At 39.4% G+C, this 144,179-nt stretch overlaps 1 protein-coding gene across 1 annotated transcript; it reads right to left on the bottom strand.

Annotated features, from left to right (window-relative positions):
* Positions 1-66,379: 66,379 nt before the first annotated feature.
* On the bottom strand, positions 66,380-132,468 carry PLPP4 (phospholipid phosphatase 4). Its single transcript, XM_049809552.1, has 7 exons — positions 132,230-132,468; positions 112,014-112,122; positions 107,546-107,636; positions 104,075-104,138; positions 102,393-102,517; positions 76,098-76,268; positions 66,380-69,413 (listed from the first exon to the last, which is right to left on the bottom strand). The coding sequence occupies exons 1-7, from the start codon at positions 132,283-132,285 to the stop codon at positions 69,214-69,216; spliced, it is 816 nt and encodes a 271-aa protein (XP_049665509.1). The 5' UTR covers positions 132,286-132,468; the 3' UTR covers positions 66,380-69,213.
* Between the last annotated feature and the right edge of the window lie 11,711 nt (positions 132,469-144,179).

The raw sequence follows: 144,179 nt of genomic DNA, 5'->3' as shown, positions 1-144,179 counted from the left end.
TGGGATCCAGTAGAGCCATGCTTTAGAGCTTTCCTGAACTGCAGCCACATTTATATGAAAAACTCAGGAGTAAAAATGGTCACCAGAAACACATAGCTTGTTTGCCAACATTCCTATTTAAATAGAAATAAATTTAAAAGCAAAACCTCTTCCACATCCAACATTTGGATATTATTATTTTAATATTCCAGGTTCGGGAGAGCTCTTCAGAAAAAAAGCATTTAAAAATTTCCCACCTGACATAAACTGCATATTTACTATTTTTTGCATTTTTGTAATTTTCTTTGGATATGGAATTGAAAAACCTAGCCTAAAAAATTTGGAAGGATTTACACTGTGATTGGCAGTGCAGGAAAAACAGTATTTTCATGACTGACCTTGAAATGGGAAAGGTGAGAGCTAACTCATTGAATTTTAACCCACATTTATTTCATCAGGTATGTCAAAACGGGAAGTTAATTTTTGTCTTGGCGATTGAGAAAGCATGCCAGATAATCAGCAAATCAGACAGGTCTGACAGGGAGAAACTCTGAGTTCCTCGTATCAAACCAGACCAGGCATTTCTGAAGCCCAAGAGGAACACAGGCTGAACATTTGGAAAGGAGGATTTGCTATTTGGAATTGACTTGTCAATGACGAGGAGTATGTTATTGTGAAAGAAAATCGATGGAGAGAGATGGCAGTGGAGCTGAACAGTAAACAGTTGGTAAATGAATGCCTGTCTCCTTTGTGGTCTGATCCCGAAACCTCTTTGATATTTTTCCCTAGGAAATTAGACTGTGTTTATTCTTAATTTGAATCACGGTTTCCTCAGGTGCCTACAGATAGCAGAAGTGTCCACTCACCTTTGAATAAAAAAACCTATCCTGAAAGTAAACCTACCAACGACGCATGTTATAGGCAGTCAGTCTGACTGGTGGATTCCTCACCAGGTTATAACAAATTTATGCCAATGAATTTTTATTGCAATGTTTTACTATAAGGTGAGAAAAATTATGGTACTGTTGCCCTCTGTGTTCAACAGAAGCTATTAAAAATAATGTGGTCTATTGCAAAGTCTCACAAATTATGCATCACTTTTAAGAAGATTAAAAACACTCTCGATGAAGGAAACTGCTAGCAGATAAGTTAACATTGAGATGAAAGTAAAGTTCTAGGTATGAAAGAGGGAGGGCAGAGAAGTAAAAAATAAAAAACCCAAGGAAAAAAACCCAAACTAAAACAAAACAAAAAACCCTATTTGCAAATATCAGCAGACCGAGCCAGTTAATATCATCCGATGCCAAATTCGAACAGGTAGTCCAAGCCAGAAACCTCCCTTGGCTTGTTCTAGCAGCACTGCCCTGCCAAGCAATAATTAACAATGCTGGTTATAATCTGCACAAATATCATCATCGCAGGCTCCTGCATGCCCTGAATCACCGAGATGTTCAGCACGGCTCTGGGAGCTCGTGCTGAAGCTTCAGTGCACCTGGACAAACTCCAGCCCCCTTGAGGTGTCCAGGGTGCCCTTTCATAAAACAGCTCAGAAACACAAACGCATCCACGTAACAGACTGAACTTGTTACCTTTCAATTTTTGAGATTCCTTAGTACAAATGTCCCGATCCATGACTGAGATTCTTAGGTTTTAGCACAGTACATCATCCTTAATAATACTAACAGAAGACGTCCTTTAGCGACCCATTCAGCTTCTCCTCCTCATGAGGCAGCCCAGAACGTGGACAAACCCTTATGATTTGTAATAATTAGCTCTGAATTTTAGGAGAAGTATGAGCCGCTAAAAGGATGACTGTCGAGAACCTTTATTTCCTGAAACAGAAGGATGTACTTTGGCGTTTTATTAATAATTGTAATTCAGCTGAAAGACCCTGGCTTTATGGCCTTATATTTTTTATTTCAGTGGCAGAGATTCTATTTTGAATGACTCCAGAATATCCAATCATGTATTTGGTTTTCTGTTTATAAAGCTCAACATCAAAAGAACGTTGGAATCCTGATGTATTGTTCTAGATTCAGGAAAAGAATTGGTATGAAGGCAGCATCTAGATATACAAACATATATAATAGACAAACAGCGGCTTAGACGAAGTGAGGATTTGATATTGCATTCCCGTTTTGCAGCTGTGAAACTGAGGTATGGAAAAATTAAATTAAATTCCTCTAAAACAGTTCAGCCTCTGGGTGACAAGATCTTCCTTGGATGAAGACATGTAATTTTTGATCACGTGCATATGTTTGAGACATCTTTCTTCTCTACACATTAATGTAATTACTTTTAATAAATATCTGTGTCAGAAGTTGAAATTGATGGAAGAGACGGGGGGATTTCAGGATGTTGTTAATAATATTTGCACTAAAAAGTCAGACAGTCTAAGAAAAGAGTGCAAAACATGTTCATCTGCATTAGTAAATCCCATCACTGCCAAGCCTGACTACCAGAGAGAAAAGATGAAGGACAGAACGAGTCAGAAATGGGATACAACTGACTGCGTAAGTCCTGAGTTGCTACAAAGTGTTTGAAAGATAAAAAGATTTAGCAGCAGTTGACAGCAAGAGGAATTCATTTGCAACCTGAGCTTGCTAAACCTTGTTCCACCAACCAGAAGAACAAAATTGTCTTGCCACTATTTGCTAAAAAATAAACCAGCTCTGCTCCTGGTGCTTTCTCAAAAAAAAAAGATGCAACGGCACGGGGGAATGAGTGGGGAGAGGATCCTAACCCTGGAGCAGAAAGCAGCCGAGTACCTGTCATTGGATTCAGCCCCAGTACCAGACGTCTGGACAAGAGCATTCACATCCAGTAGAGGGCATGAAGGCATAAAGACGACAAAATTGTATAGGGTTTGGGAAAACAAAAACAAAAACCAACCGCCTTTAAAGATTTCCTAAAACTTTCAAAGAACTTATTTGGTTTAAGGTTAGGCTCCAGTATCATGGAGATATGATCCCGGATCAGGGGCTTACTTTTAGGTGGGGCAGTCTAAATTGGCTTGAAAAATCTGCTTAAATTGAAATGCTATATGGCTAGATTTAAAGCTAGATGAATTCAAGCTAAAACCAGAATTTACCTGAACATCGAGGACTCTGCACGTGACTTCCTTATAGACAGAAGGAAAGGGAACCAAGTTTGCACCAAAACCATAGAAAATTTATTTCTTTGAGAAAAAAAGCAAAAGTACAAATCACAGAGATTCCTACAGAACAGGACACAGCTGCTCTGAGCCTTGGTTCTGGCTCTGAAAAATTAGAGAAGTTGCAGAGATTTTAAAACCTATACAATTTCAGGTTCTAAATGTAGAACTGAGAACTGAGAGTTTAACTCTGATTAATTTAAATCATGGGGTGGTTTCAAGAAAAATAAGATATCATGATTTGCGGAAAGTGATTTGAAGAAATCAGACATAGTCATATGCATACTGCAGGCAAAGCTCTTGAAACAGCTTGGGTAATGTTTCCAAAACTAATCTGTAGGTAAGACTGCTAATTGCATTTTTGGTAATCTAAGTCAAAGTGATTAAATATTAAAACATGGTGCCACAGATGTCTGCTGGAATCATCTTTGAAACCAAGCCATTTATGTGTTTAAGCATGGATTTCAAAGTCTACGTGGTATTTGAAAAGAATTGATGGGCAATTTTGGCTTCCATTTTTCAGAACCTAATAAAGCTAAACCTCTAATTCTACAAAACATCCCAAGATCTTTTTTATAAACATGCTGTGATGAATAAACTCCCCCCTAAACTCAAAGATTTAAATGACTGCATTTATTATGAGAGATAAAAGTACATTCCTCACAGGAATTCATTAATGTAGTAAAGTAACTATCATATACTGAACTTTAATGGGTCTTTGAGCAAAGAAACCTGATGTTTGGCACTGCTATGTATATTTTCATCTTTTCAAATAATGATTTTTTTTTTTTTTCTCTTACAAAAGGGAAAAAAGATGGTCCTTTCATATTATTTTCATTCTGTAGTCATCAGGTTTTGAGCTATGAATATTTAAATGTTCATTATCAGACAGATAAAGTTAACAGAAGTATAGTATTTTCAGAAGTTTATGGAATTGCTAACAAATACCCGATGCTAGCTGGGAGTTCAGTCACCCTGTGTAGTGGTATCCTCCATTTATCCTCAGCAGGGTAAAATTAACACCAAATCATCAACCCCATTGATTAGATAGATCATCTTGAAGGACACCTATGACGAATTCCTTCACGAGAGAATGAAGGACTAGTTTATCTGTCTGTGACTTTCAGTTTTTTAGTACCTAATGCTAGCTCTAAAAGTGAATGTGACTATTGGAATAGAAGCACGCAGCTCCTGTGAACTGCAGCAAGGTTATTTCCAAACAGGTACATACGTACCCTGACTGACTATACGGGCTATCTTTGACTTTAGAGGACACCAGATTGGGCTGTTAGTCAACCATTACCATCTGGGGATATTTTCTGCACCCATTGACCTGAAGGATTGCGAAGCTATTTTTCCAAGCGTGATGGATGCGCTCAACCACCCTTAACCAAACCAGCAGCAGTTTGGTACCGGCTCCAAAGGAAGGGAGGAACTGAGCCGTAGTCAGGCCAAGAACTCCTCTAGGGAGCCCACAAAGGAGCAGAAGGACACAGTGAAAGTTGGGGGTACAAGGAGTCTTGTGCATACCTCTCCCATTGTATGCAGTTTGACTACGAGCCAACCACTCTATCCCATAAATACGACAGCCTTGTCTGAGCTCTCCCTGCGTGGCGGTGGTCTCCAGCAACGAGACGTTTACCGCTGACGGATTGTTGGATGAGCCCAAGCTGAGTTCCCCCTCGATGGCAACTGGCCTGCATGCCAGGCAACTCTCCCCTTGAGCAGGGACACCTCTCAATGTTAAGAGATATTAGTCATTGAGCTTAAATAACTAAGTTTTAAATAGAATGAATCACTTAAAGTTACAACATTGTGTGATTTAGTACGCTGTTTGCTTAGCTTCACGTGCTTAGCATGAGTAGCTAGATTTGCTGAAGCCTTAGGCCACAAGCCGTAAACTTTCAGTTAGATTTACTGAATATGTACCTACTTAGTCAAAACAGGGCCCTCCAGAGCCAATGTAAATCAGGAGATAAGGAGGCTTCATGGCTACAACCATCAACAGCACCTGCAACTCGACAAGATAACGAGCGGCCTGTCTGGAGCCGGTGAAGGAATCCAGTAAGGAGTCAGAAGGTGTCAGGCCAGAATCACTATGGGACCAAAGGGTCCATAGAAGACACGCAGAGAGTGAAGAATGTGTGAGGGGCAGGTGAACAGTCTGTAAGGGTATAATTGCCCAGGGATGTCTTTGTTCAGGTCCTTCCTTCCTCTCCTTCCCCTCCCTGCACACCCCCTCCAGGGGCACCAAGCTCAAGCTGATCCTCCTGCTGCACCATTCTATTAAATCATTTATTTTTATAAGTCTTGATGCTTGAGAGTCTGTTTTGGGAAACCAAGGGCTCGAACTTTGGAGCAAACTAACACTGGACACGTGGACGAATCGCAAAGTGACTAATAGCATGCTAAATTTTGAAATCCTACGTGATATAAAGGACTGATTGCACATATAATATTTTAGACATAAACCGTTGACCAAGTCTGAGGCTAAGCCTGGATCCAGCTGCACCTAGACTCCTCTCTGAGAAGGAGTTTAGAAAGGAGGGGTGTCCATTCTGAACCTCATGACTCAACAGGAGGTTTCCCTTACCCTTTGAGGCTCTTAGATATAAAATGTTGTCCAGGTCCGAGACTAAGATTGGACCTAGCTGCCCGTAAGCTCCATCAGGAGTTTAGAAAGCAAGGGGGTCCATTCTGGACCTCGTGACTCAACCGGAGAACCTCCTTAACCCTTTTGCATCTCCTATCTCTGTGCAAATGATGGAAAATTGATTCTAACTCTATTTTACTTTTTATGTTTCTCCTATGGAGTAAGTAATAAAGTAAACCTTGCCATTGAACTCTGTTAAGTCACACTTTTACAGATTCTTTAGGGATCCTAAATCACTCATCCATGACACCAAGTCCTTGAATCTGGCTGAACTAAGCTGTAGTTTATCTCAACATAGCGTCTGCCAACTGAGTCCTATCTTAAAACTAATTTTCATATATAATAATCTTGTCATACCACAGAAAGTGAGACAGTCCTATTTGGGCTTTCATAGACAGTTATTTCATTTGCGTTATTCACCTTGCCCATTAGAATATAGGAAACCGTTTCCAAAATAATCAATCTGCCCTCTTTTCTATTATTGATCATAACTTTTGACACTACAGTAAATTAAGCCAGTGACATTTTCCCCTTGTTCAGTTTTGGTTTTGACACAAGAACAAGAATGATGATAAAAACATGGAAAACAGCCTGGCCATGAAGATTCAAAAGAACTCACTCTCATTCAAGAAGACAGCACAAAATCTACTCAGAGTGCAAAAGGAAAATTATTATATTCAAGGGTTAGATTATTCTTCTGACAACCTCGGCTACAGGAAGTTAGGACAGTTCAGCTGTACTGAATAGGCTATGGCACTTCATTATGATACCTTTAAATAAAAAGGACAAGTACCGATTCCCCATTTAATAACCCACATGAAACTTTACAATAAAATTTGGGGTGGTCAGCTGAAACAGCTTGAATATGTATTCAAGTGGAAGCAAGACGAGAAGGGTTTCACTCTTAAATTGCATTCTCATAAAGGCCATTCGATCCTCACCAGTCTAAAGAGGAAAGCTGACAGTGTACACAGACAGTAGAGCCTTTACCCTCTAGAAGTAATAAAAATGGATAGCTTGACATTTTTCATAGGCCTTTGCTACCAGATATTTGAGAAAATACAAAAAAAGTTCAAACGGCTTAGAGTAGCAGGTTATGACTGAAAGCTAGATAAATTTTTCTTGTGTTTTTTTCTTCTTCTTTATTTTGGTCACATGTTAAAATAACTTCTTGTTACACAAGAGGTAAAAAAAGAGCATTACCATATTCAATTTCCCAGAAATATCTATTGTAGCAGTAAAAGCAGATGGCACCAGAAACAAATGAACATCAACTATTCTTGAAGTGAAGTGTGTCTAATTAGAACAGGTTGGTTTTGATGAAGATAATGACTTTTGAAAATTCATCAATTTTTATGCAATAAAAAAGAAATTGCAGCAAACATTTTCAATAGCCTGTAATACTTGCATCCAGGCAGAGAGTTAATTGAAATGGTCTGCCAAGGGTTTATCTTGCAAAGATCTGAGCACATTTTTATTTCTTGCTGAACTGACAGAGAGATAAAGGCACTTGAAACTTTTTCAGGGGCCTGCTGGCAACATACACACCCAACTGAACGGAGCTCAATTTGGTCAAAGACTTGGCTGTACACTGCAGCACCAAGTGCTTTTTTTGACTTATTAGCTGGGCAGTTATCGCTGATCATTCTGAAAGACACACACCTACACTGAGTTAACTTCTGCCCTGGAACTACTATATTTGTGCTGAAAATGTAACACAGGGCTTTAGATGCTATGGCCATGGATGCAAGTGATTTCCAGTAATCTGGATTTCAAATATCTATTTATATATCTCTTCTTCACCTATATGGAGCCAAGACTTAAGGAGCCCATTACCACACGGTTCTGAGTGGAGAAAGGGTAGGTGTAAGGCAGGACAACAAAATGTTACCACACCTGCACCTTGTATGGAATAGCTGTAAAAAGTTTCTCCCTCTCTGTCAAGGAGTCTTGTAGGGATTTCCAGAAGATTCTGATTAAATCGTTCCTATTTGAAGAACATGTTGTTATGCCTATGATTTTTAAAGGTTTCACTTATCTTTTCTATTATTTTTTTAAAGGTTTCACTTATCTTTTCTATTATTTTCCTACATTCAGCTCAAAGAGAGCTTAGATTTTCCACACTTTACATCTCTCTCTCTGCCCTGTTGTAACTGCAGTCACTTCTCTCTTTACATTTTGCTGTGAAATTCCACAACAGAAAACATAAAGGTAGCCCCATACTACATCTAGCTTTCATCATTTTGTCATTCTGTGGGATTTCCAGTGCTTCCCCTCAAAACATTCTCCCTAAAGTCTCCAGGAATAATTGGACAGAAATGCCATTTATAACAAATACAGACATTAAGACTTTGTGAATCCCCGTGTCCATCCTACAAAATGGCATTCTTGTTTCTTCTACAAACATTAAAAATCAGACACCTGGAGAAAAGAGATAACATGACTATTCTCTAGAACAATCTCCTACTCTCAAGCACTTCTGAGAATAATGAAATTCACATCAAACCCAAGCAGACTTGCAAGTTCCTTGTCCCTGGTCATGGACATTAAAGCATGGATGAATATCAACATTAGCAATTCATCTCAGGTTAATATGCCCACTGTTTTTCAATGAAAACTAAAAGAAAATCACACCACTCTCCCTCCAAAATGGCCCAATATCATTGAATTGACAAATTTTAATAGGATTTGGCGGTTAAGATGTAGAAACAGGCGCTGGATAAATTGAGGCAGGTCCAGCTTCAGCTCCAAAGCTCTAAACAACAACTCATTACAGATTACTTCTGACTGTTTACCCAAGAAATAAAATTCTGTGAATTAATTAATCTGTTTCTGAGAGAGCAAGAAAATTAAATACAACTGTATTTAACCACAAATAAAATACTGACGCTTTTTCATATATGCCAAAAGTCTAAGCAGCATTTTGTAGGAGTTAGTCTCCATGCCTGACAAAAGTGTAAAAATATTATTCTTGATTGGATCATTTAGCTACAACTCAAAATTCAGAACACCTGTAATCTGAGATTTTGGGTTGAAACCAATAAAAGTCTATTTTCAAAATATTGCTCGAGATGATTTTTTAAACACAAAATAAGTAATGTATCTGACAAAGGGAAAGCTCAATCAAAGAAGGAGAATTTATTAAAAAAGTACCTATCTCTAACATAGGGTGACATTTATTAAGATTAGAGCTATTATAATGATGAACCCAGACTTGATGTTCAGGAATAGGGTTGTTTCAGTATGAATAGAAAAAGAAAGGAAAGAAACTTGAAAACATGGAGCCACTAGAGCATTACCAGGTAATATGAATATATTAATGTATGTCAGTGAATTTAGTCTAGCTGAAGCATACTCATTTCCATATCATTTACTGGAGATGATTACTTAACATTTGAGTTAATATTCAATGTTAATTACGTAGGCTGACAGGAGAGACATGGCTCAACATCTTTTGCTTCTTCTCTCTCATTTATTAAAGCAACTTTGGCCTCAGGACAGTAAAGGATTTTACTATTTAACACTAGCATCATTAAGTATATTAAGCATCATTTCATCAAAAAGACTGTAAATTTTCAAGTGGTTTTCCATGAAGTTTCCTCTGTCTGCTCCTAAGTACTGTAAGTTATTTCATTACATTCAGTACAACTTTGCTGGGGAGAAGAATATCCATCAGGTTCACAGCCAAGATGTTAGAAAGATTGAGCCGGAAAAAGTTCTTTGATTTAGACATTTTGGCCCCCTGCTTTGATTTTTTTTTTTTTTTTTCTTACAAAGAATTGTATAAGCCATAAAATACTTCACTGATTCCCTAGGCTTACACAAGTCTGATTCTTTTGTAATTTCTGACATTGGCAGCACTGTTGGATTTAATTAACCTGACAAAATGTCTGCTGGCCCTCTCCCTCCAGAAGAAGAGCTTTTGTTCACTGAAGAAGACTCAAATATTAGAACGGGTCTGTGAATTGTGAAGGCTGAAGTTTGACAGATGTCCCTGTCCGCATCCACAAACAATAAGGCACCTGATTTGCCTGACTGAGTAGGACTTAGTTTAAGCTCATGCACAACATAGTTTATACGAGTAAATACGGCAGCTAATCGTGAATCATCCTGCCTAGCTTGGGTGCTCTCTACTGAGCTAGGTTGTAACGTGCTTTTCCGTAGCCTAGCAGGCATCGCTGAAATATAATATGGTTGGCTGAGATTTTTCACTTTCAGAAAAACTCAAATAGCCCATAACGCTTCCACAAAACTGGCTGGGAGCCTGTTGCAGGACACCCCCCCCCCGAGTGCTGCTGCTCCGTTCGCTCGTTCTCTCGATACACACAATTTTCTTTCCTGCTTTCTCAGTGAAGCAATATGGGAAAGCTACCTCGATTTTCCCAAAATACATTGCTAAAAAGCCACTTATGTGCAGACATGACTGCCACACAAGCACGGCCGTAAGAGTAGCATATAGATGAGACCTTGCTAAGCGTTTTTCTGCTCCAGTCCCTGTAACGATTACTTTGATCTCTGAAGGCAATAGAAACACATTAACAAGAGTAGGCACGTAACAGTAAATGGGATACGACAGCATCTTTCTTCTCACAACAGGATTCCTTTGCTTATGATCTCGCTCATCCCCTTTTTCTTGGCTCTTGTCTAACAAAAATCTGCAGCTGGGAGGTTCAACATGTTTATCACCAGCGCTTCTAAATTCTAGCTCACTGGAGCCATGGCTTATAAAGGAAAAAATCCTGACTAACCCTCCAGATCTCTGCTGAAGGCTACAGGCAGTGCCTCTCAGCAGTGCGGGGTATGGTAAGGTGGAGCTGCCAAGGCATAGAATCATAGAACGGTTTGGATTGGAAGGGACCTTAAAGATCCAGTTCCAATCCCCCGCCATGGGCAGGGACACCTTCCACTAGACCAGGTTGCTCAACGTCCCATTCCTGGAGAAGCAGGTTCCGACACCAGCTGTCTCTGTGCCAGGTTTCCCCTTTACCCACAAAAGTCATGGTCCCTGCTGGGAAGGCTGGATGAAGACATCAGTAGTCTTGCAGTCCTTCAGCTTCAGGCATGGTGTTGTCTACCTGTTCTTGTTCTCTGGTGTTAATGTGCTGGCCCTGTGCTTTCTGTACTGGTTTCATCCTACCTCGATGTGCTTAGAGTGGGGAGCTGTTTTCCCTCACAAAAATAATTTTGTGCTCTTTTAGTCTTCCCCCATAAATCAAGCTCCTTACTCCTGCTCCTGTTCCAAGTCACGTTCATCTTCCTTTGCCCTTTTGTGTGCTCAGATTTGCACAGGGAACTCCAAATGAGGCCTCACCGCTGCCTCTTATAAGACATCAGGATCTCCTCACCTTTACGTGGCTGGATATGTGCAGGTTTCTTCATCAGTTGCACAACAAGAAGAAAAAAAAACGACATCATGAAGTGCCCCTGGTAATCTAGTAATTAAAAATCAAGATGTCGAGATCTTGGACAACCACAGATGTGGAAGAAGGAATCCCACAGCCTCATGTTTTTCCTTCAGCCATGAGGTAGCATAGCCTTTGCCTTGTCGGAACCAGACTGTTTAAAAGGTCGACTTGTAGTCCTTCTCCAGTTATGCCCAACTGCTACCGTGCATTATGAAATCTAGTTTAAAGAGAGCTGGGAAGGAAAGACGCTCTGGATGGTGGCATATATCTATTGGAGCAGTACTTAATGCCACTGGGAAACATCATCTGACCTCCAAGGAAGTCCCTGTAATACCAGGAGGGACTCTAAGGAATTAAATTATTATAAATTGATGATCCAGTTTCCTCCATAAGTGAACATTGGATTTTTGCCTTTGCCTATGGAAGATATATGCATTTATAAATCCATGGGAAATAGAAGCTGTTTGTGAGTAGTTGTATTGGGTTTCCATGGCGCGGCTTTGGTAGTGGGGGGGGCTAAGGGGTGCTTTCTGTAAGAAGCTTCTAGAAGTTTCCCCCATGTCCAACAGAGCCAACGCCAGCCGGCTGCAAGACGGACCTGCTGCTGGCTGAGGCTGAGCCCATCAGCGACAGTGGTAGCCCATCTGGGAGAACAGATTTAAGAAGGGAAAAAAGTTGCTGCGTAACAAGAAACTGCAGCTGGGGAGAGGAGTGGGAAGATGTGAGAGCCCCAGCCCTGCAGCCCCCCAGGTCAGTGCAGAAGGAGGGGAGGAGATGCTCCAGGCGTCGGAGCAGAGATTCCCCTGCAGCCCGTGGGGATGAAGACCACGGTGAGGCAGGCTGTCCCCCTGCAGCCCAGGGAGCTCCACGGGGGAGCAGATTTCCTCCTGCAGCCTGGGGAGGACCCCACGCCGGAGCAGGTGGGTGCCCAAAGGAGGCTGGAACCCAATAGGAAGCCCACGCTGGAGCAGGTTTTCTGGCAGGACTTGTGATCCCCACAGGGGACCCACGCTGGAGCAGTCTGTGCCTGAAGGACTGCAGCCCATGGGAAGGGCTCATGTTGGAGGAGTCGGTGGAGGACTGTCTCCCGTGGGAGGGACCCCACGGTGGAGTGGGGGAAGAGGAGGAAGGAGCGGCAGAGACAAAGTGATGAACTGACCCCAACCCCCATTCCCTGTCCCCCTGCACCGCTGGCAGGGAGGAGGTAGACAGAACTGGAAGCAAAGTTGAGCCTGGGAAGAAGGGAGGCGGGGGGGAGGTGTTTTAAGATTTGGGTTTATTTCTCATTATCCTACTCTGATTTGATTAAAAATCAAATTAAATTAATTTTTCCCAAGTCAAGTCTGTTTGCCCATGACAGTAATTGGTGAGTGATCTCTCCCTGCCCTTATCTCAACCCACAAGCATTTTGTTATATTTTCTCTCCCCTGTCCAGCTGAGGAGAGGAGTGATAGAGCAGCTTTGGTGGGTACCTGGTGTCCAGCCAGGGTCAACCCACCACAGCAATAATGCAAGGAAGTATACATATAATTTAAAAAAAAGAGGAAGGATTTTTAAAATTATTTTCTTTAGTGTTGTTTTTTTATAACTGATTGTATTACAAGTTTTGGAGAAAAAAGAAGTTTTAAAAGCCCACCTCCCAAAGTTATTCCCACTGCTCAGAGAGGAGCAGGACATTTACCAAGAATAAAATTAATAACGATAGCTTAACTGAACACTGTCACATCCCACAGTCAAGGCTTTCTTCGCCAGTGCTCATTCATTTCCTGTCACAGCCAGTACAACCAGCATGGGCTTTACAAGCAGGGCTGAATAAACATGGACTTTATAAGCTGACGCCATATAAGGCAGCCCTCAAAATCATTTTTTTCTCCGAGCAGCAGCTGTTCCTTTCCTAATGTACATGTATAGGCTCCAGCCAGCAGCCACAGGGCTCCCTGTACTGGCCACGGTGCCGCAGTCTCCCCGATGCTGGTCGCATGCTGGGCATGTAATGTCAGCCCAGCAGGTCCTCCGTACCTCAGGCTTTTCCATTTCTAGCCTCGGTAGGTTTCTCAGAATAATTATGTGCTTGAAATGGATTAGAGAATTTCTATACTGGGACTGCCAGAAGTAAAGGCAAAAACCTGTAGGCACGCCTACTTCGGTTGCCCAAGAAATGAAAACCACCAACTGTTCCTTGTCCTGTGTCTGAAGCATGGGGACCATTAGACGGTACAAAAGCTGACCAAAACCATGTTACTTTGTTTTAGAACAACTGTTTTAAACCTCTTTTTTTTTTTTTTTGTTAAATTTCTTGCTTTAAGATTAAAAGTGGAAGTATCTTAACTTGTAAAGGATATTTCTATTTTCATCTTTTCCTGAAGCTATTGTCTACACCAGACCTGAATTTGCAACAAATACCTGTCACGGAAATCATATTTTCCCACAATAATCTATTTAGTAAAATGACTTTGCTGTGTGTGTTTATTCCCTGGTATAGGCTGCCTCAGGTCCTTCTGTCCCTTGTCAAAGGATTGCTGCGAAATTACTTCATGAGGACACCAAGACCTACACAGGCTCTCACAGTCCTATGAGAAATACATCACAGTCCCTGGGATCTCAGTGTTTTCTTAAAATGCAGACTCTCCCCTCCCCAACTTGGATCTTTTCTGCAACACTAATGTATTCGGATATATCACCCTCCTGGGCCACAGCTGGGGTGGGGTGGTGGGCTGACCTGGCTGGAGGCGAGGTGCCCACCAAAGCTGCTCTGTCACTGCCCTCCTCAGCTGGACAGGGGAGAGAAAATATAACGAAAGGCTCGTGGGTCGGGAAAAGGACAGGGAGAGATCACACATCAATCACCGTCACAGGCAAAACAGACTCAACTTGGGGAAAACTAATTTAATTTGATTATTAATCAAATCAGAGAAGCATAATGAGAAATAAACCCAAATCTTAAAACACACACACACACACACACCCTTCTTCCCAGGCTCAACTTTGCTCCCAGTTCTCTCTACTTCTTCTCCCCCAGCGGTGCAGGGGGACGGGGAATGGGGGTTGGGGTCAGTTCATCACCCGTTGTCTCTGCTGCTCCTTCCTCCTCAGGGGGAGGACTCCTCACTCTTCCCCTGCTCCACCGTGGGGTCCCTCCCACGGGAGACAGTCCTCCACCAACTTCTCCACCGTGGGTCCCTTCCCATGGGCTGCAGTCCTTCAGGCACAGCCTGCTCCAGCCTGGGTCCCCCGTGGGGATCACAAGTCCTGCCAGCAAACTGGCTCCAGCGCGGGCTTCCCACAGGATCCCAGCCTCCTTCAGGCATCCCCCTGCTCCGGCGTGGGGTCCTTCCCGGGCTGCAGGTGGAGATCTGCTCCCGCATGGAGCTCCCTGGGCTGCAGGGGGACAGCCTGCCTCACCGTGGTCTTCCTCACGGGCTGCAGGGGAATCTCTGCTCCTCCTCCCCCTTCTGGAGTGAGACTCTAATTAGAAGCAGTCTTCCTCCAGTGGCTGAAATCAGGAAAGACTGGGAGTAATGAATTAATTGTAAAAAATGGTTTTGAATTAAGTTTTTAAAAATTCTGTCTGCATTGTAGTTTCTTCCTTTGACATCAGTTGAGGTATTTCACTTTCTACTAGTGGAATATATAGACCACTCAGCAACTGATGTGTACCTAAAAGAAACTCTAAGCTTATATCTGAATACCGTCTCAAGGTCGAGTTCACTGCTAACAAAAACCCAGTAAAGCGCTCAGATTTTGAGATGGTTAGAAAAAAACCAGAAAGAAAATCAAGGTGCTGATGGAACTCTTCACAAGGGAAGCTTGTAATCAGGAAAGCACATAGTCAATCCGTATAATCACTCCAAACATGACAATATAAAATACTACAGTTTGGTAATAAAAACAGAAATTGCACATATAATGGAAGCTCATCAGTCAAAGAGGGAAAAGGGTAAGTGGCAGCCTAACTGAATAAATTCAAGACACTCCAGTGAGGTCCAAAAATAATGCATCTACAAGGGTGGATGGGGACTAAAGGAGGGGTGCCTATCACATCCCAATTGTTTTCAATGCTGGAAGAAAAGGTAACATGCAGGGGGTAGCATAAATGATGGTACGAGGTGAAGAGGTGGGGAAGCGATGAGAAGAAGGACGTGAGAGTACGCTTTGATCTGGAAAACGGTGTTCCAGCACGTGCTTTAGCTAAGCACAGCACAGCCTTAGGTATCTGTGTTTAAATCAGGCATCCCATGATAACAGCAAACATCCATAAGAGGAAAACAGCTTGCATAAGGGTGAAGACACAAAATTCTCTGGGGCCTCTGTGTCCTCCTTACCCTCATCTAAACATTGTAAAGCACTCCTTGCCCAAAGAATCTCTTTGATTAAGAAAACTATGAATATAGCAAAGAACTCTTCTATTTTAGTAATTTATGCAGGGGTTTTCTAAGGTCAAAATGCACATTACCATTTTCCGTTTGCTTTTTATTTCTCATGCAAAAGAAATTTTTTGTGTTACAATTCCTGGACTTTACTAACCCATTCCCATTATCTTACACATAAATTTTTACTACCTTGCTGGAGGCTTTATATTCACTCTGAAATCTACCTTGGCAAGCAAAAGCATTGTGCACTAAATTTTCTGGTAGAAAAAATGCTGCATTTTCTGAAGAAGCCAGAGACAGTTCCCATAAATCTGGGAGCAACAGTTTGCTGTAAGGCCAGGATCCACGTGCCTCCCTGTGATCAGGACTTGCTTTCTGCTCCCAGCTATGGACCATTCCAGCAATGGGCTGCCCACAGGTCACTGGGATGTTTCACTGATGTCTGCCCTGAAGAGATGGACACTTGGAAGTTCATCCCCATTTTTAGCTTCTCAATAACTGTTCCAAAGTGTTGCGAGCACTGTGATGATAATTAATTTTAAAATCAATGCTGACACCACAGACTTACTCCAAGATAACTGAGGGTATGGCAAAGACTGAAGAAGGAGGGTCAGATTATGCTGTTCCGTTCTTCTCCTAAGCAGAAACAGGTAAAGAGAAGCCAGTGTTTACTGCAAATTGCTTTATTACACTTGTCAGTGAAACTTCTTTGTAGTTTCAGGAGATGCTATGTTTTTTTATGCGCTTCAATAAAGCACACAAAGGGAACAAAAGCGATGATCTTACTAGCATGGGGCAGATTTCATTCTTGCTCATGTTTTTTTCCCCTCTTCTTTCAGAGTTGGGGTGCTTTTATTTTTTCACAGGTGAAACAGAACAAAAGCAAGAATGGCATCATATTTTCCAGACAACAAAAGCTTTTTGCTTTTTATTTGGTAAAGCTTCCATACCTCCTCCTTACAGCACAGGGTTGATTTTTAAGAAATTAGCTGCAAAAGCAATCTGACAGATAGCATTCCTCGTCAGTAGACAGCCCAACTGCTAGGACGTAGCAGATTTCATACTCAGCTTGCCTGTCAGCCTTGAGGGGTTTACAGGGACAAATTTCATTTGTTTAGTTTTCCAAGATGTTAAGCAGAAACCAGAACTCTGAGAGCACCCCAGACTAGCTCACTGTAAGGCTGCATCTGCAGTGAGGCAACAGCATAGAGGAGAAAACAAAGCCACATTTAATTGTGGGGTGAACAATTACAGTATGGCGTGGCCAACAGCAGAAATAGATAATAACATAAGTAGAGTATAAGTTCAAATCAGGAAATTGGTTTATTCAATGATAATCAGCTGCCTCAATCAATTGAGGAAAAATTATGCATGATTGTGTTGCAAAAATTCCAAATCCTGGTCTAACCCCCTCTTACAACTTTAGTTGTTTGCTGGTGCCTGCAAACAGCCACATGACTGGGTTTTATTAGAGAAGGAGTTTAGGGGATTCACAGATGAACAAATCTCTGCATGCAAATGAGCTGGAGTTTTACTTTACCTATTCCAGCTTTAGATGTTGGAGAAAGGATATGTGTTTATTCCACATAAGCAATAGCTTCAGGGAGGTCGATAAAATTCTCTGAGTGTTCAGAGATCTTTAACAAATCTATTCTAACTCAGCCAACCCAGTTACAAAATTGTCTTCTACTCTTTAGCTGTAGACTAAGCAAAAACCTCTCACTAACCCCATCATTTTTGTAGCTTACTTGTGGGAGTAGCAAATCCAGGACTTGCTTTGGGCTGGGATGAAGAAAAGAAGTTCCAGGTTTCTCTGTGACAGATGCATTTGATGCCTTAACCAAACTAGCCATAGTTTGGTCCAGGCTTTATAGGAGACAAAGACCTGAGCTGCCGCCAGGCCAAGAGCTCCGCTAGTTCCAATCTGTTCGCTGAACCCACAAAGGAGCATCGATGCATATGAGCTTGGAACACCCATCATGCGCTTAACACATGAGTAGTGAGGTGGCTTTTCCAAGTCTTATTTATCAAGGAGAAGAGAAAGTTGTGGGTACAAGGAATCTCGTGCATACCTTTCCCATCGCATGTAATTTGACTACAAGCCAACCACCTTCTTTCATAAATAGAACAGCCTAAGTGAGCCTTCTTTGAGGTCTCCTTGCTAGGCAGCGTGGCTGCATGGGGGTGATCTCCCCTCGAGCTGGGACACCTCTCAAGGTCGCTCCTCGAAGCAAATAGACCTTTTACCAACGGCAGATCCTTGGTAAGCAACTGATATTGCGCATAACCTTGTAGCATGGTAACTTTGATGTGTGCCTTGGTACTTTTGAATCATTGTTCAAATGGTTGTGCTGTACAGTAAGACAGTGAACCTTGCCATCAAACTTTATTAAGTCACACTTTTACAACATCATATTAAAACCACTTTCGCTAATAGCTTTGATGGTGATTCTTTAAGCAATCTAAATCACCCATTCACGACGTCCTCGTAACGACTTCTTGCTCGTCAGAATTTTAGCACACATCTTGTCCTAGAGAAGCAGCCTCCAACCCACTGTTACCATCAGACATACGCCATGACTGAGCAAGAAGGAAACCACGGAGGATAGAAGAATGCAGCAACTCTGGTCACAATCCTTATTTTGGTGGGTGCTTTACAGTAGATTGGAAAGTTAATTCTCTTGAATGAATTCAACCAGCGTATCTGATTTATTTGCTAATAAACCTCAATCCTAGTAGCTTCACATCTTGCTAAAAACCAGCCTGCAGACATCACTAATAAGAAGTAGACCAGAGAACTGCACAAGCAATTTACCAAATAAATATGAAGAAAAGCGACGCTCAGCTCTTACAAATGCATGATTTGGGGCAAATTCCTGGATCCTCAGTTACATGGAATAAGAGGGAACGTTACAAAATCAGCAATTAACAACTCTGTTTGAGTACCAAGTGGCTAAAAACAAAGTGCTCGTTTCCTTCCAAACAAAAATTACTCCCCATCAAGTCTTTGGCAAACTAGAGCTCTGAAGTGGCACCTGTCAATCGTAACAGTCTGCCTGACACATTTATATCAAATCCGGTACCAAGAGGACCACCTCGGCTGTAAAAATGATATCTTATAAAAGTTGCTGAAATTTTAAAAGCATACGTAATAGCCACCATATAAAGATAACGGAAGTTATATTCTAATGAGTAAGCGTAAAAAAAGCAGAGAGATCTTATTTGTTTGTAAGTTGGACTTCTTCAGCTTTTGATGCAAAAACTCTTGGGTTTGTTTTTGGTAGCTATTTTTTTCCTAACTGCCATCTTTGCAGACAATATCGTGGATGGTGCTAACATTTTACCTATTACTCATCAAGGATTCTGTAACAAGAACTTAGTTCACGCTTTTACTGAAGATATACAGGTCAGGAAAAAAAGCAAGCTTATCTTTGCATTAACATTTAGGTTTTGCAAGGATGAAGTGCAACAGGAACTTTTACCGTGTGATATAAAATAGGCAGTTGAGTGACTGAGACATTAACATTGTGTTTGATAACACTCCGAGTTGCACATTTGGATATTGGACTATTAATTTAAACACACAAATAAATTTCGCCTTTGCATAGTATTAATTCACAGTTTAAATTAGCTTTATTTGACCTTGTTGGATGTACACGTGGTGTGTGGTATTTTCCCCGTATACAAAAAGCAATGGGAATAATGCTATATGGTCTAAAAGGAAAATCGTCACCAAGAACAAGCCCAAGTTCTCCAAGATAAATTACATACTGCATATGACTCTGCTGAAAAAAGCCGATGTTGACCTGAAACGATGCACAGGTCTGCATCAGCTTGGAGCTGTGCTACATTTTTCTCTAGGTGAAACTTTGGCTTGGTTTATATTGCACTTGCTCGGAAAGTCTTGTCACCACTCCCTGCCTTCCTATCTATCTTGTAAATTATTGCTGCTGTTAAGCATTTCTGCTTAATAGGTTCAAGTTAGAAATACCAACTACATCCTAGCAAGTCTACTGATGAAGTAAACACTGAAATGTCAAGGAAAGAGCTCAGAGGGAGAGGCAAGGAATGGAGTGAGGGAACTGTGATTAATCAGAAATTATTTACCTGGGCTGCCTATGCTCACCCTGGACATTCCCTGAAAACAGATATCAAGACTGACTTACTTTGCGAACAAAACTCATTGTGAGAGCAGTTATAAGCTGTTCTCCTGGGCAACGTGCCAGCTCACAGACCATACTTGAAAATAGCTGTATTGCGGTGCTTAAAGAATATAGGTTCTGAATGTTTTCTTTACAGTAACACTTCAGCGTATTTAAAAGGTTAAATGCTCTAAAGAGAAATAAAAGCAACGGCTGGGCTACATTTTAATGCGTTTTGTGGAAGTTAGTGTCCAGCTGCCAAGAAGAACGTTATCTTTCCCCTCTGGCTTGTAATGGGATCAGGCATGGTTTGGTCTTTTCAGGCCCAGATTTGTTGCACAGCTGCAGAGTAAACTGGTGCCGTAATCCGCGACGTATGATGTGCCAGGAGATCAGGCGAGGTGACCTGAAGGACCTCTCTCAGCCTTCAATTCCCTCGTACGCCAAAGGTGAAGTATGAAATGCATCACCTGGGATGGCCGGGGGTGGCAGTGGGTGGAAATAAAAAGGACAAAATAAATGAAGGCAGGACCTGTATTGTTGAAAGTTGCTCAGAGATGAATCAAAAAATGGCCAGGTAGTTTAGACAGAAGGAGATAGAAAGATAAATTGGATGACCCCTGAGGATCCCTTCTATCTATTTTTAAATGATGTGTCAGACAGCACACCAACTACATTTCAAGATCGCAACAGGACTCTCTGCTTCCCTCTGTGTGCTCCTCTTCGCACGACTGGCACACAGGTACCAAATTCTCGTGTATGTTGGGTAGAGGAGCGTTCCTTAAAGATGCTGGTGGCCTTTTCTCTCCATGTATGTCATGGCACGTGAATATTTTCATAAGGAGTGCTAGTTGCTACATGTCAAAAAGGCAACTATCCGAAACAACATTCCTGAGAAATAGGTAATGGAAGTAACAAGTATAATTGCCTGATGATCCATTACAAAATAAAAAATAAAAAAAAAAGATTGAGAGAAGGACCCAAATAATAGAAAATCAGGCTCACCACGATACCAGGTCTAGTTTCCTAGCCAGCAGTTTCATACAGCAGCTATCGCTCTGCTACTCAACTGCCTTGTAAACCAGCAGCCTCTGCCATAGATGCTGCTCGGGGGTATTTTACTAAAAGTAACTATTTGCAGACAACTTCAAATTAGCTATAAATTTTTAAAAATATCTTATTATGTGAATAATGGTGCATGACCTTTGTCAAAGATTTCAGGATAACACAGTAGTGACAGAAGAGAATAAGTCTTTAGAAGATTCTTCTTTGAGAAGAGTTAGCAGCTCCAAAAAGCGTGAGCTTTTTTTTCTGGTTTATATGTATTGTCTGTTGTCCCAAGTTTTTATGCTGTTCCCCATCCAAGAGTTTTCTATACAGTATCACTAGTCAGATGAAAAGGACTTTGAAGAAACCAGCCAGACCCTCATTCCCTGTAATCTTAGAGTAGCTTTTGACTCTTAAGAATTAAAAAAAATGATGTGGCACTCCAAGCAGAGCTGAAAATAATCTGAACAATGTTATCTAAAGGCAAAACCATTTTCTTAAATTTCCAATTAAAGCAAACCAGAAGAAGAAAAAGTCAAGTGTTCAAAGCCTATATCTGGCCATAATTTTTCAGTGTCAATGTAATGGAGTTCTGATTAGTACATTGCCCTCATTTCTTCAAACACTATTTTAGTCACTGACATATCATTGATTCTTTATTAATATGATAATTGTTTAAAAGGCACTGACAAGGAACAAGAAAAATCAAGGAGCATCAATCACACAGTCTAATTACTTTTAACACGGTAAACACTTACCAAGTCACAGACTAGTTCTTATCTAGGTCTATAGATATGGGGAACTGCCAGACTTTAAGGGAGCTGAGTGAGCAGAGGCTGCAGAAGGAAGCCATGGAGGTAGCAGTGCAGAAGCACCCGTGGGGAAGGATAATACAGGGACCTTGATTTCTGTCCCCATCAAGGGGAAGAATTGCCCTTCCAGGATGTCACTAGCCTAATGTTTTAGTATAATTTCCTCTTTTTTCCTGTTTTTCCCCCAATCCTCAGCTTCTCCTATAGGCTCTTTTGCTGATCCTTCTCTCTCTCTGTAGACCTGACAGCTCAAGTAATTGGTATTTATACACAGCATCATACATCACTACTAGATACACCTTTAGTGACCTGAACTCTTTGACATCTGTTTGAAGACCTAGGTAAAATGAATCACTGCTCTTAGTGCGTAGTAAATAAGTCTGCACCTTTTATCACTGCCAGAATGTTAGTGTTAACCTGTTAGGTTAACAGTTAGGACACACTGATGAAGAAAGGGTTCACATTTACCCTGACTCACCTGGGGCTGTTTTCTCTGCCATTACTCTTTTTCATTGAAAAAATATGGTATTATAAGTCTGGTATTGTGAGAAGGCACAAACAGAAGCAGAGAGGCCCCTGAGACAGTGCCCTAACATTGCTGAGAAGCAATCCTGCGACGTCTGCCGAGAGATTACGCGCTCGCCAAGGGGGGCTGTGGTAGAAATGGCTCGGAGGAGATATAGATGGCAAAGCTGGATTCCTCCATTCGCTTCCTACAATTGAAGTTTCGTTTCTTTTATCCTACTTAAATATACTATTAGTTATCAAACTGAATCTACAGGGGGAATAATCTTCTCTGTAGTTTATCTTTTTTCTCATTCACTTTGTCAAACAAAATGTTCCTCGGTACCAGTTTTGTTCAACAGATGCGGTTGCATGGATGACAGTTTTAAATAGAGCTTAGCACCGTGCACAGCTGAGGTAATATCACATTTGAGCTGCTTTCTGTTTCCACTCAATAATTGTTTATCTTTGACTTTTAAAGTCTGTCAGACGTACGCATGACAACTGTGAAATCTATTGTGAAGACTAACACACAGGGCCGATAGCCCTGCTTTGATATCGTTACTTCAACCTTATCTGGAGCATTACATTACAGGGTGTTGTAGTGACCTGTCAGGAAACTATCCAAACCTTTGGCTTAATGGACACAAGGAGGTAGGAAAGTGCAAAAAAAAGGTTCTTCCCATTGGTTTCCCTTGGTATAAGGACTATGGATTGAGATATCATGTCGCTGTGCTTGTGAAACAAATGGAAAAGGTCTAGAAATATCACAGAAAGCTTTAATTATTTCTAAACTCTACTTTAGAGTGTTGAATATCAGATTTAGAATGTGCTTAAGGTTTCTGCAGAAAACAATTGAAGAGTTCCATATAGGAATTTGAACCTGGCATGATTGTCTATAAAAGTCAGAGATGTTCACATTCTTGGTTCATGGGTGACTCCCCTCTGAAGTCCCTGTTAACTGATTGCATCATATGGTTTTTCTTGCTGGCTGTCAAACTGGAATTACTTTCCTTTTTTTCTACTTCAGAGAAGAAAAGAGTGTGGGTAAACATGATAGATTTTCAAACTTATAAAACATTATTGAAAGAAGAGGTGATTCTCCCTTAACACCCTATAAGACAAGAAGCAGTAGCTTTAAGTCATGATGAGGAAGTTCAAGATGGGGTAAAAGGAAAAGACTAATAATAGTGGAGCACGGGAAGAGATTACCAGAGGTGGCTGTGGTGTCTTTGTCACTGAGAGTTTCCAGGAAGATGATGGTCTGTCAGGAAAGGTTGACATAATAGTCAGTTCTGCCTGATGTGGGCCAGCAGCTTTCAGATGAACAACTGCTACGGCTGTAGTAAAGTCAACGTGGCTCCCATTTTAAGGGCCGAAGACAAAATACTTCAGAGGAGATTCAGTGCTGCCACGTGGACCAGCGCTGAAATCCCTGGTAGCTCCAGTCATTACCCCAGCATCACTGACCTGCTCACCCAGACCACCTCCTGGGTTCCCCGAATTCAGCGGTGAGGTCTTATCTGGGGTGGCCGACACGCGCTAGGACACGATGTTTGCAGAAATACTACTGCTTCTGTAAGCGCAATGAGTAACTGCTGAAGGCAGCTAGGGTCTGCACCATAATAGCAGTAGTAGCCTATGGAAATTCACGATTTATATCGTACCGCAATAACCATCATGGGGAAAAAAATTCTAATCCTAAATATGAGCGCAAATAATAAGGTCAGAATCTCTTGAGAAGTTATAAGAACCTATAATCCTCCTGTGGGTTTTCCATAAAGATTTAAAAAGTAAATGGTAACTAATTATACGTCACATCATATTTGTCTATGCTTACTTGTGTCAATTTTCATATCTGCAGCTAAAATTATTTTTTGCTGAATTTGTCATTAAAAATGAAGTTATATCTGATGGGTTAGAAATCAGGAGATAATGATTTCATGACCCATTTTAAGGAAATAAAACTGGTAGTAGTAAGTCCTGACATCTTACATTATCTGGTAAAATTGATTAAACATGGACCAGCATTTTCAGAAGTGGTTACGGACTCTGAGCACCTCATTAGGGAAATCATGTCTAGCATTTTATGAATATCATGCTGCTTCTTCGTGTCTAAGGTTAAGCATTTAAAAGTAAGACGTACACAAATAGCAGTTACTTAAGAATAATGTCATGACCCACAAACTTAGGGGGAGCAAGCACAACTGATCTTCAAATCCATATCTCATTTTCAAGGAATGATCCCGTATAAATCCTGTTAAACCTACTCTCTGGTGAAACCTACTATTCCTTTAGAAATTGTCCATAATGATACCACTGACTGAATCACAGAATAGAATTTCTCCAGAGCAATTGCTCATGATCAGTAAACTTTCTTCTAACTGCTTCAAACTAGGTCTGAAGATAAAGTAGGTGAAAAGGAAAACAGCACCAAGGGGTTGTTAATTTTTCCATATATAGGAAAAATAGAGATGGCTGAACTAAACAGAGACTAAAATAAAATTGAATGATAAAACATTCTGGATTTTCCATTCCTGTCCACAATTTATTCATCCAAAACAACTAATCATCCCACATTTCTAAGTCTAATAACTTCATTAAAACTGTACTTTTCAATAAAGTTACAGTTGCAAAAGGTATTTATATAGAGGACAACTTTTGCCCAGTTCTACTGTAGCTTACATATTGGTCCCCACAATAATTTATGCAAGCTAGGGCCTCTAGTCAGGCACAATCATATATACCATGGTGAATGGATAACCAATTATATAATGAAGGTATTTAGCTACTCTGAAAGTACCTTTTGTTTCTGAAAGTTTCTTTTACTTCTAAATGCATCACTATTGAGCAGGCCACGTTACAGCTCAACTCTCTGCTCTGGAAATTGTCCACATCATCTGCTGCGGATCCTTGACTTTTCACCTCTGTGGGGTTGTTTCACGCACAATTATTAATGGCTCAATTAAGAGGTAAGCATTTTGGAAGTAAATAAAGCAGAAACATTCCCTATACTGAAAACTGATCATATCACCTACCTGGGCTTCATTTCTTCCTTGTAACAGTATCTGTGTGTTTGCTCATCCTACAGGGAAATCTTCACAGAATGGATGTCGCGCGATTTATCTGCTGGTTCTAAAATGGGAATGAATAACCACAGCCTACTTCGAAATACAGATAAAGTCCACGTTCGAGTCTGCGCTCTTGGCACGGCTATCCTGTCATCTGCTGGATGAGGAGAAAATGCTACCTTTGCAAGTAATCTGTGTATTTGATCTGGGTCACTAGGGTCAGGGCATGGGGTGGTGATCTGAATGTTTTTATGCTATTTGTTACATTTCTCGCTATAAAAGGTCTGGATAGGCAAAACCGTAAGGCCATGGGAATGCCAGTTTATGCAGTGAATACTATTGCCTGTTATCTTTCACACACGGCATTTTAAAAAATAGGTTGTAATTAAGTATGTGAACATGAGACATGGGAAAAAAGATAAAAGACTGAGTATTAGGAAACGGCTCTAGAGTACTTAGCAATAAGTTTGCTTTTTTTGAGGATACATATGACATAGTGTTCACAAGACATACGGATTTTTAACTTCGGTTGTTGCCAGTTCATCCCTCTGAATCCCTGCTAAATAACTCTGATGTCACCATATGATATTTTGAGGCTTTAAGTTAGTAGAGATGCTGCTGTTCTGAAAAAAGTTAAAAACATCAGAAAAAGGCAGACCCTCTGGAACCACAGAACTTCCTTTGTGAAAATATCCATGTCAATACTCCTCTTGCTTCTGATTTCTGTTCAGATAATGACATGTCTTCCTCCTACCTTTCCTTGAAGTTTCAGATGAAACAACAGTCTCCTTTACTTTCTATCCTAAATTGCAGCAAGGTGTTACATGCCTTGTTAAACAGGCAACCATCTCTGGTGTTAAATAAGTTGTATTTTAAGTAATTTTTGTGCGGTATGCACAGACACAAAATCCTTATACATACACTTAAATATTTTCTTGAGTATTTTGGAAACTTCTGGGAGTAGATATATAGAGGCAGATATAAACCATTTTACTTGCTTGCTACTCTATGAACTACAGCTTCAGAATGTTCAGACTCTTCCCTAAATATGATCTTTAGTTATCAGCACGCTAAATCCATAACTGAAAAAAAAATAAATCTGGAAACATTTGTGTGCAGTCTTTGGCTTAAAGCATACTTAGGTAACAGCTTGTATAAATAAAAAAGGTTGTGTGGTAATTGGACGTCAGGTAAAGTGACACGCATAATATATTTAAATCTTACTGAATCCAATTACTGAAAAATCCTTCTTCCCTTTAGAAACAGTAGCTTAGCTGAAATTTAAAAATTTCAAAATGTGGCTGTTCTTTTGAGATATTTAACCTGAGCTGCCCACATCAAATAAGCAATTACTTTTTTAGATAGCATTTCCTTTGATTAATATTCTCTGGCCTTTTTAGTTAGAATCTTTCAAGTATTTTTAATTAAACAAAAAAACCCTAGGTAATGCTTGGCAAATTAACGTCCTAGTGGTTTGTTTAATTTAGTCTGAGACTAGCTGATCATGATAAATAAAAATAGTACAGATTGCTAAAACATAGGAGGAGAGACATGAGGGAAACCAACAGACTAAGGGATGTGCAGTGTCTCTGAACTTTCATAACAAATGTTTTGTTGATAAGTACCCATGATTAATTATGTTTTATTAGTCTACCAATCCACAAGGAATAACTGCTCTAGAAAAAGATTCTGCTTCGTAAAACTGTCTTCTGCCTGTGTAAAGTCTGCACAATAAGAATCCCTGCCCGCTCTGGGCCTGTATACGGGCGAGTGTAGGCGCAACGCGGTAGGCTGTAGAAAGAGGAGTCATCCCACGATGAACTGAGAAATTAGGTCCTAGGCTTGTCCCAGCTTTCACCGGTGCACCTGGAGAACAGGTTTTTTATTCTCATGCGCATCCTATTGCAATGTAATGTGAAGGATCGATCTGTTCCTCTCCTCCCTAACGGAAGCAAAATTGGAAAATGATGTTCAGGCATCTCCTAGGAAGAGGAGGGAATCATAAAGAGCTATTTAATTGTAAAAAACAAACAGACAGAGAACAGAAGATCTGACAAAGTGGGGCAAGATCATCTTTGCCAACACGGCTGTTAAGGTAACGAGGAGTGCCTTAAACAAGATCTGGGGTTGATGGAGACCAAAGCCTGAAAAGAAATGGAGCATTGGTCAAGAAGAAACTTGTGTAGGGAAACACAGATTGTTCTTGGAGGTTGCAGTCAATGGACACATGTTAAAGCACGGAAAATTGCTTCAGGCACTAGGGTAAAATTCTTCACAGTGTGAGTGGTTTAGCATGGAACAGAGCCCAGAGAGGCTGTGAAATTCCCAGCCTTTGAAATACTGAAACCTGGGCTGGAAAGGACCCGAGCTACCAGCTCAAGCTTGAAACTGGACCTGTCTTCAAAGTTGGCTCTGTCCTGGGGTGGGGGGTGGGACTCGAGCAGATGTCCTCTGGACGTTCATTCCAACTTAAATTTCTCTATGATTCTGTGATACAGATCTGAAATTGCTGCACTGAAACTGGGGGATGTGCCTACATGTTTTGAAGAACGGAGCACACGGAGCCGTCTAACGACAAAGCCAGTCACTGCTTGAACTATACAGGGATGAAAGCTGAAGAGGAAGGCAGGAGCTCAAAGCTAGGCTGAGATGGAATATTGGCTGTAACGTGACAACTTTTTCGTGGTAAGCTGTATCTTAAGCACCAGATATGCTGCATTAAGATCCCTAAAATCCAATTGGTTTCACCGATGATGGAAAGCTCACACAATGCTTCACAATGGTGGGGTAAACGAAGGTAATCAGAGCAGTGGAATAAAATCCTCATAAACATTCACAGCAACACTCCTTAAAAAAAAAAAAAGTGCCTTACGTGTTAAACAAAACACGTTATATCTCTCTAAATTTGCACACTATTTACTTTAAGGTTACAAGTTATTTTAAGAAAAATCTTGTATCAAGCCCATTTCTGTCCATGACATAAACGCCTGTTCTCTCCAAGAATTAATGGAAGGAGCCGAGAAGGAAGGATGGCTGTGAGAAAGACTGAGTAGAGGTACAGACAACGCAACCGTAATCTGGACCTTGCCCTTAGTTTTTGGTCTGTATAGTTGGAACTCATCTCCACTAGATGAGACACAAGACCTTTCTATAAATAGAAGAGGAAGGAATTTTTGAAAGGAATTTTACTGACCCACCTCTACTCCTGCTCATGCGAGTGGCAGGGACATAAACAGGGTAGCTAAGCTCAAATGCATACCACTTTTTAAATTCCAACCTTAAGATAAGAGGTAGAAAGTTGAAGGAGTAGGGGAGGTTATAAGATATGTAATAGAGGTAGTACATCTAATAAATATTGTCAATCGCACCTAAAGCTTTTTCTTACTTTGTATCACACCGTGTTAAGGCTTCTGAATCTTATAAAGAAAGTCATCATTTAATCTTGTTCTTTTGGGCAACTTTAATAATGTTAACATTTTTTCCAGTGCATTTTTATCAGTCATGCAGTAGAGTGTTTGCAGGAGAATACCAGAAAGTTTCAAAAAGTGACTAATATTACTGAATAAAAATATTCAGATATTTCTGACATTATTTTACATTACAACAGTGTATTTCATGTGTGGACTGTCTCTTAGCTTCTTCAATTATATGAATAAATACTGCACCAGTCAGGCCAGGCTTGCAGAGTGCATTTGAAATAAGTAATATTGCCTTCTCCCAGAGAAGTTCCCCACCAGAAAATCTAGACTTTTCTTTGAAGTCTGCTGTACGCAAACTGGCCAGTTCAGATTTAGTCAAGCAGTAAAATGACCCCATAAATCACACAATGATGAAGATGGCAAGTAGAGTTCCTCTGTGGCAGGTGATAGATAAATCTGACAGAAATGAAAATAATTTTGAAGGGTTCATATTCTTTCTTTCTCTATATTGCTAGCTCTGGGTTATTTATCAGATCTAAACTTTGGTAAATACATCCCCAATAATATTCTTGCCCATGGCTAAAACAACTTTCCTATACAAGATAGAATAATTTGTTTGGTCAGTCATGTAAATTCAGCAAATGTAATTAACATAAGTAATACTTTTTCTAGTCTGAGCGTTGGGAGAGCCCAGCCCCCATAAAGAATAATCAAATTTGTATAATTGTAAGTGCCGTTGGTACAAGCTGGTTTTACTTTTTATTTTGTTACTTTTTTACATCATCTGGATTAATGATATTGTGGAAAATTACAGCCCGCACCATTTAAACTCAAAGCATTTACAATTCTTGATAGTGCTTATGTATTCCATTTTATTTGCTATTTGTGCACCAGCTAAACAAAAAACTACATAAAATGGAAGGTGATTATTGTTCTGTTAGAGCCATATACTTTCTCACTGCTGCTCTTTTGATAAATTCTATTTCCCACTCTTGTTATTGGGATCAAGTGTTTATCATGTCCAAAGACTTTTCCATTAACTAGGCTCTCAGCCTAGTAGCTTTCCCAAGCTCTGGTCCCTGTATTCAGCTCGGAGAGAATTTTGGAAAGCTGGAGGTATGTATTACTTCTTTGTTTCTTAAGATGTCTGTAAGTATTTGCTTGTATTCAAATGTTGAATCAGGGTGACTTTTGATCAGCTCTTAGCTTTGTATTTGTTGCTGACAGAGGAGAGAATACAAACCAGTTCAATTTCTCACCTCAGAGCAAACTTTAAATCTGTGTACAACTTTACTGTTTCACTTGCCTAATGTTTTTTCATCCCACCAAAAGATAAAACTTCTGTGCAGAAGTGCGTAACGCTTAAGCCAAGATTTTCAAACAGGAGCCTAAATCTCATTAAGTCTCAGAAGACTTTGATATACTTGACATTTGACAATTCCAGATTTAAAAAAGAATATAAAGGAAATGCTTTCAAGTAAAGATAATGTTTTCAGATACAACTCAACACGGATCTGAGTTACATTTTTGTGTTCATCTACCAGGCACCCACCCAGCAGTTCGAAAGAACGTTGACTTCACATGGATGCCACTGAGGAGTAAATGTAATTGAGAATCTGCTCCCATATTAATTTCCTGATTTATAGAACAACAAGGCTGGAAATAACCAGAACCACCACCTTTCCGATCAAAGACTTTAAAAAGAAGGCCTGTGCCCAGAAGCCGATACCCAGCTGTACCTCAGTGACTCTGATATTTCACTGATGTCTTGAGATGCTGGCAGAGTCAATAAAATTCTTAAACATATTGACCCTTACGAGGTCTCAATGCCTTGAAGTGCATTTCAGCAGTCCAGCAACTAGCTTAAGCTTTCATATTGCTACATTTCAATCCTTTCAGATTTTTAGATTTTTGATGGTTTTAGAAAGAGTGATTTGAAATTATTTATCACCAGACTTTGATCTTCTTTGAGAGTTCCAGGTATACAAAATACCTTTTTTTCCCCACCCCTACCAACAAGTTCATTCTGGGTTAATATAAGATTACTGCAAGTCAGTTGAGCATTCATTAAAGAAAAGAAGATTTAGAACAGTCATCAGTCACAGGTGTCGCATTTGCAAATAGAAACACAAACTGGGGACATGCCCGCTTGTATGGCAAGTCTGCCAGTCCTAAAGCAATGCCACTTGTGCCTGAACAGCCACCTCTCTTCGACCTTCAGATTAGATCAAGAAGAGTTAGGACCTAACTGAACTTTTCCCAAAAGTTCATTTCTAATAAGCCATTCGTGAGTATAAAAGTGATGGTCTTCACCAGAGCCTCAACCACGGGGTTATAAAATCTTTTACTGCTAAAGCAGAAACATTTATCACCCATCCAAGTTTCTGCCTATGACTTTGTGTACTTTCAACAGCATCTGACAAAATGAGGACAAGAAACATCAGCTCTAGCTAGGAAAGCTCAGAAGAATGACATATTATCTATTTACAAGACAATTTTTAGCATTTTCTAACATGGATGTGACTAAATTTCATTCAGATAATTCTTTTACACTCACATTTCCACTCATTGTCATTTTTCTATGGTTATATTCCTATTGCAACTTGATGATGTATTTAGTTACTAAAAACCATTCTAAGAGAAATATAAATAGAAACCGGAAAAAAATATTTTTCTTTTTTTTTTTTCTAATGAACAGAAAGATCCCAGTAGGTTTTCTAGACATTAGAATAGTTCTGTATATCAGTATAACCAAAATTTACTTCACTTGTATCAAGCAAAGTACTTAGACCTAAATTTTCCATGCATGCCTTTCTAAAATGCTTAAGAACTACAAAAGAGTCAAGAAAACAATCTGCGAATTCTGGTTTTTACACTTGATTTCTTTAAACAGTGGGATGTGTAGAAAATTTTTACATTTTTGTATGGTACCCAGATGGTTTGATAACCATGGTGAGGAAAAAGAGGACAACAAAGCCAGAAAGATAATGAACTGAGAGATTAAGTTGTATAGGCTTCAGAGGGACTGTTTCTCAAAATAGGCTTTTAGCAAAAGTCTAACCTTTCAAAATTTTATATTCATGAAAAAAAAAAAGTTACCAAAACCTAATTAGGAAGGGTATAACCTGATTCCTGTGAAGAACAAAATCAAATGATGTCACAAGGGAAAGAACCTCCAGAGATGTATTTTAAAGAGCTTCTCTCAGAAACATTAAAAAGGATAGAAGTTAAAATTAGAGCTAAATAAAATGTTCTTAGCAAGACTAAAAGGCCAGGAAGAGTTAAAAAAAAAAAAAAAAAAAGTTGGGAAATTGCGTAGACCTATCTTAGGCACTGATTTCCAGGAGCGGGTTTTATTTACTGGTACATCCTCCCTCACCATTGCATAAAAGTGACTTTTTGTAACAAAGTATAACAAAGACCTGATGCCATTATCTTGCACAGATCTTCTCACTACCATCAGTAAAGTTAAAATAAGCAAAACGGAAGCAATTTGTCTCCAAACTAATTTCTTTCTCTCATCTTAAATATTTTAGCCGTTTGCCTTTGTCAATATTAAGTTAAATGATTTTTGCAGAGTAAAGTTATATGAATATTAAGTTAAATGAAGTTTGTAGAGATAAGTAAGGATGTCACCCCCCCCCTTTTCTTTTTTTCAGTTTTTAGAAAAAATGACAATTTTTAAGTTATTTTCCAAATACGTTTGTGTAGAGGCTTTTCTTTTTTAAAGACCTGCACTTAGCCATACTTCTATAATAAGCATTTAGGAAAGAAAAGCAACACTGGAATTCCCATTGGACTGATATTCTCAACTGCCGTTAAACTTTTCCATCTTATAGGGTCTTTTATTATGTGATTGCTCTTCGGATTTATCTTTGTTGCTCCTGATGTTCCAGCTGAGGCTGGAGACGGGGCCAACTGCTCTTCTGGCTTTTTACCAAGGCAGGGCACCTCACCACAACCCAGAAGCAAGTTGACATCTGTCAGCTGTCACATACTCTTCTCAAGGGGTTGTCTCCACAGAAAATACTTGCTCCCTACATATTTTATTTTTTTTTCAGCTCTCAGTAAATATACCCCGAAATTAACAGATGGAACGAATGCATCACCTAGTTACAGTATTAATATTATGCAAGCACGTAAGAACCAGCCATGGTGAGCATGGAGATAAGGCTGAGGAAATGCAGGCTTCAGCAAAGAGCGAGCAGGAGATGTCTTCAGACACTACTTATCATAATCCAAAGACATGACTGTTTAAAACGCATATAATATGAAAGATAGCACAGTATCATAGCTACATACAGAGGACTCATAGGTCAGATACACTGATTCATCTGCAGTTGATTACTTAAAATAAACAGGGGGGTTGTGGCTGTTCAGTGGGGTTCCCGAGGAACACCAGCCTAGCAGAGGTTATAGCATTTGAATATGGAGATTTGATGCAGAACCATTACAAAGGCACAGGAGCTCACATACAGGGATCAAAGCGTGAAGCATGGGGTCTTCAGACCCCATCATGAATGTGTTTGTGCATATAGGGAACTTGAATTTCAGTCCATGCGTATGCATAACTTTTTGCTTGCCAGCGAGCGTTGGAAAGGAAAAATTGCAAGAGCAATTAAGTGAGAGGCTTTCCTTAAATTTACTAAAATTCAGGGTCAAACACCCTATATTCCAGCTCCCTTACTCTCGAGAACAGAATGACTAGGTTTGTAGTATTAGGAAGAAATGTAGATGCTTTAGGAATGTCTGTAACCATATACGCTATCCACATGTTAACAAAGCTCCTAGCCATCCATACCTACTATTTGCCATGTGCTTGGTGCTATGCAGGAGCACCTGGATGCCTGTATAGCCACTCTTTGAACAGGTTCTCCTGCCAGCTACTCTGATTGGCATTTATTTCCCAATGCTTTTTAATAAGCTGTGCAGGACCAAGGCATTAACACGTTGCATCAGCTGGCCAAGAACCGCAAGGGATGCCAAGTCTGAGCTCAACTGCATCTTCCGCTAAAGTAGAGAGGCCAGCTTTACTGGAAGCTGATTTATTGTCGCTAGGCAAGGATGCAGATCAGGCGATTCTCTCCACAATCTGAGCCATCTCATCTGGGGTAACCACAGAACCCTGGAGAAAGGGAAAAGTGTACCTCTAAATCCCAGTAACCCAAGGCTTGTCACAGGTGATACTGCACCCACTTCCTTTCATTGCATATTTTCTGCCTTTACTGACTGATATCAGAAAGAACCTGATTTACCCCCTCTTCATCATACACTTCAATGTAGTGAATTCTTGATAATGGACCAAATCTACTCCCCCCTCCATTCTGTCACCAGTGGGGGTATAACCCAGAGCATCTGATCCATGCTGAATCTGTTGAATAGAAAGCTTGAGTGGGGATATAAAAATCACCATACGGGATAAGTTGTGATATGGAAATCCTTGCGAGTACATGAAATTTAAAATCACCTGGAGGGTTATAATCTGGTTATTTTCCTCACTAAATGCTTGAAGCAAAGTTAATTGGCCTCTCTAAATAGTTTGGCAATACAATTTTGTAGTCCTCAAATGTACAGGCAGACATTTACTGGAGAGATAATATTTACCAATAGATGCTTAATATTTACTAGTGTACGCAGAAGTCCTCAGGAAAGCCCATCAGCTCTTAATCTTTGACATTCTAACAAAAACGTTTCCTGCAAAAACTAAAGCAAACCAAACATTATATTCTAACGGAGAGAGAAAAGGTGGCATAAACAGCGTGGAGGAAGTTAGAACTAGAATTAACACCAGAATCACCAAGTCCCTGCTTCCAAAATCCAGGCAGTGACAGAGAGGCAGCAGGCACGTGAGCTGGTAAACACCCTGTAGAGTCACACCCTCACTGCTTATGATCAGACTTGGTCAAGTATTCTGGGACAAGTTTTTATTTTCTTACAATACTGCATATTCAGGTCAACCAAAATTGTTTGCAAAATTGATGTCCCAAGTCCTCTGACATCCTAGAGGAACATTGTCATTTACAAAATACTGAAATAGACCATTTTGATTTCTGTTTATATTAAATATACTTTCTGAAGAAATGCATCAGATGCACACCAGATAATTTAGTTGACCTGGCTGGCCAGATATAGCCAGTCTATTTGTAATTAAAAGATCCTTTAAACACTTAAGCAGTTTTCAATTTCTTTATTTGTCTTAGAAATACTTTTTCAAATAAACTACTTAAATGCAGGAATGGATACAATATCCATCTGAGATTTAAAATAATAGATTGTACCCAAATATATCAAAACAAGGTGATACACTACAGCACTTTTGCCATCACTATTTTTATTGCTTTCTGATATCTCGGATGCTAATTCTGTATTCTTCTCATGATTATGTCTGTGTGCGTGCGTATCTGCAACTGAGATATTCCGCTGTGAGAATTGCAGTGATTTATCTTTCCTTCTTCCGTGACATGATGAGGAATACAAAAGTCTTACAATTTTTCTTCAGAAAACAATTTTACTTGGGCCTCCAACAATCAGTTAAAGTTTTCTTTTATGTTCTAATTTACATTTCACCTTCAACAACAGAGGCTTACGAGCGAGGGTTTTTTGCATAAGCATACAGATAACTTAGAGACTTCTGTAATACAGAGTAAAGACTCTTCGGTTAGGGAATGGGCTCTATCTTATTAATGCTCTATGTTGCATTCTGTCTGCATGCAAAAAAAAATGTACTTGCTGCCTTCTCATTGTAATAGCTACTTAAGAACAAAAGAAACTAATTAAAAATATAAAAAGTGGTACTTTTTATAGCCTTCAGAAGTATTTTCATGAGCTGCACAGTGACTCACTGATCTAAACTCTCAAGGGACATACAGGCTTTACGTCAAGTACTGCAAACCCTAACTTTTAGTACCTGCTGCAGAAAGGAATCTGACCTCGGTTTACAGTGCCCCAACAAAATTGAGGTGCTAGGTATTGCAGAGCCAACACTTTGAGCAGAGATTCATCTGCGTCAACCAAGCTGAGGTCCAAGCTGCCCCTGAAATGGTAAAATCTGGATGTGAGGAGTACCCCTCTTACCAAGGGGATTATGACCAGAGAAGAGCATTATGAGGCCTTACTTTTTCTGCCAGCACCCCATGAACAAAAGGTTAAAGCTCTCAGATAGGAAGCTGCAGGAATTTAATTTTGTCTGATCTGGAGAACATCCACTTGTCACCGTACACCTTGGATCTGTTGGATTATAAATTCATAATAGCTATACATTGTTAAAGAATGGCTTTCCAAAGCTTGAGGTTAAAAACCCAAACCAACCCATCTCAGCTGCATCAACATTAGATTTCCCTTCTCCAAGCTGTCCTAAGAATGACCCTTTATCCACCGTGTTTCAGATGCACAGATGGCACGTTCTCTCCTATGCACATCAGACTTTATCGTCAACAGAGCTTTCTTCCAGCCTAAGAGACTGTATTTCCATATCCTGATTTGCACACAGGAAGACCCAGGGACCTAGAGAATGACTCAGACTAATGGCTTACAAGTCACAAAGGGAAGGAAAGGGTGAAAATTGACACCTCTGTCCTTGTTTTTCCACCTCCAGCTCACTTCAGGTCCTGAGGCAAAGGAACAGATGCTCTTCACTGACTCATCCCTTCCCTTTGCCAAACAGCTGGGATAAAAGAGAGGCAAATTACATCTCTCCTCAGATGACAGGGAAAAGAAGAGGAAAACTGTTCCGTGACTTCCCTTGACTCATTATGGACTGGAAATCTAAAATTCTGTGTCCCAGACCAGCATTAGAAAATGGTTGAGTCGTAACAATCTCCTCTGTTCTGTAGTTTATTCCAGCTCCATCATTTTCCACAAGGAGTCAAAGCATCCAGACATTAAAACCATGTTCTAGTTTCATAGAAAAGCTTGCAGACATTTCTAGAGGGATAGCAAAAATAAAATCTATTTCCCAGACATTTTTGAAGGTGTTTGAAGGAGGCATTAATGCATCCTTGGTTGATCTATTGGGTCACAGTATGAAATAGCAAATTAATTCTGTATCAGAAAATACTTCTGCTTAGATTAATCCCTTTTCATGTAATGTTTACCAAGAAAGATTAAGACCTTTGGAAATATTTGTACTTTGTTTAGACATAGCAGATCATTAGCTACTTTATTAGCCAAAAATAGAGAAGGGGGCTGTAAAAAATATCATGTTGTTACCTAGAGATAATACAAGGGAAAAACAAATCAAATTTTTTGAGATTATTTTGTAATAATTCATATATTTTCCCCACTTAGTTTGCATAATTTTATCTTTTTCCTCCCCCATTCCTCAGATGTTTAGATAATAAATAAAAATAATACTGTCCTCTGTAAACCCAGCAAGTTTCCACATTTTTTTTTTTTTTTTTTTCCCCTCAAAATCAGTTAAGAGAAGATGGCAAAAGTGGATATTTTTTTGTGTCACTCCATGGCAGCCAATGAAAGATTATTTATTATCTGATTAAAATACAGGAAAGTTCAGCCCTGTAGTCTTAGGTAAAAGCAAGTAATGCTTTGAAGATCTTATAATCCAAACAGACAAATGGCTGAACATTTTTACAGACAGAGAAGTAGAAGGCAGAGGCACTTTGAGGTTAAAGAGAGGTCTAAAATAACCTTCAGTGCAGCCCACTCCAAGACTCCCATGCTTTCTAACTCCACGGATGGCCCAGGACCTTCCACACCAGAGTCCGTTTCCCAGTACGAGCAACAGTGTGTTAGAGACCAGGGAGCTATTACTGGAAGTCCTCGCTGGATACATCTGACCTACAGATACTCTGGTGATGAGTGGATTACATGGATATATCCATAATATAACACAGAATGGAAAAAAAGGGAAACATCAATCAAGCAAACAGTTCTTAGAGACGTTACACAACCATTAGAAGCACCCATCTCTCCAGTTTCGGACAGGACCTCACCATTTATGGAATGAAAAGCCCAGATTTCCATGAAGAGCAAACTATCCGCCCCCCCCCCCCCCCCCCCCCCCCATCAAAAAGAGTTAATCCAAACACTACTGTAGTAAAAGAAAAATTTCACTAAAAAAAACCAACACACCACCCCTTCTAGAGGAAATTCTTCAACCAGCTAAACGAGCTGTGCATCGAGCAGAACTGCTCCCCAGCCTACCTGTAGTTGTCTTCCTTACAGACCTCTGATAAGTAACTTAATTCTTTGCAACTTCTGTCTCCTTTGTGTCCCAGGTCCCTCTAGAATCTTTCCAGATCTTTAGCATTATATTGGTCATGGATCATTTTAACAGTGTTGTTCACAGCTTTCCCTGCTATATAAATGGAATACCGTCTCCAGCGCATCTAGTGATACAGAGTTGAATTTTCTTTATTCTTCTGCCTTACTTGTCTCAAAATGAAGAACTGCTTGATTGCAGATGTTTCTCTGCATTCCCTCAGTCCTCTGTGTTTCGTTTTCTGTGAAGGATTGCCCCTGCCTCCTAAGCAGAAGGTCTACTTTTAACTCTGCATCCATATCTTGAAGTTTCAGCACCATCTTTCTAATGAATACAGCTGTTATTAGTAAAGGATAACTAGTATAGAAAGCAAATATTCTGCTATTGTTACCATAAATCCAGCTCCATGGCGTTTGCACTAAGAAAGAATAGTTTGGCTCGTTTGGCTTTAATCCCTCAATGTGTCGTTTTCTCCATCTTTAAGCAGGATGCGGGAAGGGCAATAACTGGTGGTTCAGAAATAAAGAGGGCTCACTCTAAACCATATCACTACTGTGTAATATATTATGCCTGAGCCCTGGCTACAGGATTTTACTTTCATAAATAATGATAATACCTAGCTCTGATGCAACATTTTGCACCAATAGAGTTCAACGTCATTTATAAAAAAGCAAATAACATGAGGCTAACTCTGCTAGTTTGCTTAAAGGAAAGGTTACCATAAAATATAATAGTAAAATACAAATTAAAATTACGCCACTGAATTTTCACACTTTTCCAGGCTCCTAGAAGTTATATACCAGTGTGACTAGGATTTTATGACAGCTCCAGAAGCCAGCTTTCTGCAGGTAGAAAGGGCACAGCTAGCAGAGGAAACCATTCACAAGTGCAATTCTTACAAGCTATTTCTGGAATTTGCCCCTCCATCCCTGAAATTTCTTCTTATATTTCATCTTATGTGAGCAATAGAGCATATCTGCCTGGAAGAAATTTAAGGGACAAAAGCATACATACTCTTCTCTGTGGCAACCAGATCCTGACTGGGAGAAAAAGAAACTGCCATGAACACTTTGCAAGAAAGGGACTGTAATTAGCACGATGGCTGATAGGCCCAGAATTAACCTGTTAAAAAAAATAAAAATAGAAAAGAAACAGCAGCAATATAAAGAGACTAACTACTGCTTTTCTAAGTAAAAACGATGTCTTAAAGAGATAACTGTGCTATCGGGAGTCTTTGCAAGTGTAATCAGGGATTTATCAAAGCTTTTATCTTTAACATTCAAAGAGAAGGAAGAGGCGGATGAAAGGAAAAACACCGATGAGCCATTGAACACTACGGCAGGACCAAAAGGGAAGGAAAAGAAGAATTAATGGACAACTATGGTAGCATAGAGAACGAACCTCTAAAAGTAATCAGGTGAACTCCGGGAGCTCAAGACAATTGTGATCAGATTCAGGTGAAGGGGTGGAGATTGCAGAGCAGCCTTCAGGGAGAAAAATAAAAAGGTTCAAGATGAAATGAAAGCACACAATTGTGAAAATGACATTTTGACTTGGGGTAGGGTCAAGGGACAGAGCGTAGCCCAGGTCTCCTTTGCCTCAGTAGGTCACAGCCCTCTCCTACCTGGTGGCATACCAGGAGGTCCCAGGATGTAGAAGAGACCACCATGAAAGCGATAGTAAAATAAGTGTGCCCAAATCTTGCTAGCATGTCCCGTCCATCTTGTTCCACTTTTAACGTCTGGCAGCGTTTTCCCCACCCGTTTCTCTTTGACCTGCGGCTGCACAGTCTGTGTCATTCAATGAACAAACAAGTACTTCAGAAACAAAAAACAATTAGGATGACTAATTACCAGCTTCCTCCGTACCATAAAGGTGTCTCTACTTCATTAATTTGCCACTCTCAGGATTTTGTGTGCATTAATTAATACATTTATGATACCCTCCAGTTCCTACCTGGGTTTCATTACACCCTTGTAGATCCTCACGGACCTACCGTCAAATTAACCTGATTCCACCCAGCCTGAAAGAAACAGGGTGGAGGGTGAGAAGTGTGAAGGATGAACCGAGGAAGAATCATCCTTTTGCTTTACTTGTGCTTTTTTCTAGAAAGGAGTAACGGAGATGAATGTTCAGAAGAGTTCCATCAGAAATTGGGAGTAACAGATGAAGTTAAATAAGGTTAAATTCCAAGATTATGGATCTTGAACAGCTTTTCCGAGATGAAATCCTTTCTCATTTTCAGTATTTAAAAGTGAGCTAGTCTTCGTTGTAAGTCACGAGACAGCCTTAGCATGAAGCACCGCCTAGCTAATCACCACAGAATCCTGCTTATTAGCAGAACGCCAAGTTCAAATTCACATGAAAAAGTCAGGACTTTTACCCTTACACAGCTTAATATAAAAGCTGCTGACAATAAAATGAAGTTTCATTATTAGCAAACTTGGGCATCTTCCAAGGAGAGAAAGAAAATTAAACTTTAACAAAATAGGTAGAAGTGCACTGTTTTTATTATAGCGCACAGATCACTATAGAAATACTTTTTCCTTTTGATACCTCTCTCTGGTCTAGACATCCTGGATATCCTGATTAAATTGTTGGGCTGTAAAACAACATTCCCCCTCCCATTTATTTACATCCCCTTTTTCTCTTGTAAACACTTTTTATCTTTTCAAATAGCCTATTTGAAGTGTTTGTGTTCAGCTGTTGTGGGAGTTACTGTTCGAGATAGCAAATAGCTAAAGAAAATATTTTCTTGAAAAGCACAGAAACAGACAAGAGAAGTCAGACCCTTCACAAATAATGATTTAATAAAAATTATGTATTTTGGCCATAACCTCTGGAAATAGATTGTCTCCATTTTCTGTACTGTACAGGCTAAACATATTATCACACCTAATTATTAATTAATAACAGTTCAGTGAGCAACCTCAGTGTCAATTTTTCTACGTACTTGCAGAGACGACCACATTTGTTATTCGGTCCATGCACATCCTGCAGTATTATGAGATCATGATTACCCGATTTTCCTCCCATTTACTTTTGGTTTTATCTTAAGTGAATATTTTTAGGCTAATCAGTATCTGTTGAATCAAAGCAGCAATTCCCTCTCATCAGTTCACGTAAGCCTTCACTTTCAGCATTTAACTGTGCATATCAGAACCACCACCTATATTTAATATAAATTCAGGAATATTTGCCATACGAGAACAGAATATGCCGAGATTTTTTTTTTTAAATGCATGCAGCATTCAGCAACAAAAGGACAGAACACCACAGTATATATCACTAAATGTTGGAAAAAAAGTTACAGAAAAGGACGCTCTCTTACATTGCCATTTATCAAAAAGTTCATTTATTTGCCATCAGAGAGAGTAATGACATTCAGTGGGAAGGATGAATAGACACAGTGTTAAGTCCCCATCGTCATAGGATGTGCTGAGCAGGTGGTAAGTCCAAAGGTATTAGAACTGTTCTCTTAATCATGTAAGTTATAAATAGTCCCCAAAATTCACCGAAGGGAGGCTTGGTAAGGTAAGGCAAATTAGACTGGGAGCTTAGGTCGTGTAATATTTTGGTGCTGTGACGCTTTTAAGTTCAAGTAGAAGAATATTTTTAGTGCGTGCATCGTTGCTAAGAATTGTATTTCTCATATGAATGATACAACCAAGATAGAAAATATGTTCATTTTTTAAATTTATAACTTTTGGTCTATAAACCCTTGGGAATATTATAATGAAAATTGAAATATTTTGGCTGAAAAACCTTTTTGTTCAAAATCCATCCTGATGGAAATTTATTTGCAAGTTTGTTTTGACTGGCATGCGTTCAGAGGAATTTGAGATAACCCCTGTAGAGATGGAAACTCTCAAAACCCGGGAGTACTTTGCTAATACCAAAATGCAATCAACCAATTTAATTAATTGCTGAAGCCAAGTAAAACACGGTGCAGAACCAATGTAACTCGTGAAAAGCCGTTTGCATGGGTGGATTGCCACGCAAGACTGAATCAGAAGGGTGAGTTGGCAGACGGAGAGCTGAGATACCCCTCTGCTGTGGGCAAAGAAAATCGGTACAGCTGGCAACCAAACAGGGCTTGGAATTCGTTAACAAAATATACCAACTTTGTGCTCTCAAGGTAGTTTCTCGCTACCTGGAGAAAGCACGTGAAGGAGGGCTGTCAGCAAAGCATGCGGAGACCACAGCCACCTCTCCCTACCTGCAACGACAACAAAATTTACTTCTTACTTGCCCAAGATGTCTACCCGCTTCTGTCAGGTCCCTCAAAGCTAGACTGTAATTACAGAACTGCTGCTACTAAGAGTATGTTTAAATAATGCCTGAAATTCACATATACACAGATTTTGAGGATACAGAGACATACTCTGCATATACACAAAAGAAGATACAGACCTAAGTTAAAAAATGAGCTGTCTAGCACCGTAAACCTTTGAATGCAGCCAAAAAATTATCAAAAATGGAAGAAAAAAAAAAATCATTGTTTGGAAGCTTATTTGTAAGGCTTTGAGCATGGCTAGATTTCAGAAAATACAGAAAAATATCACAGAACTGGACTCTTGGGGGGCTGTTGACCCTATCTAACTGAGGAATCAAACCCAACTATATGACAGGGTGATTTAGAGATCTGCATCTCTCGGTCTCCCTTCTCCACACTTTGGCATCTAAAGGTTTATGCCAAAAACCCCACAGAAATTGAAGAACACTTATTTCTGTGGTCTTGCAACTGTTCAGACTTAAAAGGCTCCACATAAACAATTAGACCTGATGATATTTATACAAGATGAAACTAGTCAAAGTTTTGGTATTAACTCGTCCCTTCTCTGCAGATTGTAATTTTTCAGCAGCAGCTCCTTACGGCGTAATTGAGTTGGTGGCAGCTCTGACTGGAGAGATCACGAGATGAACGATAGCGTTAGCCCTGTGGTAAATCTCAAGGTTTTTGTGCTGAGCTGGTGGAATTAGCACGGTAAATTGCAAGTGATGGATGTAAATGATCCGAGGAATCCCAGCCTGGAGCATTAACTGCCTGTGAACTTGCTGAGTGTTTCTGCCTGTGGAGATCCTTTACAGAGCACAAGGCTGAGGAGCTGTGGGCTGGATTCCACATTTAGCCACCGACTCGCTGCATGGCCTCAGGTGAGTCTGTCCACTTTTCTGTACCTAAATTTCAGCCTTGATCCTGTCAAATTAGTAAATTGACAAAAGGGCCTTCCCCCTCCACAATATAAATCAATGAAGTCCTTTCGCACACGTTGTCTTCGTTATACATTACATAAATATTCATAATAAATGTTTCCCATTCACTGGTTAGCTTCTTACTCCATAAACTTGTTTTAATATTGGTTTTTTTCTTAGTCTGTTTAAAGACCAAGATAACGACAGCATAAACAGAACCACTTTCAGAGCAAGAAGATGTGGGGCTATTATCTGAACGCTTTCCATTTTCCCTTTCATTAACCTTCTGTGATACAAAGCTGCTTCTACGTCACTTTGTGTGATTTACTGGTGAGACAGAAATGCACCCTCTTCCAATCACTTGGAAAGATATTATATCCATGTTTTCAGATAGAAGTACTAGTATCCAGAGAAGTATCCCTATGTGCCCAAATGTCTTTCAGCGTTAGGAATTGCGTGGGGACATTTGCTGCAGAAATTCGACCCTGGCAGAAGGATCAGGCCAGGGATGTTCCCGTCAACCTTGCTGGGATGCCAAAACTGAACCTGTGGTCGATGATGTGGTACCCAGCTATGAAGGTCCTCAGTCTCCTGCGTGAATTTGGTGTGTTAACTACCTACAACTCCATTTTTTCTAGTTTCGAGTAACACGTTTACCAAGCAAGTCTGTGTTTGAGCTGGTGAAGACTGCTGTTGACAGTCTTGTAGCAACTGCCATGGGCTGGATGGAAACATGAGAAGCCCAAACATCTTTGAAAAGCTCAGGATAGTTTGGATTTAAGCCCTGGCCATTAGGTTCTGATCTCAGACTTCGTGTTATGGTCTTTCTTTTAGGACAGCCCGGATCTTACAAATTAAAAAGTCCTAGTGGGCATCAAGCGTCTCTGCCTTTAGCAATGGATCTGGCAGCACACAGAGATCTAATTGCAGTGTTTGGACCACAGCATGCACGTCCTTGAAAAAAATCACTTGAAGAGCTACATTCTGATTCCACTGCAGCTGCTCATACCCACAACCTTCTATGCTTCAAGAAGGTGCAAGAACATGGAAAAAATACAAGGTCTGATTTGAATTTGGGAACAGCATTGGTGTCTGGACTAGAGCTCTGCGAGTTCCTCTTATCTCCCTTACACAGAAGTAGCACAGCCTCTGCAGGTTGGAAAAAAAATCAGAATAATACTCCCATTTGTGGACTTATTGACGTATTTGAGTAAATTTCTGGAAATCTCATTTCATTTCAAATGTGCTGGTGAATATACTATTCATACCACCAAACTTTGTTTTGCAAGTAACCTTTTGTCCATGTCATGGGTTTTAAGTTTTTAATCAAATTACCTGGTACAAAGCTACAACTCAGTTTAAGGTGACAGAAGGTAAGGTTGGTTCAGTCTTTCAAACACAAATGAAGATGGAATCTACATTTGCAACGCAAACCCAAAGCCCACCCAGTTATTCTGAACCACTCCAAATTTCCTGTCAAGTTCTATTGAAGTTTCAGGATTTGGCTGTTCCTCATCACTTCTTTCAAAATGAACTTGTAGGTGCAAGGCTTCGAGTCACATTGGTCAGATCCTTATTATAAGTGTAGTAAAAAGCTTCACGTGCAGAGCTTTGTACTGCAGAGCTTATTAAGAGAAAGCCATAGGAGACAAACTGTAGAAGCTGTTAAAACTGTTTACATCCAACTACAATAATTCACATCACACAACTGATGACATGAAATGCTTTTGCCTTCCTAAACGATGGATTTAAAAAAAAAATTGTTAGATTTAACTATACAAGAACTACACTTCTCTTAGATAATGCTGAAAGGGAACAGAACCTTTTAAAATTTCTGTATATTCAAGACAGCAAAAGAATAAGAACTGACATCTGAAAAAAACCAAGTGAGACTACATGAGACTAAAACTTGGAGAAGTTGAAAAAAAATAGTAATTTTCAAATAAAATATTAGAAAATATTCCTAATTCCAATATCCCTCATATTGGAAAACTTTCCCAAGGGAAATAGTACAGTCTTTGTTCTGCTAGCAGGGTGGACAAAGTTAACTATTTAATGCAGACCTTTTACAGACAGTAAGAAATTAGAGGTGAAAAACTATTACTTTAAGTTCATATTTTCAATAGCCTGAAAATTGAAGGTTCATCTATCTGTTTTGTACTGGAGTCCCTATCCGCATGTACAGAAGAGCTGAGAAGGATTTAACTGTTTGAATATAAGCATGCCATTAGAAGCAAAATTATCCATTTAGATCATGTAAGCAGAGGGTTGCAAGAGCATAAATCATGCACTCGCAAGAACTTCAGGTGCATTTTAAAGCTCCAGTATGAAACTGGCTTTCAGCACCTTGTCATTTCCCTTTTCCAATTTTAAATATGTTCTTGTAGAATATTAAAGATGTCTCTGTTTATTTTGGGCTAAGTGCATTAGCTTGAGATACTCTTGGACTTGCTGGGCGAATTGTCATAGCTCACTTGATACCACTTCTATGAACTATGTTATGATGGTTTAGGGCTCTCCCTAAGACCATTTTCCCCACACAACTGTTTCCTCATTTTATGATAATAGTTCAATATTCCTTAAGTCCAACTTCTCCTTATCCAGTGTATGTATTAAAGCATCGAGATCTTTATAATTACCATTATCAGCAATGGGAAAGGATTTGTTCTAATTAAGCCAGTATAAGACTAATTATCCAGTGCATTTATATAAAATTTTAATTTTACGTTCCTCTGTGTTTAGTTCCTTCTATAGAGTTCCCAGTAAGCTAATAACTTTTTTATGTGTTCTTTCTTCTCTAGAAGAAAGAAACATTCATCCTTCTTGGAGTTGCTTTTAAATCCTAATACTGAAAGCTCATATTTTCACACAGGCTACTGCCTTATTGGTCTATTCTGTGGCAATTCTTTATTGAGCCCTACTGGCACTGAAAACATCAGGAAAACTTGCTTTAAAAGAAACCTCGAGAGTGCTAAGCAATCAGACTGTCTGCCGGTAAACCCCACACACCTCCCACTGGGGTTTGTGCTCTTGCTCTTCCTCAGCCATGCATGGACCTAAAGCCAAAGTTGTCATGCGTTTTTATCAAAATCAAAGCAGCCTCAGGGCTTAGGCTGATTGAAATCAAATGTTGGTTGGCGTCCGCTTTGGCTGAAGAGCTTCTCCAGGCTTCATCCTTAGAGTCAAGGTCACTTCTCTGCCCTGAGAGACACCGTTACTCCTCCAAAAAGGACGACACAAACTGTGGAGGGAGCCTGGTACATGGACAACTTTGTAGTTTAAAATCCAGTAGGCTTGGCTCATGGGCGTTAAGATTGCCCTATCCAAGTTTTATCACTATGAAGCAGAAAAAAATCTCACTTATTTGCTTTGTTACCCAGTATTTTATCCTGTAGCGAGATAAGCCACACACACAATGCTTGATAGTCAGCGTGGACTTCACAATTGACTGTATTAGACCAATAACATCAGCAAACATTTTGCATACGGACTGTTAAACCAAGATAACTTTTCTCTGGGGTGGATGCTTTCTTGACCCAGTTATCATTCATCACCTGCATCGGAAACACATTCCTGTGAACGGCTGCTCTGTTCACACACAGAGCACCAAGGGGCAGCACCTCCCCTTTGCTCAATGCTGGTCAGGAAGGAGATTGGGAATTTGCAAGAATACTGCACAGCCTGCATGGAGGGGGTGTGTGTGTGTGTGTGATTTTGTCAGCTCAGTGCTGTGCAATTCCTTATATTCGAGTTGATGCTTTGCCAACCACAGTCAGTAAGACATTTTTAGAGAGCTTGTAGATAATGAGATTAATGAGTTGACTCTCCTCAAACACATGATTTGCAGTAAGCCTTTCTGCTCATTTCTTTATTGACTGGCACAGTAATGATATCTATTAAACTTCACTCAACCGTCAGGTAATACAAACATATTCTTCAGCTGCATGCAGTCAGAAAGGCCAGGCACACTATCGCTGCAGTACATATATTTTCTGAGACAATTAGCAACATCAAGTTGGTATTAATCAGGAAGAAATTGGACTCTAACAAAGGACCAAATTATCTCTCACTGGAGCTCTCTGAGGTATGATGTCCACATAAGGATTTTTTTGTAGGGGTTCATCTAACCCTTTATTTTTCTATTGATAATGAGATAAGTAAGTCAATCATCACGGTAAAAATCCTGGTTGCTCTGGAGAACCACCTTAACAAGCAGGAGAGACAGAAACTGCAAGTGCCTTACGCAAAGCACCTTATTCAACTCAGCCCAGCCCAACAGCTGGAATTCAGGCTTTTAGCATAGAAACATCTGTCCGTCTCCTTTGGAGATGCCCGAATAACACAGCTAGCAGAAGCAAAGCAAATTAACAAAACCACCTTGAGCAGAAGATTGTAGAAGTAGCAGGATGGTATTTAAAGCCTGAGAAGAATGGAAGGAAAGAGCAGTAAACAGCAGAAGATGCAAGTACCCTGCACCTGTGAGCTACAGATAGCAACACATCTAGTCAGAAGAAAACTTGTTGCTGACAATATCTGGGTTTGAGGCATTTGCTGTTTTAATGGTATTCAGTTAATTCAGAAAGATGAGTTTAAAAAAATGAAATTCTGTTCCAGGAGTTTGAGGAGCTATGCACTCACATGAAGCACACAATAGATGTGCTTTATAGGGAGCCAAGAAAGCACTGATATTTTCTTCGGTCTCACCCACTGGACTGAATGGAAAAATCTTACAACTTTAGCTAAGCAAGACTTTTCTGGGACCTTACTGTGACTGGTAAGAGAAATGAGAAAAACCACGCAGAAATGCAATTGGCCCAGAATTAGCCCCTGACAAGGCAATTAGCACCTGCAAGGCAAAGGGACCCAGTCAGTCTCAGCAGAGCGAGGACTAAAAATGCAATAGAAAAATCAAAATTACTCAGTGTAGAGCTCTAAGCTGAACAGGCACACAGGGGAAAGAGCTCATTAATAACAGCAGAAAGAACGACAACAACAACAAAAAAAGGCAGCAATTGACAGCACTAGAAATGTAGAAATCCAAGAACTTGACAAGAGGGTCAGGCAAAGCCCAGATCCCCAAAACAGAAAAAATGCTGCACAGCTGCCTATCAAAAGGGTTAATGAAAACACTAACTTCTTCCACCAGTTTTTGCAAAGCTGCAAGGCAAAAAGCATCTGCTATGTTGTAAAGCAGCAGACAGAGCAATAGTTAGCTAAACCGTAGAAAGTGAGATTGGGGTTGGGGGCACTTATTTTAGACGAAACAATAAAACAGAGGTACTGCTCTGTAACGAATGTGACGTTTTTGGTGAAAAGCAACAAACTGTTCATACAAGTGATTATCAGCTGGAGACTAGATGTGTCCTGTCTGCGTGATGGTGTTGGATGCTGGTACACGTGCCAGGATGGGGCCAGATGCCTCAGGCAAGAGAAAGCAACCAGCTGGAGCCTGGAGAGCAAGCTCTCGCTAAAACACGGGACCTAAAAACGTATTGCAGGGGACGTTTAGTAAAATATGTTGGCTGCTATGTGGGTGAAAAGGGTGAATTAATTAGAAAAGCAGGGGAATACAGGATCCAATACACAGGTTAAGGATGGATTCCTAGAGCAGGCGGAGGTCAGAGCTGAAAGGATCCGTGTGGTCCATGAACGGTGTAAGCCTTGGCTCTCCTGCTGCAGCGTGTTATCTGGTCATAAGGAAAGAGCACTTAATCCTTTACTTATAGATCCAGCAGCAGCTGATAAACAGAGGAACACATCCTGCTGCCTACAAAGGCAAAAATTCCGAGTGGGAATGAAAATATTTAAATGCTGCACATCATTGGGGTTATGGATGGTAGCCCTAAAAATAATTTAAAAATATATAGTAGTAGCTATTTGAGCTATGCTTTACACTCCAGAAAGAAGCACGGCAAGTAGTGTAACGGTAGGGAGGAGACAAATATGCCAATAACGTAAGGTTGGGAAGAGCAGCTTTGGGAAAGTCTTCAGCAGCAACGGAAAATTTTTTTGACAGTTGTCAAAAAGCTCTTAAAACAGCACTTCAGAATCTTATCATAGTTGATACCGGTCTCAAGGCTTCAGTGATAAGCCGGGTGTTCGTGCAAATAGCTCGCTCTCACCGACCTAAATCCACAGAAACAGCAATAATAGATGCAACTGTCACATACATCTAATGCAGCCAGTTGTCTGGGAAGTGCCCCAGCAGGACAGCTCTCCCAGCAGATCTGGGGAGGGTGAACCCTGCGGGAGACACGGGCTGAACCAGCAGCACCGTCCTTCAGGCACTGGCTGGGCTGGGAAAGGTCCCGGGAGCTGGAAGGGCTCCGATGGAACTGATGCTGGGAGCAACGAGAGCTGACAGGGCACGCAAAGCACAGCTTGGTTTGGGGGGTCACAAGTCCACCGCTGCAACACAGGACTGAGAGGATGCCTCAAAAATAAGTGACTGCGCTCATACGAGGCAGTAGGATAGGTTATCCAAAGTTTTCTGGCAGCTACATGAAGTTGCTTCTCCAAATGTACGTACAGCGTAGTGGGTGAGGTCACCTGCGGTCCCCAAGGTGGAGGTAGAAGATGCTAGGTTGGGTTTTCCAACCAAATCCGAGAAACACAAACTTCAAGAAGCAGGGAGAGCCGCACTGCGGGCATCATCACCAAAACTAACAGAGTTTGTTTCCCGACTGCAGTGTTGCTAATACAAAAACCGCAGACGAGTGCAAAACAAGGCGATATTAGCAAATACTTACAGGCAGCAGCTTTCTGTATTTCAATGTTGGGGTTTATGAAGGTTATTGCTGTATTTTGCCTGAAAAGGAAGATAAAGGGGGCTGTGCCTTCTCAAAGGGTTGTGCCCCAAGCCAGGTGAAGGACGGCTGACATCTCCCAGAGGGATTCTTCCTGGGAAACGGTGATCAGTGACAACTTGCACGCCGCATTTTACAAGTGACTGCTAATTAGCTGAAGGGCTACCCGAAATTTTAGGAGGTCTTCAGTGCCAGAGAACTGATGGGATGAGAACACATCCCACATTGGAAATGTTTTTTCTTACCCTATGAAACATAGCTGAAGGGTACCTATGTGAAACGAGGTTTCCTCTGGGTTTCCCATGTGTAGTTTAAGCTGATGTTTTAAACAAATATATTATTCATTATTTATGCAGAACATTAAGACTTATTTTGTTCCTAACAGTATACTCTCACAAAGAAAACAGCACAGAGTAACGCAGTGTAGGTTATCTTATTTAAGATCTAAGCTTAAATCTATGCATGTACAACATTGCTGGCCCTCATGTTCTCCTATTTATGTGGAAGATTTGCCTAATTCTCCAACAACCCGAGGTGTAAATATGATTGAAAGTATGATTAGGAATATAAATATATGGCAGAATGTGCAAGTCTTGAAGTATCTGGTATGTCAGAATGTGCAAGTCTTGAAGTATCTGGTATGTCTGCATTAAAAGCTCCTTTGAAAGAAAAAAGCCTCCTGCAAAAACATCCATATCAGCGCAGGAATTGCTGATAACCACCGTCCCCTGTGAGAAATGTATCATCCTTTCCGAGAGCACGGTGAGCTACCAGGACAGTGCATGAGCGAGAATATTTTATCTAGCTGCAATCCAGCAGGAGTTCAGGATATGTGAATATCCCTACCAAAACAGACGCATCACTACTGCAAATCCCCACTTTTGAGGGGTTAAAAATGTATCGACTTCACTTAATCAGAAAATTGTTATAACCATAATGATGCCAGGTCATGAGGCATTTTGATTAGTATCATGTCTAAATGAATATAAATCTAATAATTGGGTTCATTCTTGCTCCACAATTTGGAGAGAGGCTCAGAGATAAGTTACGGAGAAAAGTTACACTTAGCGTGTTAAGTCTTCAGTGCAGTGGGTAGATCTCCCTTGGGAGCTCACGCATCCAGAGCCAAAAACCCACTGAATTTCTTTTTGCTGGCAAAATTACTATTTAAAATAGATGCCTATTTGCTTGCATTACCAGGTTAATACTGCTGAATTATAAAGTGAAAAAGACCCCCAAAACCATTATCTTCTAGTAGATAAAATTACGTAGGAAAAAATATAATAAAAATTCTCCCAATAGCTTTGGCAACAGATGTTTGGAAAATTAAGGCGTACTTGTCAGTCAAAAAAGACTGTGGGGGTGAGGGGGAGGAAAGGGGTTAAAAAAGTTTAAAACTACCAAAATAAATCTATGATGTGTACTTAGCATCCTTGCTCTCCCAGTAAATCCCAAAGACCTAACCTAACTTCCCTTGCAAACTGATGAAAAGGAAATAATTCCAACCTAAGGAACTTCTCTGAAATTATTCCTTTGGACCTTTTTACCCATCATAGCCAGAGTCCAAATTCTAAAGCCAGAGACCGTTTCAAGTTTAATCATCCACTTATATAGATTAATGGATTGTTAAACAAGAAAAAATGATGATTTTTCTCTAACCTGATTTCACCTTAACCTGAGATTTAATTAGAGCACATCTTCTCGAAAGACACACAGACCTGACATATAGCCTTCAAATAGTGGTGATATTACTACTACTTATAATTATCAATCAGAAAGGATTAAGAATACATCTCTTTGGTACCTTTCTCCAGGTTATTTATTCCCGTCTCAGACTTTCTACCACCAGTTCTTGTTCCAAGCTTTGATTTTTACTTCAGAGCTGCTACCTTCAGTGTAATAACAGGTTGTAGAACTTCCAGCCAGGGGTTAAATATTGACCCTGACCCCACTGGGGTTTTTTTAAGCCTGTGGCTATGTAAGACTATCCCTCAGAACACCGAGGTAGGTGTCAATGTGCGGTGTGCCAAATGTGTGCTATCCCTGGTAGGAAAGATTTTACTGCCAGCTTTCTGCGTAGGTACATAACTGCAGCTAAGCTGTTGCTTAACCTGCTCTGGAATGCAAGAGCTGCACTATTATAGTGATTGGTATGCCATCGGTCATTAAAATTTATTAGTAAACATAAATGTAGGTTATTTAGCCAACTTTCCATATAATCGATCCATAGTCTTCCTTGGGTATTTCCAGACTTATCCCTGGGTGGATTTAAAATTAAGTATATCATTTATAATGGATAATTCATGACAAATTAATGTAGGGGAAATAAAAGCCGTTCATACATAAACTGTTGTTAAAAACTCAAGAGGTCCAGAAGTACCATTCAGGAAGCCAAAATTTAGAGCTCCTGCCAAAACTCATCTGATGCTATTTGCTGATCAAGAGGCAGAAGCCCTGCAAGCAGAGGGCATCTGCAGTCAGAGATCTGCTCTGCGGAACGCTGGGGTTGCAGGCAATGCTGCTCTTCCACTGCGTGTTCCTCGGGGATCTTCAGTTTTTCAAATCCTTCTTTCTCCAGAGACATAGGAATGATCTATTTTAATAGTATCATTAAGGCTTTCACTGAATATTAGAACTTACGTAAGCAAGCTACAAAATTTGCTGCCATGCGAATGTCTGTCCTTGAACAATTAATTTTGTATTCATAAAGCAGTGTTCTCTTTAACATACGCTGTTGTGATGGACATGTGCAAAGTACTGTTGATGTTAACTGGGTGGGTTACTGGAGGAATGGAACATGCTAGCTTCTATGAAATTTCATATACAAGCTAAAAATAAATTAGAGATGCGTAAGTTACAAACAGTGGATCTTTATAAAAGTAGCTGTGCTAATAAAAAATAGAGAAGTTTCCCGAGTAGAATATCAAAAGCATTAAACTGACTGAGCTAGGGAAGCAAATGCTTCTTTCCAGGAAAGCCAGTCCCCATTTCATGATTAGTATTAGCTCATAAATGTTCTCACCTTTAATAGTTATTTGTTTATGTATAGGCAATAGCTTTCCTCCCTTAAACACAAGATAAACAGCGGTTTAACTTGGAGATATTATATAGTTTACAAGTCAATGCAGTGTTTTCTATCATGCAAAAATATGGATTAATGTAATTTTAATAGTCTATAGCTGTAGGATAACAACACATATATAAGGTTATTATAGATAACCATCATAGAAAGGTCAGAGTGATAGATAACTTACTCAAATTAGTAGCAAATTGGATGGTCACCTAAGGATGGCAAACTTGCTGTTGAATTGCAGTGGACTCTTATTTTTGCTTTAAGATGTGGAAGAGCATCTTCCGAATGCCCTGAACATTGTTTTGAGTCTTTGGATACAGAACTAAAAAGAACTCATTTACTTGGCTGTAACGAGGCACAACAAATGAGCTCAGCTCCTTGCAAAGCTCCTGCTCCCTGGTTGTTTAAGAGCTTGTACTAACTTGAAGCAAAGCTCTAGATTTGAGAACTATTGTTACCTGAAACCCTGGCCTTAAACTGCTCCATATCTTCAGAATATGGATTATTCAAAAGCACTCATCTCTTCTACCGCGAGTGGTAGGTTGCACGAACGCCTACTCCAAAACCCTTTGGGATGTGGGTAAACTGGGGCTGAGTTTTGATTTTGTAGTGAAGAATAAGCTGAACATCACCATTACACTCCACGCTGCACTTCAAGAAGGAACATTAGAAAAGGTGTGCAGTTTTTTGACACCCAGGAATAGGACAGAGTCCACAGGTAGAAAATGAAGAGCAATGCTATAGACAACTATTTGGGGGTAAAAAAATCCCTGGCTTGTTTAAGAATCACAAAGGTCATGGGATAGTGATGAATTTGGCCTACTGTTTCAGAAATAAAATATTTAACAATGATTCTTCATTATCTTTAAGACCTTAAAGTTATGCTCAGAATAAATATAACTAGTCCCATATGTTCCTCTTCATTCTGCTGAAAATTACAAATGGTATTTAGTGGAAGTCCCTGAAATATTTTCTTTCATGCCATGCATGATGGAAATCTTTACTGCTTATTTTTTCTGTATGTGGGTTTTTTTTTATTTTTACACAAGTAGAACATGAAAATTTTAGGCTATTTCTAGAAAATTAGACTGGGGTTCCAAAGAAAACCACCACTTTCTTTTTTTTTTTCTTACTGCAGATGTGCTCTGACAGGTAATCCACACTGCCCTGCCTCGTTTCCTGGTTTGGTATTTTCTTTCCATTTCAGACTTTGCCAAATATTTTAAGGGTCCGAGGTCTGATCTCTTGCCGCAGTCACATTGTATAACAGTACTGTACTTCACACAGTGCTCTGATTTTAATTTTGGCCAACAGCTAGAGACACAAAAAGAAGGCAGCTTAACCATATCCTAAATGGCCTGCAGCTAGGTGCCAGGGAGTCATTACAGTACATCTATCTAACCAAGGATAGACAGATTCATTTGCAAACGAGTGACCCAAATCCAGACTGCATGGTTTGAGGGTTTGAAAAAGTTTGCAGGATCATTTATTAGTGTCATTGTCTGCAGCTTTCCAGATGTTCTTGTCCCAAAACATACACAAAGAAGAAGATCCCAAATGTATCAATAAAGTGGTTTTGAGACATTTTTCTACCAGGAGGCATGAAGCCTGGAAAATTAAAAGGTGTTCTCCAAAAGTGACTTAAATTAATGAATGACTTTGGATCAAGACCAGAGGCAGGGAAAAATATCACTGCAGTCATTCCTGCTTATATTAAAGTAGAATAGGTCTCTAATCGCCATTGCACGTAAAGAAATTACAGCAGCTTTCCCATGGGATGAGGGATATCTTCCTGAACACCCAGCCAGAATCCCAGGAAAGACACCCGTTTCTCAGTCACACACACTGTGTTGATAACGCATTGTCTCACAGGCTTCCGTTCACAGCAGGACTTCGTTTAATAATGCTGGTGGCTAATCATGCTGCCACTGCTGTCCTTCCCCCATTTAATGGACGGGCACTCCATGGATACCTGCCCAGGGGATGCTGGCCCAGCTCAGACACTGGAAAGCTCTTATACGGGTCGCCGATGCTTGCAATATTTTATCTTTGTGCACCAAGCCACGTTTCTACGGATTTCACAGGTAATTTGCTAGATGGAACAATTTAATTTGGTCTTACATTTAAAACAAAGCCTGTGGAACTGACAAATCCAAGCAAGTAGCCTCTGAAGTTCATTGTAGCGTCATGGCAAATCAATCTTCTCCTTCATTCACAGGTGACGAGTTTCCTGGCTTGCTAAGCTGCGTTACAACTAGCTGACATTAATTTGGGCCATACAGAAATGCAGTTGGTCATTAGCGATTGCTTACACTGTGGAGGAAATGGAAATGTTTCTGGTTTTTTTCTTGTATATCAGGTATGCTCCAGTGCAATTTATCTTTGTTCCTTTTTCTCCTGAGAAGGAACATCTCTTTTGTAGTCCCAGGCTCAAGGTTTATAGTACATGGCATACAGTTCTTTTCCATACTCCATGGCTCCCCTCATTAAAATAGAAATGAAGGACTATTGCAGAAATGGCTTACTGCGTATGGCCATAAAGCATCCATGACAAATAACTACTTGGCAAGTGAAGTACGGTCACTGAAATTTCGAAGGAAAACCAGACCTCCTTCCACGTTACAGCCTCATGAGTCGCAAGAACTAGAACGAACAAAAGAGTTGAGGCAAACCATTTCTACTATATCCCTCGCTGTATCCAGAATAAATGTCTACGCCCTGTCAGGTGAACGGTATTAATCTCTATCTGCTTCAGAGAGAGGCTGTTGGAGTCTGCCCTTGCACAAGGGATAAAACAGCCCTTCATCAAGAAGCCTCTGGGGCTCGCCCCAGCCATTCCCCAGCTCAATTTTTCAAAAAGATAAACCTTTGCCTTGAAAGATTGCCTGCATCTCCCTTTTCCACGTAGCTCTGAAGATAAGGCAGTCAAAATGAAGGGAGACACTGCCTGCACAAAAGCAAAACGCTCAGCTCGGAGCATCTCAGTCCGCTGCTGACTTTGTTCCTCTAGCTCAATCCTCTGTGGAGATCCCATTTCACTAAAATAAGAAGTGACCCTGGAGCCAGGCACACTTAGGAAACAGTCGAGTCACAGCACACAGTCATCTAACAATGACAAGCCCTCAGTCGTCCAATAAAATAATAAGGGAAAAAAACAACCAAGCCCACAGCCCATAAATAAAACAATCCACAAACAAAGCAGGGAGTAACCCCATGTTTCATGTCCAAATTCTAATCAGGATTTTCGCTTAGCACAAAACCTAAGGAAGAGAAAAGCATAATATGTATGATCAATGATGAACCTACTGGATTTTAAGTACCTGAAAGAAAGGTTTATTTAATACCTAGCAGTTAATAAAAAAAATTAGATTATTCTAACTAGAACTAGGCATTAATACTTAATGACTTGGAAGATTCCAGACCTATTGCCTATATAAATACAGGGATCATACAAACTTCACAGCTTTCCAAGGCTGCAGTCTAACTTTGATTGTTGTGGTGGTGTTAAAATGTCTTTAAGTTTACTCTTCACATCCATTTGCCCTGTTCAAGCAGTTACTAGCTTGGCTACCAACAACAAATCCTGGGGAAAATCCGGAAGGTGCACTTCAACCACATCCTGGAGGCAAAGCCTGGTCGTGGACAGCAGCTACAGACTTGAAAAGTGAGTACGTTTTGGGGGGGCAGTTAATATCTGTCAATACCAGCAGGATCAAATCCATTCTGAAACTTCAGGAAAAGGGTGGCACAACTACATATTCTTCAAAAATATGATCATATAGCTAGTATTATATTTCATGTGTAGGAAGGGATATGCGCAAGACAACACAGTGAATGGGGCTCCAGCAGGAAATTCTGGACATCTAAGCGGTACCTCTGGAGGAGAGGCGAGTCAGTGGTGCTCTTCCAGGCTTTTCCTGTAGAATAACAGGGTGCTATTATGCTCAGCGCAAATAAATTCAGGGGCTCTTCTTTAAGTTGATAGCATTGATGTGTATATTGTTGTCTGAAATATTGCCATGCATCCAGTATGACATGCGTATTTTCCTTAGAAACACAGAATGTGAAGGAGGAAGGCATTTTCACTGGACTCATTTAACCGTAAAAAAATAGGAGGGAAAAAAAAAAGTCATCAATTCACGACTTCCTCCTGGGACACCACTTCTGTGGGGATGAACAGCCCTAAACAGTAGAAATTATTTGTCAGATTTAAGCAGTGAACACTTTTGCTGCTGATACACGCGGCCTCAAAAAAAGAACTGTTGTCTAAAACCACAAACTCTCTCCTGATCAAGTCGGGTTTACATTTCATTGAACAAAACCTGCAAGTCAATAACTTGCAATATTAATTTTCTAATGAGTGTTGTGACACGGGGTTACTGTGACCCTGGAAAGGGTTAGCTGGTGAGGTTCTGTTGCTTTGGCAATTACACCGCTGCAGGTGAAGAGTTGAGGCTCAGTTATTAGAGAGCCATGGGGGACCTCGGAGTACCAAGACGGTAACTTGCATCTGTAGCATCAACGGCTTTTGTTGTAACAAGCACAGAACAAAGGATGATCGGGAAAACAGCTCCTGCCTAGTGGAATTTGATGCCAGAAGAGCAAAAGGAAAGATGAGAGCTACTTTTATCCCTCAAGCCCTTTCATGTCTTTCATTGGATGTTATCAGGAATAAAAAAAAAAACAAAAAAAATGAAACACCTTTATAGGTAATTAGAAGTGATTCAACCCATGTGTACTCAGACAACTATTCATCCCACAATCTGCATTTACTGCGTAGCAGGAAAGAGTGAAAGATTGTATCAGAGCTCGAGTATCAGTGTGAATAATTGATATTAAGATTTGTTGAAATGGAACAGTTTGACTGACCCGCTTTTAGACTGCAGGGAGGTTTATCTCATGTAAAGAACTATTTTGAGTTTATGATGACTTGTTTAAGAGCATAAGCATGCCCGCCAGCTCACCTTACCACAGACGAATTTATAGAAAATAATGCACGGTATAATGCTAGTATTCCCCAACTGGATTTGGCCTCCATTGATTTCAGCAGTGATCAAAGGAAGTTCTGTTTCTTAGGGGCCAGTAACGACATTAATTTTGGTATACACTTTTCCTTATCGGGTCTGTAGACAGATATCTGTATTCATCCTAAACAGAGTCAGGGATTCACTTGCAGCTGGAGGTTTAAAGCCTCCTCGAGAGCAGTCTGAGCACAGAACGGTCTGCTGACTACAAAGAAAGCCCAGAGCCACTAAGCCTCATTTAAGGGCCCAGACTTGGCTCAGACCCCACTTATATGAGCCAGTTCCAGCTTCTCTGAACAAAATCTGAACTGCTCAGCTGTGAACTCTGCACTGCTGAAAGCGAAAAAGAAGCCATCATTTAACTGAAATCATAACAGCCAGTGTTTGCAGGAGAATCTCAGTTTCTTAAATAATCACCTTCGGGAATCACTGTTTAATAATTGTGAGCAATCACAGCACACAAAAGATGCTGAGAGCCCATTTAAAATAACCTCACACCTAGAAACTCAGCTTCTAGGCATTTTTTTCCTATGTAGTAACATTAGCTCACAAAAGTTAGTGGGAGCACTAATGTAAGCGTTTAGAAACGACCCCAACCATAAACATGCAGCTTCACCTGAAGACAGACATGGTGTGTTTTATGAAAACGCATCACTGGACCATAAAACACCAGTTGTGATGCTACACCGAGGGCAGGGCTAGAAGAGGAAAGTATCTGTGCCTCTTTACCTACCTGAGCAATGTGTGATTAGCTTCCCCCTTTGAACCTAACCTTTATTCCTTTAGCACTCTGAGAAGAGTAAATTATACCTCTTGCCCTCCTTTGAAACTAAGTGAAAGCTCAGCGTCATGGCAAGTGACAGAAAAGCTTTTAGTCGAGTTCAGCTGACAAGAAGATGTATTTTTGTCCTGGTCTCTCCTAGCAAAGCCATTGAAATTCAGGTCACAGGATTGATTTAGATTGTATTGTGCCTGTTAGTTGTGGTGTTTAAACAAATTCTTCACAATCTTGATGTACCTAGGTGAATGTCAGCAACGCTACCGGTGAAGATTTAGCAGAGGAAAAGCAAGCTTACAGTCCTAAAGATATGATTTACTTCACTAGTTTCTGAAGGTGTTGCACATCACGTACGATCCTGAATGTTGGTACCAATTACAGCAGTGACTCTAGCTATTTAGGGGATTATCACAACATAATGAGGCAGTTCTTCTATGATTTAACTTGTAAGCACCTTTCTCCATAGCTGCATTTACTGCATTATAAATACTTCTTATTGTGTAGCCATTACCAGTACCATTATACTCAATAAACCATCCTGTCATGACTGTAGTTTTACAGGAAGATAGTGGTAGAAGTGTAACTTTTCCTCTTATTTTTAGCAAGGACACCATAATGGCAAAATATGCATATTGCATAACAGTTCTGTATAACTCCTTAGAAACTATTATAAGTGTTAAATAGATACATATTCAAAAACCGAATGGACTTCTTCAGAACAATCATTCCATAAAAGTAAAGATGGGAGAGATTAATAGTCTTGTTTGGTTATAAGCCAGTACACTTCAAGTTCGACACTAGTCTATTTAATGGCAGATAGGCAGAGTATGCTTAAGAACACAAACTCTGGTGCTTCTCCCTTTATTAAGGGTTAAGAAAAAAATACGAAGCTGAAAAGTTCACTAGGTGGTCAATTCCAATTCTCCCTGCTGAGAAGCCTTCCACAAACCAAGGGCCATCAAGAAACAAGGTCCATTCTTCTGCTCCCCCCTTATCCGTAACACAAAGCTGTTCTACGATTTCACTGCATTAAACTGGGCAGTGCTTAAACTTCACAAATTCCCAGCTGAAATGCACTCACAACTAATTTATTTCCATTTACCTTGGGATTTCCCAAACAAAACAGACACTGTTTTCATCACTTCATAGAAAATGCAAATCCACTTACCAGTCCTGAGTTCCTGTAGCTCCTCTTCTTGCACCATAAGCCAGCTCTCTGGCCTTTTCCTGAGCTTGCCAGCTCTTAAAATGTCGATGCAGGAGGCTGGGTTTGTCTCTGATAGTGCTTTTCTCCATTAGCCTGAACTGGATACTCAGATCAGCTGTGCTCATCTCTTTGGGGTTAGTAGCACAGGAGTTTTCTTTTAGTATCAAAAAAGAGGGGACTCTAACTGATGCTAAAAATAAACTGGTCAAACAGTAAAATGAAACTCTATTTCCCATCAGGACAATTCACAGAAACAGAAGAGTTGCACCTCCTTTGGGGGAGGTTTCTCAGCCCAGGATAGAATTAGAAAAGGAACAAATTAGGAAGGAAGAAATGATCCACTTGAGACTAACCCTGTTACTATGGGCATTTGCTTGACATGAGTGGGTTAGAAACCTCGAAAGGGCAAGGTGGAAATCATTCTCTCCACATGCTGGCAGAAGGCTTTACACACTGAGCTGTATGGAGAGATCGTAAGCTTTTTTCCATTAAAATATTCCTAAAATTCTGAGTTTTATTAACAGATGGAATTAAAAATATTTTCTAACCCATCACATGCTCGTGAAATGGAATTCCTGTTCTCCAAACAAGCCTCAGAAACATGATTTCTAGCCTTGTTTCATGAAATGATTTGTTTGAAGAGGTCAGCTCCAGTCTTTTTCACACTCGTTGATACGGAGGATGTTTTAAGTTGCTTTCTCTTTGTTGGACAATGCTGCAGATATGAATTCCAGCACATTCACTCCACAGACAAGCTTACAGCTCTTAGATTAGAGTGACATTGTGACATTGCCGTAATGTTCTTTCCCCCTTCCATTTTTACAGTGTTATATTGGTTTCAATAGGAACTCGCATCTGAATCTTTTATTGTGGCTTCAAATCCATTGGACTGGAAATGAAGAAGAAATGCAGTTTTGTATACACAAATGCTCTGTAATGCTGATAAGAAATTATGTGCACGGAATACAGACTAATACAATAAAATTATATATTCAGCCTGTCTGGTAAAGGAGATAGATAATTATTCAACAGTCTGTGGAGTAACAATAAATGATTTGTAAACATCGCCCTCAGTAAAGTGAGGACTCCTTTCTCCTAATGACCCTGATACAAGGAATCCAATACAAAGCTCAAGGAGATTTTTGACAATAATATGACTCCTCGGAGCCTTCAGTGAGAGTCACCTACTCTGTGTGTCCAGCAAGAGGCAATGGGCAAGGTTATTGGGACTAATAAATCAAACATTCCCTTGCTTAGACCTCTTCCAGAAATTATGTAATGGGCATGTATCTTAATTAGCATCTCTTCACTCTTAATCTTCTGACTAGTGTCAGAAAGTCACTTTCAGAGAGTGTCGCTATCTGGAATAGTGGCAAAATTGTCCTTAGCTGTGGTTCTCACGTAAATGCTTCCCATGACGGCAGGCTGCTGTCGTCTTTATTTCACGGATTGTTTCCATTCTGTTGCAGTGTCCACACATCAAAAATCTGGAGGATAGAAACAGGCTTTGAATGGCAGTAACGTCGCAGTGCTCGAAATGTGGGACAAGGGGAATCGGAACCAATTCTTTTATGAAACTTTTGTATTTCACTGAACAGTGTTAACAACGTAGTTTCATTAGACAGTAGTCTGAAGAAGAGCAGCTTTATTAGGTATGCTCTGTCTCTTCTTGAAGTAGCCACATCAGGATTCGTGCCATCTCGGATGATAAAGCGATACCTGTGCCAGGCTGAGGATGTTTGATGATAGGCTAGACTGAGTTTTTGTATCTCAGAGACTCTTAAAAGTGAAACGTTAGCCTGCTGTGAGTGTAACTGCGTTGGTAGGCTGCCTTCTGAAGGCATCACGGAGGAAGCGAGAATTTTTCTGAATCGTTGCCTCCAAACCACACTCATAGAAGTGCACTCACGTCACTCAGCACCTCGCAGACCAGATGTGCGATTGTTCAACCTGTAACATCAAAAACATGAAGAAGAGAAATCTGCTTCTGCTCCAGCTGTGGATCAGGATAAGGATTCCCTTGAACTTGAGAGTGTATTTGCACACTTCTCTTTACTTATTACCTTTATCACTGCAATACTAAGAATTGTAAAAGCCACTTCTTAAAAGTCGATCTATATGTGCAGATCCCTTAGTGTCAGCCTATTTATTTCGTTTACATCGAAGAGTGAAAGTTAACCCAAATAGCTGATCCCTGTGGCTTAAGAGTGAGAAGTTTTGTGTCCCAGACAATGGCAACCTGAGTCCTCCTGTTGGAGCTTGTTTTGATTCAGTAATGATATCTAGTCCTTCAGAGTTGCATTCTGTGTTGTGGGTTAATGTTGTTTATAAGGGCATTAATTAGACTTGGAAGTTTATAGATATTAATGCTTCTGTTAAGCCCAAATACAACAGCTCCCACTCTGGGGTAAGTGACTGTATAAGGGATTAAGCTGGGACAGGTTATTATACATGTGTATTTAATTCTTAATATTCCAAGCTATTTTATTTCAGTGGTTTTCCCTTATTAATTTATGTTTCGCCCCAGTATGACTATCGCTACTCAGAGGTCTCAATTTCTCTATTTGTTATTCATATGAAGTGCAGATGTTCCAGATTTTTCCATTCCTGAGATTTTCCAATGCGCGGAGCTAAACATAGTGATTCCTCATACAGGCTTGCTTAGGGCTGCCGCAGCAGGGGCTGGTGAGGAACAGAGACTTTGTTTTCCCACTCGCAGAGCAGGTCTGGAAGAGACTTTTGGGGCAGGTATTTCCATTCTGCGTGCTGGGTGCCTGGAGAACAGCACCGCATTGCTTAACCCAGGAGGGCCAGGGAAGGGCAGGGCAGACTCAAGTTGCAGCGTTCGTGATCCTGCGAGCTCTCACTGGCGTCGATCTATATGTGCAGATCCCTTAGTGTCAGCCTATTTATTTCATTTACAAAAGAGTGAAAGTTAACCCAAACAGCTGATCCCAAAGTAACTGCTGGCTGCTTTCCCCGAGCGTGGCAATAACAGAGTTGCAAACGTTAGGTCAAACCATTCCAGCCTGTGAATTAAATCAGTGCCCCAAAGGAGGGGTGTCTGCTGTCTATATCAAGCTGACTAAAGCTGTGACTTCAGAAAAAGGCAGTTTTCAAACAGGAACGAGAGAATATACAGCAAACCAACAGAGAAGACCGCTTTAAAATCCTCTAATTAACGTAGAGAGGATGGAAGAGGGAGAGGAGGGAGACAGACACCATCCAGGAGAAGGTACGTGTAGATGTCAGCAAACACTTGTCTTCCCCTTCCCTTCATCAGCAGAGTAGCTGCTCTGGAGATGAAAAGAAGGACCCTCACAGGGGAGCTCAGAGGACATGGTGGGGGTAATTAAAAGCACAGTTATACCTGGGAACAAGAGGCCAAATAAAAGCCAACCATATATAAACACTGGAATAAAAACTGAGCCTCCTTGTGCCCAGCCCCATCTACTCCTGGAAATAAACTTGTTTCAGACCATGTGAATTGAGTCTTTATATCAAGTGTTAAATTCTAGTAGGTCAACAGAATAACGGATGACAGCTGTAAAGCTGCCAGTGAAATTAAGAGCTTTTTTGGCGAACTAACAGAGAAACTCAGTCCAAAGGTTTAAGGTTTACAGAGCTGGCTGAATTGCGTTTCATGCTTGACATTCGGCAATACTCATGAACTGGTCGAATGCATCGCTGTGTTGTTTTTATCAAGTCAAAGCACTGAGCGAGGATTTTCTATTTCATGCCCCATTCACACCTTGCTACGCAGACTGCACAATGTGGGCTACCCCCAAAAGCCTCTTGGTTCTCCCTTTGGAAAGTTTTCTCAGAAACTGGCAGCAAAATAATAATGGGCAGATCTTTACTCCTGTAACTTCTGCATACATCTATTGCAGCTCAGATGTTTTTAGTATAGTTATCTGGGTTCAAACAAGATCCAAATCTGGCCTGAATGGTCTGAATGCTGATTTCTTGGCCATCTCTGCAAGTTTAGGCAAAAATCCTGTAGCACTCTGCCAAAGTGCCAAGCCTCTGTAAAAGGAATCCCAGTTCAATTCAGTGTTATCAGGAATTATCTGCCCAGTCTTGTCCTTTTACTTTCACACATGTTGAGCCAGTTTTAACTTAATGGCAAAATGATAATGTTTTCTCTCTGTTCAGAGCATGCTCCTGAGCAGGGAACGATTTGCACACATGTAGAACAGGAGTTCTCTATATAATAAACTGCATGAAACTGGGTGTATCCTACTGAAAACTTCTAATTTAGTTCTAGCCTCTTAGGAGAGCAATGTAGAAATTCTGCTTACCAGGTGAGTATGGAGTGTACTGTAAGACGGTAGGAGATTATATACCTTGTAAAGATGGGAAAGTGTAATATGGAAAATACACCTACAGCTTATACCTGGGGGTGTTAATCCTAACTGTTCAACAATATGATCCTGCTTACCAATTTTAAGACACACTTTAAACTGTGGGAATAAACCCCTGGTAGGTGCTTTAGTTTTGTATTTAAAACAGAGTCAATTAAATAATTAACTAATTTGGAAATCTTTCTAACTGATCTTTACATTGTGTTTACACCCACAACAGGATGACTACTGCAATATAACGCCTATGTCCAGAAAGAAACTATAGGCTCTCCTTTTCACCTTTGATAGTTTACTGGAAGCAAGATCCAGCCTACAGAAGACCAAAATCTCAAATTTTGCTTCGGTAAGAACAGTTTTACTGTGAAGTAACTCCATGCAGTACAACAGTATTTACACTGGTGTAATGAAGAGCAGAATTTCTGTTTTCTTTCTGTGAATTAATATAAAAATAGCGTAACTCTTCAATACAGGACCTGTACTATATTTGTCCCAGCTGGCACAACACTACTGAGCAGGTAATACAGAAATTTTGTAATCATTGTTACCTATTGCTTGTGGCAACTCTGAACACATTCTGAACATCAAAAGCAACAGAAACAGGTGTCTATCCTTTTCACTCCTATCATCCTGACGCTGCTGCGTTCAAGACTTTCCCCCTTCTGTTAGATCAGAGCAACCCAGCAGTTTTCTAACTCAGGAGAGAGACATGTTATCACAAGAAAACAAAATTGCAGACAAATTAGTTGCAGTGTTTTGCTAATATACTACTAAAAATGTAAGAGTGTGACCAAAAACTGTGTGAAGGCTTTATTCCATCTATTAGATGTGATGTGCTCAGTGATCCAGAGCAGTTCCACTGAAGTCAATGGAATTTTAGTACCATAAACCAAAAATAAGGCTGGGCTTTTTTTTCCGCCCAATCCATAGCACGGTATTTTTTGCCATGGAAAGAAAGAAAATGAGGTTCTCTTTTCACATTAAATAGAAAGAACTTGCTGTAAGCACAGGGAAAGAATAGAAGACCAAATCGGACTAAATTGCACACAGCAAAATCTGAGAATGAACGGGCATAAACGTTCCGGCTCTATTCCTAATATTTTCCCCCAAACGGGGTTCATTTATTTACCTGGTGTGCAAGCCAATAACACACAGAGTTGAGGTATTTTCAGATTAATTTCATTGATGAGCATGAATGGGTGCCTGTCTCAAGACAGCACACCCTTGTCTCAAAAATCCTCACATTCATACACTTAATTAATACATATTCATTGTAATATTCCTTAATGATTGGTTCTTTCTTCTTCATCGCTCATGTAAATTAGTGCGCGGGCTCTGTCTTCTTCCTTCGTCATCTTCTTTGGAGTAGGTAGTATCATGTGAGGAGGTGGTCAATGAGTTGGTGGTCACCACCTCCCTCTCTAGGAATTACCTTTTACCTACTTCTTCCCTAACATTGGCAGTTCCAAGCGGTTCTTCAAGGTTTATTGACCAGACCACAATCCACTACCTTTTCTGACATAAAGCCCCATCGTCTAGCAGTTAGGTCTTAAATCCTAAATCATGTCTAGTTATTATTTCCCTAGTTTAAATATTAACTGATGGGGGCTGTACACAGGACTTGAGCAGCTCCCTGGTTATTTCAATCATATTGTACATATTAATTGATAACACTAACACATTGCCTGAAATATGCATTCACTATGGGGACATTTTGCTGACTGGTTCGCAATCTCATGGTTCTCTTGGTTCCAGGATATCTCTGCTGTGTTCGATTAGATTTTGTTATCCTTTTCCAGTCTACCCACATTTGTTATTAAATATGGCACTCCTAGTATTATTTGAGATATGGAACTTGACAGATGAAGGGGACCTGTTGCAGTTTAGCTGGTTAAATATTTCAAAATTTCAACCTTGCAGACTTATACTGTACATTTTCCTGGATGAAAGTTGGATAGCATATTTTGGTTAAAGAAGGAGGGCTGTTCCATTTTAGTGGTATCAGCAATGACTTTTGGAACTGCTGCTGTTTATCAATAATGCAGTCACATTAAGGCTTGTTTTTTGAAATACTCCACGTGGTTTATTAATGAAACTAACTTGGTACCTTTTATTCCTGTCAAAAAAATGAGAAAACACAGATGTACAAACCCACATTCATGTGTTGTTTTATTGGTGCGTTACAACATTACATTTCCTTCACATTGAGAAAGCATGAGATTAAGATACATTGATCCACAAAAATGCCTTCCCTACACTGACTTTGCACTGGTAATTACAGCGCCTACAGATCCCTCCACAAGTTTCAATTCATTAAGTCTTTCATAATTTTAATTACATTTTAATCAAAGCTTTTACATTGTCTATTTTATGACTTTCAATTTAATTATTCCCATTAAAATATTATTCTTTACTGCTTTGCAAAGTTCACCAAGTACTCTCGCAGTGTAAGTATTTATGCTGCATTATACTTCATATTCCAATCTTTTAACAGCCACTACCCATTTGAGGGCTGTACAAGCTTTCCCCATCCCAAAGAAGATAGCTTGTTTGTATCAAAAGCCATTAAAATACTGGGAATGTGTACAGCACAGTTAGGAGGCCCCACTCATTTTTGAGAATAAGCCAGATCTATATAAAACCATGCAAAATGCTCTATGCATCAGTATTAAACTTGTAATTTTGATTTAACTTTTTTTTTTTTTAACATTTGCATATAACCTGGAAGACTAGGGTTCCTGCTGAAAGAAAAAGCTAATGGCTAAGCCCTATACAATGTAAAGACATTATACCCTTACTCTAGGGCTTTCATTAATCCTCCCATATGAAGTAATAGAAAATGATATCCCTGTTACAGAATTCTGTAGGATGGTTTAAAAACTTTATAGAAAGATTAAACCGCCACTAAACGATGTGGATTTCTAGAATAAGACCTCGATTACACTAGAGGAGTGTTCTGTCAAATCCAGTGCAAATGCAATGCCAGAATAATTTTGCCTTGCTGATGCTAGTTTTGTGAACCAGCAAAACCACAGTTATGTTTGGGTAACTGTCTCTGTTCTAGAGCTCAGAATACTGTAACTTTCAGTAAAAAATCCTACCTCTAACTGATGCAATCAAACTGGTATCAGTTCTACAAGTAGATCAGGCCTAACTTCTACAGAACTCTCCTGGGTTCATGCCTATTACATTCTGTTCCTTAATGTAATTTCCTATTTATAGTTATTTCCAAATATCATATAAGTTTATACATAGTAAGGTTGCATCCTCTTGTACACAGTTATTACATTTATTTTTAAAGGGATTCTAATTTACTTGCTTTCTATAAAAATGCAAGTATTGCCAATCAGGAAGTAGCTCTTCTCAAAAAATCTACAAAGCTTACCTTTGAGAAAAGTAAATGACAAGCCTTACATAAAGACATTGAGCTGTTTGAATCACAAAATGCCTACAAGGCCAATACATATTCCAACAGGAACACATAAATTATAATTATGGCAGCAGTCTCCTCCAGTCTAAAGCACCGTAATAATGGTCGTTGATCAACGCTATCTTGATCGCTTTAACCAGCAGCTCCAGCTAAGAAATGTTCAACTGCCAAGATGTGGTCTGGAACATTTGCCTGCATTTTCACAGGATAGCTAAGAAAAAAAATTCTGGAATCTGACATTCTGCCATCCAAAGGTACATAATTTCACAGGAATGTGACATATACTGCATAGTGCATACATAACAAAACAGGATCCTACCAATAATGAATTAACTAAAGTCATACACTTAGTAATCTTCTCCATACCAACAGTGATTTGATTCAGGTGAGTTTCAATTCAGGTACCAAGCCAACCTTCGCAAACACCATGCTCAAGAACATGATGAGCTGAAAATGTGGAATGGGTCTCATGGAGAACTGTCTCCAGCATTCTCTGGATATGCTACAGGGCTGGAGACCACCACAAGCATTCATGGTTGTGCGCCCAAAGTCACAAATGAAAATCTTTGCATTTTTTTAGATCACCAATGCTGCAGTGAGTCACTACACAAGAATGAACATGGCACACCGAGATTCACAGAAGACATTGTGTTTCTTTATCCTCACAGTTTTAGGATTTTTTAAAATTTCTTTTAAAGACTTCAGCTTGTTGAATGTCATGGGTGTTCTTTTCTTTCATTTTGCTTTGATGGTAATTACTGCAAGAGCTCTCAAAAAAATGCTGATGACGTAATACCAAGTTTCAAATCCATCCTATGAATATATATGGTATTGTAAGCTGATAATTTTAACAGTGTGGAATTTCTTGAATGTCAGAATCATCCTGTGGAACCACTAATGCACAAGGCTTGGCTCTTATAAACACTTAGCCATTCATAACTTTTGGCTGCTTGATCATTAGTAGCTCAGAATGACCTTGTCAAAACTTGACAATTAATACGAATTTCTACCAGCATGTGGAGATTTTTTTAATGTTAGAAGGCAACAAGATAAACATAAGGTTGATGCCCTAACTTATCAAATTATATAAAGAAATGGTTGGCCACAACAGATGCTGAACATCTGATGAAAAGTGCTGTGTGTACTCACCACCCATCAAAATCAATGAGTGCTGAAGACCACCAGAACTTTCTAGGAGATACTCAGTACCTCAGAAAATCTGTTTCCAGATCTACTATATCCTCAACCACATCTTCTTAAAATTACTCTCTTAACCATTTTTCACATGGGATTGTTTTTATTAATGTTCTTTCCCCTTCCCTCAAGTAGTCCATCTGTTTGCAGTAGACTGAAAACAGATAAGTCAGCAAGTGAATATGAATGGAAAATTTAACTTTAAAAGTAAGATGATATTATGGCATTAAAAAGAAAATACTTAATTTCTCTTTATAAAAAGGAAAGAAACAGAAGAAAACACATGTACAGTAAGAAACACTGTGTTAAAAGACCAGTTTGGAGGAAATGTGAGAAGTCTAAAAGTTCATTCTGCACATTTCTTAAAGTCATACAGGACCTTCAGTTATTCCCTCTAGAGGCAGGCCAGTAGCATTATCTGCTGTAGGTCTCTCTTCTTTCTTCACAGAGTTCTGATCTAGCAGGCTGACGTAAGATTTATGACAAGCTGTGTTACCCAAAGGAGGGTAGTGTTGTCTGTAGCAAATATAAGCAAAAATGAGGCCAATGATCCCTCCAACGAAAGCATCTAGATAAGAAAAGCAACAAAACCAGAAGCATGTTACCATGGAAAGGTCAGCTAGTAGTGACAACTCTAAATAAAAGACATTTGGTTGACCTGGAAGTGTTTAACCCAGAAAATGTGAACTTCAAATTTTCATAAAGAATTTGGAGCCAAATACCACAATCATGTAGGACACACAAAATCAGTATTTTGCTGGGGACTTCCCCAAGATTTTGAATACCCAAAAAGCAGATGGTTGGCTATGTTTCAGGAGATGAACAAGGGGAATAGAACAGCCTCCATGGGGCATTAAATAAATATTCATGATGTTCCAGCTCACTGTTGACCAACATCATCTGTGGGTAGGCCACTTCTTCCACTTTGCCATGATTTTATAATGGCCATCACCAGGTTTTCTATTTATGAATACCACAGCCGAGCTTTGCTGCTCACAGCATCCAGAGCTCTCCTGCTGACAGGTACATCTCAAACTATTGCACTGCCTACAGTGTGCTCCTTGTCTCTGCCCAAGTACCCCCAGGAAAGACAGCAGCTAAGTGCCAGGTCTACTCTTGACTGTTTTGTATTCTGGAAGGCATTCTTCAATGCAGACAGGGAGCAGGTAGGATATAAGATGGAAAGTTCTCTTCCTTCAGGAAGTGGGCCACTGTAGCTTGAGCAATACTTTTCACTTGCAGCTCCTGTAAGGCCCCTGAGAAAGACAGCTGTCAAGAACAATTTCAAGCTGGGTGAATTCTTCCTAAAAGCATCTGAAAGGTCAAAGACTAAGCATGCCTGTTAAATGATTTAACATCTTTTGAATATCTTTCTTTGATGCTCTTCACTATCCCATACTCCTACAGAAATGAAATAAGATAAAATAAGGCCATTGTATAGGATATTTGCAGCTATCAGACACAGGCAATTTTAAGTTTTCCATGGGAACTGCATAGCACCTGAAGGGTAAGAGGATTTGTTCTGTTGTCAGGTTCTCCCTGCCTCTTACTAATATACTTGCCTGATCTTGCGTTTCATTTTCAAGCAACCAGAGCAAAATTTCACCAAAAATACACACTGACTTTGAAAGCCTCAGATTTGAACACAAACAATAATGGAATTGAGGCAACAGCTACTGGCTAGAATATGACTCGACACCATGTTTTATTTTAACAAGACTTACTAAGAACCATATCATTTGTGTATACCTGTGTTTCTGTATTTTACTTTCAGTTACAAAGAAACCACAGTGTAATAAAAACCGTGAATCATTGAGTTTAATGACAAAGAAGGGTAAATCAATAGAAATTATTTTTGTCTAAAATACTTAAATACAGATTAAAGGCCCTGGTTTGTCAGTCTAGACATTAGAACAAAGGGCATGTGCTTCAATTTTCAGTGGGTGATAAATGGCCTGTAATCATCGGAGAAGTGGAATTCTAAAGAGCCTTTTAACAGGAACAGCTAGGGCAAGAAAACCTAAAAAATTTAATATTGAGATGGATAAATTTAAGAAATGTGATTATAAGTCACAGTTGTCTGTTGAGGAAGAGGACTAGACTGAATGACCTAGGAGATCTCTTCTAACCCTATGTTCTCTTCCTACATGCAAAAGGACATAAGAAATCTATCACAAACAAATGTAACAGAGACTTAAGTAGATTTTAAAAGTGATTGTGCATACACAGTATTTGCAAGCAGACAGACTCTTATCCTACCCATACTGGAAGGTGACTGATTTTGTACCGTTTGGACTGTCCCTATCAAACTGTCATGGTACCAAAGGTACCAAGGGCAAGAATTTTCACCATAGTATACTATTACAGCATCAATCAACTTGTAAAACATGTAGTTATTGTGATAAGATTCATTTTCTATAAACCTGTGTCGGTTGCAATTCTCAGATTACCCTCCTTTAACTGTGGTTGATTGAATACTGTTCCAGACACTTTTTAATTTTGCTTAACAGTGGGGTCAAGCCTATGATTACTGTTTTTAATTATGGAGAAACACCAGATTTCTGCCAGTCCTCTACAAGTTCCCTGGTATTTCAAGACTTACTCACAACTTGCCTAGATAATTTCTTTCAAAATATTTACACACAAATTATGCAACTCTGGGCCTCAGTTTGGGCACCATAGTAATACAAATTCACTACATGATTTATGCCAAAGATTTCTAGCTTACTGACCTTGACTGGGGGTAATGAGAAAACACACAGGCAGCTATTTAGACTCCTGGTTTTGAAGACAACATTTCTGTGTTTTGTTTAAGCTCACAGTAGCCACAGCTTCCTTTTTTTTCCTTTTTTTTTCTTTGTACATAAAGGAAAAAGAATATTCTTTCAGTCTCAGTATTTATCTTTACTTTTCTTAAGACAAAATTTCCACTTATTTCATGTGTAAATTAACATTTTCAGAGTTAGAAGCCCACAGAGATCTAGGGACTAAAAAGCAGTTAATACATTCAGGATTCATAATGAAATATCCTAATATTAACCAATACCAACACTAATATCTTGAATACTACGTTCTCTAGCCAAACTGAAGGGAGCTCAGGAAGTACTCATAACATTAACGTTCTGAGCCCACTCAATGGCTTTTCAATGTAAGGATACTCTATTCCGTCTTTCACCTATAGTATGCTAAGTCTTGCACATTGTATTGATGGTCCTTTTTCATTCCCCACAGCATAGTTAAGACTCTATCACAAAGCTACCATAAGTAATTTAACACAATTAGTTGACTCTGCTGAGCATAAAAGACGAGGCCTGAGCTTCTGGGCTGTACGTTACAGCGTGAATTAGTCTCTCCCTTGAGAATGAAGTTCCTTCAGGTAAAAGCTTATGTCACCTGCAGGATAATGTCTGCCAGTACTGTTCTTAGCTTGGGAAGAGCTGAGTTTTCAGCTCCATCTCCTTAAACTTCAAAGACACAAATATGAGCAGCTGTAATGGACACAGTCACAACCCCTTGGGTGCAGTTTCCTTCTATCATATAAAAAATACAGCATAATAATCTGCCTCATAGCACATGTTTCAGTACATAAATAATTCTCACTCTTGGCAAGAGACAGTACACGCTGTAAACATGCATTCAAAACTTGGGAGTAAACCTGTATATTCCCATGCACATTCATTCACACTCTCTTCTCTCTCTCTTTAACACAGAGTTCAAACCAGCCAAGTGTCACACATTGAGCATGAGATTCGTAAATGCCGTCTGTCCTGCCTGCCAGCCTCGCAAGGCACGCGTATCACGTTCAGCAGCTTTGTGCTGAAGGTTCTCTCCGACTCTGGGCATCAGTGAGCAAAGAAGAGTAATGAGCCCTGTAACAAGACAAGGTGTCTGCAGGAAACCAGGAGACTCCTAAAGAACGTGTTAAGGCTAACGGTTGGTGATTAAGCAGCTAGGGGAGAACAGGATGCTGCAGGAACACAAAAAACAGAGGAAGAAAAAGCATGGATGAGTCTTGCTCTGGTATGCTGACTGCTGTATGAGATAAGAAAGTGCTCAGTGGGACAAAGATATGGTGTACTTAATTGAAACTATGTAGAAGAACCAACAGGATGATATGTCTTTGTACTGGGTTTGTGTAGAAAGGTTTTGGTAGCGGGGGACTATAGGGGTGGCTTCTGTGAGAAGCTGCTAGAAGCTTCCCCCATGTCTGACAGAGCCAATGCCAGCTAGCTCCAAGTCGGACCCACTGCTGGCCAAGGCTGAGCCCATCAGCAATAGTGGTAGCCCCTCTGGGAGAACAGATTTAAGAAGGGAAAAAAAGTTGCAGAGGGTGCAGAAACAGCAGCCCGAGACAGGAGTGAGAACCTGTGAGAGCCCCAGCCCTGCAGACCCCCAGGTCAGTGCAGAAGGAGGGGAGGAGATGCTCCAGGCGCCGGAGTGAAGATTCCCCTGCAGCCCGTGGGGAAGACCACGGTGAGGCAGGCTGTCCCCCTGCAGCCCAGGGAGGTCCACGGGGGAGCAGATTTCCTCCTGCAGCCCGGGGAGGACCCCGGACCACAGCAGGGGGGGTGCCCAAAAGAGGCTGGGACCCCGTGGGAAGCCTGCACTGGAGCAGGCTCCTGGCAGGACCTGTGGATCTGTGGAGAGAGGAGCCCATGCTGGAGCAGGTTTTCTGGCAGGACTTGTGACCCCACGGGGGACCTACGCTGGAGCAGTCTGTGCCTGAAGGACTGCAGCCTGTGGAAGGGACCCACGCTGGAGCACTTTGTGAAGAACTGCAGCCTGTGGGAAGGACCCACACTGGAGAAGTTGGTGGAGGACTGTCTCCCGTGGGAGGGACCCGATGCTGGAGCAGGGGAAGAGTCAGGAGTCCTCCCCCTGAGGAGGAAGGAGCAGTAGAGACAACGTGTGATGAACTGACCCCAACCCCCATTCCCCGTCCCCCTGCACCACTGGTGGGGAGGAGGTAGAGAAAATCAGGAGTGAGTTGAGCCTGGGAAGAAGGGAGGGGTGGGGGGAAGGTGTTCTAAGATTTGGTTTTATTTCTCATTATCCTACTCTGATTTGATTGGTAATAAAATTAAAATAATTTTCCCAAGTTCGGTCTGTTTTCCCCATGACAGTAATTGGTGAGTGATCTCTCCCTGTCCTTATCTCGACCCACAAGCCTTTCGTTATATTTTCTCTCCCCTGTCCAGCCAAGGAGGGGAGTGATAGAGCGGCTTTGGTGGGCACCAGGTGTCCAGCCAGGGTCAGCCTACCAGTCTTTAGAAAACAGGTAAACAATATATAACCAGCATGAACAAAATAATTGAAAGGAGCACTCAGGACCCTGAGGGGACTATAATTTGCAAGGGCAGCAGTACTGTACCCGCAATACCACATAAAGCCAAGATGACCTACATAACAGTACCAGAAACACCAAGGCTGGTTTACTTAGCAGGAGACATAAGTGAAGAAAGACAGGTACAAAGGTGGCAAAAAAGGGGGTCAAGAAATGGTAAAAGGAATAATAGATGGTAGGATTTTCTAACAGTGAAAGTGTAAATGCTGACAGACAGTAGTAAGTTGACCTGCAGACACTGGAGGGAAGCCACATGGGCAACCTACCAGACTCTCCACCAGGTCCGTGTCTGAAAGACTCAGTGTGGGAGGGTAAGGCATGATATAATTCTAATTTAATAGAATGAATAGAATTGTAACTTAGTAATGTAAGCATATAATTAATAAATAGCATAGCCTTCTATATCAGTTATGTGCCACAGCTGAATTTTAAAGGACTCTGAGACAACAGTCTTCCTGTGACAGATGCAGCTGGTCTGACTGGTGGTGCACGCCAGAAGTGCCTACGGTGAGGGAAGAGAGGATGCTCTGGCACAGCCCTGAAGCTACGAAGGTCAGTGCTAGTTAATTCAACCTCACTAAGAAACCTCCTGAAAGCTATCTGCTCTACTTACATTGCAGTATGCCTCATTTACGTGAGAATGCTCACATAATACAAAGATCCAAAGTTTCCACTAGAAACAATAAGAAGTAAGAGAAAAAGAGATTAGGATTAAGCATCCTTCAGACTGTTGACACTTCACTTAAGAATACTGCCTGTTGTTCACTATATGTAGCCTTTTAAGGATGCATGTTCATCAAGAGCAGACATTTATACAAATGCTGCTGTTAGAGTCTTAAGAGCCATCTCTCATTCTGTCAATAACTGTCATTTCTTCACAAAAGTAAGATTTAAGATTGTGTGGCATGTTTCTTTAGCTTTGTGGATGTACTTTACGATCAAGAAAGACACCACATGCTGCTTCAATGACCTACTTATCCATATTGAATACATTCAGCATTTATTTGCAGTTACAGTTTAATGAATATTCATTGGTACCACACGTATGGTACCATACTGATTCCATCACACTAACGTCTAGTCAGTATAACAAAATCAACCTCAAATTATTTGCAAGCCAAAACTATGGAAAATCACTTTTAATAGGATGTAACAAGATAAAATATTTCTCTTCCTTAAGTGGGACCTGACTTTGGAAAGTGTGGAATTGACAGCTTGGGAGCAATTACAACCTTGGCCAAGAAAATTAAGAGAACAAAAAACATCAAACTTTGCAGAACCTGTTACAACTTATGCTATGTAGTTTGGTATGCAATGTTTCTATACTTCTCAAGGAGGAGCCATGAACCCACCTCATGCCCAATATACTTTGATTTGAATGAAAAACAGTGTATTACATCATGTGCATCAAATGACCAGAACGTAGACAAATGACTGAGTGAATCTTTGCAATGACTAGCTACGTGCAGATGCTTCAGTCTAGTCTAATGCACATGCAACCTCATATTAGCAATCACTCATGTACCCAACAGGTACCTAGCAGGTACCTGGAAAAGCAGTAGGCAAGGACTAGGCCTCACGACAGAGCTACTCTGATGGGCCTACAGCTGGATCCATCCAAGACAGCTATGTCATTGATGTACATTTGGAAAAAATGATGATGTAAAAACCCCACTGATGTAGATAAACACGATGATGTGCACTGTGTATATAAAACCACAGAATTATAAAGGACCCCTGCAGTATTTTTAGACATTGAAACCCTCAGCATCAATTCAGGAGCAAGGAAAATCTATAGCATACTATCATGTTTTAACTCATGTGATTTAATGAAAAAAAACCCCACCAAACACCAAAGAAATAAAAGGTTAATAAAAAAAGTACAAAAAAGGTATCTCCATAGCTCACCTTGCCAGTGATGTTTGTAATCACACATACGTGACAGGGCAATCATCATGGCACAGTAGAGTGGGAGGATTGCTGCACAAAGCCGCCAGCTCTTCCCCCGGCCATTTTCCGTGAAGCAGTGTAACTTTCCAGCTAAGTAGAAGGTGGTAAAGCCAAGGCCTGAAAACGCAACTGATAAAGAAAAACATAATCACAGTATTTTGTCATTAACACTGTATAATACCATCCCTTAAGATCCTTTAAGATCTGACAGCAGGATCCTTCTACTGCAGAGAAGTCTTGGACTTTCTTTCTAGGGTGATGACAGGAGCTAAAGTAAGTTGAGAAGACCCATCTGCAAAAAATTGAGGGAGTTTCATAATTTGAAGGGTGATTCCTATGTAGCCACATAAATGATGCTATTATAACTTAGTATTTTAAAGGGATGTAGCAAATTGCCTAGGTAGAGAGTTTTCTTGTGTTTGTTTTGTTTTTTTTTTAATAAAGCAATCTTGATCTTACAAACTTTAAAAAAACACAGGTCTTTGGGGGTTGAATGGGAAAAGGTAGTCTCCCACAAGATCCATGAAGTACATATGTTCTCCACAGCAGTATGCAGCAATGCAAGCAATCAGGCAAGTGAACACTGCAAAGCAAATTGACCTCATAGATACTCAGCTTTCACATAATCTGACATGTCTGCAAATACTCTGGTACCTCTAGACATTCATCTTTCCAACAGCAACTGAGATTTTTTTCCCTTTAGCAATTTACCTTTTTCCTCTGGGGGAGACATTGGCTGTGGAAAGAATCCCTGACTTTATTTGCACATTAAATTAAACATTGAGGCAAATTTTTAACTCGAGTCACAAAAGCTCTTTCATGCTTAAACTTCAGCACGCCTTTCCTGATTTTAGACCTATTCTAAAAAGTTAAGGTTTAAAGCAGAAAAGGATTCAGTCAGTTTGTACTGCAATTGAATTACATTTAAATGAGATTTTTAGGTTCCATTAACCTGTTTCTATACAACAGGCACAACTGGCAGTGATGACAGAACTCGGGCACCAAGTTTCTCTACTGAATTTCTTCCCTTTTGCAGCTGTTCACCTTCCAGAGAAATACTGGCTGGATATTTTTTTTATATATGCATTTTAATTATTTTTCAAAAGCCATTTGAACATTTTTGTTGTTGTAGGAAAATTAGTGCTGGGCTGAACAGGTAGCTCTGTGAAACACATCTTCTGTTTTCTCCACAAATGTCATACTCAAATTTTGCTCCTGACTGCAGAGATCAAAATAGAACATGAGCACACAAACCACAGACAGCAAAATTATAAATATTTATCCAAGCATTTGAAATCCTTTTTCTTGACTACCTTTACACTTTTTGTCTTTGTGATATGTAAGCACCTCTATAAGAGTTAATAAGTCACATTCACAATATGTAATTCTGTTCTGATTCTGCTACCAGTCAATTTAATGGTAAAACCACCATCAGTGCTGGGTCAGACATGCATCTTTTTTCTATTCTCCTGCTAGGGCTTTTCAAATGCCCTTCTCCTCATATTCCCAAACGCTAGATGTGATAATTACTTTGTGTTCTGTTGATAAATCTATGGGATGGTCAATTTTATCTGACAGTACAATGGAGAGGTTTCATAAGTTTATACTACACAGCTGTTTGAACGCAATTACTGAAGATTTGCATTTCATCTTCTGACACACAAATAAATCACTTCTTTAGACTGGCTGTGGTGGGGCAAGACTGAATGCTGATTAGTCATCAAACCACAGAATTAGTTCTTCACAGGATCTGCCACATTTCCAGAAGGAGGTGCTCATGAATGAATATGGAAGTTCAGCAGGATCTATACTGGCACTAGACACAAAGGCAGATTTCACCTTAGATGGTTGATGTGTTCCTCTAAACTAAAGGTCAGGAAGAAAAGAGATTCACAAACACTCCTCCAGGGGAACTTACACCTAATGTAAGATGGAAGAGTAATATAATGATGCTTTAGCTTGTGGCTATGAAACTAATATTCTGCAGAGCAGCTTTAAATTGCAATATTGTAAGATTGACTTCCCTTACCCTGGAGCGTGCACACCCAGAAAGAGCTGCTTGACCCAATAGTCCCAGCGTGTGCAGAGTCAGCAGCAAAGAACATGAAATTAATAGCGAAATGCTCTGGGATGTGGGAGTATCCATTATAAAAATAATTATATATTCTAAGACAACTCAATTGCTGTGCATTCCATGTAGGCAACTTTGCTTGACGGCTATATTTTGAAGATGCTGTCAATCAATAACATTGAGAAAAACAATTCACTCTTCAAGAATCCTGGGCCTGTAGATGATATTTACACTGAAGAATTGGTCAATCAGTAGAATATATCTGAGCATTTTTTTCTGCACCAGCTAGAGTCAACATCTCACTGTGTCACAACAAAAATGCAAACAGACACATACATGCATCACATGCCCTAACATATGACATACTGCCTAATGTTACAATAAAAATTATCATTCTCCAGAAGACGACAGACTCCTAAGAATCAGCAAAGCTATGCTCCTCATCTACACAAATACTTCTGCTAAGTTGGTTTCTTCCCAGATCATAAGAAATTAATAATCTATTTATATAAAGAAGGCAAGAGCAACATAAAATACTAACCAGCTCTCTTTGGAGACATTAACACTAATGAAAATAAGAAAATCAGTCTGATTTAGTTTAAAACAATGTTAACTCAAGACAGATGTTGATGCAAACTCCAGACACAAATATTTAATTGGTTTGAAGTGTTGGAAGAGAAGAAAGGAATGAATCAAACATACAGTATAAAGAAATGAGATATTTTTAACAATTGGTGTAGCTAACTCAAATTGAAGTCCTGATGCTAAAAGTTGCTGAACACAGGAAAACTTCTCCTGAGACAAGCCACATGTTCTCTCAGGGCTCGATAGAATGCGGTAGGTTTTATGAACATATTGAAAGACAGTAAATGGAATATTTGCATTGTAGCAGCTTTGAAAGGTCTCAGCCGAGACAAGATTACCATTATTCCATGTGCTATGTAAACACACAGAGAGGACACTGTCCCACCAAGATTAGCAACTGAAGATACAAAGGCAAAGGACACAAGGTGAAGTGCAGAGAGCGGCAGGGATTTGCTCAGTCACGAATGAAGACTGGCTCCTGGAGGCCCTAGGGTCTGTACCCTAGCTCAGGCTTGTGCTGCCTCATTCTTCTCCCTCTGCCTTCTGAAAGTTGTTATTGAACTGTTCTCTTTAAATAAGGCAGCTATGGTTTCTTAAGAAATTAACAGAGATGAAGGGAATTTTGGAATGAAAAGGGAAAATTTAAGTCTTACAGGCATAGCTACTATAAGCTAACTTAAAGGGGATAAAAGACTTGAAATGAGAGAAAAACACATTAAGCAAGATTTTCTTTGTCCCCTTATTGTTTAATTGCATTTCCTGATCTGCTGATAGCATCAGCTAATTGGTTTAGAGCCAACGGGACTATTTAAACATCAGTAAAGATCCTGGATTTACAAATCTTTGGACCTTTGAGAAGAGATTCTGAAAAAAGTTGAGATTCATAGTGCACGTTATTCATGTTTTGAGTTTCTTTAAAGGAATCACTGGAATTCACATGTATTATGGTTTTGCTCTATTTATATGGCTTTATTTCAAACTATTATCTACAAAGAAACTTTAATAATGCATACGCACTCTCCAGATAATACTAACGGTACCTAGATAGTCTCTCAGTCATGAATAAACATTAGTTTGTGAAAAATTAAATCAATTTCCATTCCTTTTTATATCTGCTCTAGCTTTTTCGCTTTTTCATAATGTAGACCTACTGGTTATGTAGATCTGCCAGTCAAAGGTGTCTAACTGATTTTGTTTCCAACATGGCTATAGACCATTCAGAGACTGTACTGCAAGTTCTATCATACAATCCAAGCCAGCAGGGCAGTAAAGAGCAAGCACGTTGTCTCTCTCTGTTCATCAAAATGAATTCCCTGTTCCCACTCTCAGAATGAAACTTTTAAATACCTGTTCCACATGGGATCAATCAACTTGAAGTCACCACTCTAAGTTGGTTCAGTTCATAAAGCGTACTGGGGTTCTTCTCTGCAGATAACACTGCCTGTTTTACTTGCTGCATAAGGGCTATTCAAAAGTTCACAGAGTTGGCAGCCAGAAGGGACCAACTGTTCTTTTTGTCTGACCTCCTATATATCACACCACTAAGTACGATCCAGTTAGCACCAGAATGTGAGTTTGGATAAAGCATAATCTTCAGACAAATAATCTAAAGATAGAGGAGGAGAATCATCTCGGAGCCAAGAGGACTTGTAACACCAACCACCTGGTGAAGTTCTTACTGACAAAACCATGATCAAATGGTAAACCACCATCATCATGAGCCATCTTCATCTGAGTATCAAATTCAGTAAAACACAACAGAAAGAGAAATATAAACATTTTGCCTACATTTGCTATGTAGGCAAAAAATTAGTAAGGCTCTCTCCTGGTTGCAGCAGGAATAAAGTTAATTTTCTTCCTAGTAGCTGCTATAGTATTGTGTTTTGGATTTAGGATGAGAATAACATTGATAACACTGTTCTAGTTGTTGCTAAGCAGTGTTAATAGTAAGTCAAGGACTTTTCAGCTTTTCATACAGCTCTGCCAGCGAGGAAGCTGGGGGGCACAAGAAGCTGGGAGGGGACACAGCCAGGACATCTGACCCAAAAGAGACAAAGGTATTTTTCATACCATATGACATCATGCCCACTAAATAAATTGGGGAGGTTGGCCAGGGGACAGTGCAGTTCAGGGATTTGCTGGGCACCAGTCAGTGGGTGGTGAGCAATTTTATTGTGCATCACTTGTTTTGTATATTCTATTATTATTACTATTTTCCTTTCCTTTTCTGTCCTATTAAACTGTCTTTATCTCAACCCACAAGTTTTACTTTTTTTTTTTAATATTCCAATTCTCTCCCTGACCCCACTCATGGGGAGGGAATGAGAGAGCAGCTGCATGGTGCTTAGTTGCTGGCTCGTGTTAAACCACAACAAGCTCTCCAACAGCCTTCCTCAAAAAGTGCTGCTCCCGCTTCACAATAATCGGAACAGGTACATTCAGAATTGATACAAACACTCTTAAAAGCATCTATTGAAGTAGGAGTGAAAGGAACTATCTGGGTGTGTTTATTTACTCTTACAGCAATGACACAAGCAAAATACTTCATAGAAAGAAATGAAAACCTGGCATGCCTTCTGCTTAAGGAGTTCATGTACCAAGCCTTCATCCTGCAGTTGGATCAAAGGGTGCAGAACCTTGCCACCATGGAAAACCTTGAAGGGAAAAATGGCACTCCGTAAAGTACCAGGTCCAAGCCTTGCAGACCTGATGAAAGAGCAATCAGTAGAGGGTAAAAAATGGAATTCAACCCCAGTTGAATAGGTTTTTAGAACTAACTGGATAGCTGTAGACTTCTGTGTGAAGACAAGAAAGCGTTGTTTTGACCTTTATATCCTTTCTATCCTAGTGGTTTAGGAATTACCAACTTAAGACAGAGCCTTTCACCTTGTTTCGTGTAGGTGGGGTATCTGTAACTGCTATCGGAAGGCGCATTTGAAAACTATACCACAGCGGTACTTGAAGCATGTCAAAAACCAGCTTCCTCTTGGGCATTACCATTACTGGAATACATAAAACTACATTAGACTCAATCTTTCAGTTTGTTTCTATCATTTTCTTTAAAAGAAAAAAAAAAGTTCACAGAAGAAATAGGGAGGATGATAGCATCTGGAGACACTGCAGAGCCCATCCTGACATCTGATTCTGATTCTCTCCAGACAGGGGATCTAGGTGAGTTTAAAAACCTATCTGTATGGACCAAACTGATTACCAAGTTGAAATGCATAAAGTGAGAAACTGTGAACAAGAATCTGATCTAAAGCACCCCAAATAAATTATTCATTAAAAATGTAATTGCTTTTGTGGGTGTTTTCTGGAAATTGAACTACCCCACGAGGATCTTTAGCTTCTCAAGTTTTAATGGATGCTTTGCTAAGCACACAATACATGTCGTCTTTATGCTAAGCAGTTTTTGAGCTGAAGAAAAAATCTTCAGCTTATTTAAGTGGCAACAAATTATGAAACTGCAAAACAACCATTCAAACGACCTATGTAACAATCAGAGAAAATGATACATCTCTTTGTCTGTAATGCTTTATACTTGCAGTGATTACTGTATATTTTCCAAATGCAAACACATATTATTCATCACTGGAATTGCACAGCAGCCTACTGCAATTTTAGCTAAGGCTACTGGTGAATGTTTTCAGTTTCACACTGTTCAACAACTGAAATATTTATCTTTCCTGAAGGAAAAAGTATGATACCAAATGGCTGCATAAATTTTAATGTTGAAATTCAATTCAAAGAGGATTTTATAGAAGTACAATTCCCAGAGAATGTTTGGAGCTTATTATCACAGCCAAAATATTTTTTTGTTTTGTTTTCCAAGTGGGACAGTCAATCACCTTCCCTTTGGCTTAGCTTTATTAATTTCTTTTCACAAAGAAAGACAGTTCAGCAGAAGCAACATGAAAAGCACATCACAAATACAAATGTATGCAGGGACTTGGGAAACAAGGAGGAGATATTGGAGACAGAGACATGTTAGAACAAAAATAGACCTATATTATCTGAAAAGCAAGTAACTAGAGTATTAGTCATCAGGTTGTTTTTGCAGGACCGTCACAGTGAATTCTTGTGAATCTTTTTTGGTTTTTTTCTGACTTATTTTCATGTACCTTTCAAGATATCTCATTACACCTGAAATATCTAAAGTGGTCTCAGGGTGCATCTCATTGCTACTAAAAAAATGAGAACTAAGTTCCGATTTGTTCAGTTAATGATGCCATTTATAAGAAGTCCTAAAAGTGAACCTGTTCCATAGCCTGCTTTGCCATTCTGTTGACAGAAACATTGAACAAATCCCCTCTCTCTGAGAACACAGTAAAGACAAACCTAAAAGGGCTCAGATTCTGGAATTACTTTGAAGAGAAGGGGTCAGCACTCATGCACTAATCAAAGCAGCCTTAGCATTAATATAAGCTACAAAAGACTGTCTTGTAAACTCAGCCCTAATCATACAACATCTTTCTCTGCAAGGTATGTTTTACTCTTTACTCACTGCCAAGATCTCCATGTTTCTCAGTTACACTTGGTGAAATTAGGTCCAGCTAACGAACCTGGATCAGATTTAAACCTAGGACAGAATGACATCAGGATACAACTGGTCCTTGAACACACCCATGATGGTGCTGCTCTAGTGTGGTCCCTGGCTAATGCACTCTTCTCCTTACAGGCATCAGGAATACCAAGCGTTGACTGATTTTTTTTTTTGTTAGGTCAGATGTGCAGACCTTTATGAAAAAGAGTCCTGATACTATAGCTCTAGTCTCTTGAGAAAATTTTTTTAAAACTGAGATAAGAATTGCCAGGTTAATTCAAACAGGTCAGTACTAATTAAACAGCTACCAGCCTGTTAATTATCAATAACCAGAGAATAAATTGCTCTTTCTGCTAGACCTTAGCATAACTACAGTATCTAGCCACAAGCTTTAGATCGTCAGCTCTCCAACTCTTTACGAGGTATCTAACTACAAATAATCCCTGTCAAGAGCAATTTTTAATTTCCAGTTCAACACTGGGATATACCAAGTCCCATACACTGGCTCAGGTAACTTCTTGCTTCCTGCTTTGCCATACATATGCCATCTGTAGTACCCTTGATATCGGACCACATCCTGCTCAACTACTTGTCCTTCCATTCACCATGCCAAGTATCAGTCTTTCAGGGATGTGCATTTAATTTAAAATTTGTTTGAAGCAAATTGGCACAAGCACACAGACTAGCATGTAAAATACAGTTAAAAGAGATCAAGAGCACCTTGACGGACAGGAACTTTTTACAGTGGAGCATCAGAACGCTTCTGTCAAACACAAGACACAGCATGGTAGGCAGTGTCAAGGAGTTTGATAGATTGTATCAGTGTTAGTCCTGCCTGCAAATAATCCCCCTGTATACATCAAAAAGAAACTAGGGAAACCCCAAGACTATGCACAGCCAGAGCAGTAAGGGCTATATAGAAGATCTCTGCTTCTCTTTTCATGCTGCAAGACCCAGCAGGAATAGGAAAATGTTATGTATTCCTGCTACACTGCAAAGTGCAAAGCAATGAAGCCTGTTCTATCCACCACTTGCAAGGGGAACTTATCACTGGGGGGTTTATGTAAAGAAGAAGAGTTTGGGGGGGGGAAAAAAGCAAGCGATCTAAGCCTTCTTCAACCACATTTTAAGTAGCACAGCTACATTATCCAGTCACTGAATTCAGTGCTGGGCTCCAAACTTGTAAATAACTCTCTTGAGAGAATCGGGGACTGGAAACTGAGTATCTTCATTTCCAATTCAGTCTAGATCCTCTGAAGATAGCAAAAATAAAGTTGCTGCCCATTCTGGAGTACACAGTAGTACACTGGGATTAATCTCTTTAATCATGCAGAGAAAAGGAGAAAATATATTACCATATACTACCACAGAAAAAATAATGTTATTGTGTTAAATGCTACAGTGTAAAAGACAATGCATAGAACATGTTTGCTAGGTAGAATAAATACCAATGAGGACCCATGGTTTTACACTGACATATGATATCATGTATTAAAACCCCACATTTTTTTTAAATTCAGGAAAACCAAAGTCTTTTGGAGGTATGCTTGAGACATATACATAATCTGAACCTCAAACAGACTAGCAAGAGTAGATTTATTATTAGAGCTGGAAAACGAAACTAAACAGTTCATCTCACAAGCCCCTCATGAATTCAAACAGCCTTTGTTATTGAGTACTGAGAGGTAAATATGTCAGAGATGAGGTAAAAGCATTAAACACAACCATTCCTAAGAATACTTACAGTTTGAATTAAGAAGCCAATAAACCCCACAGGAGATTTTATTTTTTTCCCTGCATATCCAAGAAATCCATTCCTTATTTCCCTGGATTCTTCTTTAAAAGGATGAAATATTTCAGAGAGACACTGCCATACAGCTGTTAATTAAGAGATTTATCTTGAAAATCGGGAGTAGCAGCAATTACTGCCAAAAACCTGTGGCTTGTAGCTCATCTGTTACTTAAAATGTTCACTTTCAACTGAAGGAAATATGATTATCCTCCATGAAATTACTAGCTAAAGATAATTAACAGTTCAAATTTAGATACCCAACTATAATTACATGTACTGCAGTAATATTTTATATAAATTATCACAGGATAGCAAACAATTCTATTGAAATTCAATGATTTCTTCACTCTGAAGCACATAAATCATTTTAATTTTTCAAACAAATGAATGGCTTTTAAAATGTAAAAATCTTTTCATTTTTACAACTGACTAATTTCAATTACTTAGTGAAAAGGGGGAGGAGGAGCTAGCTGTCCTTTCACTCTAAAGACATAATATTTACCAGTCTCCTTTTTTCTTTTTAGTGACACAGCAAGACATACCACAAATACGACATTTATTTAATTAGTGCTTCATCAAGCAAATCTGCTGCAAGCATGAACTGCATAAGCAGCTTTGATATCATCAGAGAGGGCAACTCCTCAGGCGTAATACAACAGTAATGCACTATACAGTGACAAACACCACTGAGTGGAACAGTTAATTGTGGAGATAAAGAGAAAATAAAATATTAACCAACCAGCCAGTCAACAGCAAAGGTGCTATTTCTTTTCCCAGGTATGCCATACAACATTTTTTGGCAACAGAATCAAGGCCAGACCCATGAATAGGCACATCCAAATTATACTCTTGCTCCTCGTACTTAACTCATACTCATTACCTACCCTACTGCAAGAAGTATTCTCTGGATACAGTGATACTCTCTTTTTCATTCAGGCTGTAGCCTCCTTGCCGTACTAAACAATACCAGAAAGTAATACACTATTCCATTGCTTGATAATATAAATATCTTTTAACCCTTACCTTTAGGCTTTTTTGTTATTTAAAGCAACTAGTAGTTCCATTTTTCTAGACAGGTCCTTGCTGTGTTCGTACAAACTTACTGATTTCAAGCAAGTAATGAAGACAGTCAGAGCAGGGAAGACAGAGCAGATAAGAGAATATTTTCAGTTAGAAGGGACCTACAATGATCATCTAGTCCAACTGCCTGACCACTTCAGGGCTGACCAAATGTTAAAGCATCTTATCAAGGGCATTGTCCAAATGTCTCTTAAACACTGACAGGCTTGGGGCATCGACCACCTCTCTAGGAAGCCTGTTCCAGTGTCTGACCACTTTCTCGGTAAAGAAATGCTTCTTAATGTCCAGTCTAAACCTCCCCTGGTGCAGCTTTGAACCATTTCCACGTGTTCTATCACTGGATACCAGGGAGAAGACATAGCAGAGAAGACAGGCTAATACAATGAAGAATAAAATGGCTAATCATATGATAGGGAACTTCTGGCATCACTGAGCACCTTTCACCAGTTCAAATCATATTTAGTCTCAAGTGTCTGTGGAAATATTATGGTATCAAAAACATCTGGTCAACCACTCTGATTTCTATTTTCTGATTAATTCTCTCAGTAAAATCATCCATAGATTTTTTCATCCCCTCTCTTCTCCCCCACAAGTGGATTTTTTTTTAAAAAAAAATCTCCTACACCATTATCCACCAGCAGCTTCACTCAAGAGTCCAACTTACATTGCCTTACAACATGGTCAGAAACTTCCAACATTATCATTCTCCAAAAGTTTCTGATTGTTTAAACAGAATGTAGGAACCCCAGGCAGAGACTTCTAAACCCACTGTCTTAGTTCAGACTGAAACAAGCAAAAACTAAAAGTCTCAAGAAAAAATCTCCAGAGAAATCACTTGATTGCAACAAAGCAGTATTAGTTTTAAAAATATTTTGCATAAACATTTTTTGCGTAGGCTTCGTTAGATAAACACCAACTTCATTATTTGCTCAGTCCTCTGCAGAAGGAAGGAAAGAAAAATTACCTACTTACTTATCTGTAATAGCTGGTGCTTTCTATGTAGAACTGACAGTAATAGCAAAATCCAAACAAGGCTTTCTGCAGATGTTCTGTACTTTTCTTTTTCTGGCATAAATAATATGCTTGATTTCCTGCATTTATCTCATAGCTTTTATCTCAAGAGACTTTTAATATCCCCTTGTTTTCAAGAGACCTAAATTAATGTTTTCAGAAATCTTTATGACTGAGATTTCTGCAATTTGATAAATCAGTCAGCTACCTCTAAAGAAAGGTGCCTAGCATTTTAACTTCATAATTCAATTTCAAGGTTTTTATTGATTTATTTTTCTTTTGCTTACAGCACAATTGTAGCTGATACTCTTTGTTGAAATAATTCTGGATTGACTCAGGGTTATTTGCATTACAAGAACGTGTACTTATGTGAGTCAGCTCTATCACCCTTGCTGCTCAAAAGGGTTTTGAGTCAACTAGGAGCATCTGGAGACTGATCACGACTAGCTCTTGGAGAGTGGAAAACACACACCTCAACTCATAAAGGTGACCACCCTGTAGACAGATTTAAAATCCCCATGAAAACAGAATGGTTGATTTTACTTCCAAGTAGCTCTAGTCTAGGCAGAACACTCATACATATTCTGGTTTATTCTTATCGTGGGCTCAAAGACGACACCATGATGTGAAACACAGTGCTACAAGAGGGGACTGTCATAACACTGTCTTCAACAGCATTTGCGTGATCAGAATGAAAATGCTGCCACAGAAAGTCTTCCCCTTAGTCTCTACAGATGTAGAAAACTACCCTATCAAGACTAAGAGCAAAGACTGCTTCTAGCAGTCATTCCTGATCAAAATGTTTCACAGCTGATGGGACTGGGGACAAATTCACACATAAATATCAGCTTCTAGTTCTCAAAACATGAACTCTGACTAGACCCATGATTCTCTATTCTCCTCTTTCAAGAGGAGGATGAAGGGATATCCTTCACAAGGCCAAGGTTTGACCTGAAATTAAAGTTAGAAGAGAGCAAAGAAACATGTTTATGCAGTGAATACAATGAACATGCAACCAAACCACAGTTTTGTTTGGGCTATTTACCCACTTCTCATATACAGTGCAGTAGCCAACCTTCTCTTACCTCCCAAGTGTTGCCTAAAACAGCCTACTGTTGGGCTTACCTACCTTAAAGAAAACTCCACACTGAAGGATATATTACTAAGGAAGAGCTAACACCACATCTGATTTAGAAGCATCTCTACATTTGCTTTGCTCTTACACAGAAATACTACACAAAACCATACCAAATGGATTTCAGAGCGTGATGTCAGCACTATGCTGCAATGGCAATTTCAAGGAATCTCAATATTTGACAGTGCTGTAATGAGACTTCTTCCTTAAAGATGGTCAGAAATTGATGTGCCAGCCTCCTCTGTCAGAGATGAGTTGATAGCCATCCATTTTCAAATTAGTCTTGAGCTTTCTGACCCATTTTGCTCCAGAGAAGAGCTGTCACTGCAGTTCACAGATGAAAATTGATCTTTAGATCTCTAGTGTAACTCAAAGTCCTTTTAACTGAAAAGGTCAGTCAGAAGAACAATGGTCTTAGCTTTACATAAAGCTAAAGTCTACAACACGACAACAAAGTCTTTTACAGGCTGTGAAATCAAGCATATATCTTAACCTTAGCTTACAAATTTTACCTGAAATGTTGAAGTTAGGCAAGAGAAAAGGGAGAATTAGACTGAAAGGTAATTAAGCTTCTTCCCTACAAAGATGAAAGCAAACTGAACAGCTATAATAACCAAGAAACAGCAGTAGCTGCTGGGAAAACTGGTTTACTGAAGCTAAGCTCATAGATTTATTCATACCAGCTCACTTTTTAACTTCAGCTCTCTAGCACTTGAGGAAGAATCATGTTGACTCAGAGTCATTTGTTCTATTCCTCATTAATGACGCAGGATTCAAGATAATTCCATGTTTTTGCTTACTCTCCTCTGAAGTCTCACTTTACTCTTGAGTTCTCTGGATGATCTGATCTCCAGATTAGGAAAAGCAAAAACAAACAAAAAGCCACCCCCCGACACACACCTCTCTGGTATCCTATGTAAGTCACAAATTACAGTGGACTGCAAGTCAGCAAATCACAGTCCTGAGATCAAGAAAGCAACAGGCTTATCTGGTACAATTTCTGATTTTTTATGCAGTCCTTGGTATTGCTAAATAACATGTTACCAGGAAGAATCACATTACTTCCAGCTTTTCTTCAAGAAGGTCTGCTGAATGTTGCTACACAGCAGAGAGATGTAACACCTCATGCTTCAGTTCTTTTAGTCATTTTACTGAAAAAGGCTGGGTGCTGGTGAGAAGCAAAGAGCTCTTACACAGCTTGGAAGCAAGCCTACTGTTTGCAGAGAAACTGATGGAAGGATAAGGACCTTTCCTTTCACCTTAAGATTTGTTATATTCTCAGACAGATAAGTGGTAAGCATTGACAAAGACGAATAGCATACCTGCATGGCTATATCTTTTCATAAAGAAAATAGGCAGATAAATAGCCACCTTGTTTATCCCAATAATATGCATTATAGCTGCTTGATAAACTGGCACCTGAGCCATTTTATACTCAAACTCTTGATAGCTTGTGGAAGTTAAGTGTTGATTCTTCCTAGAAAAAGAGTAGAGCACAGACCTTCAGCATTCACCTTCCCTAGTCTGGATAAGGGAATTATCTCCGGAGTATTGCTTCTGAAGTTGGGTATACTGCCATTCCTGGACAAGATGGGATGCTCTGTAAAGGATGAGGTTGGTGATGCACATGGTCATTTCCGCTATTTCCTGCATTCAATGACAATCATCAAATCCAAATACTGACAGTAATATTAGCTTTCCAGTAGAGACTCCTTCATTCTGTGAGGAGCCTTACTAAAGAGCAGTCCTAAGAAGCTAACATAGAAACTCCACTTCTGGGAAGTATGTCAATGCTGGAGGGTAAGGCATGCATATTCCTCATATCTGTAGGACGTGGGGGCTGACCTTGCTCACAAAGGAAGGAATGCTAATGCAGTAAAAAGAAGTCAGCTGGGATTCCTCTCTCCTTATTCAAAGATAGGGCTGGGAGACCTCTGCAGAAGAAATTTTCTTACATATTTTTAAGCTTGTTACAACAGATTGAGCAATTCCTACTGCCATTCATAAGTAGCTGGATTCCATTAAAGTAGGAAATTACTATTCAGGACTGGTCTGAAGATGTAATCTCATTTATTATGCCAGCAGAAATGGGCAACCAATTACTTTTTTCCTAATGCTGTTTGCACTTCCTTTCTTAGAGACACTGTTCCTTCTCCCAACAAATAAGCATAGATGAGCTCATATCCATCACTCTTATAATGTGCATATCCTACTTTTAATATAAACAGAATCTACAATGTGTAACATGCTACACTGGCAATGTTTTCTTAACACTATGTTTAAGTGCACAGTAGGCAAGATCCCAATCCCTTGGTCACTGCTCCCATTAACACTGTTTGCTGATGACTTCTTTGATGCAGTAATGATGACTACTAATAAGTTAGAATTCTCCAGACAATTCAGTTCTGGCATTGATTTTGATCAGAGCAAAATTATGCCCTATGTTGGAAATGGATGTTTACCTTGATTTGCGATGAGTTTATACCTGTGAAGGCTCATCCTGAATAAAGAAACTGTGAAAAATCAGTTCTTCATGATGCTACAACCAGCTACAACCTTGCAAATCTGGCCACTGTAAATGCCGGTTACATTAGCAGTGACGTATCACTACCTATGTCTTGTTTGTATAAAAAGTGCAATTTATTAAAAATACACAGTGAAAGGAACTGTTTCTTTGAAAAACATGAATTCCTTATAAAAATGGGATCCACCAATACATAAAAGTTGAGTGCTTATATATTACTTACCACCTTGTCTATGAAGAGACCGCGAGGGAAGTGTAAACTATAGCTTGAAAGGCAGAGAAATAATTTTTTTCTTCACTTCTAAAAGGCCATTATTCTCTCAAACATATCAAGACACCTTCATTCATCAAGGAGGTAATTAAAAAACATATGACATAACAGTCGCTGTTATTGTCCCCACAACCAAATACTCTGATTATATGCTTCATTTCAGATTTCTGATTAAATTCTCTGATTTCTTCAGCTGTATTCAACAGTAATTGCTACAACTCTCTTTCAGCCAATCTAATGCAAAGAAGAAAAAACAAACCCAAAAAACCCCACACATAAAAAATAAAAGCTCTTATACAGCACTATGTGAACATTCACTCTGGAAGCTGTACAAATCGAATTGAGATGTTACCACAAATTAATTTCTTCAAAATTTGATTTTTTTCCTTGCAAAAAGGAACCTCTGGAATCAATAAAGTTTTCTATTAAAAAAAAAAAAAAAAGAAAGAAAAAGAAAATCAACCGCACAAGTTAGCCCAAAGTCAACTTTTCAAACTAATTTAAGTAACTAAATTGCAGCTACAAAAATAAAATCACATAAGTATTTTATTTATTTTGCTGCTAGTACAGCACTTTTATACAGAAAATGTTTTTTTTTATTGATTTTATTCTCATGTATATATCCAATCCAACATGAAATTGTAAGTTTAATTATCTCTGCAGCCAGTGTGTTATTAAATTGAATAAATTTCATCAAGTTTGTTTTTCAGTCAGTTGAAGTGAAATCCACTAGCATCAACTGGGATCTTTCTACCTGGGATCAATAGCCAACATGAATCTCCTGAAGGTCAACACTGGGAAGTACAAAGTCCTGTACTGGGGGAAGTAAAGCCAGACTCTTCTCAGCAGTAGCCAGGAAAAGGAGGAGAGACAATGAGCACAAACTGAGGTACAGGAAATTGCATTTAAACATAAGAAACGTTTTCACTGTGAGGGTGGCCAAACATTAGAACACATTTTCCTACAAGAAAGGTTGTGGAATCTTCATATTCAGTTACAGGCAAAACTCAATTGGCCACTATCCTGAGGAACCTGCTCTCACTGACCCTGCTTTGAGCAGCAGGTTGGGACTTGTCGATTTCCAGAGGTACCTTCAACTAACAATTCTGTGATTCAGATTATGAGCTAATACAAACCAGACTAGCAAGTGATTATTCACTTATTCATAGAAGACATATCAATTTCAAGATGCTTGTGTGGGTATTCATGGGCTCAATTTGCCACTGACTACCAACATTAAGTAGTACCAGCTCCAAGGATGTTAAATTAAACTCTCACCAAGCCATTTTTTTTTCCTTCAGCACAAAGATATCAAAACCCATTTCATGCAACTTCCTCAAATCTATGACAGCAATCCCTTAGCTGAAAAACATAGCTTAAATAGTTCTGACCAATTCAGAAATAACACATTTAAAAATAGTCTCTACATAAAGCTGAGGCCAAAACTCTGGCAACTGCAATCTGCTTGCAAATGTTTTGAGTAGAGTAAGAGCCTAAAGGGAGTTATATCATGACGAATTAATCACTTCCTCTAAGAAAGCAAACAAGGTCAAGAATTTGTCATTTCATTCACACAGGATTTTTGGTGTTTCTAAATAAAATGTGTTGTGTTACTATTATTTACCCATACTCACTTGTACAGGGACTTCATTACTACGCTCATGTCAACACGGAAGATATCTGACTGTCTAGGAATTTTTTAGTTATTTATTTATTTTTAACCTAAACAACCTATTTTACTGAACAATACTTGAAGCAAGTCTGTACAGCTGAGATGCTACTTTTTTTTTTTTTTTTCTCAGAAAGCTTCAGGAGGTAATACATTCAGAAATCATTTACATGACAAGCAGATCAAAATACAATACTATGGGTTTTGCTGCTGTTGCAAAGCTATATTTACATCAGAATGGTCTATTACTTGTTGAGTTGAGATATGAAATAGGTCTCTGCACACACCCTTTCTGTGTACACGATAAGGCTTTGGACATTCCTTTTGCAGTTTAATAATAATAATAATAAAAAAGTATTTTTTCTTATGAGTACCCAATAAATAATCAACAAATGTGAAAGAGAAGGCAGGTTATGACACTAAGAGCCCCACACTCCAAGATCACTATGCTATGCTCCCCTCAACCCTATATACCATCACAGTTCACAACATTCATAACCAGACACAGGATGTGGCTGGATGCAGTACAGCAATATTTCTGACTGCCAGCTCAGTGGTGTCCGCTTCCTTTAATTTTTATATCTACTTACTGCTCTGGTAAGTAACATATGAACATAAGCAAACATTTAAGGTCAGATTTAATCAGGAAGTTGACCCAGTTTTGGCAACGGGTGAAGGCTCACTCATTAAACTATATTAACATAAACATATAATACTTTTGCAGCACTTTTTTGCTTGCTGTTGGTCTATCCTCGTTCAGCCAGATGAATTCTGGGTCAAAGACTCAGTTAACATGCCATGGGTCAGGTCCTTCTCCCTCTCATTTAGAGCTCTGTACTCAAAACTTGGTATCACCAACTTGGGAAGATGATCTGGATTCATATTTTAAGGCAAAATCTTCATAGCTAAGAGCTTAGGGAAATTAATTTCAGACAGCAATGGAACAAGACTTAGATTTCTATAAATTTGTGCTTCTAAAACATGCTTTCCTTAATAGCTGTTTTTCCTATCTTTTGTAGTATCTCTCAGTTTCCACCTCTCCATTCCCTAAACTGCCCACTAGTCTTCCTTCATCATATGCACAAACCATGCTCAACCCTTCTCCACCTGCAGTCCTGGTAAATGGTGCTTTAAATCAATCACCAGTCAGAATAGAAATAGTCTAACAATATCCAGTAAAGTAGACAGGTGTTCATTCTTGGTCAAAGACTCCATCTGTTCACTGCAACACTGTAGCTTTTTCCATAAAGATCCTTCAAAGGATCTTACATAAAATTATTTTTTGGCAGTAGTAATTAAACTATTTGTAACTGACAGTCTCTTCTGTTAAATAAATCAGAAAAAGTAAAATTCTACTGGACACTAAGGCCAGCCTTTCAAAGATTTCAGGCCTAAGGAACGGAAATCTGCTTCAGTTAATTTGCTCCACTTCTAAAATTGCTAGATTTTAAATGCATCCTGAAATTCATTTCTTTGCTTTGCATTATAGAGCGCCTTATGGAATTTTCAGAAGACTGGAGTATATATTGTGAGAGCTTCTATTTTACAGGGCATCTATTTGTCTTCAAACACTTGTTCTTCATAGTATATTCCACAAGTGACACTATCTGACAGGAACACCACATCTAAGCTTACCTTTACATAGGCAATTTACAGCATGTATAATTACAACATGCACTGATAATCACTCTATATCACTTGCCAAGAAATGTAGAAACAGGCTTTAAAAGAGAGTATCAGGGATACTCTAACAGCTCCTAAAGCATCATCTTGGTCCTTGTATTAGATGGCAGTCAGCTCTCCTTGCACCAGTCCCCAAGAACAGTTCAAGAACCAAGGGAAAAAATAACTTCTCGCATACTGCTGCTCATTCCAGGACACCATGCATCCCTCCCTCCTCCTCCTCACTGTATCTAGTTCTACCACATACTTCTTTCAGACATGATCAGGTGTCTTCCAATGTTTTCGATACCTGGAGAGTTTCACAGTGCAGTAGCCCAAAGAATTATCTCCTGAACTCCTTATGAGCACACTTGGTGAGAAAAAAGCAAATGTGTTACCAATGATATATGCAAGTACAGAAAATGAAGTTAGCATGACAGAAAAAAAAAATTATGCAGCAAATTATTGGAACACATAGTAAACTGTAATATTAAACTGTAGCTTAATAGAGGAGAATCATACTGACATGATGAATTCAGAGCAATTTGAAATGAGACACCAAGCTCAGAAAAGAAATGTCCAATTAGGTGGCTCAAGATTAGATCAGAGAGAGGTATTTATCCTAGACTGAACTCACAAACCATATAATAATTAGCCTGATTTTAAACTGCAGGAAAATCCTACTCCGTAAGAAGCTTAAAATTAATATAAAAAAATAACTTTTTTAATTTGTTGTGAAATATCTGTATATAGCAATGAACTGATACTGTAAATGATAGAACAAGTCTTTTCCATCTTCAGTGTCTACGAATCTGTGTGGACCTGAAAGACAAAGTCTGTTTCCAGACTGAATTCTGTAAGATTTCAGTGTACGTTGCTTCCAGACCAAACCTTCCAAAACCAGATAGAGGATAGCAGATAATCCCAAACTTCAAATGCAAAACCTGAACATTTTTTGCATATTAAGGGTTCAAGAGTTTAACTGAGTTCTACTGTTCAAAATGGGGGGGGGAAGCAACCCGCAACATTTGATAGAACTAGTTTATATTTGTAACATTACCAGGAGCATAAAGCCAAAAGAGAATCTGCCCCTTTAATTCTCCCCCTACTTACAGCCACCTGACCGGTGATACGGCAACATCTTTACTGGTCATATCCTTTTCTTCTCCTCTGCCTCTCTGTCATGACCACCACTTCTTCTAGCAGCATAATCGTAGTGCATCAGCTACAGATCTCCTGCAGTTCATGTGTTCCACTTGTAAAACTACTGGATTTGAACATGCATCTTTTGCTGCTTCTATTAATAGAGTAAGAACACAGGGGGGTTTAAAACCAAAGTCACAAAGTCAGCAGCAGCTGACAAAGCACTGGTGTGGTTCAAACAAGTCATCGTTCTTTGTGAATGGAAGTTCTAACCAACTGTGATGAGCGACTTGCTGTGCATCTTCCATGCACCCCAGCATCCTTGTGATAGACACCTGCCAAAGATCTGGAAGACTGTTTACTATGTAACGAGAGACAGACAACAAATAACTTTTTATATCTCCCACTCCTGGAAAGTAAAGGTTTAATCTCCTATATAATCAAGGAATTGCCATGTTAATCACTTCATATATTTTAAAACATTTCCCTGTGCTTAGGAAAAGAATTGAATTTTAACTGGTATGCAGCTGAACTCTGGACTTATCTCTTAAAGCTATAATGTATGACTGATTTAGGGAGAACAGCTACATCTGGTATTGTCACTCATGAACCCTAAATCCTCTACAGAAATGTGAGCTCTCATATGGAAAACATGCCCAATATTTCTGGCACCTTAATTAAACACGTACTTGACATACAGTCTTCTATTCACACATAGAATCAGTCTTCCTAGTGCATGAAAAAAACCTGATGGTTTGTAGGCTGAACAAGTTCCCTGAAGAAATTTAGATATAGTCTCTAAACAAAGATATTTACCCGATTATAACAATGGTAATTTAAGACTAAAACAGGGACTATAAAGCTGACTTTCTCCCTCAGGATCCCATGGTAATCATAAAAATTCCAAATTTTGTCACCAAAATAAACTCAGACCTCTCTGTCCACATAAATACCAGACAATAAAATACTTGCCGCTTGTAGCCTATATAAAGAATGGCACATTGTGAAATCTCCCTTGAACTTCAAATCCATAAAGCTACTTAAAGTAGCAAACAACTGATATTGAAAAGAATCCTTCCAATTTCTTTTCAAGTTTTTAATCACTGAATATCTGGTCTACCTGGAATTGCTCGACTGGATCTAAACCTGGTATTATAATCATTTATTTAGCATGCATTTTCTCTGCACAATAACACATTGGGCAATAATTAAAAATAACAAGAGGCTTCTGCATGATGATAACTTTTCAACAACAACTCTAAGTTAGATGTTATTGATTTCAGATAAATAACACTACAGGATTCTAGGTTCATATTTTGTTTGTGGAAAGATTTTGTCAGCCTGACACAAATGTCTAAATTACATCAGTCATGAGATAAAAAGGAAGCAATCAATAACAAAAAGCCTTTATATCCATCCCATTAGTATAATGTATGCCTGCAAATTCAGTAATCTTTTCAACTACCAGCTATGCATGTGGCTTACGCAATTAACTGTTCTGTGTTCATCCACCATATCTTTCCTCTTGTCAATGAGTTTTCATGTGTTGCATTCAGTTAAATAGTCTTTACTCATACATGACATTTTTCACCAGTTGGGGTGTTGGGCAATCATTACACGTATTAATTCCAGACAATAAAAGGTTTATACTGATTTCTGCATAATTTGTTCCATTTATTTCATTAAATACACTAAATTATTCTGTCTGTATCCATTTGGTTGTTCATGTTCATTTTTTTAACTGTTGCTTGCTGCTACTGTTTGAATCTTGCTGCAAGGAGAGAAAAACAGTGAAGGTCTTTTATCAGTCCATCAGCACTTGCATTATCTACTTTCCAGCAATTGCAAGGAGTGACCTGAGGAAACAATATATTCTCACTTCTGCTGCACATCAGGAAGGAGGTTTAAGAGGGGAGTCTATGCAAAAAAAAAAAAAAAAAAAAAAAAAAAAAAAAAAAAAAAAAAAAAAAAAAAGATACTGCAAAGGGCAGTTCCCATCACACTTCACCAAACACAATAAAAAATTTCTTCAGAAGCTCACCACAGAGATGGCTGAATTCCTCCAGTCCTTACTATGGTCAGCACTTTCAGAATGTATAACTGGCTCAGAACTCCCACTATTCTCAGGGCCATGTTTGAGACTTGCTTATTATTTGGATAACAAGCTTGCAAAGTACATCCAGAACAAACCCTGAAGAGTATGTGTGCTTACTCCACAAATCTTGGGAGGTTAGGATGCCATGAGGTACCTCCAAGGCAAGCTGTCTGAAGGCTCTCTGTAAGATGGCTCTACAGAAGACACACAGGAAGGACACAGGCAGGAGGAAGAAATGCTGCATTTATGATCTTCATAAACATCATTCTTTCATGGACACACTTTCATTCAAGTATGGACATAGAGAAGCTGCATGGTATCTTCACAGGTAGTAGCTTTAAATAGCATAAAATTGCCAATGGATTATAAAACCATGGAAATACTAAATATGGAAAAATAGACCTACATTTTGGAAGCATTTTAGTCAGAATAGCTACATGTAAACCTGGGACTCAGGAATACATCTTGAGCTACTGGACCCAGGCAGGAGTCTTGGCTCCCCACCCCATAATGCTGGTTCCCTCAAACAAGATGTACTGGATCAACTGAAAAAGAGGCAAAATACACTCCAAAAAATCCAGAAGGTCCAGGGACTCCTTTGATCCAGTAGAACATGCGCTACTGGGTGAATTTCAATGGAGTCATTGAAAGTTGGCTTGTGCTTGTAGATTCTAAACTCAAGTTGCTGTTACAAAAAGTTATCAACAGAGGTCACCTAACTTCAACAGTCTTTCCAGAAAAGGACAGCACAAGACAGAGCTGGGAGACAGCAGCCTTGAATGAGGTATGCCAGCTCAAAGTATGTTTTCAGCAGCCACTTCAGGTAGAGTTCTACTCCTCGTTCAGAGAAGGTAGTAACAACCACACTGTCCTCATGTGGGTCAACCTCCTGTTCTGATTTGGTACAAAATGCCTCAGCTATTCAGGCAGCTATAGTTTGCATCTATCTGCAAGTCACTTTTTGGCTTTACAAAACGGTTTGTGCTCCATACATATTTCTTATTTGTATTACACGCACTCTTTGGCACAGCGAGATGAAAGACATGGTAATTTAAGCCAAGAAAATCATCTGTGCTCTAATAAGGAGAACACACTCTCCTTCAGGGCACAAGTTGACTGTCACAGTGGAAGACAGGTAGTTCACAACATTTTTATTGAGTACGTGAGGTCAGGTCAGGCGATCTGGGGGTGTCAGTACTGTCACTCTTGTTATACATCCCTGCACTACGTTCTTACAGCACAACATTCACAGCACCACAGACCTTGTTAAAGGCCTCATTTTGCATGGATGAGGTTTTAGATCCTGGTATTACAAAGCTTTTGATTGACAACCTGTCCAAGGAATGCCCCAAGAAAAACTGTTTTGAAGATGAAAATGGCTCTTGACTGAAGCTTCTAACCTCCGTTTATGAGCTGCCTGGCAGCTTTTACTAGTGATTTATTTTTTTTCATGTGTTCAAGTGAAATAGAAAATACCAAACTGTAGTGGGCTACTTGTAACTATCATTCCAAAAGAGGTACTATAGTTTATGTCAACTCTCATCCTCCCCATTTATATTTCCATAGCCATGAAAACAGAAAGAAAAAAACAAAACAAACAAACAAACTCACTCACAAACAGTAACAGAAACAAAAAACCTTTTCCTGGTGCTTCTTCACGAATTCCACAACAAACAGAGAAAGGATGACAGTAATCTGAAGAACAGAACTTCTTCATTTTACCTAGTAGCAATCTTATGCTGAAGGAAGGGAGAAAGGAGCCAAGAAAAAATTTTGGACTGAGTTTATGGAAGGAAAGTTCACAATTACCTACATGTTAAGAAGGCAGGAAGGACAGTTTTTTAAAACTGAGATAAGAGAATAATGTTTCACAGGGAGTGGGAGGTAGAGGAGATATAGTTCATACATTACACAAAATACTGAAAATGTAGAATTATAGCAAAATTTCCAAATTATTATATCCTCAAAATCCTTATTGTTTCATAGGTCCAGGAAGGTAGTATAATATATTTCCCACAATATTTTTTGCTTTTCACTCTTCAGTCTAGAGGGGGATAAAGTAACAGCAAGAAACTAAATTTATTATCACAACTATAAACTATTCTTGATAAAATAATACTGACAATCCTGGTTATCTAAGTAATTTTGCTACACAGAAGGAGCAGAGGTTAGCATTGTAAGATTATCAACTCAAAATGGTTTTCTTCTCCATTATGAGACTAAAATATGTATGGATTTTAAGGCTTCAAAACACAGTCTTGTCAGAGACTTAGATATTATAACATCAGTCTTCAAATAGCCAAGTACTTCAAGCAGCTGTAGAATTGCCTCACTCTAGCATACGCTTACCAACAGATAAAAATTACTGCACATATAATATCTTTTCATTCTTATCACATTGTAATAAAAGGCTTTGTAGTGGGAAATATAGCCAACTCAGCCACATGCTAATATTTTATTAGTCAGTGATGGAGAAAGCTGTTCTCATAATTTTGATCTAAATACACTGGGCCATCATTCTGCTCCAACTGAATTTTGTGTGAGCTGCAGTAATGTAACTCAGTGCTTATAAAACCAATATTGGTTAAAATTAAAATTCTAGTATGCATTCCATGGCTGCCCCACTGGCACAGCAACAAAACACTTTGTTGTGCGACAAGTAGTCTCGGTGAGAGAACTAGCATGTGTGCCAGAGCTAAGCAGAGCATGCTACACATACAGTGTTTCTAGCCTGTGCAACACCAAAAGCACATGGGTGTCTTCTGCAACTCACACTTGGTAGCCTCTGAGTAAACTGTTGTATTTTAGTAAAGGAAAGCGACCAACTACAACATGTGCTGTGGGCTACTCTGTAAATTCTAGTACATCAGTGTATGCATGCACTTATTTTAAGCCTTTGTTGTTATACCTTGACAAAATACTTAACCTAGAGGACTGCAGTTAAGTGTGACAGCTAGATCTGAAGACAGACTACAAATAGCAATAAATACCATTTGTACTAAACTGCATATGATATATTCTGCTATTGCCTCTTTAATGAAATTGAGGCTTGTAAACAAAATTTGAGACAGCTAAGTTGGTTTATTATTTAGGACTATAAAGCTTGTAACATATCCACAAACTCCCTTACCTGTTTCTGGGACTCAAACAAAAAAAAAGGGAGCAAGATCAGCTCAGAATTTCATTCATCTCATTACCCAACTTGTTTGCAATATATAATTCTGCACAATTAGACAATCTGAAGTTAATACTTTAAAAAAAGAGCAGAAGAACAAATTCCAGAGATATGACTTACTGGTACTCAATTGGCAGTTCTCAGAAACAGAACAGCACAAGGCAACAAACAATACGGGACAAAAAAAAAAAACCAAAAAGCTCACAGTAATCAAGTTATTTTACAGATGAAAAGAGGTTTTATTAGACACTTGACATAAAACACTCTAGAATTCAGCTCGTCAAGACAGAGAAAGGAATCTTTGTAAACATCTGAGTTAATACAACTAACTAAATCAGACATACAAGTTTTCATAAAGCCACCTAAACGTTTGTCAGGGTACAGCATAAGCTAGCAGTAACTGATTGAATGATCAGACCTAGACTGAGGACCACCTCAAAGCCAAATGGAGTCACAAGTGACTGTGCTGTCCTAGGAGCAGACAAGAAACCACAGAAACCCCAAACTGTGCCAAATTTACTTCTGTTTCCTGCCACCTCTTCCTCTAAATAAGATACTATTGATACACCCATTCCCCCATTAGATGCTACCTCTGTGCTGTCCTGCTGACAGAAAAGTAAGGATATTCTATCTATTCTCCTCTGCTTGCTTGAGGTGGGAATAGAGCTACTATTTACTCCTGCCTGTGCCCCAAGCAAAGCAGTCTAGTGGCAGTAGATATCTGAACATGGAAGTAATAAGAACCCCTCAGAATCAAGGCCCACACCGACAAGGATCCCTTCTTTAGCCACAGCCAGCAGTGGATACTGTCAAAAGAGTAAGAAAACAGGGAATGAAAGAATCCTCCTTCTATGGGCATATTACAATAGCTTCTAGTGCTATAGGGACTTCTTGAACCTCACTTTGTACCCAGCTTATTAGCATGAACAGCATCAAATTATGCAACCTGATCTCTCTGTATTCCTTTCTACCCCTTCCACCTTCAACCATACAGCTTCCCATGAAGAAACCTTAATGATAAAAGCAGTTGAACTGTCTTTGTGACTTGAACTTTGGTTTAATAGATCTAGTACTTGAAAGATACTAACTAGATCTTCTCATAACTATGCAGGTCAAACATGCCTTGTCACATTTGATACTTAAATGGAATGTAACAAAATAAATATTTACTATATAGACAAAGGTTGCATACAGAGGTCTGCATTAGGGAACAGATACCCCCTCAGAACCACAGTTTTCTTTAACCTTGAATACTGCTTCACTCTACTGAAAGTCATGCTATGGCTCTCAGTGAAGTCAGGTGATTCTCAAGATAAGGAAGGGTCACAGGCTCACAATTTCATTTCCAGAAGGAAATTTCTGGGGGTGGTGACCTAACACAGAAGACCAGGCCCCTCCCGCAAAAATCAGGTTCATGATCTAACAAAAAGAGAGCAATTCAAAAACACAGGTAGGACAGCTTTTTAGAAAAGAGGCACTGCATTTAAATGAACTTACAGGAAGAGTGGATACTCGGAAAGCTTTTTCTGCCTTCAGACACCAGATCTGGATCACCTGTGCAGTGCATTTCAGAGTTCATTACTCCATCTGGAAAGCAGCGGTAAAAGAAATCGGGACGCGGTCTACAAAAAACACCATGGATATTAAAAATATAAAAGCTGTAGTAACAAATAAACCTCAAAGTGATTATTACATTTACTGCTTATTACATACAGAGTTCATTCCCTCCTGCCTTAACACAGCAACAGAAATCATAGAATCATTTAGGTTGGAAAAGACCCTTAAGTTCAAAGAGTCCAACAGTAAACCTAACGCTGCCGAGCCCACCACTAAAGCATGCGTCTCAGTTTAAGGTCACTTTTTTGGCAGGCAGGCTTTCTCAGGGAAGCTTCCAGTGCAGCATGCAAGTGGGAGTTGTCTCTGAAAACAAACATGCAGGGTTACTCTTGCCTAAAGCAATCAATCTTGCACAGCACTTCCAGTGCCAGCGGAAAGCAGCGTAGCAACCCCACAAAGTTGCACAAGTCTTACCAACAGACCTAGCTGAGAACAGGACTACAACTTATGCTACAAGATTAGCACCAAAACAACCACCAAATTCTAATGCCAGCCTTGACACTGGCTCTCTTAAGTACGTTGAATAAACCTTTGAGTTTCCTTTTGACCCTGCTCTGAGCTGAATGACAGCATGTAGGTTTGACTGGTGTCATACCGATCCTGAGCTAATAAACCATGTAGAGAAGCAAGGCAAATGACCACAGATTCAGAGGCAAGCTGACAGAGCAACTAGTTGGCTTGGAATGCAGGCAAAATGAGCTCATGTCTGCCTGAAGAAGATGGTGCAGACATTCTTAATTATATTTCAAAAGCACTCTTAAAATAAAAGTGCCAAGTGCCATTATTGTCAGGGGATCAGTACTGTAGCAGAGAGGGTTCGTCAGAAACCAACCACAAATACTGCTTCCTCAAAGCTGCAAAACAGGTGAACAACAAATGCAGCATTGGACTCTATTAAATAGTGTAATGAATTCAAGTCAAATATATATTTTTCCGCTGAAATTATTAAAAATTTTGATAATGATCCAAAAAATACATTAAAAAAAATTAATAATTTTCCAGAGAGGTTTGTTTCCTAGTATTTTTCTGAACCCTTCACTCAAATTTATGCTTCCCTAAAAAAATGGCCTACCGAGGACTCCACTTATTGCTTAGCTCCAAGGTTTGTTCTGCCATGGACCTTGATATTACCTGGAAATACCACATTCAGTAACATGCTTCACACAAAATGCACGCATTGCGTTATATAGAGACTCAGTTGATTTCTATTTGCAGACCAGGGGCATTGCCATCTGAACTGCCCCATGCTGTGACTCTTCCTTCTGTATTGCCAACTTAATGACCTGATTTCAGCTCCTTTCAAACCCCTCGTTTGTCTGGATCCGCTAACTGGTCAAACAAGTAACAAAACACAAGGGCATAGATTCCTACCACAGCTGGATGTCACATAATGAAGTTGTGCAACACCTGCACCAGGGAAAGGACAGCTTCACAGGGGGCTGTTCTAATTCGATGTGCTTTGGAGCAGCAGCTATCTTTTTATTAAGGTGTATTGTATTTGTCAATCTGTCTTCATGTCTCTTAACAGTTAAAGCTATCATTTATAACATGACAAGACTTACCTTCCCACTATTAATTTAATAGTATTTGTGCAGACGCCGTTCAGAGCTAGAGCCAAGGAAACAGCTACAAAACAGAATGAAAAAAAAACAGAACAATAATAACTTAAATACCAAGCTATAAATTGCAGCATTACAGCATTTGATTTACAGACTGAAACCTTTACTGGACTGGAAACGAATGATCTTTGCAGCCTACTGTTTTTGTTGTTACCCAGACTAAGGACAGACCCCAGAGCATCATAATAATCACATGACTTTGTTCTGATTTTACTCTTGAGAAATCTCATTTCCTTACACAAAGCAAGTTTTCCTATCATGCCATTTGCACGGGCATAAATCATCAGATTAAAACAATTATTAGATAAGTACTGTGTTTATCAGTTTTACAGTTTACTAGATGAAAATCTTATGCTGTTTGGGTCAAGGAGAATTTCTGTATAGACCTATACGTAATATATATACACACGTATGAGTGTATGTGTGTTTATGTATGTATATAAATATGTATATGTATGACAATTTAACAGTCCACTTTCACACTAAAGAGTTGCCTTTTGGCTAAAACTAGAATTGGATTATTTATTTTTTATTATTATTTTTATTTCAAAAGGATGTAGGTGTTTTGACTAAAAATCTTGAAATCTTCCCCTTACGTTTGTCCCCAGGATTAACCAATTTTCTTAATAAAATTGGAGTAATAAACAGGAACTGTCATACAAGGTATGACTGAATCATTTTTTTTATTTGTACTTGCATGCCGAGTCCCTAGACTTTCCAAAGAACCTCATCTAAAGATGAACCTCCTCATCTACATGTGGAGATCTCTGCATTAACTTCAGTGGCGCTTGGACCCAGTGCGTATACTCCTTTTAGATTAAAACTGATTTAATGTTGCGGTTCACACTGTAGCTCCCTGTAACAACACAAGAGACACTGAATTTTACTTCCCTTAAGAAGAAAAACTATCAGGCAAATGTCTGATTTCCAGCAGAACAGTCACAGTAATATAACTTTTGATTATGACAGCTACACAAGTTCTTTTCTCATTGGACTGCTGCCCTAGATGCTGCACTTCAGCAGCACACATCCTATCTCCATAAAACCATTGCCTAAGGATATTATAGATCATAAAAATGTGTGTACTATAGGATCTATTTTTCTTTAAGTTAAAAAAAAAGAGGTCCTCCATCAAAGCTAAAACAAAGGTTTTCTCAGACTATACCAATAGCTGCCAGCAAAAATAAAAGAACAAGTCAATCCTAGACACACTGATATTTTTCAAAAGTTCTTCCATTTTCAACACCTATGTTCACAGTGACCATTCAATCCCATGCTCTCTTTTTCCTCTCAATCGTTTTCTCTCAGTTATTTATGGTAATTCCACAGTGAACTGAAATTTTCCACAAAGTCAAATGCACATGACCAGCAATGTCACAGCACTACGTTTCCTTTTTAAAGAATGGGAGGTGTAGAGATACCTGCTTTCTGACACACATGGTAAAGTTTACTCTTTTCACTGAGCTTTGTCTTGATTGTTAATTGCATATCTGACTGAACCATGCTTTCATTGTTGCATGTTCCTTACAATGTCAATCCAAGTATCAAATGACTGTGAATGTAAGCTGGTGAACAAAATGAGAGCAAATGCAATTTGTTTCCTTTAGGCGAGATTCATACTGCCCACCAAAAGTCATATAATCTAGTCATTAGAGAGATGTAGGCACTTCCAGGGGAAGGAATAAGGGCACCTACATTTGGAAGCTAACTACTCCTTACCCTACATTCACTGAATCACCTTCTTTATATTAATGGCTATATGAGGGGCAAAGTATTTTTACATCCTTTTAACCTTTGAACTCTTCTATGTATGATGCCTAAAGAAATTCACCTTTTGAGGGCCTTCCTAATCATTCAATATGAACATTATGTGCCAGATCTCAGCAAATCAGCAAAGCTCCACCACAGTTAATAAATCCTCAAATCAGCTTCACATCACCAGACACGTTAACATACTGAATCATATTAATATATGGTACACTTGAACATAAATAAGCCACAAGAAGTTCAACACTTATGGTACATACTGAACAGGGATACCCTGTAGAACAGAACATCAGGCTTGGGTTTCCTTAAAGTCTGGGTAGCAAGGACAAAACTGGGGAAGCTGGCAAGTTTTCTCCTGGACATTTTAGAGGGAATCATAACAGAAGCCAAGAACAGCAGAAAAAATGAACATCTCCTTAGAACAAAAGGGTAAGAATAAGTGATGGAGAAACTAATCCAAAGGTCCTTTCCTTCTTAAACAACAAAAAATGAAACTCAGAACTCTGATTGTATGCATTTTGTGAATCGGAGTTATTTCTACTGAATGGACTTGTCAGTAAAATATCACTATGGGACATTTCAGAACTTAATACAAATGGCCGGGAGCAGCCAAAACAAAACCAGGATCTTTTCACACTTGCACTGGAGAAACTGGAGAAAGAACAAGCTATGGGAACCCAGCCTTACCCAAAAGAAATTTTCAAAGGCAGATACATAGTGCCACTTACATCCTATCTAGCTAAGGCAGGGCTGAGTATCAGTTTGACCTTAGGATCTAAGAGCCAATAAATTAAAGTGTAAATTAGCCAGTAAAACAGAATTTCAGAATCAGGCATGTTTCAAACATACTGCCAAAAAACCATTTGCACTTCTTAGTGCTTCACAGTATCCTCTGCCAATGAAAGTGCTTTAGTCAATTTTGGTCTCTGGCAATATCCATATAAAAAGGATCTGGGGATATATCAGTAAAAGATTTCAAAAGATAAGCGCAGGCAGAATTAGCTAGAACAGTTTAAGACTTATCATCCCCATTGTTTGCCTGCTCCTCTGCTTGAAGTTGCTGCCTACAACTGTAATTAGACTTCAGCCATAACACAGCCATAGCAGTTCACAGTCCAGGATTAAGTGCACATCTAATTCCACTGGCAGTTTAAGATGAAACACCAGCTTGTGATTAGAAAAGCTGAGCCATGAGCACGGATTTTGCAATGGGGAACAGTAAACTCCAAGAGGAGGTCAGAGAAAACAATGAGAGGAGTAATTTCTTACACTAAGCAGCTGAGTCTCGCAGGACTTTCTAGTCAAACCCTTAATTTAGAATAGCTGCAAGTATAAATAAGAGGTAAGTAATAGATTGGCTTTGACAGAAAAATATACATCTGAACAGTCTCTCAGATGGTCTTGTTTTTGCTGATCGAATTCTGGCCCGTGCTAGCTAGATTGTGGAATTAAGGCACAAAATTTGTACATTTAGAAACATACATAAAAACAAAGGCTTTTGTGAGATGGCTTGCAACTATAACTGCACTGAAAACTACTGTAACAGACTGTAACAGAGACGGGTTTTCTTCAAGGCTTAGACTACAATTGGAATCAATCTCTGAAAGTTACCACACATTTTCTGTCTTGAAGTATGACATACATTACCTAAGAAAGCCTCTTTAATTTCAGTCTTGTCTGTTCGCCGGATTATTTTCACCACAAAAATGACTGCTAGTGGTGTAAGGAACGAAATTGCCTGTAAGAGATAAAAAATATCATGTGTGAGAGCATCCATTCTTTTTCAGTCCAACTGATTAATAATTAGTTCCAGTTAGCTCCATTTAAACTGGAAGGCTGAATGATCTTTGTCAAACTCCTGACCTTAAGCAAAGTGGGATGATTTGTCTTTGCAACTACAGGGCAATGAATACATTAAAATCACAGTATAACTGTGGGTTATAATTGATTTGTTATTGCCTGGAGCTGCATTTAAAATGTCAGCTTCATAAATGGAAAAGCAACAGTCTATAAGGTCCACAAAATTCATACACTGATCCATACAGATCTTGTACATTTTTTTCCACATTAAGCATTGCTCCAGAAGGCAGCCCAATCTAGGCTGTGCTCTCAGTGACACCCTATTCAACATAACAGACTCCAGCACCAACTTCCTGACATTTTAAAATGCTTTTTATTTTACTTTTTGTTTTCTTTTTAACTCTCATTCTTGCAAGCCTTGAGAAGATCATGTTTTTATGGTTCTTTCGTTTACAAGTCTTTGGATGTGGAGCAAACTGCTTGATTTTATTCAAAACCAGAAAAACAACACCTGAACATCTACAAGTATACTCATTGGTTAAGCAGAACATATTCTTTTATTGTCAGTGCTGTAGGACAGGATTCCTCCTACAAGGAACCTGAAATGGCATCTGCACATCAACGCACACACTTGATTTCCACAAACAGCATCTCCATTGTCATAGAGTAATTTGGACTATGGGTGATGATGCACTGTAAATGTGCCAGTTATCCAAAAAGCATCCTACTTTGTGCAGTCTGTCCTCCCAGAGCAGGTATTTATTGCCTTTCTCCAGAGAGACACATCGGTTTCTCCCAAGCACAATGCCAGGGAGTTTTTCATTAGTGGCTCACCATAGAAACTATGATTTGGTTCCCAGTTGGTCCTTCCATCATCCCTTCTGTCTCAGACCTCCAATTGCAGAAGTAAAAGGCAACTTGTAGGTAAGGATGTCCACTTATGCTTCTTGCTGGTTCCAGTCTAAGTTAACCAACTCTTTTCTGGAATCTACAAACCTGCTCACCATCACATTTGTTCAAAAACAAATCAAGGTCTTTCAAAAGCATTTATTCTCTTGAAGTGAAAATTACTGGGTTTTTTTAAACAAGGCAAAAATTAAGCTGTATATGGCACAAGGGATGCCATGGCTTAAGTAAGATTATACCATCTTTACTGAGGCTGAACAGTGCCTTACTTCTTAAACAGCCCCACTGAAATAAAAAAAATGCAGGATAGACATGTTATGACAAAAGAGATGTGACGCTCTTCTTTTTATAATACAGATTAATCCCAGTCCTCATTTTATGCATTTAGAACATCTGAGTAGGGAACAACAAGAAAATGTACTATACTTGTTATTTTGGTAGTACATCTTGGTCCACATTCCTCTCACCTGCATCTGCAAAATATTATCTAGCTCAGTGAGCCATGCAGATTAAAACACAGTCTGGAGTCTGATCCCCTTTTTTACATTTAGAAAGGCAGGCACCAGGTTTGGTGCAAAAAGATGCATCATTTCCACTTAAAACTCCCTTCCGCCTACAGTGTGTGTGAGATTCAAGTCAGGGTGCCAGTGTCACGTTACTGCTCCAGAAATGTTCATTTCTCTCTATCCTCAGCAATAGTTTAATTTCTGCTTTCAGAAACAAAAAGTGAAATTAAAAAAAAAAAGGTTAAAGCAAAACCTAGAATTATTAGTTTCATTCTAAAAAGTAAGGATTGACATCAGGAAAGGAAAGAAGAAAGATATCTGCATTCCACTGTTGAAGAACATGTAGAAATATAGCCAGGCTGACAGGCTTATAGTTGTGGTTTAATAGAGTTAGAAATCTTTTGAACAAGCAGGAGCAGAAGAAAATATCAACAAAGAATAGAATTCAAGTGGCAGCTTGTTCCAAACTACTTCACGATCAATCTTCAGAAATCTGGTAAAACTGCAGATTTCCTCATATTTCACAAGCATATGGATTTTTGAGAGAGATGAACAACTATTCCTGTGTGCAGTACATTGCTGTTCCTTACACAAAAGCATCAGCTGGAAGGTGTTTTTTATTCTGCAGCAAAATGTACATATAAAGAAAGTTTGGCTTGCTAAAGACTCCTTTTTCTTTATTTTGCAAAAAGATTCTGTGTGGCTCATATCCATAACAGATTTGGCAACAGTCTAATGAGCAATACTCTCCTCAGATACATCTCAGTAATGTTTTCTTTTCCAGCAGTGAAACATTCCAACATTGCCTTGCTTTTGTGCAACATGGACAAAATCCCTCTCGTTCATTATTCATCCTGGCAAGCCAGAGATATGCTAAAGTTATAGGGACTCCCACATACTTCCATGCATTCAAGGGAAGCTGACAGTACCTTATGCTTTCCAAGGCAAGGAATATCTACTGATAGAGACAGAACAAGGCTCATGTCTTTCCAGTCCTTGTGGCTTACTTGCTACCCATGCAGAAGTCAGCTTTGTCTAATTTCAACCTGGGTTTGGAGTATTCGCAACATTTCTCTTGAATTCAAATCTCTCAGCGTATAAAATAATCCAGCAGTTCATAAATTCCTAGAGATTGCTTTCTAGTAAGCCACAGCCATATGTTTCAGATCAGAGTACAACACTAGTGGCAAGAAATTTTTTACATAATGAAAACTTGTGATCAATGCTAGAGTTAGATTTTTCTTCTTTTTTAATTAAAGAAATAAGAAAAAACATTTAGAAATTATCTACATTTCTTAATTTAAGAAGCTGTTCACTGAGTTACTGACATGTTAATGGTCTGAGCCAGAATGAGAACACAGACTATACAAACGTTACTGACTCAGAGCTGCCTGGAAGTTCCACCTGCCATGCATGAAGTACACCAAAAGCTGGCTCTAGGGGAAGTGGTTAACAGGGAAATGTAGTACACATATCCCAGAATTGTGTTTCCCCGTGGCTACTGCCTACAGAACAGAGGATCTACCAATGATTATCCCAACTGGTTTCAAAAATAGTTTCACCACTGCAGCAAACCCCTGTACGATGATTCACTATTACTTCTTGAACTCTTCAGTTATAAACATGGTTCAGAGAAGCCATGTAGCAAGGTAATGCTCAGCATAAGGAAAAATGGCAGAATTAAACTCAGTCTTTCCTAGTACAACAATTTAACTTTTGGGTTTGGGTTTGTTTTGTTTTGTTTTACCCAGCTGTCTTGCATTTCAGTAAAAACATATATTTTCACCCATCTGGGCTGAAAAAGTCCGTAATAGAGTTTCTTCTTAATGCAATATAACCAATATGTTGGTGAATTTAAAACCAGGCCTTCAGCCTCTGTCATAGAAGGCTGGGATATATTGTTGCCTCATAAATACGAAGTGCCTTCAGGTGTTCCTTAATTAAAAAGTTTCTGTAACTGAAGGCCTGAACCTTTAAAAAAAACCCAAAAAACATTGAAAACAAATTACATAGCTGATTTGCATTTATCCTGAATTCAAGCCTTAATCTGGAAAGTAAAATCCTGGCTTCACTGAAGACACAGGAAAAGATGCTTTGATGTAAGGGTACTAGGATCTGACCTCATCTGCCATGCCCATTCCTGCAAAATCTACACTTCGACTGATGAAACTTTGCAAAGATTGACCTACTTGTTTTAATAGCCTTAACTATACCCATAATTTCTTAGCATTTCTGTAGTGGTCTATACTGCACTCTTATACTTATATATGCAGCCTATTATGATAATTTGATAACCTAGTGAAGGTTATCAAAACCATGAATTTTGATAACCAGACAAACCATCAAAGTCAGACAGCCAGTCTGCAGGCCAACATGAGCTGTGCTGGGGAGAGCCAGAAGAACAGTGACAGCAGGGCAGCTCTATGATATATTTTGTATGCTTGTTGGCAGAAGCTAAAACAAAGGTTTTGTCTACATGGGGAAAAAAAAAAGAAGGATTTGGAGGCAAATATCTTAGTGTCTAACATGCCTAAAACAAATTGGATTTCAAAATTTAAGCACTTAACCTAATAAGAGCATGGCAAGGTTTTGCCAGGTCACCCAACCAGCTAATTCAAAAAGCTTCTCTAATCACTACTCTAGCATCCCTTTAAGTTAACACTAGTTTAAATCTTAAACTGTAAAAATCAACATTCATAAATTCAGTCACCTGGTAATGCTGCTTTTTACAAACTCCCCATGATTTCCTACATTTTGCCATTTTGGACATCCCCAGTTTGGAAAAAAATTGACACTAGAATTAAAGGAACATCTTATACTTCTGAAAAAGTTCCTACTGCTAATCAAATGAAAGTGTACTTAGTTTACAGCCATCAAGTGACCAATACAAATTTAGTACTTACAAACATAAGACGCGTAGGTATGTTGTCTGATTGCACCAAAGGATTTTTATACAGCCAGATCTCTTCTGGCTGGATAACCCGCTGGAATGGATCCAAAAATTCTGTAAAACTGAAAATAACAATTTAAGATGCAATTTTTTCACAATTTGAAAGGATGACCAAAAAACCCAGAACAGTCCTGCTGATTCAAAACTTCCCCCAAAGTTAATTATGGTATAGCATGCATGAATTATCTTTATAAAACATTACTATCCTACCTCACTGCTTTCTAGCAATACAACCTTCATAAATATACCCTTAGGAAAATGATTGTTAAAAGTCTATATTGTACAACTTTATAAAAGTTCCATGAAGTTACTGTGGAGATTTCATAGTTTAAGCCCAGCCAGCAATTAGGCACCACGCAGCTGCTCGCTCACTCCCCACCTACCAGTGAGATGGGGAGGAGAATCAGAAAAAAAGTAAAGCTCGTGGCTTGAGATAAGAACGATTTAATAACTAAAGTAAAATAAAATGTAATACTAACAACAATAATAATAAAATATAATAATTGTAATGAAAAGGAATATAATAAAAAAATAAAACCCAAGAAAAAACAAGTGATGCACAATGCAATCACTCACCACCTGCTGACTGATGTCGGAGCAGCGATCCAGCCCTCCTGGCCAACTCCCCCCAGTTTATATACTGAACATGATGTTCTACGGTATGGAATATCCCTTTGCCTAGTTCACGTCACCTGTCCTGTCTATGCTCCCTCCCAGCTTCTTGTACACCTGCTCGTTGGCAGAGCATGGGAAACTGAAAAATCCTTAAATTAGGATAAGCGCTACTTAGCAACAACTAAAACATCAGTGTGTTATCAACTTTATTCTCACACTAAATCCAAAACACACTGTACCAACTACTAAGAAGAAAATTAACTCTATCCCAGCTGCAACCAGGACAGGAGAATAAATTGTCATTTTATTTTTTGTGGGAAAAGCATGCAAAGAATATTGTGGGATTAGAAAAATCATGTAGCAGGTATTTTACACTGAAGAAATTATATACCAGATATCAAATACAAAATGTCAAGATCCAAACTTTGAAGTATGACAGTTGTATTTGCAGGATCACAAAGCAGGGAGAAAGAAGCAGCCCAGACAATTACTTCTACTGATAGAAAGAACAGATAACTTTAGAGAATATTTCAAAAAGAGACTTACTCCTAAAACAGGATGGGCTTGTAGAAACACATTTTTCATTTTTTCAGATTGCCAGTATTTTGATTTGGCTGTCAAGCTTAAGAAGAATCCAGTTCTACCAGAAAGGTCTCATTCTACCAAAACTGACTGTTTTAATTTCATTCTTAAGTCATTTAGCTCTCTTAAAAAACAAACAAACCAACCAACCAAAAAAACCCCACAGTTTTGTAATTATGTAATTTTGAAATGAAGAGCATCAAAATAAAATGTTAAGATTACATTGTTATATCAAAATTAAATTATTTGTGTGGGTATCTTCTGTCCAGCAACAAAGAGGAAGAAGGAACTGTGTTGTTTGTAGTAAGTTTCAAAAGTTTTTTAGGCATACATAAATTGTCTCTCTTCAGTTAAATCATACTCCTTTTTCCACAGAGTCCTTTAACTCTTCCTAGCTTTGAAGTCATATCAGACTTCCTGGGAAATTTGCCTTCACTTCACTCATTTCAGGGCTAGTTTACTAGGACTGAAAGAACAGCTGCTGAGAGAAGACACAGGGACCCGTTTTCTGCAGATTGGCCTTACTAGGTAAGCCCATGGAGCCAGAATACAGATGTGTAGTGACCCAAAGCTTTTTTTACTGTAAATTTCCCAAAGCCAAGGGCTTTAAACTCCTCCAAAACCTGGGTTTATACAAGTAACAGATATAACAATTTACTTTGTAATGGAAAAAGCTCAAAGCAATTTGTAAAGCAGAGTAAAATTAAACCATATATATGCAACTCCCCCCTGTGAAGATGAGTCCTCAATTCTAGCCAGGTCAGCGGTTTCCTAAACAGCAGCAAGCCTTATCCAGTCTTCTGGGTCTTAGAAAATCCTTCTTTTTACCCCTTCTGAGGACTGACCTCCTGTTCTTTGTTTTCTTACTGTAGTCTAGGATCTCTGTGTTAGCTACAGTCTCCCACGCCCCCAGCACACACTACTACTGAACCCCTTTACCTGAGCACACTCAGACTCCTACTAGAGAGAAGGTACAAAACACTCTTGTCTACTCCAAAGAGCCCAACCAACCTCTTCTTCCTAAAGAAAAACAACAAAATCTGAGGACCAAACATGTCAAACACTCTTGTCACTTGTACCCATAATTATGTTTCCCTTACTGACCTACGTGGACAACCAGATTCTTCTAGAAACAAGGAGTCTGGTATTGCAAGGATGTTTACTATCATACTTAGCTTCTTCAAACCCAGAGTCTGACCCTGCTCTCCAAAGAAGGTGCAAGGTGAATTTCAGAAGTGTCAAACACTTTGTCTCAGTGTTTACAAAATGAAAATGTAAATCTTTTAAAAACAATTTTAAAAAACAATGGCTTGTGCAAAACATGAAAGAGGGAAACATTTCTAAAGACGACCATTTCGAGGAAATAAAACACCTCAAAAATTCATTTTACAGTTTTTCTCTTCAACTAGAAAAATAAAGGTTGATTTCTAGACAACACAAGCAACTCTGTTTCCAAATTTCAACTGAGAGTCCTAAAGTATATTATTTTTATCTTCAGTCTTCAAAGACATTGACGGCAGCTAGAAGCAGTTCACTGCTCATTAAAAGAGTTCAGTTGCCAAGTCACAGGGCTGGCTGGGTATGACATCCAACATGTGTCACCTGGGAGAGTTGAACAGCAAAGTTCACAGCTATACTGTCCAGGACTTAACATTTGTTATGAAGATATATACAGGATCCATGGCCAGGAGGTACTTCACTGCTGTCATCTAAACATAAATAAATAGAGAAGCACGTGCAAGCCTGGGCATACAACAAGTTAAAGAAGCCAGCTGAGTTTCAATGACTACATCTTTCAGGCAGTCACGTCTTTTCTGACATACTCCCTCAGGTATCTGCTGGTCTGACTGTTTTGAGGCAGTTCCCAAAGCAGAGACACATTCTTCGACATATCTAGGCCTTGAAGCATTTCTACTAAGTGCAAAAAGCAAACAATACACAAACATTCATGCTTCAAGGTGATCAGAGTATATCTGTGCACCAGCGCACTTTTGGAAAACATGTCATATTAGACCAGAGATTTGATTAATTTGACATTAAGACATTTAACGTTATAAGCAAATGCCAACAGACTTAAAGGTTTGGGGCTCTTGGTCTTTGGCTTCCTGCCTCCTTGTAGTGTAAGAAAACTACAGTTAAAGCATAGTTGTTTAAATCTGAGAAATTAAACAAAAATCAAATTCATAGTTCTCACATGAATCATACTATGACACTGCAAATACGTGCCAAGTCATAAGATTTAATTCCTTTAAGGACAAAATAACTCGTGCTAAAGACATGAAACTAAAACAATATAAATAGTATCTGATTCCAATTGAGGACCGATTTTCTGATTAGTATATACTCGCTATCTTTGTACTCTTCTAAAGAAAGATTCATTTCAACAAATCTGTCAATGACAGTAATAATTATTATAAGTATTATTTTATTTAACAGCAGTTTTGAATCCACCATATATTAAATCTGATTATGTAACCACTTCTTCCTCTGACTTGCATTCTGAATGTCTTCCAAGAACAGCGTTCAAATATGCTGAAACATAACGGGAAAAAAAAAAAGGAGTAAAAAAGATAGATGTAGAAGGCAGATCTTGTCTGTGTGAACAATCCAGAAATACTAAGTAAACCGTTAAAGGAAAGTGACTATATAAAAAGAAATCACTTTTTTTTCCCGTCTTCAGAAAGAGCTCAGCTGCTAATTAAATTTTTATGCCAAGACTCATAAGAGAACAATTCTCTTCTTTTTTTGAAGCATCACCAATGGGTGACTGGATACAAGATTTCACTAGGTTGAAGGCAATTCCCTATTAAACAATCATGAGGACATACTGGTTTCTATGCTGCCTGACACTTAGTGATTTATGTTCCTTCACCCTAACCAAAAGTACAGTCTATTACTATTCATAAGCTAGCACAAGCTTGTTTAAATGACTAGACGTTATTAGAAATGAATGTAGTCCTTGGATAAAGAAAACTGGTTCCTAGACATTTTCTATTATGGCTGAAAATACAAGCTCAATCATATAACATCCCATGGTAGCAGGTGGGCAACTTAGGAAGCTTACTTTGTATTAGTACATGAAATTTTAGTATCAGCTTTTTGGCTTTACATTTTCTGCCAACATTTTTAACAGTTTAACAAGCAAGATTTTGAATACTTCAGCCTGATAACTTATATTTAAGACATAAAAGGATTTCCATTAACTTCAAGAGCCTTTAACTGTGAATTTCAAAGCAACCAAAGGGAAACAGGAACCCTAATTCCATTAAAAACATCAGTGAGGAACAGGTGCCCAAGTGCCTGAGGTTGCTTTGGACATCCCAACATTACTGCCTACAACACTACGCTGAATAAAAATGTTGTTCTTTTCTGAGGACACAAGCACTTTCTGGTCACATTAACTTCATTTCCATTTAACAGCATGTATCCCTTTAAGATAATTTCTATGCAAGCACCACATCACAGACTGATCCAGGTAAAAGTACACAGGAGTTTTGTGATAATACGGACTAATAATTTTTTTTTATGAAGCCATTCAATGGTAGTGAATGAATCAAACATTGCATAAATATCCTCACAGAGTCTTTGACCCGTGCTTCCACCATGGTTTCCATCTCCCGTAAGTAACAGCAGGGTATTGTTTAGCACCTCACCTTATTGTTTTAAAAACTGCTTACAGTAGCTACCTTTCTCCGGCATTCAGCAGCATGAAATCAAGCAGCAATGACATTTGGAAGTTGCTAAGATCAGAGAAAGAGCAATAAGCAGTACTTCACTGGCAAAGCTGGTAAGGTAGAAACCTTTAAATATTAAGAGTAGAAAAGTATGTTCCCAAACTAGCAACAAGAACAGGACAGGAATAGGACAGATGCGCCCAGCATTAGGATTGTAGTATCGTTGTGTCCTGTTAGAGCAAGATAGAAGCTACCAGCAATGAAATCATGACTAGCATTCACCTTAGAAGCACTTACTAGCCTTACAAGGACTGCCACTGGCCAACAGCTGCATTTTCAGCGAGTAATATGAAATCACACAGGGGCTTTGGGTCTGGCAGTCTTGGGGACTTTGATATCTGCTTCATCAGAAGAGTTCACAGCACATTGGAAGGTTAGTGATTGCTTCCTGGTTTTGAGCATCAACTAAAGGACATACAGGGCGGGGGGGGGGGGGGTGTGTTTGTTGGGGAGGGCGGAAGGGTTGGGGTTTTTTTGCCTCTTGCCTTGTCTCTTGAAGACAAGGCTTGACCCAAGTAACAAGCGACAATAACTAAGACAGGACAGAGGAGTACACATGGCATGACAAAGCACCAGAAGAGAATGAACATGAACTTGTGACTGTGATACTCAGTCTTTTATTCCAGATACCTAAGGACCAACCCTCCTCTTTACTAAGCTTCATCTGTTGATAAGCAGATCCGATCCTAAAATGGCTTCAGATGCAATTCCTCATTGAAACAAGTAATGAAGAGAGAGCAGGCGTTCATAAACCTCTCTTATAAATCACCTCTGAGGACTTGTGGAAAACAAAGTTTGGCTCTGAACACCATTCCCTGACTGCAGAACTCTGTGTGAGCAAACTCACCACTGCCTCTCCCACAGAAACAGGTTAGCTGTAACTGTGCTACTGGAACTCCATTGTGCACTTTCTTACATGGCTACTTCCTTGAGTATTCTCCAAACTGGGTCTCAAATCTAGTAGTAAAAGCTTTTATAGTGTACCTGCCATGTTAAATTGTGCAATCAGTTGTCCTAACACTAAACCTGCATAGTTGTGAGCAGCATCAGTGATGCTGAAGTTGGTAAGGCTCTGTGTAGGTTGGCCTAATTACAGAATATATACACAATACATAACTCAGAGCTTCTCACGCAACAGATTTGCAGCCACATTTTGAATGAAGAGCCATAAAGCAGAACACATCATAGGGCACAACAGCTGTGGAGATAAGAAAATTATATTCTGAAAGAATTTGCTTTAGGGGTTTCCAACAGGTGACACAGGCTAAACAGAAATTGCCCAGTGCTTACACTGTCTGGGTACACTGCGTTGAACACTGCTTATGCACACCACCTTTACTCACGTTTGGATCCAACACTTCCAACTTACCCATTCTGAAACATACTAATAGTGGCAAAAGTATTCATGTCATGTTATTTGATATACCTGGAGAGAATAACTTATTCTCATGCCATGAGAAAATCTAATCTTGTTTATTCCCTATAGGTAATTTTAAGGGGAAAAAAAAAACTTTTTAGTGGTTATTTTAGGAACTCCTGCAAAGACAGACAAAATATTAAAAGCTTGAAATGGTCTGTGCCTGGAATGCAAAGTTAACAGAACTGAAGCAGACAGGATAGTGATGAGGCAAGATGAGAAACAATGCCTGTGGTTTATCACCGTCATTCTGCTCATCACAGAGTTGGAGGAGCTCAGTTTCTGAAATGCTGCTGTCTACATGTATCAGCATGATGAGATAGCTTTGTGTTAGCACAGAGGTTGGCATAAGGAAAGAATTCCAAATCATTTAATTTCTAAAGTAATATGAGAAATTTACAGTTCTTCACCCATCGAGAAGGGAATTATGTATTGGGGTACAAAAAATATGAGCAAGGCCCAATTATTAATGATGAACTGTAATTTCACCAAGGAAGAAGCTGACGTGAATTAAAAATATAACTTCAATAATATAAACTCTAGTTTTGATAGAAAGAGGAACTTTCCGTATAGCTAAGGCATAACACTGGGTATCAAGAGATTTGGTGTTTTCTACGACTGTTTTACAAGGCAAGGTAGGGCAATTCATTCCAGCAAACATCAGTATCAGTATCAAAGCAAGACTCCTAATGCTGTAGTTTACTCATTAACTGCACTGGTATTCACATATGCCAAGTATGCACTGCTGACAACCATTCAAGTAGGAAAGCAAAAGCTTTAACTTCTCTATGGAAATCAAAAGCAAAGAGTTAAATTCTAAAACGTATTAGAATTTATATTGCAATAGATATTGATTGCATAAGAAGCGTGTACATCAGAACAGAAAATAACCTTTATTGGTTCTTCATAGGCTTTGATGGAAACGTTATTATAACCATCATCTTGTAACTGCACTCTAACCAATTCATTAATTTACATTCACACTAAAAGATACAAAAGTAGATGTATCAATAAATTATCTCTACCTTTTTAACAGCTAAATACTTTTACTTCCCCATACAATGCCATGCAGTGTATATACCTACCGCTTCTGATTAACAATCTATAATCCAAATATGGAGCTTTATTGGGTTTGAGTGTCCTGCAGGAGGCAGGGTAGTTAACATTCACCAGGAACACCCTACAAAGATAATTCAGAAGCTGTTTTTATTGCTATAGAAATGAGAAGATCTGATGCCTCTCTTCACATGCAGTAACCTTCTGTTTGCAGGCACAAGTATTTACGAAGACTGAGAGGAATACTGGCAGAAAGTAAATGGTAAGAAAAATGTTGCAAGAAGCTTGTCTCATTCAGTCCCTATTCAATGTCCAATACAGCTCTGGGAATAGTGCAAGCTGATAGAATTTTTTACATTTCTGTATTTTTAAGAAGCTAGAAACAAAACCTTCATACCACTTCCTGATAACATTTGATAATCTAATCTGAATACATACAGCTTTCCCCTCTTTTAATTCTGTGGGTGCACTTTTATGTAGAAAGGAGCCAAAAGTCAATGGAATTAAATCATGGGACTGATAAGGGCAAAGGGCAGGGGCAATATTTTTGTTTGTTTGGGTTTTTGTTGGGTTTTTTTGTTGTTTTTTTTTTTTTTTATTTAATGTCACTGGCAAGTAGAGAACTGGTTCTCAAGGGTAGGTTTGGCTTCAGATGAGTCAGTATCACTTGATGTAAAATATTTCTGAATATTTTAAATTATCTAGCAATTGCAGTGTGACATTTAATTAGCACATATGCCCACATTAGCACTTCAGATATATGAGAAATCGTTTTGATTAAGGGATTGAAAATAAATTCTGATGCAGTTTTAAAAATATACATATTACCATGGCTGTCATATTTCCCAGATGTGCTGAAAGAGGAGAGTTTCCAGTATTTTTTTTCAGTCTTACTAGCAGGTTTCCCAGATTTGCCTCATATATTCACTGATGTGACAAATATATATTGGGGTATGACTTCTTCCAAAGATGAATGGCCACCCTCTTTACTCTCCTTGCACCCCAGTCAGGGTGAGCTGTACTGTTACTGGGCCAACAAAGCCAACCGCGATGCGAGATGTTCTTCAAACAGAATATGTCTAACTAGATGATGGAGTCTGTGCCAGTCAGTGTCTCTCAATGATTACTGAGCCACTGGACCCTTCTCTGATATAGCATCTGGGGTTGTATTTATAAAGGCTTCATTCAGTTGTGCCTGAGATTAGGCTCAAGTCTGCTACAGCACTTGACTTGAGCCACATGTACCCACATGGAATATACATATGAACAGAAAGAGGTTAAAATCAGACCCAAACCCTCTGCTCAATTTTTTTCTTCCTTGTTTGGTCCAAATTCAAGAAACAATATGAATTAAATGAATCAGCAAGGAGACAACAGCTGGGGAGTCTGGGCTCATTTAAAAGCTCAGATTTTGAACTAACAACAACAACGTAGATTGATAACACGAGTCCTGCAGCTTATGAAATAATATGTAAATAATAGGGAAATGTTCTTAGAACACCTAATATGAAATAGTGAACCAGCAATCTTTTCACAATGCTGAAAAAAAGAGAATAGCCTGGAGTTTTAGAACCTAATGTTAGTTGCCTTAGTACCTAAATTATACCCTCTACTGCTTTCTCAGTCCCTGGCATTTGAACTCTCTGGGTAAACCATTTCCTTCCTGTGACATTATTTCAGTCATACTAAACCTAAGAGGAAAGGGAAAGGATTATCTGAGCATGCATGAACAGCACAAGAACAAGCAATTGACATAGCCAGCCAGTTGTTCTGCGCCTGAAAGAATCCAAAAACTTCCAATCCATGTATTCTCCTTGCTCATGGGCTGAGCACTTTGAATGCAAGTAGCACCAAGTATTGCTGAGTAACAATTTCCAGTATGAAGTGACTGAATCTAGAAAACTCCCATTTAATGAGAATAAAAATAGGTATCCAGGCATTAAACTACTTAACTAGCTTAGATACAACCTGTTCATCATCATTTCTTACAGAAGCAGATTATTTGGAAATGAGCAAAGTGAAAGGAACAAAGAGGGAACAGTTGGTCATGGTGCATTGCAGCTTTGAACAGAAAAACAGGAGATAAGAGTGGCTATACGGACACAGGAAAAAAACACTGCAAAGTGAGTCAAATAGACATATTTTGGCTTGGTTTACATTTTTAAAACTTTCTTTGACCTAATATTGAAGGTGATCTTTGCATCTTTTGCTTTCTGGTCAGCAGAATACAAAATAAACCATTCTGAAAAAAAAAAAAGATATTTATTTTGGCAGTTAGCTGCTCTTGAAGCAGTTCAGTTCTTGTGATCCCTGCTCACATGGAGCAGTGGTGCACTTCAAGCACAAGGCAAGCAGGTCAGAGCTGCTACTTACTATGTCAATGTACAATACTTAAGGCAATCCAGTATAGCTGCACTACTGTAACAGAGATAATGAACAGTGATAGTCGTACAGAAATAACAGATACCAACAAAGTGAAAACTATTGACTACTGTTTTCATTGCATTATCTCTCATTTTAGTTAATAAAAAGCATGATTTATGGTATTAATTGTTGCACCTCTGCTCTATTTTTACGAAATATACCCTGTGATGTAAGCTATTTCACAAAGCTATTTCATGTGTGTGCTTGTTTGGGGAGGAGGGATTAGAGAGGAAATCATCACTATATGAACACTGATGTAGCCCTTAGAAGTTTCAAAGGTGGTAGTTGTACATTATTCTAAAGTGAAAAACAGAATTCATATTACAGGCTTAAATCACCTAAGCACTTATCAATAATGAACAAAAACGCACTATGGACAGTCAAAATTCTGCTTTTTATGTTTTTTAATGCTTGTTTTTATTACATCTCAAGCTGTTTTCAGCCAAACAACTCTCAACAGTTCCTTGGACAACTACCCTAGCTGCATAGCAGTTTGACTGAGCTGAGTAGTCTGATAAAGCTTCTGTTTTCATACCTGCGTGCCACACTCCTATTGACTATAGGTTTGGACCTGAAATGAAAGTCAGGGATTAAAGTCACAAAGATGCTGAGTTTCTCTTAGTGACCAAAGCTCTCCCTCTCAGTTATTTCTGTCCCTGCATCACTCCTTCTCCAGAAGTCCTTTGGAGCTCACTGTTATTTCAAAGCTTCTCACCCCTTTCCCTCCTGAGATAGCTCTTTAAGATCTTGCTTGGAACAAGGTTTAATCAGTTGGAAGCGTCAGCTTGGCCCTAGCAGCTTATTCAGGAGCAGCGTCTGCAACACATTAATATGTTCCTCCATGCTGCAGGCTCTTGTCTCCCCTTCAGCCACTGCCCCCCACCCAACCTCTTCAAAAGCCCCATATCAAAAACCTACCACTTCTACACAGGAAATTTTCTTTCTCACTCAGCTTTTCGCCAGAGCCTGAATTTTAATAATATGAACACAACTTGATAATTTGCTGCCAAGTAATATTTAGTCTAGAATGTTTATTATGTGAACGTTTACGATTTGTATCCCATTCACTATGCACCACTGTTCCCTTTAAACATATGGATAGAGAGAGACATGATCTTGAAAGAGGACCTGTATGGCAGTGAAGCCTATCCCCACATAATGCTGTACCTGAGGGGTATATGCTGAATAAAAGTGAGGATTAAGTAGCATCAAACAAATTTTCTACAACTAGAGCTAAGTGCCAAAACACATTCTCAGATCGTTTTTTCGGACTAAAAACTCTGGAGCTGGTAAGGAAGTGACGGAGGGGAGAAATTCTATGGACCAATCTAGAAGGCTCAATCAAGAGTTTCTTTATTTGAAATTAAAACAACTTTTGGTCAAGCAGGGATGTATCATTTTAACCCAAACTGAAGTGAAATATTTTGTTTGAGCATCCATTAAACTAATTTTAATAAAAAAATGCATTTAAAAATGCACATTTTAAAGTAAAACACTTCTGTATTAATAAAGAGACACTTTTTTTGGCCAAGTTATTTACTACATGTAATACAAATTTGCATGCTATTTTGTTCCAGTTTTTCCTTCGTAGTTGCTGAATGCAATGACTTCATTATTCTCTGGGAATAGGAGACCTGCATAATGATATTCACAATCAAATCCAACTATATGAAAATCACTCAATCCAAAAACACTTGTGTGAATAACTACATGTTCCAGAGCATTAATAATGATTTTTTTTTAAAAAAAAAAGCTATAAAGATATAGTAATGGGGAATAGGAACATCACTTTTAGCATTTTGTAGCACTCAGTAAAGTCCAATAGCAATAGTCACATGCCTGTAAAGCATCTTGGACACTAGATGAATGGAATTATTAATGGCCTCTCTGCAGGCTATGAGAGTACAGTCAGGCTATTAGATCTGTTCTCCCATTAGTGAAAATTGGCAGCTAATGAAAATATAACACTTTATATCAAATGATACTCTCCTCTGTTGTTTTTGATTTGCAAGGCTTCTCAACACTTGGCAGGGTGCCACAAATCCTTCAAAGTTGAAATACTTCTGAGCTGACATTTACACCTCCATTATAAATTCTAAAGAAGTAGTAAAACTTTTCACTCAAAATAGAGTAAAATGTTGAACTGCAAGATTGCAGACTGAGACATTTCACCTAATTTAGGATTTCATTTCCCCCACAATCTCATCAATGCAGAATATTTAGAATGTGATAAACTGGCATGGCACTGTCCTCCAGCCAGAAGGGATTACCTCAGGGACCTGCTCAGTCTTTGCTGAAGTATTCTCCAAGTAACTTTGAATTGGTTAACACCGATTCCTTTTCTGCCCATCAACATGAGCCAAAAACCTCTTACAAGAAATTCTGCTTTAGTGGCTTTCAACTTTTCCCTGCACACCGGGACACTCTCAGGCAGTATAAAGCTCAGTCTACTAAGCTGATTTGTGCCAGCTTACAAGACCAGCTAGTCTGTCTCCTTGCAGCCGTGCAGCAAAGCAAAACTTTATGTAAAATATTCCCAAGATACTTTTGTGTAAGTTGCTTTTTAAAATTTCCATCAGTGGAGATTCTACATATGCCTCAGGCAACCTATCACAGCACTCAAAGGTCCTTACAGTTAGGTTGTATTTCCCCACACTCAGCCTAAGTTTCCCTTGCTACAAGTTTAAAAATCTTTCCTTTCTGTACATTTCCCAAAGACGTGAAGAGCAGCTTACCTTCTTCATACATCTTTATAGCAGCTGCTTACATGTGAAGATCACTGCCATGTCTCCCAGATTTCTAGATTAAACAGTTCAATTATTTCTATCTTTTCTCAGAAAAGGTATTTTCTATACCCATCTCACCATCTTTCTCACTCCTCCCCAACTCTCTGAAACTCACGTACATAAGTAATCTTACTCAGTCACTTATGAAAACACCACTTGTAAACCCTATTACTCTAGCTTATAGCAAAACATTTCCCACTTACTGCATTTTATCTATATGCTATTTTAATTAAAATTCAGTGGTATTTTAACAAGGAAAATATTTAGCCATTTGGATAGTAAAAGCTAAAAGTGTTTTGTAATGCAGAGAAATAAACAAATACAATATACAGTGACTCTAGGAACCTGATTCACAACAAAGAAACTTTCCTAATCTAGTTTTCTGCAGAATCATATAGATCAGTCACAGTTTCATGCACAGCAATGACTTGTGGTCCAACGATCACAAATTTACCGCTTACAAGGCAAGGAAAAAACATGAACAGAAAGTACCTTAAAACCCATGTAAGGGTGAAAAGCTTAGTTCAAGTGCCACATCTGATGACACCTTTGTCTCTTCTATGAAGACAATCTAATTGGATCACCTGAAAGCAGTTACTCAGGAATCAGTGAAGCTTTCTTTAATCATTCAACTGGAAGTGCCTGATATTCATTAGTGGATCACAACCAATACTTTAACTAGGGACATATGTGTTGTCTTTAAGCTTTCTCTCTTTGTCCACTAATCCCTGACAGTATAGATACGGCACTCAAATGTCCCCTGTTCAGTACCAGTACAGTGCTTACTACAGAAAATGTTACAAGACACACTAAGTGTAATCCTTAATCCACTTTTAGCATCAATAATTCTGCCAACTATTTCTGAGTCCTCACTTTTCAAAGTCACCAACAGATTGGGAGACTATAAATACCTTGGTTTACTGTACCAGCTATGAGTGCATTCTCAGCAATAAGAATGTACTTTTTATTAAAGTCTTTGCCATAAGAAACACAGTTCTGCCACAGCTTGACTGTGCTTACATCAAAGTATAAGAATCAATTGTTTTGAAAAGAAGTTTCCCTCACAAAAAAAACTGTCAGTCTTAGTAGCATTCTCACTATAAAACATCCTCAATCAGGGCTGGGAGAAAATAAATACAAACTGCCAAAGTCAGCGAGTAAATAGGATTCAATGAGAAGAGACACAAAGTCACCATTTACTCCTCAAAAATCTGGAGCAGATGCTTTGGCATTTACAATAACATCCTTTTTTAGCATGTGTTCAGCTGTGAGTTTAGCCATGGACATCAACTGTAAATCTCATCTTATTAACAGGACAATTCAAATTCCTGCCTTTAAATCCCCTTCCCCCTTTTTGAACTCAGGGAAGACAAATGAAATAAACTTAGTTCCACAGTCTAAAAGTATTGATACAACAGGCTGTAAAATAGTCTATCTTTTGCACAGACCAAAGTCTGCACAAAATTCAGGTGCGCTTTCTCCTGAATAGCTGTTATCCAAGTCAGTAAAACCCTACTGTAGTTTCAATAAATAAAATAAGAAAACAATGGAAACAGAAGCTTCAGCTCAGTGGAACAGCAAGTACCAAGTGTCTCTGTTAGCTCGGTGATATTTCATAGATATTAGGACAGGCACATGGTCGTTTTGTTGTGTGCTTCATATTACACAAGGTATAATAGGTATTTATGGCCTTCTGTTTTTTCAGTAACCTCTCAAGGATGCAGAGCTGAGCAAAGTTAAAATTCGGGTTACTTTGTGATGTATCAGCTGCATTCAGTGAGCTACAGAAGCTCCATGGCATTCTAATTCTTCCATCACTTCAAAGGTATAACAGACTGCTGAGCACTGGAAGAAGTCTGTTGCTTGCCACTGGAGCTCAATATGCAAGCTTTGATATATGTTCTCAGATCCTAAGCACCAGAGAGGCTAAGGTTTTTTTTATAGCAGGGCTTTCCCTTAACTGTTCATTAACCCTACTCAGTGAACTAGACTTCCACCTGGGCCACGAAACTAAATCTTTCCCTCATTTTAGTATCATCAAAATTATGGTTTACACTACAGTACCTATTTTTAAACAGCTTAGTAATCAAACATGTTGATGTTCTCACTTCCTATTATCATTACTATTTGTGAAACTAACACCGAAAAAGCTCCAAGCATATGCAACATTCAATGAGTTTGGCTACTGTCCACGTACCTCACAACAAAGAATTTATCACTTAAATGAACAAAGGGTGAGAAAAAGAAGTATTATTCTCCCTTTCTTGATGAGAAATTAGGGTACAGAGGAATGAAGTCCAAGACTGTCAAGATCAGAAGCCAAAAATCAGGTTCTAAACAAAGTCAGAATTACGGGATACTTAAATCGAGAATGTAGGACACAAATTGAGTATGTAGGACACAGAAAGACTAAGAAGCTCATGTGGCCAAATACCTACTTTGCTTTGAAATGTTCAGCTAGAGAGCCTAGGCTTAAAAGGTGCTTTGAAATCTTGGTCCAACTGATTTGTGTAATTTGGCAGCATCTGTGTCAGCATTAGGAAATAAATCTTAACGTCTCAGAGTGGTGATTTCTTCTCAATACCATTTTGCTGATATTACCTACAGATCTCTGACTGCTCATGATTCTCAGCTCAGTCTGTCCTCCAAAAATCTGGTAGATATGACAGAGAAAAGGCAAGCGCGAACTGTGAGAAAAGTAAAGCAGAGTGCAGCATTGTGGAATTTCCTCAGCTAATTGATTTTCTGTCTGTGTTAACAAGACAATACATAGTATCGTTTACAAAGACAACATATGCAGAATATCCAGAAGATCACAACCCATGACAAAGAAAGCTACTTGAAAGAGCTTTCCACACTAAATCATTTCATGCATATTCATAACTTGATTAAAATCTTAATATTGTAAACTTGTAAGAAACCCAACATGCACAGAATCAGCTTTTATTTACTTGAACCAGAGTCCGAACATGGCACAGACATGAAAGCTGTCAGCATTAGTCAATACTGTAAACTCACATGTGTGTAATATGTATGTATGTTAGCCTGCAGATAAACATTTATTCCCAAGGGAGGCTGCTAATGAGACTGTGCTGTAGGGAAGATATCCAATTACTCTGAATGTCATTTATATTTTAATCACATCACACTCACTGAAGAGCTCAAGGTTTGATGAAGCAATCCTTGAAAGACTGTCTTTTAAATCAATTAGCTCTAGAAACATCAGCGATATGCTGTTGACAAGTCATTGGGCTAAATATACTACAACACATGCAAATTCTTCTATCTTCCTACCAAGACAATGATGTGGTCTTCTAAAACTTCTGAAACAGATGAAAAAGTTTTCCTTGTAGGAGACACCTATAGCGGAACAACATGTATTTTCCTAAGAAACTAAGACATCCCTACTGGCAATTACAGGCACACTCTGTGCTACCACTCAACGAATTTTTAGGACAGATGAAGAACATTGTTTTAAGGGCATCACTCCTGTGTACAAATACCAGACTTGGTCACAGATCTTTTTACAATTGCCTTAACTCAATAAAGCCAGGTCAGTCAAAACAATTTGCTTTCATCAAGCATTCAGTAAGCGACAAATGCCACTGCCCATGTGGAGCAGATGAAAGACTAGCCACGTGTAACATGCTTTAGCATTAATTAGGTATCTTAAGATGCTCCAGGTCATAGGAATAAGTACAAAATGAAGAAAACAGAGATGCAAGACCCTAATTCAATCATTCTTCAAATTAGTGTTTGATTTCTTCTATAAACATATACACGCTAACAGTTGTTATATTAAACAACAGACCATTTCTACTTCTGGAGACCTTACATGAAAAATATCACTTTAAAAAAAAACAGTTCTGTAATCAGATATATCTTAATAAATAAAAAACTAAACAAACAAAAAGTACGAAGTGAGACTTGATTAAAGTCAAGGTTTAATTGAAAAAATAATTGAAACTGCATAATGCAGTAACAATGTAATGGTCAAATTATAGCGTGAGAATGTTCTTTGCCTAGTAAGTAGCAAACCACCTACACTCATTAGGATTGTTCAGCCCAGTCAAAAGGTGTAAGGCTAAATATTTTGAAAACAAAAAAAAAAAAAAAAAAAAAAAAGAATTTGTTGATGTTAAGGAACTGGGAAAAATTGTAGGGCAGAACAGAAATATCACTATTCTCCTTACAGTTTGTAACTTGTGGCTCGAGAGCTATTTTGCTGAAATACTAAACTAAAAGTTACTAAAAGAACATCTATTTACCTTTCCAGTAAAGTGTGCATCAAGCATGTTTTTGACTGCCAACAGTTGTGTTTGGGTTTTGTTGTGGTTTTTGTTTTTTTTCAACTCCTGCTTCTGAATTTCAGGCAGCTGAAGTTCCAATAAATCTCTCCTAACTAATCCTTCCTTCAACAGTAGTAAATCCTAAGGGCTAAAATGCCCTTCAGCACAGATCTTTGTGAACACACAGAAGCTTGAGTTGCTTAATTTCAATACCTAAACCAGTCTTTAATTGCTAAGAACACAACATCTAGAAGTGAGTCAGTTGTCATCATTATCCTCCCTGAATGTCTGTTGAATTCATCCAAACCAATACACAACCATCAAAAAAGTGTATTATTACTTGTGTTCATTTGCATGATAGAAGAGATCTTAAATAACAAGTATAGATTTTTGCCTTTGGTGGGATGACTAAAGTTGATAATTATGGCAACTGGAGGGAAAAAAAAGGTTGCCAGTCTTAAGTATAGAAAATATGGCTGTTGTTGCTGTAAAATACATTCAAATTGGCAATACATTCAATTTCAGCAATCATCAACATAAGTTTTCACACCTCCATTTTTATGAAATGACATTTATCACCAAGCTAAACTACAACATGGAATATGCACCTTTTTCTTTTGCATTTTATGGTACAAAATATGCCAGTATATTACTCTGAGTTATATTAATCAGTAGGCTGAAGATAAAGAGACATCTGGGAGGCACAGATGGTTCCTGATTGGCAAACAGCTATGGAACCATTACCTTCAAGGTCAGACTTTTAACACTACAATGGTAGATAGTGACCCAAAGCCATCAATACCTTTTCAGAATGAACTAATTCTTTTCAGTCCAGTTCCTGGTGGGCAAGTTTCTATGTCACAGCTGGCATTCACAGCAGAGATGATCTCAGACCTACTAGCCTCAAATCATTGATATTAATAGCATTCTTTTCCAAGGGAGGTGGGAACTGTACACCCTTTTCCTTCCTAGAAATAGGTTCTGCAGTAGACCTTACATTGCTGCTGCATGGATTCCAGTTCCAGGGCTTCCAAATCCACCAGTAATTGTTCATTGTTGAAGAGACAGTTCAGTCAACTCAACACTCCATAAAAATCCTTACCCTTCTGCCTACAAAACCACAGAAAACACAGTATTTAAGCCCCTAAAACACTCGTATTTTGAAACTTTTATAATTGCCTCTTTAGAAAAACTAAGGCAAATATTGAATACTATTTCAATAGCTAAAGATTACTTTGGTGTTAAGATTATCTGAAGACAAAAATTAGTCTTCTGGTCTACCTAGAGATTATATTCTTGCAACCATTACAGGCAAATAAAGTGCAGTTCTTCATGAAACTAAGCACCAACCTGGATTTAGAACACTATGGTGTTCAGTACTTTTAGATGTCACTGACTGCTCTAAATGACCTATTACAGTGTCAGAATTATTCCCCAGAATTCCAAGAAGGCAGGAGCTGAGCGGAGCTGAGCTATCTGAAAATGTGAGAAGTGCTTGCACAGGCATTTGCCATTACGGCAACTCTACCAAAAGCTTTTCCTTTAGCCACCCCTCAGCTGATTTTAGAACAACAGCATAAAGAATAGTGAAAAGTACAGAATCTTTTAAAAGAGGAAATGAAGACCGAAAACAAGCATAACCAAGAAATTACTACTTATAATGGGTCATGTTTACATTACATGGTAATAAGCTATATGAAGAGATCTCTTACTGGAGGGTGCAAGTGATGAATTACACACACAATCATAATAAAAAGAAAGGTTCTGATGCAGCATCAGATTCTGAGGTCTTTGCTCACCTTGTAATTCCATATATTCCAGAAAAGAGTTCTGCTGAGAGGAACAGGTCTACTTTCAAAGTAAGATGCAACTGAACTGAAAGGTATCAAAGGTACCTTACAGGTTTTTGAAGGTATCAAAGTTTATCCTAAAATGAAGTGGATTACACTTACCAAACATGTTGCAAATCAAAAGACTTGCATCACTCAAATACCAGTAAATCATGCAAATTATTCATTAACCATGAGAGGATCAGAAAGGAATGGCATCAAAGCATCAGCATCACCAGCTGTAAGTCAGTATCACGGCTTAATAGATGCCCTATACTATTATTGCCTGCACCTGCGACCAACAGCATCCATCGTTAAGTAGACAAACAAGTAAACAGTCTCAGAACCGATCCAGTTTCTGTGATACTTCCAAGAGGTCACAAAGATTGAGAATACTCAAACGTTAAGCAAGTGAAATGCAAACTTATATAAAGAGTGGAACTTTTCATTGTTCAAATGCATGGAGAACACAAACTGCCAGAAAGAAGAAACAGGTACAGCCCTGAAAGAGGGAAGCCTGCCTGAAGTACACAGAGCAAAATAAAACCTCCGAGCCTCCTCCTAAAGAAGGCAGAGAGAAAGAGCGTTCCTGCAGCGATAGCTGCACATCTTTCGGCAACCCGATTGTCATGACTTTCCTTCCCACCCACCAGCGTGCAGATATGCTTCTCAAACCCGGCTACGACCCATTACATCTCACGTTCAGCCTGAGGTCCTTCCTCGGCTCCAAGCCGGAGCTCTCCCACCGGGGGTCCCTGCCCCAGAGCTCACTCACTCACTGCGGGTTCCCGCTGCTGCAAGCCAGCTGTTGAGGTGCGTTTACAGCCTCGGCAGACGAGCCCTTACAGCAGGAACTACAATCGTCCAAACGAAACCAGCGGCAGGGTTTGGGGTTGGGGTTTTTTCGGTTGCTTGCTTGCTTTTTGCACGCGTCTCTCACAAACAGTAGTTTCTCCGACCAAAAAAAAAAAAATTTCCCGCAGGTCTTCGGCAAAATCCCTGGGCAGAGAGGGGGGCTCCCCGCTGCTCCTGCAACGACTCACCCCGGGGGAAAATTCCTTCCCCAAGCCCGGACGGGGGAACGGCGGCAGCCCTCCCCGCCTCGCTCCGGGCTCCCGAGAGGGCCGGCGGCAGCCTGGGGGGGGTGCTCCCCCGCCTCACAGCCCGAGCCCGCCGGCGGGCGGCTCTCCCTCAGGGGCTGCGGGGCGGTTAACCGCCGTCAGCCCGCGCTGAGGGGCGGCCAAGCCCGCGCCCCCACCCCGCCTCACCCCGCACTCCCCCGGCCCGGCGATCCGCGCCCGGTTGTGAGGGAAAGACTCGGGCGCCAGAGCGGCCGCGGGCGACGAAGGAAAAGTTGAGGCGGTCTCGGCGGTCACCCGCTAGAGCCGCGTCCCCCCTCGCCTCCACCTCCCCTGCCGCTGTCCGGCGGGTACTCACACGAAGACCCCGAAGAGCAGGACCCGTATGCCGATCTCGATCGCCAGCTCCCGCATGGTGGGTCCCGGCGGGCTCCGGCAGCCCCGCGGCGCCGCCTGCTCATTCCCCGCGCGGGGCGTGAGGGCCGGGAGGGGGCACCCGGGGCAACTCTACCGCCTTCACGCCGCCCGCCGGCAGCCCGCCCCGCCGCCCTGAGGGAGGGCGGCCGCCGCGCAGAGCCCCGCGAGGTGCAGCCCGGGTCCCTCCATCCCACACACACACACACACACCCCGACCCCCGCCTCAGCGGCTGCCCGCCCCTCACGGAGGCGCCGCGTCCCGTCGGCTGCGTGGGAAGCGAAGAGCGGGTGCTACCGCCGGGCTGACACGGCACAGGGGGAGGGTCCCGCCGTGTCTCCCCACGCGGGGACCGGGGGTGGGGGGATCCTGGGGATTTCCCCTCCCTCCCTCCCTCCCTTCCTTCTCCTCTCCGCCCCCGCGGCGCAGCCGAGCCGGAGCCGCTGCCGCGCCGTCCCGCCCCGGCCCCTCGGGACCCCTCTGCGCCACCGGGCCCGAGTCCCGCCGGCCTGAGGCGGCCCTTCGAGGCGGCCCCGGGGCTTTTGCCCCCGCCTAACGCTGAGGAGGGGTCCCGGGAGCCCTTCGGTGCGGCGCGGAGAGGGTCTTTTTCTGTCTGCTTTAAGGTAACGCTCCCCCGTCCTTAGCTGGGAAGGAATTAACCCGCTGGCCGTCAGCGCAAAGGGCTGGCATTGCGTCCCGTGGCACAGCCCTGCAATGTGCTGGATTTTCAGACCTCCTGGGTACGGCCCGGCTCCCCTGAGTGAGGAGCGGGGCTGGCGTTTCTGTGTTCGGCTCTGGTTTCGTAATGACACACTGCGCTCCCGAAAAGATGGAGAAAAAAAAAAATAAAATAAAATAGCCCCCAAAACCGGGGGGGTAGCACCACTAGGCACCGATACAGCGGCTGTTGACGAAGACTTAAACTGCTGGTCGTTCGTGCTACGGGCACTTACATACCAGACCACTCATGCTGACACTGAGCCTGGCACGTTTACTTAATCTTTGCATAAAGGATTAACAGCGTTTGGATACTTCCTGCAGTATGTATGTAACAGGCTTTCCACCCATTTAGGCATTCCTGCCGTTTTAAACACTACATTTTACTGTTAATGCAAATAACCCAGCATGTCACTCCTGCTTCGCTTTGTCAGATTCTGCCCAGTATGTGATATTATAGCCTAAAGGTGCGTTTAGTTCAGCGTCCGTTCGTTCCCAGAGCTGAGCCCAGCTCAATGAACGGGCAGAGGGGGTAGTTATGTGGGACTGCAAATTGCTGGGATGGGAGAAAGGCAGGAAAACAACCATGGCCTTGGTTTACTCCTGTGATTCCACCAATCCATCCTCCGTTCCTCCCAATGGCAAGTTCTGAGCCGCCCTAATCCTTGTATTGCTTTAGCCTAGTTTTGCACAGAGTTCATTTAACTTCTTCTCTGCGTGGAGGGATTGAATCCTGAACATCTTTATTGTTCACCCTTAGGCCACAAAATGCAGCAAAATAATTGACATTTAAATGTATTTAATTATATGCTTTCTTGTGGCCTTGGAAAGCATGTCCTTCAGGAAAGCTTTCATAGCTATTAATACTGCACATAGTTACAAAATAACCATCAGTATTGCAGCAGGGATCCAATTCACTTTACTACATGATTATTGCTAGAGAATTAATGCCAGAGAGGCTTTATTAAACCTATCTGCTTAATATATCCACGAGGCATCAAATAGAAGCTTTGACCTCTGAATAAACTAACACGTAGTAAAGCTTTTATTGACCATGTCTGTGGAAGAACAGAGGCACAAGCATCCGTACTAACCTTATCTACAGATAACTACACCAGTGCTAAATTTGATGCAAGGAGTGTGACTGTAGCCCAGAAAACACAGGTGTGTGACTGGCATTGGAGAGAACACTTCAAATATTAGTGTTACTTAAATGAGATCTTTCTCCCTTGTATGCCTTATTTCACTAGTTTTCAAGACAGAGCTTGGTCAACTTTTTATATTCTGGATTTTTTTAAATGTGATTCTGTTTCAGGAGACAAAGCTAAATTGTGAAATCTCCATCACCAAGCTAGTGGTGGTGGTGGTAAACGATGTTCCCTTCCTTTGAGGACACTCGATTGGTTTGTCTTCTATTGTCAAATATTTGTACTTCCTCTGGTTTGTGCCCCCAATGACTGAATGTGTGCATGTACATTGTTGCTAGGTGTGCAAAAGAAAAATCTTTGGTTTCTTGAATAGTCCTTCCTTACAGAAATAACCTCATAATTTGTGTGAATCAAGCCAGTCATGCAATGAGGAGCTGCAGGGACTATCAGATAGTGCTGGCAGTCTGTACTGCAGTTGCCGGTTCCACACAAACTGTGGAGGAGGCAGGTGACAGAACTGAGTAAGCTGTGTTTGCTCTGCTTGAGCATCTAGACACCATGTATATAGTGTTGCAAGGGGAAAGAGTTACCAGCCACACATCTTTTTCCCTTTTCATTTTTGTCCTGGAATTGCATGTATCTCTTCAACTGTGTTGCCTTAGCCTGTGGATTCTTCAGCCCCATTGACTTTGCTACAGTACTGTCACTACTATCCTGCTACAGAAGAGGGGATTTTCCTCACAGATTTCTACTAGCACTTGGAATCACACAACTCTTATCAGCAGAGCTAATAAACAATACTAGTTATAAATTAGAAATTAAACAAAATTTGTTCTGCTGCAGCTATCTGCTTGCAGTGTTCTGATTCTCCCAATATGTATCAGCTGATGGTGATTTATGAAGCATAAATACTTCAGATTGATTTTTTTGAAACTAGACCCAGCTTGCAGCTGGCTGCTGAACAAAACTTGCTTTGACTTTTAAACCAAATATGAGTTATAGGGATAATTGGCAAGGAACAGATTTCAGGCTACATTGTGGCATAAGCTACAACCCTGCAGTAGGAGCAGTGCAGAGTCACTCTGCTGCAGCAGATTTGCAGAGCAAACCACAATGACCCTGGGAAGAACCCATTTTCCTATTCATCCCATACCTACAACAGGCACAGCAGGTGCTTTCAATGCTGGTCATCTTAGGTGTGACTGCAGCGGAGAGAGAACTGATCCCACTCAGATGGAGGTAGCTATCAAGCCTTTTATGTGGGTAGCTAGGGTTCTCAGTGTTTTTCTCTCACAAGGGTTAGTCTCTATTTGTACTGACTCCAGTTGGGGAGCAGAAAGGAGAAAGCTACTTGAATTCTTTCCTCAGCTGTATACTTAGAAGGAAGGCTGAGCCACCTGCAGCCTACTTTCAGCCCACAAGGAGATGTTCACAGGCAGAAACAGCTGTGTAGCTGATACGGCTTTTCTGGAGGTTACAGCTCCTTGCTAATGCAGCAGGATGTGTGTGTGCTTCTTACCTGCCTTGGGGCAAAACCTCACAGCTTGTGGTAAGCTGAGTTTAAGAAAGACTTATTTTTCCATCAAAGCAGATAAACTCTATCCTATCAAAAAGCTGTGGAAAACAACAAACTTGCAGTAAAAGGGACGTGACAAAAACCTAAGTGGTAGTAACAACTGAAACTGCAGAAGCTGGTTTTTTTGATTGTTTCCTAAGAGCTTGTAACTCTTCTGGGATCTTAAGGACAAAAAAAATCTCACTAGAAATAATGTTGTCTGGCCCATTCTTAGGTCTCGTAGTTGTGGAAGCTCATAAGTCCATGGAGTTTTACAGGCTGGTGATAGCTTTAATTCTGTATAAAGGATTCTTAAAAGTCTAACTTTTTTAGTCTTCTGTGGCTACACGCACTGGTTAGTCAAACTAAAATCACAGGTCTGGACCAAAATGTTTGTTAGACAATGCTACCATCTCCATCTATGTATTTTTTACGGGTTTGTATCAGAGACAAGTATTGCCTATAAAAATTGATAAATCAAGCATTCACAGGTTGCCCAGGTGGAGAAAAAATTCACTGGTGAAAATTCACAGTGAAAATTCACTGGTAGTGTTTCAAAAGTTGAAGAAAAACATTTTGATCCTAAGGAATGCATCATCAGTTGGAGAATTCATAGCTTACAGGAGGGGAAGTGATAGCAGGATTAATTTAAAGAAAGAGTATTGTTCAGTTACTTCACAATTCAGCTTAATACTTTTTAACAACCTCTGTTGCTCATATCACTGCAAAAATGTAGAAGATTGTAAGTCATATTTAAGCCCCATTGAAGTTGACAGGAATCTTTCTACTGGTTCAGGACATTGAAATCTGTCATATATCTCCAAAATGAAACAAAGCAAAGTTATCCTGAAAAAATCCTATCATTGTGCTTGTTCAAGAAATTCCACTCAAAACTAAATTTCACAAAATAGCTCATTACTATCATTGATAGAAAACAAAGGATGTTTTCTATTAGGACTTTACATTTGTTCATTCTTGAATCATTTAAAGTAGTGATTATGCTCACTCTGCTGCCAAACTTTTTTGGACAAAGTACATTTTTCTTCTTTTGTTCTTTCAATGCTTAGTATTAGTGTCTAATCTATGAATATAAATACAAATACTTTGGTGTGTTTTTTTACAAAATCACATAAATTAAATTATGTCAGAAATTAAAATAAATTTCAAATGGAAGAGCTATTTAGATCCCCAAAGCGTACCTGTTGGTTGGAAACATATAAAAGTGGAGTATCTCCTGTATTTTAAATTGTGTCACTTTCTTTTTTTTTTTTTTTTTTTTTTTTTTTCTTTGAAAGAAGAATTTCGTGGATCTAGGCACTTTTCAGAAGTCCAAGTTTTCATGGTAAGGATCACGTATGTAAGGGTCAGCACTTGCAAGATTGGGGCCCATCTGCACAGTAAAACTAGCCTGTTTCTTAAGTAAAAGTTTTCTCAGACTTCCTAACTCTGTCTGGGTTAGCAGAATGCAGTGGAAGTTGATTGAGCTGCACTCTGAGTATACCTTACACATGGGTTTAGGTGGCATATGTGTGCCGTCAGCTCTTTTACCAGAATGAGGTAGCAAATGGGCAATGACAGTATCAGTGTCCCTGTGCTACTCAACTACTGTACAAAAAGTGTTGTCCCTGTGAGTAAGAGGGATGTCATAGTCCTGCTGAGGCAGTGAGACTGAAGGCAGTGGGCAGCCTGAGGACACAAGCGCAACTTGAGGACTTCATCCTGTGCGGGCAGGCCTTTTTGTGTGCCTGAACACCTAATGAAAACCAGAGGGCTTTGTATAGATTTAGGCGTCCGCCCAAGTCAGTCTCATTGATTCTGCGGTGACATTATTAACCATGTGAAACTCTTCCATTAAGTTGAACTGGTGCGACCGGTTCACATAAGTCAATGAACAAGAGCCACAGCTTTTTCTTTTTCTTCCCTGAACTTTTTCCAAAATGTTGTAGTTCCATAACCCTCTTCTGTCTGCCATTCACTATTTTCGGTTATTTAACCTAAACCAAAATGATGACAAATGAAGAGAATAAGAAATTTGGAACACATATAAGCACATAATTTATTTCTGAGAAAATGTCTATGTCTATGTATGAGTACCTCATGGGAAACTCTTACATCTGCATAAGTCATTTCTTAATCACTAGACCTCATTCCAGAAATGACTAGCCTATATTTTTTGTTGTTAATTTCTGTGCTACAGAGCACATCTACAGAATGCTTTAGCTGACTGCCCAGGGAAAGATTGTGTGACAGGCTTGTACTACATTAGGTAGGTCAGATCCACACACGTACTTCAGAGCCATGTTATTTAACAGTGAAAAATGGCCATTATTTTGTGTTATTACCAAATTACAGTTAATACCAGTAATTACTGTTATTACTAATGAAATTATTATTCCTTGAGATCTAAAAGGTTCCCCAGAAAAGAAAGCCAAACCTAGAATTTTAAGATACCATACAGAGAAGTTTATCTAGAATATCTGAAACAATCATGCATGTCTATGGGCCAAACACCATCTCTCTTACCCTTTATAACTTTACTGAGGCTTTCTACTGAGTAAATACCTCCCTGTTGAAACCATGAAATCACTGGTTATTATTACCTTTATATATATAAAGGGGAGTATCTGAGAGCTGAAAACTTTGGTTTATATTTCCTCATGATGACGCTGCTAGTGTTGAAGTCAGCCAAGAGTGTACTTTCAGGAACAGCCTTTCCTTTCAGAAAGTAAGAATTATGCCTCCAGCATATAATAATATCTTACACAGGTATTAGATAGCACTTACTACATAGCTCAAGTTTAGTGCTACCTCTACGTGATATAGGTTTTTTGTAGGACAAAGAAGGCAGAGCATTGATTCTTTGTAAACCCATATAAGGTGTTTGGAACAAGCCCTGAAACCAGGCAAGGGTCTCACCCCAACACACATATGTGAAATAATTTTGTATGTATTAAGAATGATTCAAGTGATGTTGACTAAAGCTTGACAATTTTGTCAACTGTTCATAGTTCTGATGCAAAATCAGGTACAGCTTGGCAGCCAACTTTCATTTTGGAGTTGCTTACACTCAGGTTTGTTCACATGACATAAACCTGACATGAGTTCAAATTAATTCAGATTATACACTAAGATTTGTCTGGATGAACAAAATTTCCAGTTTCCCATTGCCTAAGTCTGTAGACAACCAGATGATTAAGCAAAAACAGCTGGCCAAACAATCAGTAAAGTCAAGCCTGGCATGACAGTTGAGTAGCTTTTTATTCTTCAGCAATTGCAATCTATTAAAAAAATCTACTTATTCTTTCAAAGACATAAATGAAAGGCTATTTTAGCTCTTTTCTTACACTGTCTTTATTTCTGTCAGTAATTTTTTCTTTTACCTTTTACTGCTTCTCTTATTCTTCATCATGTCTCCTTGACTAATTAAATCTAGGTCACCGTGGTAAAAGCCCTCATGTTCTCTTCCTCTTCTGGACACCACATATCCGGATTCCCTATGCATTCTCACAAAGTTACCCTGATGTAACTAACTGCTTTGTGCTGATTGACATTGGAGCAATCAAGACTGAACTACAGGCAGAGCTCTCTTCTAGGGGAGTGGCAGCAAAGAGCTTGAACTTTAACTGTCTTTTGCCAGTTTATGTGAGTCAAGAATTTTAGCTTTCTGAATTGGTTAGACCTCTTGGAGTAGTGGAACACTGCCAGCACAAAATAGTTTAAATAGTTTAATTGAGGAGATTTTGTCTATTACACGTTATTAGCCTATTACAGGTTAGCTTGCTAATTTTAGTAATTTAATTTTGTATGAGATGTAAAAATTTAATTTGCACCAACTAAACCTGTTTCTTGGGCTTAGCGGCAATCTTTGCCTAGTATAGGACAAATGTCTTTAGGTGCTGCTAAGGGTTCAGAAATTAGTATATGTCAATGAAAAGACAGACTTTATTCTAGTTCTAACCTTTCTAAGGATTTACTCTAACAACTTTATAAGGATTGACTAGGGGAAGAAGTGTCCTGGTCATTAGAGAAACCTAAGTAGCGCTGCTGGTCTTACTGGACAGTTTGATCTATACTGCACACCCAGATGCAACGCACAGCCCTTGGCTGTAGATTTAGCACTAGAGTAACTCCAAAGTCATGGAGGATTTTGTTAAGGAAACCAGATTCAAGACTGAGACCTTTTTATTTATTCTGTACATGTCTACATAGATGGATATGGCAGCTGGGAAGTTCCCATCATCAGTGGACTTGTCTGCTATTCCATATATACTGCTGATGATTTCTTTCCTAAGTACCTACTGGTACTCTGACGGACAAAAGAAACTTCAGAGGACAACGCTCAAAGGAATTACAAACCTCAATCAGCACGATGTAACCATGCACATCTTAATTGCCCTAGATATCATATAGAAACATTTATAAAAGCAAATTGTTAACGTTTCTGTTTAGTTACTATAAAAGTGCCTACAATTGGCTCATGATTGTGCCTAATTAAACATTTCTTCTAAACGTTAATGTATCAGCATATTTCAGTAGTAGGCATTTAATGAAATTGTGTCAAGTATATAGCCTGAAAATTTATTAGGCTTGAATGTATGTGCTTGGAGCCATCTTGTGGCCCAGAATTACACTGCAGTACATGTGCTACTGCCCGTCCCGGGGCACGGGCAAACCTGGCCAATGCCCCCTGCACCCTGGGCATCCCACCCCACCAAGGCAGCGAGCCCCGGGGACTCCACTGAAGCTGCCTTCAGTGGAATTTGTCTCCTGAACCCTGGCTCACGTCTTTCAAAATACATCATTTATAACTCTGCTTGACCACGATGGACTGGGACATATTTTCAGCCAGCACGCTGTTGCACCCAGTAATCAGCATGTCAGTGACACTTGAGAAGTCCAAATAATCAAATTCATGTATAGATGAAATTGGTATATATTATTTATGAGCCAATTGACATTTGCAGCACTGTAGCTTTAGTACTCTATATACTGTGTATATTGTTGTGGGGTTACAGTTGTAAAAGTATTAATGCTCCCATAATGAACTTGTTACAAATTCAAGGCTTTAACATTTACAATATTTAGTATTCTAGTGCAGTATTTAATAGGAGGCTGTGACTTAAAGCAGACATCTGCTATCTTTAGTCCTAAGTAACACTGCATGCCAAGAATGGCCTTATTGACTTCCATGAAATGGTTGTGTAATTACTTTTTTCTTTTTTTTTTTTTTTTTTCTTGGAAATGTAGTGGAAATGTGTCAACAGTTGCCACAGTCATTTCAAATGACTCTTGACCCAAAAGGGAACATAATGAAGCAGACAATTAAGAGTTAAATAGAAAAAACAAGCACAAATAACATGAGTAGTACAAAACAACATAAGATGGCCACTTGGGTTGGACAGAAGTTTCAAAACATACACTCCAAAGTTTGAATATGGCCTGATGGATGGTTCAGTACTCAGTAACAATAAATGACCATTTATTCAGGTTTCACTTGGAATTTTTGAAACTACTAGCCATTTCATGTGGATTTTGTGTAATAAAGAAGCCAGAATATTGAAGCTACTCAGAGCAGGATTTTTTTCTAACCTAATTCTATTGCAAATAGCCGCGGGAACAGCAAAATGGGATGAGGGAGTGTATTGATACAGCTTCGGACTGCATTCCCCTTTAAGCATGCCATTTGTTGCATAGCCTTAGGAATCAGACTCCGTAACGGCACACTCGAGTGCACAGGGATCTGCATTCCCAGCACTGGAGGAACGCTGCGTTCTGGTGACTGTGCTCACTGCAGTGGTATATGAGAGCTTCAAAAACAATGCGTCAGGGGTTTCCCAGCAGGACTCATGTTTTATTGCTGTTCTGTGTGTTTCCTCAGCCACCGATCATGTCAGTGATACGTAGGAGGAGAAACAGGATTTTCTGCTAGGTGAGAATAAACCCAGTTTCTAAGTTGTAGCTGTGAGCTACTGCAAAAGCCATTTCTAAACCCGGGACTAGGAAACGACACCAAGGACTTAATTCCTCTTTAAATTCTGTGATGTTGTGAGATTGGGTACATTCACCCACGTTGCGGCAAAAGGAACAATTTACTTTATCCTCCATCAGTGCCTTACCTTATTGAATGCTGAACTGTCCAGTCAATAACTGCAGAAGTAGAAGCAGTGCTCTTAATTCCATGATCGGGATACATCAGCGATGTTTTATCAGGCACATAACACAGGTCAGAGGAGAACAGAAACATCCTGATTCAGTACCAGTTGCCATGAATGCGACTGAAGGCAAACCAAAATTAGATTTGAACACTTTATGCTACTTGTGACTGAGGTGGCAAAACTTTGTTCCCCAGCTTGAACCCTGGAATTCATGCTTCATAGCACGCACTTAGTCATAATTTAGGCACTTGTTTAAATACAGAAGTCATTGCTGTCTGGCCTATCTAGCATGATGTAGATTTCTGTCACATAAAGATATATGGTTTAATTTGTATGATTTCCAATACATAGTAAAGGATATATTTCACCAGTAGTCAAGAAAAGGAAGTACAGGGCAAGCATCAAGGATATTACCTTTTAGACGCCTAGAAAATATATTCATAATTTCATTATTTTCTGCAAGGTAGGCTGGGAAAGCCTGAGAGAGCTTGGTGCTTATTTTTACCTGAGCCACACTGTGACAGCCTCAGTACTTTCTTTCATTTTCTTTGCCTTCTGTATTTCTATATTTAAAAAATCAGCAGCTCTGCCACTTGAGTAGGCTAAGGAGCTGGTTGGGTGTGTATGCATGTGTTACTGCTAATTTTGCATATCTTGCTGTAGTTCCTCAAAGTGAAGACTACTAACTAATTAAACACAGTGGCTGGGTCCCAGCTCTACAACACAAAGCAGTCTGTGCCCCAAGCCAGTTTGATCAGCAGCCATTCATGTTGCCTAGCAGGGAAAATATACACCATTTATGTAATAATCCTATAGTTCTGGACATCAGCAGCTCCATGAGTTAGCAAATCTAAATGCACTTCTCTAGGTAAACCAAGGATTGACTGCCATACATAAGTGGAAAATGGTAACAGTTGTTGATAACGATGAAGTAAAATGATAGGCAGCTGATTTAAATTAGCTCCACCAAGCTTGGTGCCATCCCAGGCTACAGCAATGTGGATGCTGGCTGCTCTGGGTATGTCAGGTTTCATTTTATGAGGTAACTGTGTCTTCTCTTAGAAGCAGAAATAAGCAATTCTGTTGCTGGGCAATTTTCCCTAGGAAAGCCAAAGGCAAACGTTAAATATTTATTTGACTTTTAAAACATATTATGAGACTTTATGTATTGATTTGTAAGTAATGATAATTAAGCAAACTAGAGCAAAATCAGTTCATACATATTTTACTTTCCACAATTGCAGACAGATTTTAATTTAAAGAATAAGCTTTTATACTGTTTGATGGTAGAAAGCTGTTTAACATTACGCTTTACCAATACTGCTGTGTGTAAATATTGAACTGTAGAACTATTTTTGCCAAAAGGATCTCTTTCTGCTGTGCAAGTACCCACAAAAGGATCCTATTGCGGATTCAGCCACAAATTACACGGTTTTGAAAAGAATGTTGATTCAGACTAAATGAAATTGTGGGTTTCCTACAGAATTCCATATTCATTGAAATAGGTTTTGTGTATTTATCATAATCAGTGTGGTACCACAGGAGTAATAACGACTAGCTACTTACTGTTGGATTTTAGGAAAGAACCTAATATTACTCTGAATGTTTAGTCTCCACGAACAAAAAAGAACAGAGCATCTTTGTTAGCAATTCAGCCCACAAATATAACAGGCTTTCTGTTAAATTTTCCAAGGCTTTTAGTGGAAGGCTTGTCATGTTCTGTGCTCTAATTTATTCTAGAGGGAATATTTAACTCAACTTCATTGGAAGTGGGGTACAAGAAAGCAGTAGGTGCTTACTAGAGTTAAGTTAGAGGCTCTTTCACTGGGCTGGCACTGTAAAGTTGCAAAGATATACATTAGCTAAAATGCTTTAAAATCTTTAGGAATGCATTTAATTAAGCACACTGGAAAAATCCTGTGTAAGCAGTAAAGCTTTTTTTTTTTCCCCCCTTCCATTAAGTTGACTTCACTAATTATTCTGAGATTTTTTTTTCCTTTTCCTACTGAATTTTTTATTTAAAAGAGTAGTAAGAATAAGAGAATTGCAACTTTTAGAGAAAGATATGAAAAAACAATGTCTTCAAGAGTCTATTTATGCAATTTTTACTTGAATAATTCATCACTTTGGTCCCCAGTGTTGTTAATGATAATGTATGAATGTGGTAAGTAATCAGTTATGCTAGATTTGTGTTGAATATAACAAAAAAGAATACATGAACATATCAGACTGCTTTCTAATTATTACAATTCTTAAAATAATTTCCTTTTCTCAGGATCCGCAATCTTCTCATTTTTTCTTCAGTCTTGTAATTTTCT

This window comes from Accipiter gentilis, chromosome 9, assembly GCF_929443795.1.
Source record: "Accipiter gentilis chromosome 9, bAccGen1.1, whole genome shotgun sequence".
In the NCBI taxonomy this organism is placed as follows: Eukaryota; Metazoa; Chordata; class Aves; order Accipitriformes; family Accipitridae; genus Astur; species Astur gentilis.
The sequence above is the reverse complement of the archived record's forward strand: the minus strand, read 5'-3'. Positions and strand labels throughout refer to the sequence as shown.

Bases quoted from the DNA above. Each gene is read 5' to 3' on its own strand.
- PLPP4 (XM_049809552.1), bottom strand. From the start codon at position 132,285: ATGCGGGAGCTGGCGATCGAGATCGGCATACGGGTCCTGCTCTTCGGG. The intron at 112,123-132,229 runs GTGAGTACCCGC...TGTTATTTTCAG, and splicing joins CTGCTCTTCGGGGTCTTCGT to TTTTACAGAATTTTTGGATC. The intron at 107,637-112,013 runs GTAAGTACTAAA...TATCTCTTACAG, and splicing joins TACCTACGCGTCTTATGTTT to GCAATTTCGTTCCTTACACC.